The sequence below is a fragment of the Lepisosteus platostomus genome, unplaced genomic scaffold (genome assembly GCF_059453375.1).
Source record: "Lepisosteus platostomus isolate fLepPlt1 unplaced genomic scaffold, fLepPlt1.hap1 Scaffold_100_H1, whole genome shotgun sequence".
NCBI classification, from domain to species: domain Eukaryota; kingdom Metazoa; phylum Chordata; class Actinopteri; order Semionotiformes; family Lepisosteidae; genus Lepisosteus; species Lepisosteus platostomus.
The window spans coordinates 39,667-181,869 of NW_028291481.1; the positions used below are offsets into that span (position 1 = coordinate 39,667).

General features: G+C 44.9%; 4 protein-coding genes, 1 long non-coding RNA gene, 16 other non-coding genes and 2 pseudogenes across 27 annotated transcripts; 17 read left to right on the forward strand and 6 right to left on the reverse strand.

The window, feature by feature from the left end:
- Positions 1-1,764: 1,764 nt before the first annotated feature.
- On the reverse strand, positions 1,765-15,536 carry LOC148637997 (interferon-induced very large GTPase 1-like). 2 transcript variants are annotated; one of them, XM_088623404.1, is made up of 2 exons: positions 15,384-15,536; positions 1,765-8,932 (listed from the first exon to the last, which is right to left on the reverse strand). In XM_088623404.1, exon 2 carries the CDS (start codon positions 8,924-8,926, stop codon positions 2,855-2,857), a length of 6,072 nt encoding a protein of 2,023 aa, XP_088479530.1. In that variant the 5' UTR covers positions 8,927-8,932; positions 15,384-15,536; the 3' UTR covers positions 1,765-2,854. The 2 variants fall into 2 exon arrangements, with proteins under 2 accessions (XP_088479530.1, XP_088479529.1); XM_088623403.1 differs by lacking the exon at positions 15,384-15,536 and adding an exon at positions 13,627-13,700.
- Positions 11,593-14,213, forward strand: LOC148637998 (uncharacterized). Its single transcript, XR_015931123.1, has 3 exons — positions 11,593-12,259; positions 13,629-13,787; positions 13,981-14,213. It is a non-coding gene; the product is annotated as an uncharacterized LOC148637998 (long non-coding RNA).
- A 7,503-nt stretch (positions 15,537-23,039) lies between the features above and the next one.
- On the reverse strand, positions 23,040-36,518 carry LOC148637999 (E3 ubiquitin-protein ligase TRIM39-like). Its single transcript, XM_088623405.1, has 8 exons — positions 35,855-36,518; positions 33,451-33,546; positions 33,072-33,305; positions 32,786-32,945; positions 32,216-32,275; positions 31,299-31,331; positions 31,042-31,068; positions 23,040-27,375 (listed from the first exon to the last, which is right to left on the reverse strand). The coding sequence occupies exons 1-8, from the start codon at positions 36,443-36,445 to the stop codon at positions 26,828-26,830; spliced, it is 1,749 nt and encodes a 582-aa protein (XP_088479531.1). The 5' UTR covers positions 36,446-36,518; the 3' UTR covers positions 23,040-26,827.
- A 15,514-nt stretch (positions 36,519-52,032) lies between these two features.
- On the forward strand, positions 52,033-63,191 carry LOC148638000 (E3 ubiquitin-protein ligase TRIM39-like). 6 transcript variants are annotated; one of them, XM_088623407.1, is made up of 8 exons: positions 52,033-52,668; positions 55,977-56,072; positions 56,218-56,451; positions 56,580-56,739; positions 57,606-57,665; positions 58,995-59,027; positions 59,301-59,327; positions 62,337-63,191. In XM_088623407.1, exons 1-8 carry the CDS (start codon positions 52,078-52,080, stop codon positions 62,882-62,884), a joined length of 1,749 nt encoding a protein of 582 aa, XP_088479533.1. In that variant the 5' UTR covers positions 52,033-52,077; the 3' UTR covers positions 62,885-63,191. The 6 variants fall into 6 exon arrangements, with proteins under 6 accessions (XP_088479533.1, XP_088479534.1, XP_088479535.1 ...); XM_088623408.1 differs by lacking the exon at positions 59,301-59,327; XM_088623409.1 differs by lacking the exon at positions 57,606-57,665.
- A 19,061-nt stretch (positions 63,192-82,252) lies between these two features.
- LOC148638001 (5S ribosomal RNA) lies at positions 82,253-82,371 on the forward strand (annotated as a pseudogene).
- Positions 82,372-82,893: 522 nt separating this feature from the next.
- Positions 82,894-83,012, forward strand: LOC148638002 (5S ribosomal RNA; annotated as a pseudogene).
- Positions 83,013-84,757: 1,745 nt separating this feature from the next.
- trnaf-gaa (transfer RNA phenylalanine (anticodon GAA)) lies at positions 84,758-84,830 on the forward strand. Its single transcript has one exon. It is a non-coding gene; the product is annotated as a tRNA-Phe (tRNA).
- Positions 84,831-84,939: 109 nt separating this feature from the next.
- trnav-aac (transfer RNA valine (anticodon AAC)) lies at positions 84,940-85,012 on the forward strand. The gene has a single exon. It is a non-coding gene; the product is annotated as a tRNA-Val (tRNA).
- Positions 85,013-86,352: 1,340 nt separating this feature from the next.
- Positions 86,353-86,425, forward strand: trnav-cac (transfer RNA valine (anticodon CAC)). Its single transcript has one exon. It is a non-coding gene; the product is annotated as a tRNA-Val (tRNA).
- A 621-nt stretch (positions 86,426-87,046) lies between these two features.
- On the reverse strand, positions 87,047-87,118 carry trnad-guc (transfer RNA aspartic acid (anticodon GUC)). Its single transcript has one exon. It is a non-coding gene; the product is annotated as a tRNA-Asp (tRNA).
- A 10,760-nt stretch (positions 87,119-97,878) lies between these two features.
- trnaf-gaa (transfer RNA phenylalanine (anticodon GAA)) lies at positions 97,879-97,951 on the forward strand. Its single transcript has one exon. It is a non-coding gene; the product is annotated as a tRNA-Phe (tRNA).
- A 2,214-nt stretch (positions 97,952-100,165) lies between these two features.
- trnad-guc (transfer RNA aspartic acid (anticodon GUC)) lies at positions 100,166-100,237 on the reverse strand. The gene has a single exon. It is a non-coding gene; the product is annotated as a tRNA-Asp (tRNA).
- A 1,024-nt stretch (positions 100,238-101,261) lies between these two features.
- On the forward strand, positions 101,262-101,334 carry trnaf-gaa (transfer RNA phenylalanine (anticodon GAA)). Its single transcript has one exon. It is a non-coding gene; the product is annotated as a tRNA-Phe (tRNA).
- A 2,215-nt stretch (positions 101,335-103,549) lies between these two features.
- trnad-guc (transfer RNA aspartic acid (anticodon GUC)) lies at positions 103,550-103,621 on the reverse strand. The gene has a single exon. It is a non-coding gene; the product is annotated as a tRNA-Asp (tRNA).
- Positions 103,622-104,645: 1,024 nt separating this feature from the next.
- trnaf-gaa (transfer RNA phenylalanine (anticodon GAA)) lies at positions 104,646-104,718 on the forward strand. The gene has a single exon. It is a non-coding gene; the product is annotated as a tRNA-Phe (tRNA).
- A 9,918-nt stretch (positions 104,719-114,636) lies between these two features.
- Positions 114,637-114,694, forward strand: LOC148638012 (U7 small nuclear RNA). Its single transcript, XR_015931125.1, has one exon. It is a non-coding gene; the product is annotated as a U7 small nuclear RNA (small nuclear RNA).
- Positions 114,695-115,000: 306 nt separating this feature from the next.
- On the reverse strand, positions 115,001-115,313 carry LOC148638013 (histone H4-like). Its single transcript, XM_088623406.1, has one exon. The coding sequence runs from the start codon at positions 115,310-115,312 to the stop codon at positions 115,001-115,003; it is 312 nt and encodes a 103-aa protein (XP_088479532.1). The 5' UTR covers position 115,313.
- Positions 115,314-116,066: 753 nt separating this feature from the next.
- On the forward strand, positions 116,067-116,154 carry trnay-gua (transfer RNA tyrosine (anticodon GUA)). Its single transcript is given in 2 exon segments — positions 116,067-116,103; positions 116,119-116,154. It is a non-coding gene; the product is annotated as a tRNA-Tyr (tRNA).
- A 3,618-nt stretch (positions 116,155-119,772) lies between these two features.
- Positions 119,773-119,854, forward strand: trnal-uag (transfer RNA leucine (anticodon UAG)). Its single transcript has one exon. It is a non-coding gene; the product is annotated as a tRNA-Leu (tRNA).
- A 15,257-nt stretch (positions 119,855-135,111) lies between these two features.
- Positions 135,112-135,183, forward strand: trnap-agg (transfer RNA proline (anticodon AGG)). Its single transcript has one exon. It is a non-coding gene; the product is annotated as a tRNA-Pro (tRNA).
- Positions 135,184-137,298: 2,115 nt separating this feature from the next.
- On the forward strand, positions 137,299-137,370 carry trnap-cgg (transfer RNA proline (anticodon CGG)). The gene has a single exon. It is a non-coding gene; the product is annotated as a tRNA-Pro (tRNA).
- Positions 137,371-139,486: 2,116 nt separating this feature from the next.
- On the forward strand, positions 139,487-139,558 carry trnap-cgg (transfer RNA proline (anticodon CGG)). The gene has a single exon. It is a non-coding gene; the product is annotated as a tRNA-Pro (tRNA).
- A 2,114-nt stretch (positions 139,559-141,672) lies between these two features.
- Positions 141,673-141,744, forward strand: trnap-cgg (transfer RNA proline (anticodon CGG)). The gene has a single exon. It is a non-coding gene; the product is annotated as a tRNA-Pro (tRNA).
- Positions 141,745-142,203: the final 459 nt, after the last annotated feature.

The window sequence follows — 142,203 nt, forward strand, 5'->3', positions numbered from 1 at the left end:
ACAGCAGGAACTGTTGGCGGCTTCTATCAATGACGATTTGACATTTGTACGTTTGAGTTGTTGTTGTTATTATTATTATATTATTATTAAACACCGACTCCTTCGCGGGCTGGTTTGTATATTTCTGCTTTCAGTAAGGGGCATTTTATAATAACAATAATTATTGCTGACACTTATATAGCGCTTTTCTGGACACTCCACTCAAAACAATTTACAGGTAATGGGGACTCCCCTCCACCACCACCAGTGTGCAGCCCCACCTGGATGATGCGACGGCAGCCATAGTGCACCCGAACGCTCGCCCCACATCAGCTATCAGTGGAGAGGAGAGCAGAGTAATGAAGCCAATTCAGAGATGGGGGTTATTAGGAGGCCATGAATGGTAAGGGCCAATGGGAAATTTGGCCAGGACGCCGGGGTTACACTCCTACTCTTTTCGAGAAACCCCTGGGATTTTTAATGATCACAGAGAGTCAGGACCTCAGTTTTACGTCTCATCCGAAGGACGGTTTTGACTATATTATCCTGTTAATAATCTTTTAAATCATAAAGGGGCTTATTACCGCACCTTACACCCTCTCTGCCCAGACGGAGGGGTGAGAACAGATGTAGTGTAGCAGGTAGAAGAAATATAACATTTTAATTAAAATATATATTAATATACCAGTGAAGATTCCTATTTTACAGAATTATTACTGACCATTTGTTTCATGTGAATGTAATTCTCATTCACTCAGTAAGGTATTTATTCATATTGCAATATGGTTTAGGGACACACCTGGGAAAAACAGCCACAGTCACCATATTCTCCTACTGGTGAGTGTGTGTGGGTCAGTAACAAGATGTCCTCTGTACAAGACAACAGTACACAACAGTACACTCCTCTGCACCATGTAGTATTTCTTGTATGGAGGGCTTTTTTACCAATAGAAATATAATTGTTTATATATTGTTTATATATTGTTTTGTATATCTGTCCATTTTCTAATCCAGGATTGCAGGGGAGCCATAGTCTGTCCTGACAAGCAATGGGTGTAAGACAGCACACACACCCTGGACACAGACACACAAACACACACTCACACACCCTGGACGGGATGCCAGTCTGTCTCAGGGCACACATAGACACACAAACACACACTCACACACACCAGGACATCCCGTCCCGCCAGTCTGTGTGTGTGTCTGTGTGTATCGCAGGGTACACACAGACACACACACACATTCACACCAGGGCCAATTTTCCCACAAGCCAATTAACCCGAAACCCAAGTGAACACAAACATGCAAACACCACACAGACAGTCCCCCAGGAACTGAAGCCAGGCAGCGATGTTAACCACTGCACTACCCTGCAACTAAGATGTAGCAGGTATAAAAGGGTGAAAACAAGACTTAATATTGTGTGTATTTCTGCCCTCTGTAGAGCAGTTACAGTTTACAGCTCTGTGCTCACTACTATGTCAGCTGATAAAAACAGAACCATTGAGGTGTTGAAGTTGTATGGTATGTTTGTTTATTTCATTTCAGGCTTTGTCGGAACACTTTAAGATCTTTAAGTAGGGATCCTAATAATTTGACCATGGTGGGGGTTTCAGTGGTCTGGACTTGTAGTGTCATTTGACTGAAAGTGAAGAAAGTATACAGAATCGCTGATTGTAAAACTGGAGGGAACTGTACTGGCAGATTAATCTGGTATGATGTATTGCAAAATTGTATGTTTGTCAAACAACAAACAGTTCAAAATGAAGAAAACAACCCAAGTGAAATGTCACTACTTTTTAATGCTTGTAAAAAGATACAGTTTGTCACATTTGATTGTGATTTCCTTTATTAGATATTTAAGTTAGAAGCAGTAATTATCCCATCTGTCAGTACAGGAGCAGAAGAAAGTTTTGTCACCAACTGTCACCAATTTTCAATTACCATTTCAATGTATTGTGTTTCTATTGCAGTATATCATTTTTTTCCCTATTTTAATCTTTTTCCATTAATCACACACCAGAGGATATAAGAATTTATCAGCACAGTAAACATAAGAATTTTCCTACACAGAAAACCCGACCCCTGATGGAGTATGAGAGCAGATGCCGGGATTTCCTGTGGACATCACACCCACAGCTTCAAAATACAGCATGAAGTTCCTTAGTCAAACTCTGAATGACTTTTCACAAACAGCAAAACAAATGTCAGAATAAAGTTTAAAGATAAAACCAATTTCAGGTTAAAATAAAACACAATAGTTGCAGAAATCTGCAGTTACTCATTCACTATTCAGTGTCTAAATGTCTGTTGAGTGAGAGCTTTCTGTGACATTCTAGTACTGAAATAATTTTACTGGGAGACAGTTCTCTTTTTGGAACCTCAATCCTAAATCAATCTGAAGGCCATATGTTACCATATCTAACCCAGAGAGCTTCTCATCTGTTCATTAATAACCAGATTTGTTACAGATGAGCATGACGATATGATATGAGGACCTGTAAGACTGACTTGATCCGTAGGTGAGCTCCTGAAAGGATTGATCCATAATCCCTCTGAATCGGTGTCCCTGAATACCTAAATATTTACACTGATGTGGGTTTACTACACGTCTCTCAGGGCTGCTTCCTTTTTGCTTCTGTCCCAGTCTTGAGGGAGTTTACCCAGACCTGTGAATTTCAGTCCAAATTCCTGCTCGATCTTTATCCTAAAAGTACAGATGAACCATTTCCAGTAGAACTGTTTGTTTGATATCACTTCATTTTTACACCATTGCAGGTGTCAGTTTATACAAAAAGACATTTATATGAAAAGTTCATCTTTAAATTTTGTTATTAATGGTACTTTTTTCTTTCTCAGATCTAAAGTTACTTCATTTCCTCTTTTCAATTGTTTTCCACTCATCGGGAATTTCACCACTACCTTCAAATTTTAGCTTTAATTTCCCCTCCAGCTGTGACCTGAAAGTACAGATGAACCATTTCCAGTAGGACTGTTCGCTGTTATCTGGGGTGATGCTCCATCTACTGTAAGGTTCACCTGCTGCTCTGTAGGTCTTATAAGGGAAAGAACTACTGGAACTCAAAGGCCTGAATCTCTTGTCACTGCTGACTGAAGTGGTACAAAAATCAACAGAGAATTCATCAGTTCCACGGCGATGCCAGCCAGCCAGAGCTTTTGATCGGTGAAACTGGACACTGTGGTCAGTCTCATGGCCAGGGATGGTGTTTGTACAGATGGCTTTACAGAAGGGACACTGTTCCCAACATCCACTGAGCGCCTCACACAGAATCTCATCAGGTCTGAGTCTGAACATCTTTAAGTCAAGGTCAGGTTTGCTGCTGCTTTCTTTCTGAAGATTTTCCAGTATCTCCTCAAGTGATCTGTCCATCGTTTCTCTGAGGAACTTCAGGTCTGTGATGTCTTCATTTTCAATGTTTCTGAAGTCCTGTCTGGGGAGCTCCATATGATCACTGAGTGCTACACAGAAGTCATCCAGCCACAAGGTGGCACCACCATGTCTCTCTCTCACAGCTGCAGTGACAGTAGTGTTCACTGTTATAACCTGCTGTACTAGGTCAGTCAGATTGGTATTAAACATCACTCTCAGTTGATCACTGTTGTTTCTACAGTATCTTTCAACACGCTCCCTTATAAACCTCTCAAAATAATCCTTTGGCTGGTTAATATATTCCATATAGGAGTCAAAGTCCTCCTGCTCAGCGAGGTGTCTCAGAATGTGGTTCTCCAGGTTGGATCTGTTACCACTGAAAGCAGGGCAGTTAGATTTCATATCATCTGTGATCTGGATACAGGTCTTAGCACACACTGCCTGCTGGATCGCAGGTTTGAGACATCTGCACAAAAAATCTACAAAGAATGTGACAGATGTGGCTCCTTTACAGAAGCTCTTAAAAGAGTCAAGGTACTGATCCCTCTTACTCTCGAGGTAAATCAGAGGATTGTTGGCTCTCCTGAAGGCTGTGTGTAGTTTCTCAAATTGTGGTGCTGCAGTAAAGCACAGATAGACAGACAGTTCAAACTCGTACTCCTTTGTGAATATATTTTGCTCTGTAGACTTTTCATAATCAGTTATGTTACTTTTTATCAGCCCCAGGATTTCATGGATGAAGTTTTCATTGAAATCCACTTTCTCCCCTTCTCTCCTGTCAATGTATTTATTAACAGCTCTCTGTATGTGCTGAGTGAGTTCATTCCCATGAAACCCGCACTGTGGGTCTTGAGAAGTAACTGTGTTCCATACAGATCTTGCCCAGCTTTGTTTGATGTGTTTTTTCTTATTGAACTGGAACATCTCCTCTCTGTTGACAATCTTGTTGAGGACATCTCCCTGGTTCTTGAATTTCTCCAGCAGGATGTTCTGCACTGTGGCTCTGATGTCCAGCTGTTCCTCAGGGGGCAGCTCTGAGGACACTCTGGTCACCCAGCTCTTCCAGAGTCTGTCAAACTGCTCCTCCACTTTCTTATCACTGAGCTTCTGCTCCTTCAGTCTGGAAGCCAGGTCTTTGCTCATTTTAATCAGTTCTGATTCATATTCTGATTTCTTCCTGTCCAGCTCTAATCGGAATTTCTTCAGTCTGATCAGTTCATTGCTCTGTTTTCGGGTTTCTTCAGTGAGCTCATTCCTCAGGATCTCAAATCTTTTATCAACATTCACCTTCCAGTTAATCAAGATCTCCTGTTTTTTTTCCTCTTTAAAATACTTCTCTATTTCAGCTGTCAGAGTGCTGTAAACCCCATTAAATTCTCTCATCAGATCTGACAATGTCACAGCCTGAACTATATTATTGTTAATTTGGTTGCTCAGTCTGTTCTGTATCTCCAGGGCTCTTTTCCTCATCTTCCATGACCACTCTCCGTACTTCTCCTCCAGTTTACTGTAAACCAACATTTCCAGGGTGTTTCTGAAGCTGAAGACAAAGTTCTCCCCCAGCAGTGCATTCCAGACATCTCTGATCCGTAATTTAAACTCGGACAGTGAGGGAAACTTCACTCTAGGCTGCCACTGAGCAACACTGAGGAGCTTCATCTTCAGCTCCTGGACATTCTGGCTGTAGGAGGGGTTGGGAGGAGCCATCGGAGGGTCTCCTTCCAGAAGGTTTTTGAAGTAGAAAACCTGTGATTCCACATCGAACTGGATTATATCACTGAAGCCAGTAACTTCATGCTTTTCCTCTGTAGCAGCAATGCGGGCCATTTCATCCAGTTTCTCCAGGAGACACCTCCTTCCCTCCATATTCTTGTCATTCGCTGAAGCTTCTGCAACATTCTGGTGCACAAAAATACAACTTGGTTTGATCTGAACACTTGTCATTCTCAGAAATGCCTGGACGCAAATCTGGAGAATGTCCTGCATTTCAGACGGATTCTCTCCCATGATGTTGATAAGAGTCATGTCCCCAATCCCGATAATTAAAGTTGCTAATTCATTGTCATGACTCAGTGAGGTTTTATTACTGAGCTCTGGTGACCGAAGCCCCTCTGTGTCCACCACCAAGACAAAGTCATACTGCAGCTGGGCTCTGACCTCCTCACTCACTCTCACTAACTGCATGAACGCTCCCCTGGTGCACCTGCCTGCACTCACTGTGAACTGCAGCCCAAACATTGTGTTCAGCAGAGTGGACTTTCCTGAGCTCTGGACTCCAAGGACTGAGAGGACAAACACCTTTCTGTCTCCAAGTCTCTCAGTGAGCTTGTCCAGGACGGCCTCAATCCACACCAGGGGCACATGGGCAGCATCTCCGTCCATCAGCTCCAGAGGGTGTCCTGACATCAGCATCTCCGCTCCAACAGCAGGAAGGACACTGAGAAACTGTCTCTGATTTTTTAGACTCTCTCCTGATTGACCAGCTTCATAGAGCTGAGCGGTTTCTCTCATGAGGTGTTGAAGTCCGAGAGTAGCAGCACTAATCTGTTTAGATATTGTGTTCAGATCCTTCTGCAGTTTAATTTCCTGATCCTTGTCCTTACTCTTGTCTTTCAGTCTCAGTGTTGTCCACGTGGAGTGGTATTTCTCCTGAAGTTCATTCAGCGTGTCTGCAGTCAGTTCATCTAGATACATCCCTAGCCAGTGCAGCATGAACAGCTTGGTGTCTTGTGGATCTGCTGAAGTTAAACACTCTAGGAAGGATCTCGTGAAGTCATGGAGAGGGAAAGCTCTCTTCAGCTGTTCATGACGGAGGGCTGTTTTCTCAGCTCTGATCTCACTCATTTGCTGTTCAATACTTTTGTTCGCTTTGCTGTTCAGACGATATTGTTCTTTGTCCTTCATGCACCACCTGTGCCACAGCTCACCCTGCAGAGGCAGCAGAGTCTCTTTTAGGGTTGATAATCTCTCCTCTTTCAACAGATTCAACAAAATCTTGGCCTTTTCCTTCCCTTCTGTACAGAATTCGCTTTCTTCATCCACCCTGAACTGCTGTCGTCTCGCTGCCTGTAAGTATGTCTGCAGGCTGGAGGTCTTGTTCACAGTGGAGATGCAGTGTTTGATGTGTGAACTGATCTCATCAGTCAGATTACCTTCGCTCCTGTTCTTGGCTGCCAGTCTCACTTTGGTTGGATTGTTTCCTGGAGAGACTTTACTCTGTCCAGCAAACAGACAGATCAGGGGGACAGGAGAGTTGGAAAGAGCCTCAGCTTTCTTCTTCTCTTCTCCAACCAGCGGAGACTCTGGGATCAGAAGCACGTTGACAGTGCTGACCTCCTGGAGAAACTGCAGCTGCTCTGGGTGTTGGCTGGCATCTCCGTGAAGGTTCAGGAAAGCCACACAGCTGTCGAACACGTCGTCCTTCCTGCCTCCTGGACAGTACCAGGCGATCTCCACCACCCCGTCCATGAGCAGGCAGTCTGGGGAGCTGCCCCTGCAGTGCCGGTGGAAAAACACACTGTGTCTCTTGGGGCTGATGACACTGTTCAGGATCTGGGATTTTGAGATGGAGGATGATCCCAGCCTGATGAAGGACACAGTTGGCACTGGAGTGTTGAACATGTCCCTGCAGTTGTGTTTCACAGAGCTGCCTCTCACTGAGAGCTCCTTACTGCACCAGGACCTCTTGACCTGCCTCAGGGCCCACAGAGGGAGCTCCACTGCCCCAGTCTCAGGGCTGGGCACCAGGAGGGGCAAGGCAAACTGACAGGTGGAGAGCTTGTTGAAGAGGAACGCTCTCAGGAAGTCACCAGAGCAGTGGAACACAGCCATGTGGACGTCCATGGGGTGAATATATGAGTCTAGTTTGTTATCCTCTTCATCTTCCTCCTGTCCAACGCTGAAGAAGTCACTCCTTTTGTTTTTACTGGAACACTGGTTGTCTGGACTGCTTTTCTTAAATTCATTATCTGGAAGTTTCAGTACAAAAAACCGAGCACTGTAGTCCAGCGTCATGAGCTTGTAGAGATAGTAAGAACACAGCTGTGTCTCTGTTGTTGGCTTCTTGGCACTGAGTGATAGACTGTCAATGACAAGAACCTCTGATTTTTCAATTTTGCTGGAATACACAGACTTAATTCCCAGTTTTTGAAGCAAATTAGTAAAATCTTCCATTTTCATTTTATTAACAATGTGTGTCAACATCAGGTCTGCGTCCTGCCCTGTGATCCTTCTGTAGGCCTCCAGCAGGCTGCTGCTCAGTCTGAAAGGGTCTGTGAAGTCTTGAGTGTGAGCAGACAGGATGATGTCCCACACAGGAATCAAACTGGTTCCTCTGTCTATCACCTGCCAGGTCCTGTTACTGCTGACCAGAGCACACTTCCACTGCAGGTGATTGTTGGTTTCAGCAGGTCCCCCAGTTTTAGAGACAGAAAGCTTCACTCTGCTCATCTGTGCTTCACTGTAGCTCCCAGTAAAGGATCCTTTCAGCTGTGATGCAGACACGCTCACTTCACTTTTAGGCGCAGTGATTGAAAAAAATATTTTTTTCAGTAATAAGAAATGTTTTCTGATTCCAGCGACATTGCTCTCTTTAGGTGAACATAAAGAGGTTAATTTACTGTATCCAGCACCAACATAGAGATGTAAGGCTTCAGATATCAGGCTGTTCATCTGTCTGACTTCACTGCTGCTGAACCCCTGGGCAGAGGCCTTCCACCAGAACACCCCACCAAAGTGAAGAGGACCCTGGTCAGCGTGGGAACCAAATCTCTTGAAAAACTCACCAACTCTGTCCAGTAACTCAGGGGTCATGTCACCCTCATCACTGTTGATCAGCACTGCTTCTATGTCTCTAAGGTCTTTCATGGCAGCACTTGACAGCTTCAGTTTGTCCTTCTGAATAAAGCTGGACGCCAGTGGGACATAACTGTACATCGTTTTCCACACGCAGGACTCTTCAGAGGAGGATGTGTGAGATTTCCCCTGTTCTTTAGTACAGTGTGACTTTTCTGTTGTGTTTTCAACAGTAAAAACTTTAAATCTAACTTTTGCTGAAATGCTAAAAGTGTAGCCGAGCTTTTCCACGACCTTCTGGAAGAAGGTCAGAGATGTGCAGGAGGAAAATGCTTCCTTCTCATAAAGCGAGCTGTGCTGGGGTCTGTGCAGTGAGAAGCCCTCAGGAACCTCAATGAGCTGCTCTCTCTTCTCCAGCATGTTCTCCAGAATCCCAGTGCAGTAGACTCCCTGCAGAGCCAGGCCTCCAGACGCGCTTCTTAACACATCCTCATCAGGAACATTCCCAGGGTGAGACAGGGAGGAGTCTTCCAGAAGGTTGAGCTGTTGGTGCAGATTTTCCACCAGCTCGTTTAGAGACTCTCCAGCAGGTACCCAGCATTCCTGAGGAACGTCAAGGGCTGAGCGAATCTTGTCTTCCAGTTCTCTCACCTCAGCACTGTTTCGGTCTTTGCCTCCCTTGTGCAGTTTCTGAAGCTCTGTGAGGTCTTGTCTCACCTCGTCCATTCTCTCTCTGAAAGACTCCTCTGGGTTTTCCATCTTGTCCTAGTTCATCAGAAAAAGAGGAGAAAAGAGAAAGCTGTAAGAACTTGGTTTTGGATCACAACTTCTTCTGGGCCAAGAAGAGAAAAAACCACTGGTCCCTCTTTTTTCCCAGAATTTATTAAAAAAACTACACAGTATTTTCAGGCAGAGCTAAGTCAACTGCATCACAAAGTAGAGGAAATACATTGTTTGCCCAGGTATGAAGCCCAATGGTTTTCAATATCATGGTGATACACAGAGTCTTTAACTGCTGATTTGTGTCATTATCGATGGAGGGCAGGGATCCTGGCCAGCCATATCATAAAATTTATTTACTACAATACATTCCTAATGTTATGCTTTGGGCCCTGAGATCTCGGCACAGTGCTTAATGACAAGCCAAGCTCCAAGTGCAGGTTCACAGCGGAACCTCTTCAGGCTTTTAATGAGAGATGATGAAGTAATAAGGCAGGCTGATTGAAACCAGAGCTGTATAAAATAATTGGAAGTTGGAAAAAAAGCTGCCTTGATGCAGCAGAGAGACTGGTTTGAATACAGCTGTCGGAATTGCAGAGAGTTATGCCAGCGGAAGGAGACTGTCTGGAGATGGTGGGAGAGCTGTAGCTTTGAAGGAAAAAGAGAAAAAAGGGTAAAAAAATCACAAGCCACAGAAAAATAGAGGTGAATGTTCTCACTGATTGAGTGCTTGTGACTTTTTTTGGATGTAGCATCTGCTTCGTGGTCTGTCTAGCAGCAGAATAACAAAAAATTAAGCAAGAGATGTCAAAGTATGAAACTAAAAGCTGGAGGCTGGCTGGAGGCCGCGCGGATATAAGACCCCGGAGGCCTCTGAGGGTGCCGTGCAGAGATAAGGCCCTTATTGACTTTAAGTTGAAATTGCTGCCAAACACTGCGAGTCAGAAACAGGTACAGCCTCGAGTGCAGATGAGATGGACTGGCGAGCGTCCGTATCTGATGCACTGTCCTGAGGCTGCAGAGACTGCTGCTTAGACCAAAGACTGGCTTCATGTGCTGGGCGACGCTGGCGCTGAAAACTTCTGCAGAGCTCAGTGAGAAGAGCTGGATTAAATCCAATACTGCCGAGCAGACCTACGTGCTATACTGAAGCCAAAATATCTGCCAAACAGTTTGCTGGACAGAAACATGGAGCCCTTGCTACAGGTTCCTGAGAAGTGATAATAATAAACCCGAACACTAACACTAACCCCAAACCCGTGAACTCCTGAATAAGTAGGCTCGCACTTTCACATTCATTGACCTGACAGCCTCGGGTGAAGTACAGAAGGAGGTGATAAAATTTCCCCTTTTTCATCTTTCTCCATCTCACAGGATTACAAACACCAACCAGGGCAGGAGTGTAACACAAAGATCAACTACAGAGAAAACACCACCACACAAAGACAACACATGAATGTCTTCACATTAGCCAGTCTGGGGCACAGGCTGTATATTAACACTGACAGGCTGGAGGAACTCAGTCTCTTTAGTCCGAAGGAAGTGTCCCACACTGACAGGCTGAGAGAACTGAGTCTCTTTAGTCTGAAGGGAGTGTCCCACACTGACAGGCTGAGGGAACTGAGTCTCTTTAGTCTGAAGGGAGTGTCCCACACTGACAAGCTGGAGGAACTGAGTCTCTTTAGTCTGAAGGGAGTGACCCACACTGACAGGATGGAGGAACTGAGTCTCTTTAGTCTGAAGAGAGTGTCCCACATTGACAAGTTTAAAAAACTTTTTGTCTTTCAGCAGGCAGAGCAGAACACAAAAGGAAACATATTTACTCATATTTTCCATTTCTCCACTTCAGGAGAGTTTTAAAGAGCTATACTGTCCTAATACAAACTATTTATTTAACTATTTATTTATTTTAACTATTTAATAAAAACTATATTAACTTCATAATTGATTAAGAACAAACTTATAAATATCTACTCTAAAGTATCTGTCTGTAGGAACAGTAGTTTATAAGTATTAAGTAATAATGAGATTTTTACAATACAATTATTTATGTTTCAAGCATAAGATTTTTAATTAAATATACACTATATACAGTTCCTCTCATGCCTGGAGTTGATGGGATACAGTGTTTTGATCAGGACGTCTCTGAAGAGGAAACACAATTATTACAGGTAGACATGATTAATACTGTAGGTGCCAACTGAACTACACTGGCTACAGGTCTGACAGAACCCACTCATATGAGCAGTTGAGCACAAACAGAAGAGTAGTTACAGTGGATATAAGAAGTCTACACACAATTATTGAAATTGCTGGTTTTTGTGATGTAAAACCAGAAATCAAGATAAATCATGTCATACATTTTTCCATCTTTAATGTGACCTTGCAAACACAAAATAGATAAAAGAGAAAAACAAATAGATAATTATTAGGAAAAAAATATTGAAATTAAAAAACCTACAACACCCTGGTGGCAAAAGTGTGCACACCCTTTTATAATGGGGGCTGTAGCTGTGTTCAGAGTTAACCAATCACATTTAAAATAATGTCCGAAGGTAAGCAGCATACACCTGCCATCAATGAAAGTGATTCTGATTAACCCCAAATAAAAATCAGCCGTTCCTGTAGGATTTCCTTGAAACTTTCAGGTTGCATCCTACTGGGACAGCCTTGGTCTGCAAGGAGCTGACAAAACATCTACGAGATCTTATTGTTGAAAGGTACCGATCAGGAGAGGGATATGAAATCTCCCCCACTCCCTCCCATCATATTATGATGTCTCCTAATGTCTTCCTATACCCACAAGGACTGTACTCCTACACCACTACACACACATGTAAGCCGAAATTGTTCTGTCCCGATACAATAGCCCAGTAAAACTGTACCGGTCAAAATATTTATTAATTAACCATACTATTTTTAACCATACTATTTTTGCACTGTTCCAAGAATGACCTTGCACTGTTTTTGTCCTGTTATATTTTCTCTGTTTGCACAGTTTTTGATTACTTGATTACATGTTATTTATGTTATGTTATTACACATTACTGTTATTGCTATTGTGTTACTGTCTATTGTCTTATCTTCTGTCCTATTTATATACTGCACCTGAGTGACTAATGAGGAACACTTTTCATTATACTATGCACCTTTGTAAGTATAATGACAATAAAGTTGAATAAAGTATAAAAGAATATCATAGGCATTGGATGTACCATGCAGCACTGTGAAGACTATCATCAATAAGTGGAGACACAGGGACAAGATGAGGATAACCCTCCAAAGTTGATGATAGGACAAGGAGAAAACTTATCAGGGAGGCTATCAAGATGCCTACAGCAACATTAAAGGAGCTGCAGGAATTTCTGGCAGGTACTGGTCACTCTTTGCATGTGACAATGGTCTCATGTATTATGCACACGTCTGGGCTATGGGGTGGGGTGGCAAGACAGAAGCCATTATTCACAAAAAAGAACATCCAAGCCCATCTAATCACCCCAAACCATGTAGGAAAATGTCTTATGGTCTGATGAGACAAAGGTTTAACTTTCTGGCCTTAATTCTAAAAGATGCGTTTGGTACAAAGACAACACAGCCCATCATCCAAAGAACACCAAACCTACTGTGAAGCATGGTGGTGGCAGCATCATGCTCTGGGGCTGCTTCTCTTCAGCTGGGACAGGGGCTCTAGTCAAGATAGATGTGATAATGACTAGCTCCAAATATCAAGATATTTTGGCACAAAACCTGCTGGCCTCTGTCAGAAAGCTGTAGATGAAGTGGAATTTCACCTTCCAACATGATAACGACCCCAAACACACATCCAAGTCAACCAAGGAATGGCTTCAGAAAAAGATCAAAGTCTTGGAATGGCCTAGTCAGAGCCCAGACCTCTATCCCATAGAAAACCTCTGGAATGATCTAAAGAGGGCTGTGCACAGGAGATCTCCTGGCAATTTGAAGGAGCTTGAACTTTTTTTGCAAGGAAGAGTGGCATAAAATCGCAAAGTCCAGGCCTTTACATGATTTATCTTGATTTCTGGCTTTACATCACATAAACCTGCATAATAATATTTCAGAAGGGTGTGTAGACCTTTTATATCCACTGTACATAACGAATCTCACTTAACCAGTCTGACACCCAACGTGTCTGTTCATGTCAAAAAACAGCTCTCGTCTGAGCCAATGGAAATGGGACAGAGAGAGAATGAATTCCAATAAGCACTGAGAGAACTTGAAAGATAAAAGCTATTTTAACCTCAGCATTTGACTAACTTGGTAAAATGTCAACTGAAGTTGCTGATAAAAATTCTCATCTTCTTCCCCCATCGTAAAATGCAGATTTAAATTTTTAACACCTTTTTTAATTTTACTGCGATGACCCCTCCTATCTCAGAGATGAAAAACACCCAACCTTCACCTTCATTAGAAACGCAGATGAGAAATTAGTTTAGATTAGAACTCAATTACAAACTAAATATCATCAAAGCAGACCAGCTTCCAGAAATTCACAAAAAACAACCATTTGTCTCCAGAAGTGTCTCTACAGGTCTGGGCTCTGAGGACAGTCTCAGGCAGGACTATGCAGAGACACTGCAACACATTCTGATCAGTTAGTTTTAATCTAAATCTCACTACTTGATTGTTACCAAGAAAACCCCAGCATTCTGACAGCCCAGTGACTTCATCCATCCTGCTTGTTTTTTCTGTTTTTGTAAAGTTCTACTTTCTGTACTTACAGGAATCTCTCGCTTCTCCGTGTCTGGAGTCTGGTGTTCACTCCTGAAGAGCTGGGCTCACACTTTCACATTCGTTTACCTCCACAGCCTCTGGTGGCATAGGAGTGTGAACATGTTACTGCAGCTCCTAAAACTTCCCTGACAAGGAACTTCTGCTTCAGGTAAAAGACACCACTCGGTTTGAGCCCCTGTTTATTAACATGAATTATAAGTATTAATACTACGTATTAGCATCCTTCAGCGTTTCCATCTGCTGTTCATGTTTTAACAGCTCATTGCCAGGGGGGCTAGTTTACTCTCTGACTGCTTTGTTGGCTCAGTCCCAAACTTGTCCCATTCCTCTGTGCCACACAGGTTCTAAAGCACCAGACCACTGGAGCCCAGTTGGACAGGAGGGAGGTGGTTAGGTGGTTTCACTGCTCACAGGGTCTCGGACACCAACCAGGGCAGGAGTGGAAGTAAGGAGATCTGCTACAGGGGAAACACCACCACACGTGTGTGAGCTCCTACCCAGCAGCCCCTCTGGGGAACAGGCTGCATCACCGCCTGCAGTATGCCCGCAGTTCTTGTCTTTCCAAAGGTCTATAAGGCGATCGAAGATCCTGAAGAAAGCTTGAGCTGGTATCGCTCTAGGTTGAGCCTAGGGGGTTAAGGCCAAGCAGCAGCTGAGCTGGGTGGGATCCGGCAGCAACGTTCTCTCTCTGCTCTCTCCTCTCCCCTCCCCCTTTCTCTTGCTCCGCTATCCTTGGCCTCTTGGCTGGGAGTAGGTACTCGTGGCCTGCCCGCGGTGCTTGCTTTCTTCCTCGAGACTGGGAAGCGCTATCCGCTCCCTCTCTCTCTGCCTCCTTGGCCTCTTACTTTCCTTCTCCCAGCCAAGAGGCCAAGGAGGCAGAGAGAGAGAGCGGATAGCGGATAGTCTCGAGGAAGAAAGTAAGTGTTTATAAAGTTGATACCCTGACTACTCTGAAGAAATACCCAGATGTCCAGTCTTCTCTTCTAATGTTTTGGGAAAAAGCTCTCAGTTGTTGTAAACAGTACAGTGAAGACTGCCTCTGAGAAACACCCAGGTAACAACCATGACTGATCATGTCTGCTGCTGTCATTAACACTCATGTAAACACAACACCATCAGCAAACAGCCAGGCTTCACACCCCTGAACACCAACAGTGAACCACTGGGGTTCATATCACTAAACACCATCACCGAACAGTCAACATTCACATCACTGAAGACCATCAGCAAAAAGCCAGGGTTCACACCATTGAACACTGTCAGGGAACACTCAGTCAGGTTTCACATCACTGAACACCATCAGAAAACAGACAGGGGCTCACAGCATTGAACACCGTCAGAGAACAGTCAGGTGTTCATATCACTAAACACAGTTGGCAGTCAGGGTTCACATCACTGAACAGCTTCAGAGAACAAGCGGGGTTCACACCACTGAAGACCATCAGGAAACAGTGTTTGTACATATGAAGTGAAGAATCAAGTTTTACAACTTCTGATTAAAAGCCAGTGAAATATTCCGTCAAATCCACACACATCAGGTTTTATAGTTTTATGACAGTAGAAACTAAAAGTAAATCAGTTCCCATCTGTCTCCTAGTTCAGACCCCGTGCGTTTGACAGGCACAACAAACTCTAAGCAGACAGAAATAAACTTTTCCAGCTGTTGCTGTGCTCTGCGACAGAGAAGAGACCCCCTGTGACTCCCTTTCCGATACTCTGACAGTTAGAACAAGAGAAAACTCACCAGGGCTGAGCGCTGAGCTCTCAGATGCCATTTCTCCTTTTTTCCAGTTGATCTGAGCGAGTTGTTTCCCGTCTGCTCTGTGATGCTGGTTTGGCGCCACCTGGTGGAAAAGTAACACTGCTACATAGACTGATGGATAAATTAAATAATAATTCCTTACTCTTACATAACGCTGTTCTTGACACTTCACTCAAAGTGCTTTACAGGTAATGGGGATACCTAAAGACAGAAATGAATCGATGATTATTATGTCATCAGAATACCGAAGTCACAGCACTTCAGTCGACACCCCTACTCTCACACACAGCATCCTGGATCTGTACTGACCAACAGTCAGGACACTGGGGTCCACACCCCTACTCTCACACACAGTGTCCCGGGATCTGTACTGACCAGCAGTCAGGACACTGGGGTCCACACCCCTACTCTCACACACAGTGTCCCGGGATCTGTACTGACCAGGATACTGGGGTCCACACCCCTACTCTCACACACACTGTCCCGGGATCTGTACTTACCCAGCGTGTCTCTGGTTTATAACCTTTCTTATATCCAGACAGATAAGGGAGGGATATTGACTTTTACGTAAGAATAAAAGAGGAAAACTGGTGCCAAATCCTGCTCCCACAGCCCAGCGCGAGACCAGACACTGGCCGTCAGGCTCGAGGAGAGAGCGCCGGTTGCTAGGCGACGCTCTGAGTTGGAAAATCCCGGCCAGAGCGCTCTAGCTCCTCTCAGTGCTGTTTTATTCCCAGGTGAGGAACTGCGTCTTTCCTGGAAATTCCAGGAATGACTCGGAATCCCCCGCCAGGTCCTTCCAGCGGGAATCTCCTGTGGGCTGGGAGGGATGGCGGAGGCTCTTCCCTGGTGTTTCTGCAGATGAGGGGAGTCCTGCTGCCCGTGTGGCGGCACAGCTGGTAAAAACGCTCCCTGTGCTGTGGGTGTTGTGGGCTGCCAGTGTTTCCGAGAGAAATTGGTTGTTTGTGTGGGAAGATGCTCTTTCCTCAGGAGGGAAAAAGTCCATCTGGGGCTCAGCTGGAATAACCGAGCGGGAAGGAAAGTTCTGGAAGTGCGCATCTCCTCTCCGTCTGCTTCAGTCCCAGTTACTGCGACACTGGGACAGAACAGGAGTGACGAGCGAGCCTTCTTTCCTACACGGGGTATTAGTGGGTTTTTTTTTAGGAAACAGGACAGAGATATATAAAAGGATACCAGAGGGAGAGAGTCCTGAATCTCTCAGTTCTTGTCTTGATCCGGGTTGTACCCAGTTCCAGTTTAAACTGGTTTAATTAACTCTTTAAACTGAGTGTCTTCAGTCATTAACAAAGGTCCGTCCAGTTTCTATGCGCTTTATCCAGTACAGGGTCGCGTCTTTCACACTAATGAAATGTAAAGAGTTAAAACTCATTGAAATGAGCAATAAAACCTGGATTTACCAGAGAAACAGGGGAATTTATTAAAACGAGACTGTATTAAATAGGAGTCTACTTCATCAGTGTGAACAACGCTTTCTAATATCACTTCCAGCTTTTTTTAAGCTTCTTTGATCCTGTTGTTTATATATACATATTTATTAATACCTCATATTGTATTTCGGTACTGCAGCAGTGATATGAGCCTGGTATGTTCACCCACGGCTATTTTAAAGAAGAATAGGAGGAGAATAATGGAGGCAGGTAGTTCCCTCTCGTAACCCTGTCTGAACGAGTAACATGATGCAAGCTTCACTAAGAGACGGTGGCTTGGTAGCACTTGGTAGAAAAAAAATAGTTCAAACTTATTCTACAGAGCCACAGCTAATAGAAAATCACCATGGTTTTCTCAGATAAATGTCTTTGCTGAAGTTGCTGGGGTTTATAGAGCACCTCCCATCCTCAGACTGGGACTGTGCAGCCATGGACAGGGAGTGGTCTCACCCCGCTCCCGACCAAACAAACATCTGTGCCTCTTCAAAAATACCTCAGATCTATTCTACGGACCCTCAGCTAATAGAAAATAGCCATGGTTTTTTCAGATAAGCGTCTTTGCTAAAGCTACTGGGGTTTATAAGACTACTTGCTGTTCCCAGACTGGGACCGTGCAGTGATGGTGCAGGGATTGGTCTCATTCCCCTCCCGACCAAACCAAAATTTGTGCCTCTCCAAAAGTGACTCAGATCTCTTCTACAGACCCCCCAGCTAATGGTATATAACCATGGTTTTGCCAGATGAGCATCCTTTGCCAATGGTCCTGGGGTTTATAGGGGCCTTTTAGCAGCGGATACTAGATTTGTCTCGAAGGGCATGTTATTGCAATGTGGGCATTGTTAACACTTCACCTTTCTGGTTTGAAATAAAGTGTAAATTTCACACTTTTTCCCTACTGTCTATGGGATAATTGTTTGGGGTGTAAATGTAAGACATATTATAAAACTTAGGAATTTTGCTATATTAAATTTATTAGAGTGTATTGAAACAGCCAAAAGATTGAATAGACCTTCAATGGTGATGTATCTTTTCTGGGAAGGTGGCTCTGCCACAGACATGGTATGCAGCCTTTTTGAGTTGATGTAATGTGGAAACGATGGGTTACATGGTGCCCAAGTACCAGTTGATAACTGATCCCCCCCATGCGTTCCGATAGACTGGGAAGTAAAGATACCTTGCAGGTGTTCTGTATCAAAACACTACACTATGGTATTTTCTCTTAAATCAGATCAGTTTTTATTATTTCGAGTGTAGAACTACTCAGACAACATTCAAGTGCTGCTTTAGTTATCTGGCCTATTATCCTCTGGACACAACAATTCTGCACAGCACAGAGGGGAGGAAAAACCTCATTTAACTGCAAGAAAACCTCCGGGAGTCCACGGCTTGGGAGTCCAATTTTGGACGATAGATGTTTCACAAGAAATTCTCTTACTGTATATTAGATTCTATTTCAATTTTACATGGTTCGGCAAATATGGGTATTTTTGAAAATCTGAATAGCTTTAGATCCCAGAAGGCTCTTGAAAGTCTTGTGTATTGTTACAGGTAACGCTGCCCGTTTCTTCGTCACTGATTGCAAGCTATTCAAAGACTCGTTCAGTGCCTCTTTACTATGCAGTGGAGTTGATATGTAACTGTTCAGTGGCTCCAGGTTTTTTTATGTTTCATGAGTATTGACATTCTCAACTGTGAGTACATAGTTTGACCAACATATGTCTCTGTCTGATGCCTCCTTTATTTCCAGAAAACAAACACAACATTAGTTTAGTTTATGCTATGTGTTGGCTGTGTTGTGATGTTTTCATCATTTACTTTAATTCTAAATTTCTGTCCAGTGCACAAAAGTACCACCCAATAATGTTCACCTCTGTTTATAGACTTTCCTTCATGGCATATTGTTGATTTAATAGTACATTGCACTTTACCAACACCTTCCAATTCCAACTGCAGTTCTCAGTGGAATGTGCTCTGGGAATCAGAATCACAATAGTTTGTGGACAAGAGCTAAATCGTTGCTTCCAGACCACTGTTTAATGATAAGTAGCTTGTTGTGATAATTTGGATGACCATCAATTTTGCATTTATCATTTAGACTAAAAATGTGTGATTATCTTGATAGGGGTTTTTTGGAATGAATGCCTGAGATGTTGAGGAATTTTCTTTTCTTGTTCCATTCCTCCTCTTTCACAAGGGCAGGAGACTTACTTATTCTAGACAAATTCAGTCTTATCTTATCACAACATTCCCTTTTATGTGCTTTGTAAAAAGTTCCTAACCTTTCCATACATTCATTTTGAACTTTACCTCAGAAGTTGATGTAGTCCATCCATTTTTTGGTATTGCTGAAATCTGCCTATTAGTATTTCTGTCCATATTGGGATTGATGACAGAATTTCTTTTTACAAAAAAAGGTTTCGAACCAAAATAGGCATTGGGCCCTTTGTTCTCCTGTCTGTTTATATCCGCCATTGCCTTAATGTATTTTTTTTAAACAGTGAAGAAATTGAATAATTTTAATTCTCTATGCATCCAAAATCAATATCTGAGTCCTCAGCACCTGTAACAGTGGGGACACTGCTAGTGCTCAGCTGTGACACTTGACTTTCGAGATTGGAAATAGACTGGGTGACAAGTGTGTTACTGTATCTACTACCCATGAAAATGCAGGTGTCATAAATATTAGCGGACAGGTCTTCGAATCCCGTGGAATTAACTACGACACTGAAGATATACTGTATATGCCAACATTGTGCTTTTGACTAGACTGCTTTTTCACTAGTTTGCATCATAACATGTCTTTAACTGGCCCTAACTAAAGTACACCTTAATTCATGGTCAGGTGCAGTCCTTTTGAGATAGCTTTCCATAGTGTCCCCATTGAAAATATTTAGTCATGCTCTGAGCAGCACTATGGAGCGGTCACTTTTAATTTGAAAAGGTAGTGTGAGTAAGCTGACCAGAGGAAGGGTCATCCAGGACAGGTATTTCAGGATGAACTGCTCGACATACTCGACTTAGACCTAAGCAGGAGAAACCAGCTGACCCGCGTAGGGAAAGGGCTAATTCCGAAAAACAACAGGAAACAGGTGTGTCCCATCAGGAAACAAAATATAAATGCCCCGGAAGCGGTGAACCAGTGCGGAAGTCAGAGTAATATGATGCAAGCTACACTAAGTGACATGGAAGTGTATGTCAACAGCTGAATTTCAATCAAAATAAATATCCTTCAGCTACCACAGTAGCGTATGAGGAGTATAGCAACATTAAGCGAAGTGACAGGAGATGAGTAAAAAACAAGGAAGGGCTGGAGCGTCCTTAAGAGGAGGAGTTTACGAAAGTGACACAGCTAACTTTAACAACCCCAGAAACTTCAGCAAAGACACCTATCTGGCAAACCAAGATGATTTTCTATTAGCTATACATCTCTAGAGTAGATCTGAGGTATTTCTGGAGAGGCACAAATGTTTGTTTAGCTGTAAAGGGAGGGGTCACTGCATGGTCCCAGTCTGGGAACGGCAAGTTTTCTTATAAACCCAAGCAACTTTAGCAAAGACACTTATCTGAGGAAACCATTGTGATTTTCTATTAGCTGTGGGTCTGTAGAAGAGATTTGAGCTACTTTTGGAGAGGCACGATTTTTTTGTCAGAAATTAGACTTTTTCCTGTCTAGAAAAGCACAGCTCTGTGTCCATTTGCAAGGAGGAAGCAATATAAAAACGATTGCAAGAATTAAAAAAAACTTATGAAGAACAGCTATTTCCTATTACCTGTGGGTCTCTTTATCACATTCCACCTAGTTTTGAGGATGGACAAAGTGTTGTGCTATAAATGTGACTTTACCTGGTCCAGGATTATTTTTTCTCAGGCAGGTTTTAGGGGACTTTTATTTTGAAAGATGCTGCCAAGCCAGCGTCTCTTAATGTAGCATCACGCTACTCCAGGCGAATGCGCTACAATATTAGTATGGAACCTGTAAGTAAGCAGATAAAATATCACAGGTGGACATTTTGGTAAAGTTTGACATTCGTTTTGTTTTTTTAAACTTTTTTTGTCCCTGTAGTAGTAATGAGCACTGTAATGTAGCGAGCTGCACTCAAAGCGCGATCAGAGCATTACTTTCGGTGTGTTTCTCATATAGCCGAACACACAAAAATAGTCCACTATTATGCAGTAGCTTATTATGAACACGTCTCTTTCAGGTTTGAGAAAATCTGTATTTTGTCTTAATCCAAATGTCAACAGCCAGTAATCAACCAACAATTAAAATTTAGAATTTAAACCTTTAAACCGTGCTGTATATTGCACTGCACATTATTGCGCAGTCCAAAGATTTACTCTAGGAGGCTGCTGCTGGTAAAACTGGCTCTGGCTTGAGTGTGTGTTCTGGATGAATTGTAATGCGTGATGGTTTTCTGATGAAGGATTTCTTCACGCGTTTCTTTAGGTTAAACAAAGGAGGGAGGAAGGGTAATTTCTGCAATTGCCAGTAACCGGAGAACAGCTTATCAACATGCTGAAACCAAACATAACTGAAGACAAACGGGTTACACCTTTAATAAAACACACTCTGTTTTATTAACAGACACTCCGGCTCAAACCTGTGTCCTAAAGTGGGTAATGTCACCCTCATTAATCAACGTGCTTATCACACAAATCCTGCTAAACTAGAAGCGTTGCAGAAGGTGATATACTGTACATGATTTAATGGAGCACTGTTTAATTCGAAGAAGGAAATGAACGCTAAACTCCACCAGGCATCGTGTGTGCTGTTCAGCTATGAACAAGTTTAACTTTAGACAAGGACATGTGCTCTGTTCCCTTTTGTAACAGGGTTATTAGACACAAGAAGAGCAATGTTGGACAATGTGTGGCTCAGGGGGAATTTTTCTGTAAACATAAGAGTTATAGAGGAGACACATTGTGTATCGTGTCTTCTTACACTTGTAAGAATGTTCCAATTTTATTGAGATATGGAAGATATTATTTATGACATTAATAATAAATAATGAATGACAAGCTGGAAAGTGAAGAGTTACAGAGCAGACACGTCAAGTCTCGTCTTTTCAGCTTGGAATTTAACCTCAGAGCGATCCCTTTGGTTTTTATTTCTTACATGGAAAGTCGTGTACTGCTCACAAAGTAGCTGACAACCAATTATTGCTTTAAGGATTTAAAATCTGTCCTGTAGCTTTATTTAATTGAATAGAAACCCGCCATCCTCTTCCAGCAGCTCTGTTGAGCAGAGTTTGTGTTGAGCAGAGTTGTGAAAGAGTTTTATCACCATCGTCAGGGCGTGGGGGTGGGCAGAGAGATGGAAGTGAAAGAAAGTGCGCTGTCTGGCAAAACACGTGTTTTATTACCCTGGGAGTGTGAAGATTGAGTGAGCACGGGTAGCACAGTGACATTAACACACTGAGATCACTGAGATGGACATTGTAGTAAATATGTTGACAAATGTCTGGATTTTGAGTTTCATGAAGCAAGGTAGAATTGTATCCAGCTGTGAATCAGCTACGTGACTTTATCCCTGTGAAGTTCTGGTGGGCAGTACCCCTCGCAGTGTCCTGCCCAGAGAGAGTTAGCTTTCATATAACGGTGTATTATTATGATCTTGCAAGTACGTTTTTAAATGTTTGTAATCAATTTTTTTTTGTGCAAATGGCAGTACTAAGAGACCTAAACTTGAAGTTTTGCAGTTTGGATTAAGCATGACTAGGATGAGAAAAGGTGGTGACCAAGTAAAGAATTGTTGCGTGTTTTGTTCCAAGGTAGAGAGAGGAAAACACACGAAAGGAAATATATACACATCCCAAAGTTACAGAAATAATCTGTCAGATAATGATGCTCATCCTGCTGAGTACATGAAATACTGAAGCAGGGCAGTAAACTACCGCTGCAGTCTATCTCCATCTCCCACAGGAAAATAACCCCAATAAGAACATAAAACACACAATAAAGAATATGCTGATGTAAACCCTGTCTTAAAGGGAGCCAGGTATTAGACTGGCTGTAGCTGCTCAGAGATGCAGCACTGCCTACAAACTACAACACCTATAAACACCCTGAGCCACTTCCTGACAGCTGTGTCACAGTCCCTATTCCTCCTGGCTGTGGTGACGTCAGCAGGTCCCTCACCATTCTGGCAGCTTCACAGTCACCGCTGCGCACACGAGAGACTCACACGGGATTTCATTTTAAAAGTTTATTTTCTCAAAAATTAGAAAACAAAACACAGTAGGGTTTCCAGAGATACAGATGCAGCCATTCAAAGTGAGCAGTACAGACACGTACCGGAGGTAATTGGCTCCGGCGTCGCACATCATGACGCAAGATGACGCGGGGTACCGCGGTACGTGATTGGTTGACCGACAGGGGCACTCGTGGTCCGTTGGTCTGTCGTAGAAAGATTTACAGTACAGTAAACGTCTTTACTGTGCCCATTGTAGATATTGAATTTTACCACTGAAGGGAAATCTTAGTAGCTGAGCATAAAAAGGATAGGAGCATACTGTAACGCGTGTGAAGGCCATAAACGATATTAATTTTGGAACATAAACATACAGTACTGTATATGGCTGGTCTTGGTACTTTAAAGTAAAAAATACACACCAGTATTACATTTCTCCCTAAACATTTTAAGCATCGAAGTCTTTAACTAAAGAGATACCGGAGTCAACAAGCATACTTTTAGAATTTGATTAATAGGGAATATAATATGGAATCGCGTATCTAAAGAATTTAATAACGATATGATTATATTCATGTACTGCGACAGGGCTGTGTAGGGCTGTTTCGCCTCCCTCTTCATGTGACTTCCCCTGTAGCCTACTGGTCTACGTGCCTGACTAGCAACTCATGGGTTGTGTGTTCAAATCCAGCTGGTGCTGGACTTTTCTTTTAACAAACATTTCTTTGAAAAAATAGAATAGCGATATTATGGACAATCAATTGACTTTTATATTTCAAAATATTACAACATGATCGATTTTAAGTCATTTTTGATAACAATCAACAAACAAACATTTCTTTGAAAAAATGAGTTTCCCTTGGTCAGAGATATAAATATATAATATTTAAATAAATTAAATTTAACTAATGTGAAATAGCGTGTGAAAAAGTGGTAGTTTTAAGCTTTTCTGCTAATATAATATGGAATTGCATATCTAAAGAATTTAATAACGATATGATTATATTCGTGTACTGCGACAGGGCTGTGTAGGGCTGTTTCGCCTCTCTCTTCATGCGACTGTACCAGGAAGAGGATTTCTTTCTATTCGAAACGTGTATTTTAAAAGTTTAAGAAGTAAAAACCTTACAGCGTACACAGATTTCTAAACTGATCAGGATCGTTATCTTTGTCTTATGCATAATAAAGTTCACCACTCTGTCCAGCAAATTAATAATAAACACTATTTTATATAGCGTTTTAAACGAATAAGTAATTAGATTGCTCATAAACCTAATCACTTGCTTTTTCTTTTTATTTAGGCTCAGATTTCAACTAAAGATCGTATTATTAATAACCACAAGAACAACCAACCAATAAAAACAACCATATAAACATAATACCAACCAAAAACATAGATAACGACCACAATACAAAATCAAATATATCAAACCATTATACTCTCGCAAATTCCTCCAATTATCCTAATCCCGCCCCTTATGCAAAACCAAACCCTCCTCCCATCCCAGTTTATCCTCTTTATCATAAACAAAATCCACCTCAATTTTCAACATAAAGCATTACTGCTTACTGGGTTTTTGAGGGAGGGGGGGAGGTGTCTTTCGCTGGAAATCTCGCCTGCTTCTACTTTATGAGTACAACCCCCTCTCTGCCGGAGTGCTGGCTGTGACGAATTAAACCGGTTTCACAGGTATTTTCAAAGTAGGAAGTACAGTGTTAACTGGTAGCTGGGCTCCTCAATGGAATCGCTTTAACATGCTAATGCGTTGGTTTAACAGTCCGGGAGTGGCAAGCTTCCAATGTCAACTCGACTCAATTGGAAGACAATGAACGTATTTTAGCCCTAAATGAATTAATAGCAAACATGGTTTACATAAAAGACATTTTTCCAAGAAAGTTTATAATAATACAATCTATAGTTGAAATCTGAGCCTAAATATAAAGGAAAAGCATTTTCAGAGAGCAATCACGCTGTGTTTATGTAGAAAAAGTGATTAGGTTTATGAGCAATCTAATTACCTATTTGCTTAAAACGCTATATAAAATAAAGTTTATTTAGAGATGAATGATCAGTGTCGCAGTTTAAATAATTTTCGTAGGAGGGCTTGGACAGAATCCAAGTGCATTTTTGCAATTTACGTTGCATTGTCCAATGTGCTGTTGTAATACAGTTTAGAATACAGTTAGTCTAAGCTTTATCAGCTTTATTTATGGGTTGCAATTTAGAAAAAGTCAAAAACCGCACTCAAAATGCAATTTAGAGCTTTCTGGCAAGAGGAGACACCCAAATTATAATGTAACATGCCACTGTTTGTGCATGAACAAAGTTATACTGCAATTTTCCTTAGATACGCGATTAAAAAAAATAAATTTTTTGAATCCCCGGCGGAACACACTCCATAAGAATCAGCGCTTTTATACAGTATATCGCCTTTAAACACATATATTTAAACACGCGTTTACGATTTAAATCAAAACGCGATTAAAATCAATATAAATGTTTATTTTATAACGCATTGGTGACTATTCATTGTTATTAAAAAGACTTAAATTCGATCATGTTGTGATATTTAGAAATATAAATTTGTTTGGTGCGAGTGAGGTTTTATTTAATCTCTGACCAAGGGAAACGTTTCATTTTTTCAAAGAAATGTTTGTTAAAAAATAAAGTCATAGTTCCATGGCATTCAATCACAGACCATGTGACATGGGAGTCAGGAAACTAACACACAGTGCCACCAGATTTGATAACACTATAAAAATGCTATAAAATAATGTGACTAGGCACAGAACAAGTTTACAGCACAGTACAATAATAAATGCTGACCATGACTTTAGAAGCATAAATTACCTTACACTCAATTTAAACACAAGCTGTCTTTAGCCCTCTAAGCTGGTTCATACAGAAATGTAGAGATCCAGGCTCAGAACACACAGCTTCATTAGCGAATACATATGCAGGACAACTAGAGAAGACGTTTTACAGAGGATGGATTTTTAGAAACATCCCATCAGTGACATCACTGAAGTCAACTCCTAGGTACTGTAACTGTCGTGTGGATAGTTTCACAAGAATCAGACAAAGGTTTAAGCATTGCTTGTTCTAGATAAAACTGCAAAAAAAACAACAACCCATAATTTACTTCTTTGCGGCTCTGTTTGCCCAAATCATATATTCACAACGTGAAATTTAGAAAATAATATTACGTAACCAAAATCCGCAATATGGAAACAGAACCTGTGTAATTGTTGATAGATGATGTACTCGTAACATTTTTACAAGACGAACTACTACATTTAAAAAATGACCTGTATGTACTTGATATCTCTAATCAATCCACGGCGACATTGTTAAAAGCAGAGTCCCAGCACAAAACAAAACTAAAACGCCCTGTGCATACCGTTTCGTGTGTCTTATTTGTTGCTCAAAAGTAATTTGACCATATGAAATGCATAATATAAACCTAGAAACATATACGTGAGCAGTATTTACATACTGTAGTATCGGTGTTAAGACATACTTCTCAAATACTGTAAATCAAGTTAAAAATATCTCAAGACCGATTTTGGTCATAATGAAACCATGTTTCGAGTTATATCTCCCTCTCTCGTACATGTTATTTTCCCTATTTAAAACTTTTACTGTAATTTAACACGTTTAAACACAACACAACATCGTCATTTCTAAAATTACTATTATATTTATGACATCATCTCACTACCCGCCATTAAACGCGTCTCACAGTATGAGCAGTGGGACAGAGAGCTGGGAGAGAGTCAGCCTGTGTTCATGAGTCAGGGACGGGTTTAATCTCCATACTGACAGCAGGCAGCAGCTCAAGGTCTTTATCTGAATCCCCAGTACAGAAGACAGGATAGATCTTCTCCCCCTGAGTGAAGACCATGTCAGTGAAAGTGTAGAGATGAGCTCTGGACTCCACTGTGTAAAAGGAGACATTTCTCTGCTCAATATCCACACACACCCCCAGCTTCCTGGGCCGCAGACTAAGGGGGAGAGGGGTCTCAGGATCAGTGAGAGCAGAGAAATCAGGGTAGTAGTCCAGACACCAGTAACCCTGCTGGGGAGAGAAGCTGAACTCTCCTTTCCTCTCTGCAGACTCTCTGGTCACTCCTATTCTCCAGCTGTGATTCAATTCCACCTCCCAGTAGTGTCTCCCTGAGGTGAAGGCCTCCCTGCTCACAACACATTCCCAATCATTGAATCTGTGAGGATTGTCAGAGAGATCCTGTTCCTCCTCTACCCATCTCACTCTCTTCCCATCCCCAGACAGGCTGAGCTCACAGTGAGCTGTATCAGGGTCCAGAGTCACAGCAGCTGGGGAATAAAACAGCAAACATCACTACAGGCTCCTGCCGATTACATTCCAGTTCAACTCCATTATGCTGTGAAATGTCTTTGTCCCCCAAACACACTGCGTGAGAAAAACAAGTAAATTACTCATTATATATTTTCCCTTCCAGAGAAACGACATATTCTGTCATTGTTTCACTAAGTATTACACATGGAAGTGATCCCCAATATCCTCTAAATACAAACATTAAACATTTGTTTTCATAGCGATTAAACTTTATTTTTTTTAAACAACATTATTAATAAACACAGGACTGACTGGACTGCAAGAGAAACTACAGCCCGACCACTCGCTTTCAAAAACTTCAAAACCCACCACAATGACCTGTATATTGTAAGAAACTGGACGACCTGTCTTTTAAAATGGTTTATTTCAAATCCCAATTCAGCAGCTCGTTCTTCTCTAAAACCATTTTCCTGATGACACAGAATAAAAGTGCTGAATTCAAAGACTGTATAATGGTCAGAAAAATCTAAAGTCAAAAGCAATAGTTTGCTGAAATAAAGGACTTCAAACTTACTTTGAAAATGCCAAGAAATATCCAAAGTATTCAATTTAAACCAGAAATAACACATCCAGAAACCCGGAGAGAAAGACGAGAGAAACAGAGGCGCTCATACTGACTTCAGACTGCTCGCGCTCAGCTGTCAGCCTCTCTGATAGGAGACACCAGCTGTCAATCAGTGAGCTCTGTCCACTGAGAGACGGGGGCGGGGCTTATACATGTTCAGACTGAATGGGGGTTTTAATCAATTCAATTCAAGAAGCTTTATTCACATGACTAATGAACACTGACTTAATACTCTCCTCATACTTAATACTTCAGTATGAACTTTTAATACTTAATATTGAGTAATACGTCCCTTTGCTTGTCTGCCTGTCAATCTAGTGAAGATCAAAGATATTCTAATCAGCTCTTATTTTTTTTACTCCTGGAGCCTAGAGAGGCTGACACAGCCACCTACATGAATTTATAAAAACACCTGAATTCATTTCTGGACTCAGAGCGCCTTTAGTTCAGTGATGAGAGAGGACGCACTCTTCTGGGCACTGCAGCTCTGAAGCCGACACGACAACATCTTCCACTGATATTTCACATTTGTTCTGTGTAGAACAGGACACAGAAGAATATCATCACACTCCTCTTTCTGGAAAACAATAATCTAAAGGAGCATGTGTTCTGTCTTTTGTACACATGAAGTACAGCACTGTGTCAGTGAGTGTTCCCGGGTTAAATGTGTGTCGTTTTTACCATTTCTGTTACAAGTTGAATTGACACAGCTTTCCAAACGTCTGTTCTTCTTGATGTGAAACTGCAGAAACATGTCCTGTACAGGGTGTTTGCTCACTCTTTAAACACTGAACAGAATACATTTACGATGACTTATACCTCCTGTTGGCTTCCTGTCACTGTTACTGTTGGTCCCAGTAAACAGCAAGCCAACAATGGACAAACTGTATAACGGGCTGTGTGCTGTCCTGAATTATTTTTTTTTTTGTCTGTCATTCCTCTATCTCTTCACATTCATCAGCATAAAATACACAGAAATACTGTTTCTTCTCCCTTCAAATTACACCTCCCCTGCATTTTACTGTGTAATTCCCAATTCAAGTGTATTTGATGTCTGCATACTGTAGTTTAAAAGCGTTTGAAGATTTTGCAAGTGACCAACAATAACATAAGACATTCTTATTTTAGTAGGAAACCAAAAACAACTGAAGGACACCAGAATAAGTCTCCACAGCTGAAAGGTTCTGTTTCTTCTCTTTTCAGCAGGAATAAACCTTTACTTGTAACTTTGCAGCCTACGCATGCTGACACAGCTACCTGCTTGAACTACTAACCAAGAATTTATTACTCTTGACCTACAAATAGTTCCTCAATTCAAACAAAATTTCCTTAACTTTTATTCTTAGACACACAGTCACCGTGTCACACTAAGAAGACACTGAAACACAGAAGCTAAATTTCCTCCTCCTGCCCTGTGAAGACCATCTCAAATCTGAGGTAAAAACTACAATCATTGCTGACAGTAGTGATTACGATGAACTGATGTTGAAATCACTGATCTATTCTGAGTCAAACACTACACTGAGTCTCTTACTGAACCCACATCACTGCAGCCTGTCTCAGCAGAGCTCACAGCTCTCAGATGTATTCTCCAGCCCAGGAAACAGATTCCTTACTGACAGATAAACACCCCTAGCACCCCTCTCTTACCAGGACTAATAAGACACCTGATGGTCAAGAGCCTCAGACTCTGGAAGAGAAACAGGCCACAGAGACTCTTACTGACTGGACCTGAGAGCTCTGTCAGGACACACAGATATGGCCCCTGTCCTGGGAAGAGCCCCTCATTCCCAGATAAATACCCCCTGACTGAGAGGCTACAGGCATCTGCCCCAGACCTGTCTGTAACCAGACAGGTGTAGTGACACCAAACCATGAACCTCAAATTACAGCTCTCAGTAAACACATCATGTTAAAATGTGCACATCAGAGTGATCCTCTCCTGGCTCCCAGATTTCCTGCTGTTACTCTTTAATAGAAGCATGAACAGTCCAGAACAGGAGAATTCCTCTCAGCTACTCCATGTCTCTCAGATACAATAATCAACAACAGAGACAACCTGGTGTACTGAACTCAGATTAACCCTTTACACCAAGTTTCCCATCTTCACGTAAATCAGTACCAGTCACCTTCCAGTCACCTTCCACCTGAGACACAAGTCCTTCACTCTCAAAACAAATTAAGAAGATGCCCTCTCTCCTAATATAAAAGGACACATGATTTTGCTGAGGTGTCCTTTGAAGGTGGCCTTCAGAGAAAATGCGTTTTCTACACTGTCAGTCCCTCCAGGTGTCACGATCTGGATCCCTCCTCTTAAGGGAGCTCCGACCCTTTCATATTTTAGTTGATTATGTGCACCTGCCCCCTGTGTTGTCTCATTATTTAAGCCTGGTGTTCTCGCTACTCCAGGCTCAGCAATGGGAGATGGACCCCCGGAAGCCCGCTTACCAGCAGGTCCAGGAGAGACCTGACGGCATAGGCTTCATTATGACATCCTGACCATCGGAGCGCCTGGCCTCGGTATCCTGTTTTTATCTTCCTGGTTCCCTGTCCCTGTTCTGGATCCCGTTACGGATTTTAACTGTGTTTGTTTCGCCCTGGATGGATCCCCCAGTTTTGGACTTTGGACTGGGCCCCAGATTCCCCCTTTTGGACTTCCCTAAAACTGCTTGCCATTGTCACACCCCCCTGTCTGTGAACCTGCCCTGATCCTCTTCGTCTCCTCCCCGATGTCCTTCTCCACTTACTTCTGGATTATACCGTCTGCCAGGGTCCTGAGCTACACTTCACACTCTGGCTCCTGTTACACCAGGACAGACTCTAGCCTTTAGACTGAAACGCTGCATGGAGATAGAAATTCCACCAAGAAACTTTGATTGATCTTCACAGCCCACATGTAGGATGTTACAGAAACATGAGAGTGAAATACATCTCCTTCTGTTTACAGACCATGAACAACCATCTCACATTAAAAAGACCTTCTGGTCTCAAGACCTCAATAACCCCAGACACTAGGGCTTAAAACAGCATCTCTGTCATCAAGAAGAGACAGACCTACCTGCAGCACTGCACAGCCACTGCCATTCTGAAACACAGAGATACAGACACTGTTAATCACAGTCACACACTGGAACACAGAGACACAGACACTGTTAATCACAGACACACTTGAACACAGAGAAACGGACACTGTTAATCACAAATACACACTGGAGCACAGAGACACAGACACTGTTAATCAGAGTCACACACTGGTAATAAGATGTCAGTACAGTCACTGCTGTCAGTCAGCAGAGTTTCACACAGTGTACATACGTGATTTAGGTAGAGGAACTCGCTTCACAGGATCTGCAGAGGAGAAGTAGATCTTTATTGTATTAAAGACCATTCTTGCTTCTTACCTGTTATTATAGCAGAGTTTATACTACAGTCTGCAGTCAGTACATTTCAGGATCCCCAGTCTCCACTGCAGTGTGAATCAGAGTGTCAGTGAGTGTGAGCAGCAGTGGCAGTAAGACTGAGCAGCACAAGGCAATAAGACACACAGACACATCACAGGACACCCTGGAGTCTGGTGCCTGAGCCACTGAGAGAGATAAGAAAGAAACACAGTCTGTCCACAACAGCGAGCAGTAATTTCATAAAGAACCAGCGGTGATACTGAGAACTGATCATTGCTCAGCCATCATTGTCCTGTACCCATAGTGTCCAGTATCACTGACTGAGTGACCTGTACCCACAGTGTCCAGTATCACTGACTGAGTGACCTGTACCCACAGTGACCAGTATCACTGACTAAGTGACCTGTACCCACAGTGACCAGTATCACTGACTGAGTGACCTGTACCCACAGTGACCAGTATCACTGACTAAGTAACCTGTACCCACAGTGACCAGTATCACTGACTGAGTGACCTGTACCCACAGTGACCAGTAACACTGACTGAGTGCAGGACACATTGGTGTAATAAAGTGCATTTTCTTACAAAAATGACGCCCACTGGATTTTCTGTCTGTGTGCATCTGAATGTTTCTTATACAGTGTGTCTCTGATCCACACACAGTGACTGTCTGCAAGCTTGACTTTCTGAATTCAGACGTGTATCAGCAAGTATCAGAGTGTGAATCAGAGTGTGTGTCAGAGTGTGTATCAGTTTATGTATCACTGTTCCTGCTGTGTGTTTGAGCTCCAGGTATATTTCAGGGGGGAGCTGTTGTGAAAACAGACTCACAGTGTAAAAGCTCTGCTCTGGACCCGGGCTCTGGAGTCAGCAGACTGTAGACATCAGTCACTGGGGAGACACACAGAGAAATGTCTCATCAGGGCTACAGTAACAGAGTAACAGGAATAACAGAGCTGTTCTACTGTACTGGGACTGTAGTTCCTATTGTAGCAGGACTGATCTACTGTACTGAAACTGTGGCTCCTATTGTAACAGACTGTTCTACTGTACTGGGGCTGTAGATCCTATTGTAACAGGACTGAATCTACTGTACTGAAACTGTGGCTACTATTGTAACAGACTGGTCTACTATACTAAGCCTGTAGCTCCTATTAAAATGTTCTTGTTAAGCTATATAATATATGGCACTAATATATAGTTATATAGCACAATATAACAATACTGTTACTGTCATAAAGATTTGTGAGACTAGAGCTTTTAAGATGTTTCACCTAGAAACTGACTGATAAGCTGCTCTGATAAATGCAGTCACTGCACAAAAAATCTATAAACAATATAAGAGAAAAAAAGGAAATTTATAAGCTATTCAGAAAGACATACGTGTGTTTCTCCACCAACCTGTCATGGAAATCTTTATTGATTCCTTATTGCAAAGATCCTCCAGTCGCTCTTTCAGTCCAGAGACAGCACTCCTCACTGCCTCAGGAGAGAAGTGTGGACTGACAGGGATGCTGGGTGAGTCTCCAGCTCCAGGAGGGACACAGACAGATTGGAAATTCTGCAGCAGGGGAGAGAAAGAGGAGTTTCCAGTCAAACACAACATACATTCCTGGGGAGAAGCCAGAAGCAGCTCTGTGTGAGAGACACCCTTCTGTACTGCAGAATCACAGAGCAGTGATGTTACCTGGAGGAAATGGATGTGATCCTCTGTGTGTGAGAGCTGGTTCAGCTCAGCATCTCTCCTCTTCAGCTCAGTGATCTCCTTCTCCAGTCGCTCTAGAAGTCCTTCAGCCTGACTCACTGCAGCCCTCTTTTGAGCTCTGATCAGCTCTGTGACCTCAGATCTTGTTCTCTCAATGGAGTGGATCAGTTCAGTAAAGATCCTGTCAGTGTCCTGTACTGCTGTGTGTGCAGAGCTCTGAGGGAGGAGACACACACTGGATTATTACACAGGAAAACTCTCAAACTACATTATGTTGTATACTATGTTTCCAAAGGGTAATGTCCAATGTCCAGCTGGGGCAATGTGTGTCAGTGTGTCCACTCCTCTGGTCAATACCCACTCTGAGTGACTTCACAGCCTGTCTCAGCTTCTGCAGCTCCTTCTTTCTCTCCTGGAGTCTCTGCTGGGTTTGTGTCTGTGTCGCCCCCAGCTGCTTCTGTGGAGAAACAGAGACACTCAGGACATTTCTGCTGTAAGAGAATCACATCACAGAGACACTCCTTAGAGTCACCCTGGAAAATTCACACTCTGTATCCCTGATGTCTTATCCACATGAGATGTGTTTCCTGGTCCTATCTGACACGCTCCTGTTTCTTGTCTAATCTACACCGGCAGCGTGTGCAGCGCAGCAGAGCATGAGTCTCCACCTCCTGCTCAAGTTTTACACCTCACACCTGGGTCTGCACATCTGTATGTAAAGTGAAATGTAAAAATGAGATAATTGTGATTCTAATTATATATAAAACATAATCTAGAGATTTCAGATTTCATTCATCTCAATATGACCGGTCTTGGCATCTCCAAACAGAGGATTTAAGCACTACTGATGAGCCCGGTTGCTACTAGTTTCCCCTGCAGTCAGTGGAGACCCTGTGGCTGACGTGCTTGACTGCTGGAAGAGGTTCTGGACCAGTAAGACCATGTGTTTGACCACATCTCACATCCTGTCTGCTTCTGGGAAAATTCAGATCATTTCAGAGGAGAAAAGGGAACATGTTCTGTGTCAGATCTGACTCCAGCTGAGCCCAGCGTGAGTCTTGTATTTAATAGCGCATGTGAAGGTATTACACCACAGTTTACAACTGGTTTTTGTGTCTGAGATAAACCACCTGCCTATTAGATCCCCTTCCCAGCACTTTATTTCAATCCTGTTTCTCTGCTTTCTGCCCCATAGTCCTCAATATGATAAATGAATCCTTGAGCACTGATATCGTACCAGTGGCCTTCACAACTGCTGCTTGTGAGAAACCCTGTGTGAGAAAAAGAATCATGGCTCTGGACAACCTGAACAACTTTCACCCTCTATCCAACTTTCATACTCTTTAATTACCTTTTCAAGCAAAATGTTTAGAATGTGCTGTTAGATTTCAGATAATAATCCTCTTTTAACTCCAATCTGGTTTCAGACAACTTCACAGCACAGAAAGTGCCCTGACTTCAAAGCACAGAAAGTGCCCTTGTCATAGTCACTAAAGATCTTCTAATGGCTCCTGATTCTTGTTCTCTTTCTGTCCTCATTCTTACTGAACTCAGTTCTGCTTTCGACACTGTCAGCCATAACATCACACTTTCTTGTCTTGAGACTGTGTTTGGAGTTTCTGACACTGCTCTTCAATGGTTCCAGTCTTACCTCACTGATCACTTTCACTTTGTCTCTCTCTGATTTTAGCTCTGAAATTGTACCTGTTAAGGAGTCACAGTCAAAATTGAAGAATTTGGGGGTGATATCTAATCCAGGCTTGACATGTGCAACAGATTGCCTAAACATCATTCTTCTACCTCAGAAATAGCACCAGGCTGCATCCTACAGCCTCCAGAATTTGGCAGCCAGAATTCTGACCAGGTCTAATGCAAGTGATCACATTACTCCTGTCCTGGAGTCCCTGCACTGACTTCCTATCAGGTTTCATGTTGATTTCAAAGTCCTCATGCTCCCCTAAAAGCCTCTGCATGGTTTGACACCTCTGTACCTGTCAGAGTTACTATCATCCTACTCCCCATCTCACAACCTTCACTCTTCTAATTTTGGTCTCCTGTCTGTCCCCCAAGCCAGCACTCTGGGTGACAGGGCTGCTCTGCTGCAGCCCAGAGCTCTGGAATTCTATCCCTATGGATATCATAGAGTCACATTCCCTGAGCTCTTTCAAATCCAGACTCACAATCTTCTATTCATTAAGAGCTTTAATTTAACTGGGTCTGTTTCTGCCCCTTTGCTTTTCTGCTGTTTTATCAAACCCCTTTCTACCTTCTGCCTTCGGTGTTCTGTAAAGTGTTTTGAGAAGCCATTTTAAAGATACCATACCTCCTTTCTCTGTGCATTTGTTGTGCTGTAAATTGCTTTGCCACTTTTAAAGATGCTATATAAAATAAAGTTTATTATTAATAATAATACTATTGAGGTGAAAATAAAGCATGACTTCATTAATGAGGGTGCAGTCTGTTACAGAGGTGTTGAGTGTGCTGTGCAGTTGTACAGGTTCATTGGTGCTACATGAGGACAGTAAAGAGGGAAACAGTGAAGTTGAGGAGGAGGAGATAATGAACAACAGACAGAAGAACAGGAGACACTTCAGAGACACAACAGTGTGGATCACAGCTGAGTACATGAGCAGGACTCAGCAGTGGAGAGATACAGCATTATGGATACAGTAAATACAGTCAGGAGATCAGTTAGAGCCCCAAATATCCTAAATATCCATTTTACATCTTGTGCTAGACACTCAATACAGACTGAAATTCCTCACCTGTTTCTCTGTCCTTCCTGCTGCAGCTGAGACAGTATCATGGCCTCTGTGTTCATCCATTACACAAAGATAAGAAACACACTTCTGGTCAGTACGGCAATAGAACTCCAGCAGTTTTTCATGAGTGGAGCAGATCTTCTCCTGCAGTTGTCCTGTGGCATCAACCAGCTTGTGTTTCTTCAATGGAGCAGCTTCATAGTGAGGCTGGAGGTGAGTCTGACAGTAAGAGGCCAAACACACCAGACAGGACTTCACAGCTCCCCTCTGTTTCCCAGTGCAGACATCACACAGCACATCTCCAGGGCCAGCAGGACTGTGAGCAGGAGGAGGTGCACTGAGCCCTGTCTCCTTCAGTTTCTCCACCACTTCAGCCAGGATGGTGTTTCTGTGAAGATCAGGCCTTGGAGTGAAGGTCTGTCTGCACTGGGGGCAGCTGTAGTTCCCAGTCTGATCTTCCTGATCCCAGCAGTTATTAATACAGCCCATACAGTAACTGTGTCCACAGAGCAGAGCCACTGGATCCTTCAGCAAATCCAGACACACTGAGCAGCTGAACTGGTCCTGGGAAAATGGAAAAGTACCTTCTGCCATTTTTCTGACAAGTAAAAACTGCACAGAGAGGAGCAGTAGAGACGGAGCTGCAGTGAGGCTGTTTCAAGTGAAATGAAACTGATCTCTGAGTTTCACTTCCTGGATCTGCACAGAGCTGCAGGGGTGTGAGTGTTAGGGGGTGTGATTGTTAGGGGTGTGATTAAGGATTTTAGAGGCAGTGGTTTAGAAACAGCTGTGATTTCTTTGGTGGTTGTTGTTTCAAAGAAGGTGTGTTGCTGTGGGGGATGTGAATCACTGTGTCATTTTGTGTCAGCCTGACAGAGGGAAGTTTTTTTAATAAACCTGGATGTTAGTAACTGCTCGTGTGAAGTCAATCCAGTGGTTTGTGTTCCCAATAATCAAAACAATAAAATACTAACTCACTCACACACCATGAGAAGATCAGAGCATGATGGTGACAGACAAGAGGAGGCCAGCTGGCCCATCCAGCTATTTAATCATTGGGAGTTATTTGGCTCCAGGATCTCCTCCAGCTGTGTTTTGGCAGAGGGGTGTCACAGCTCCACATGGTGCAGACGATTTCACTGTCCGGGTGTGAGCTCTTACTGCGAACAGTCCAGCCTGTTGTGTCTCTCTCTCCAGGCCAGTGAGCCCAGCCTGCTGCCTGGCTCTGCCCTGCAGCGTGTGGGCCAGCAGGGTACGTCCAGGGCTTCGTGCTTCACCTGCGCAGTGACCCCCTGTGTGAGCCGCACAGACCTGCAGAGCGCTGCAGAGAATCACAAGCTCATCTCTACACAATTAAAGAGCTCAGGAGTTTTAGAAATGCAGCAGGTGTTTCTTTGAAATGAGCAAACAGAAAAAAGCAAATCATGACCAGACATAGTGCAGAGGAGGAATGCAGGACCACCTGTTAAAGCTTAGGTATACAAAAAATCACAGAAAGCTGTGTTATAAAAGAACATTATGAACACTGTTCGGTGTTTGCTGAAATGAGATAAACATATTTGAATTGTATTTTAATGGAAACGTATAGAATGTAAAAGTATTTTAGATGTTGTGTAGTTGTTAGCATTGAACTGTGTTGGATGCACAGAACCAGAAGCAGTAAGCAAACATACAGTATCTGATCCTGATCCATGGAGCCAGCATCTCAAGATGTTCATATTCAGAGGTAGATTGTTTAAACAACAAACTAGCTGTGGATACTGATGTCCCAGAGAGGTGGAAAGGCTGTTGCCTTAAGCCATCTCTTTAAAATTTATCCTCAGTGAGTAACTGCTGCCATCTCATAGTGAGTTTCTTTTTTTATAATCTTTTCACATGTGATGTCATTAAGAACAATAAGCTCCTGCTTTGTTTAACGAGTGTTTCAAAATAAAACTAACTTTTATGGAAACTCTGCTTTAGGATAATTAATAGACGTGAAGTTAAAAGAAATTATTTACGTTGCTTGATTAATTTTAAAAACTAAGATATGGAAAAGAGCTCAGACTAAAGCTCTGAGTGTCCCTGTCCTGCTCACTGCACTGTCTCTGGAAAAGAGCTCAGACCACAGCTCTGAGTGTCCCTGACCTGCTCACTGTACTGTCTCTGGAAAAGAGCTCAGACCACAGCTCTGAGTGTCCCTGTCCTGCTCACTGTACTGTCTCTTGAAAAGAGCTCAGACCACAGCTCTGAGTGTCCCTGTCCACTGTCCTGTCAGTGTGATGGCGGGTGAACAGAAAGTTTGAGGGGCTGCTGTATTGATTGTACTGAGCTGTGTTTGCAGATCTTGTTAGCACAGGGTCAGGAGCTGTCAGAAGAGTCACATGAGGTCCATAGTAACATAAAGGGCATCAATGGCACAGATTAACTTCAGGCAACTGAAGATTAAACACAACTTTCATATAACTGAAATGATCAACAACTCTCTGACCAAAATGAATAAAAAACAATTAAAGAGACAGTAAAAGAAAACAAGTTTCAAACTCTTTTCCCACCTGCTCTCCTGCTCTTGTTCACTGCTCAGACACAGACTCAGCTCAGTGGGAATGTTGCTATGCAGGCTGGGTGAGTTTGTGCTGAAAGAACAGGTCTGTGCAGGTAAAGTGAAAGAAGGAAGAGAACTGTGTGCCTGTAGCAGTGAACAGCAGTTACAGTATGTGTCCTGTTAAAACATAACCAGCCCCTGTATGTTCAGGCAAGGCGCAAGGCAGGTGGACGTTTGCTGTGATTATAACGAGGTGCGTACCAGCCCTCAAAATTTGTGGGATTCCATTCCTGCACTTTAGCTGTTTCTCCATCAGGCTGCGTTAAGTTACCTCCCTTTACATTGGCATATATGTTCAGAGTAGTTCTATGTGTCCAATCTAGTCTACCTAGATGGTCGTTCATATTAAAAGGAATGACCCCCAAGGGCAGCCCTCCTTGTAACGTGTAACGTGGTATGGCAATACATACCCAGCACAAGCTCTGATTATTCCTTACTGACAGAAATAGCTTTTCTCCCTGATCCCTATGTTTTTCTGGGTCCCCTGTTGGACCCGCTTCTCTTACATCAAACAGCAAAATGGCAGAATACAAAAGTTGTAGCTGGTCAAATCTGCTTCTCTTGGAGAAGCTCGCTGACAGTGAGTGACGTGGATCCAGCGGTCTTTCCCCTCCAGCCTGACGGCTGATCCAGTGGTCAGCAGCACCTGGAACAGTCCTTCCCAACGGGGCTGCATGGTGCTTGAAGGAAACCTCTTGACCCAAACCCACTCGCTACAGAGCAGATCATGTCCTCCTTCTGGTTGTGTCCCCAGGCCTCCAGCACCCGGTCTCAGTCAAGAGCTGTACTTACTGCCACAGACAATCAGTAATTCAACTCAAAGTTCCTTTGGTTAAGTCTGGGCTGCCCAGCAGCCTCATGGGCTGCCCTGTGTCCTGACAGAGCCCATCGTCTCACAGGCCCGAGCAGCCTCCTGTAATTCTTGCAGCCATTTGCCAGCATGCACCATCCTGACGTAGGCCTCACCTTCTCTGTCCTGTTCTCCAGGCCTTAAGGCTGCCTTTCTTCGGCTAGAGTATTCCCCTTAGCCACCAGTGAATCACTTTTACAATGTCCCTTACAGTTATCTATCAGCTGACAACTGTATTTACTGCACAGGACCTCCCACTGGTCATGTTAATGGTCTGTCTTTGATGGTGTTGAGGTGCTGTATCCCCTGTGTGTTTAGGAAAGGAGAAGGAGGAGAGCTCAGTGGCTCACAGGACACTTCCAGGAGAGAAGCTGTGCAGGATGTTGCTCTGAGTTTTGCTGGCTGTTTTTCTGTTCACCAATAAATAAACCAAATAAATACAGCATCACATACATGATTTAAAAAAGCAGTCCACCATACGTTGACATTTTTTCCTACCATAATTAACTACCTCTGTTAATATTTTTTAAATAGTTCATTACCTGTGCATGTAGTCTGTTTTTCTCAGGTAATTGCACTGACCAAAATGTCTGAGAGGAGCTTAGAAACACCTTCTGTACAGTATCTCAAACACTGGCTTTAGGGCCTTGATAAAAGGTCAATTTACAAGGGTCCGCAAACAATATTGTGACAGAATCTCGCTCATTTTAATTTGTGTTGGCAAACTAGCTTTATCATGTACCTGCCTCTGCATGCGTTTTTCAAAATATAATATACTGTATATATAGAAATATAAAGATTTTTAATTCAGTGTCAGTAGCAGGATGAACTTAGGACTCAGCAGCTGTCAGGTTGCAGAGTTGGTGCAAGATGTTAGTGAAAACAGGTATTTATAAATATTTATTTCAAGAAGGAAAAGAATCCGGGTAATTATATATCTAACAGGATAGGGAAAGCACAGAACATACTGTAGGTACAGTTACATTGTTCATTTTAGTATGCAAAGCCATTTAGCAAAGAGGGGATGAGAAGAGTGACAAACTAGTATACTTTAGATTTTTTTTTCTGATCCAGGGAAAATCTGATCATGTCTCTCTATAAAAATAATAAAACACTTTATTTTATATAGCACATATCCAAGCATCTCAAAGCAATAGAGTAGGTGTAAAAACAGTTATAAGGACCACAGATTACAAAGTAAATACATATAAGAAAGACAAGCAGTTCGAAGTGCTACCAAATTTAGAAAATGAAATAGATACAGACACTAAATAACCTGAAAATAAAGGTTTTGAAGTTAGATTTAAATGCACTCAGAGTAGGTGCCTCTGATATCACTTGGGATACGAATCCAGAGCTCTCGGGTGCAGCTAGAGAAGGTCCTGTCACCCATAGAAAGTAGATGCTCTTGAGGACAGCTAGAAGACCAGAGTCAGACAGACAGAGGTTGCAAGGTGGGGAGCAGACAGATAATAAACCAGATAGGGACTGAATGTGGATGAGGATTTTGAAGTTGACTCGAAAACTGATAGGAAGCCAGTGCCACGACTTGAAGGCAGCTGTAATGCAACCCCATCAGGATTCTGGCTGTCAAATTCTGAAAATATTGGAGATTTCTCAGTGTGGATTTAATTACCCCAGTGAACAGGGTGTGCAGTCATTAATTCTAGAAAAAAGCTTTTCTTATTTCACCAGTACCCTTTAAAAGAAACTAAATCAGTGTTAGTAACAGCGTGTTTTTACAATAACAACAACAACAACAAAAAAACAACGTATGCAAAATAATGGCATACCGGTAATTAGAAATGAATATCAGGTACTGTATACAGATCTTCAAGGTATGGTGAGAATAGGAGATGCCAGATCACAGACACTGAAAGAGGAGGCTAGAAAGATTGAAAAAGAAGCAAGGGAGGATGTATGGACAAAAGTTCTACTAGTGGTAGAAGAAAGTTAAGAAAGTAAGAGAAACTTGAACAGTGAGAAAAACACATAGAAGCTGAAATGTGGACCTGAAACATCCTGTAGTAAGTGTAAAGGTGAAATGAGGAAAGAAGAGAAGCTGGGATAGGGATGAAAATTACAATGGGGTTTTCAGTTTTTCAAAGTTTTTCTAAAAAGCTAGAATAACTGACTGACTTAAAAAAGTGTTATCTGCAGGCCACAAGAAATGGTAGTACAATTAGACAAAGATTGTCTGGCACCATCAGAACATGTAGTAGAAGAAAAGGCACAGGCTAAAAGTAAGTTTTAATGGAGCATGTTAAGTCTAGAGATGTAGGTAGGAAAAAGATCATTTTGGGAAAGTTGAGGAATACACAGACGACACGAACACTTCTAAGAGACTTTTGACAAATAGATATGAGATGTTGTGTGCTGCAGAGGAAGATGAAGTGAACAGACTCACTGAATATCTACTGTTGAATGTTTAAGTAGATACTGAAATGAGGATAATATTTTAGATTTTGTGTAGTTGCTACCATTGAACTGTGTGTTGGATGCACATAAATTGAAGGAATGGGCAAACATAGCAGATGCTGATCCACGGAGCCAGCATCTGAAGATATTTGTTTAAATACAGACTAGTTATGGATACTGATGTCCCAGAGAGGTGGAAAGGCTGTTTCCTTAAACCAGCACTATAAAATAATTTATCCTCAGCTCACATGCATCTCAAAGTGGGTTTCTAACACTGTGTATGCAGTAGGTACACAGTGCCTTTAATTCCATGCATTTTCTAATCTTTTTACAGAGTAGCTGGAGTCTATCCCAGCAAGAAGCAGATGCAAGGCAGAATACGCCCTTGACATAGTGTCAGTCCATCACAGGGCATACAAACATACACAAACACACACTCACACAAGTGTCAGTATTCACATAAGCCAATGAACCTAACAGTATGCTTTGGACTGCAAGAGGAAATTAGATTACCTGGAGAAAACCCACATGAACCCAGAGAGAACATGCAAACTCCAGACATACAATACCTCAGGAATTGAACCTAGGGCCTCAGCAATGCTAACCACTGCATCACCATTAGAAATGGATGGATATCTTTCTAGTTCAATGATTTCCATGGAGCCACGGAGACATCTGATGCTCCTGTTGTATTTATGAAAAAACATACAGAAAGCATGCAAACCACTGTGCCATCCTATTCCTTAGATAATACATTTAATTTTTCTAAACAGGTAAGACTATTATTAATTGTTGATTGTTAGAAAATATTTTAAATTATATCATACCCTAATTTTTTGTTAATTTCACATTAATTTCACATTTTACATATTGTCTCATAGTCTGATTTAACATACCTTTGAACAATGGTTTGGAAATTAATATTTTTACAAGATGCAGGAAAAGTGCGACAATTTATTAGTGCTAATTTTAACATTATTGATTACTAATAGTTTATATTCACACCTGACTTTCTTATTTAGATGTATTTAAAATCATTAACTAAGTGTGACATAACATTCAGAAATCGAGAATAGTTTTGTGGCATTTGTATAGATGGTACTTCGCTAAAATTAATAAAATTAAAAATGATTAAAATCTATAATCTTTCCACGTGTGATGCCATTAGGAACTACAATACACTCCTCCTTTGTTTAACGATAGTATGAAAAAGAAATCTAAATGATGAGAAAGCTATGCTTAATTAAGGGACTTAGAAGACAAAGATAATTTACGATACGTTGTTTAATTTTAAGAACTAGGTGATAAACGCAGAAGCGATTGGTGCCGTTTACACTCCACGCTACAGAAAGCTCGTGTTGTGCTGCTCCTCCTCTCGCTCTCGGTGCCGCCCCCCTCTGACGGAGCGCAGTGGGCGGGACTCTATTCTCACAGCCTCTGATTGGGGAAAAACAGTCCAGCCGATCTGTCCGACACAACAGGAAGAGAGGAGAATGTGATTTTTTTTCTGTATGAAAGTGTTTCGTTTATGAAATTTCTAGTATTTTAAACATTTAATTAAAAAGTAAAAATCTTACAGTGTACACAGACATTCTAAACTGATCACGAGGAAGAAAAATCACCCATTTGTAACGCATAAAAAGTGGTTTTTAACTATCTAAACCATTTTTTTACAGCTTTTAAAGTCATGCAATGTTTACGTTAGGCAGGGCACCTCATTGTATCTTATTTATTTTATTTTAAAAAAATAATTTGCACATCATGTTAACAAGCTGTTCTCCGATTACTAGCAATTGTAAATAATAACCCTTCCCCCCTCATTTATCTTAAAGATTTCCGTGAAGAAATCCTGAAACACAAAACCATCACGTATAATTCGCCGGAATTCAGTACAGTCGCCGGAATCAAATTTTTCCAGAAACAACCTCCCAGACCAAATCAGGTACTTTGACTGAGGTCTCCTTCACCCCAGGCAGCTGGTTCCCTGTTGACGCTGAAAGACTGGGTTCAATCCCTTGTGGTTTACTATATAGTAGTTTTTTTATTATTATTCCAAGTTTAATTGTTGGCTGATGACATTTGGAGTAAGACAAAATATAGATTTTCTCAATTCAGGTGTAAACTTGAAAGAGACACATCATGTTTACAATAAGCTATAATAGTGGATTATTTTTATGCATTCGGCTCTGATCGCGCTTTGAACCGCCTGGGTGCAGCTTGCTACATTACAGTGCTCATTACCACTACAAGGAGGACAGAAGTTTTTTTTTAAAAAGAAACGAATGTGAAAATGTTTCCAAAACGTCCACTTGTGATACTTTAGCTGCTTAGTTATACAATTCCATATTAATTTTGTAGTGCTCTCAGGTTCACGTGGGGATTCGCCCTCACTGCTGCCGCCTCAGGTAAGCCCCCCACCTTCGGGGACTCGAACCCGGGTCACTGGCGTCACTCAACAGGGACTCAGCCAGTTGAACTAAAGGAAGATCTCCCGTCCTGCCTGCAGGCTGCGGTCCCTGCTATTCACAGGGAAGGGCGGTGAAGTCACCGCGCTGGTCAGCCGGCTTGAACAACCTGCAATATTGTAGCGCGACCGCCTGGCGCTGCAGCTGGGGTGCACGGCGAGGGGCAGGACGGGAGGAGTAGTGGTCAGGCAGGGACGAGGAGAGCCGCTGACCAGTGCTGCTGACGCGCGGGCGCAGGAGTGCTGTGTGTTTCTCATGACGGTTGGAATCCAGCAGCCATATCACCCTGCAACTCACAACTGGCAACCCACTGAAGCTAAGCAGGTGTGAGCCTGGTCAGTACCTGGATGGGAGACCTCCTGGGAAAAACTAAGGTTGCTGCTGGAAGAGGTGTTAGTGGGGCCAGCAGGGGGCGCTCACCCTGTGGTCCATGTGGGTCCTAATGCCCCAGTATAGTGATGGGGACACTATACTGTAAACAGGTGCCGTCCTTCGGATGAGACGTTAAACCGAGGTCCTGACTCTCTGTGGTCATTAAAAATCCCAGGGCGTTTCTCGAAAAGAGTAGGGGTGTAACCCCGGCGTCCTGGCCAAATTTCCCATTGGCCTTAACCAATCATGGCCTCCTAATAATCCCCATCTATGAATTGGCTTCATTACTCTCTGCTCTCCTCCCCACTAATAGCTGATGTGTGGTGAGCGTTCTGGCGCACTATGGCTGCCGTCGCATCATCCAGGTGGATGCTGCACATTGGTGGTGGTGGAGGGGAGACCCCATTACCTGTAAAGCGCTTTGAGTGGAGTGTCCAGAAAAGCGCTATATAAGTGTAAGCAATTATTATTATTATTATTAATCCTGTACATGAGAGGTTAAGCTTTATTAGCTCGACCGGGCTGCTTCACAAGGTGCATCCGGATACTATTATCATAATACAATTCACATGCGGTATGATGCGCCACGCCCACCACGTCTTAACGCAGCGTACTCTGCACATTTTGAATGGCTGGATCTGTATTTGTGCAGATAAGTGCAAAGCAAAGATATCGCAGGACAAAGACAGCTTATTTACAACTCCAGATATCCACTCGCTACTAGTCCTTGAACATTATTTTTAAGTCTGGCGCAATTTCAGTGCCACATAGCCTTAACTATTGCTCCTGTTACTCCTCAGGCAGTTTCTTTTCCCAGATAGCTAAGAGCTACAGTGTGCTCTTAACCCTTTCCTTCAATATCATATATTTATATAGCTGGTAGTATTACAGTAGTCCACTTTCTTTGGAAATCAATCTGACACATTCACTCGTGAATACTTTGGAAACATTTTGATCTGTCCATTTCAGGTATGTTTCTGAGTGGTGTGTTGGTACAGTGGGATTGGTTCATGTCTCTCAGACCCTGAAGGTCTGTGTTTATTCCCACACAGGGCAGAAGAAGTTTTCTTTTAACGAATGACTCCTTTTTTAAAAAAATAAAAAAATTAAATAGTAACCTGTATTGACTTTTTATTACTTTTAAATATGTGTGTTCAATGTTAAATGATATTATTATAAACATGAATGAGCAAGTGTGAATACTGTTAACAGTGGGAGCTAAAATCAGTTCAACTGGTTTAATTCAATTAAATTCAAATACAGTATTAACCCCAGTGGGGCAATTTAACACAATCCTTTACAACAAGTCATAAAATGAAATTATATATATTATAATTATAATAGAGAATAACAAAGTGGTATTAATATGACCACTGAAAATGAACTATTGTATAATAATATATTTGATCATTATAAACAATATTAATTTATTGATTACAAATAATAATTTGAACTTCTTGTATTTTGTTCAGGGTAATTTTCTTTCTCCAGTTTTCATAACCTTCACTTTCTTATTGAAATGTCTATTTATGAGACACAATGTATCAGATGTCAATCACTTTCTGACCAAATAACACAGAGACTTTAAACTACAGACATTTTAAAGTTTTGAGACAATTTGAGAAACTTTTCACAACTGTTATTTAAACATCTAGTACCTGGTTGCATTTTTAGAAACCTCAGTTTGAATGAAGCAGATCCACCTGTAAGCGAGTTTATAATGAGACGATTACTATTCAAAAGATACTGTATGTTTGCGAAACACCTGAACATATAAAGCAGAATAACACAAACTCGTTGGGTTCAACCTCTCTTAAATCTGAGAAACTCTTTCTGTATTTTCTGTTTTTCCTCAAATAAGAATAAACTATTTATGAAATTCTTTAGAAAGGAGGAAAGATGTTCTGTGCTCAATAACTTTTATCACCACAGCACGCATTATGCTACATTTTTTATACATCTGTAAAAGCATTATAAAGTCTCTCAAAAACATAAAAAGTTAACATTCTATTGTACTTTAAAGAAAATAAAAAATAAGAAACAATAACGTGTCCCTGCCTTAAACATTGTATGACTATAGAAAACAGGTTTAGATAAACAACTTATTATGCACGAAAAGAGGGTGATTTTCATTCATCGTGATCAGCTTAGAATCTGCGTGAAAGCTATGAAAATGAAAGCTACAGTACAGTCAGACAGATTTTAAACTCTTTAAGCAAAATTAACTTCAAAATCAGCTAATTTGCAAGCGGTACATGATTTCTCAAAATATACCTTTTTTCTCTCGTGCAAACTCAACAAAGGTTTATTTTTTTATAATTTCAAAACTTGGATGGTTTGCCTCAGGGACTCATACATAGTATAATCAAAACCCCAGCTGGGTCTCATCTCCAGCTGTTCCACACGCCAATCCCCTGAAGTCAGATACACAGATATACCGAAACATTAGTGCACACGGCAATGAATGGCAGTGTGATTGTATGTAAATTATATATACAGTATATAACTGTAATACAGCATGATACTGTATGGTTTTAAAGCCACTACAGTACAGTAGTGAAATACAGTGAAATATTTTTCATAACCAAAGTTAATTGCTGATTTCTCATTGCTGAAATTTGAATTAATACAAAATATAGACAATGTAAAAATTACAGCCAAAAGGATCACTCTGACCAGGATCTGAACTACTTTGCCCAGAAGGAAGACTAGTAGTCTTAACTGCTATGCTAAACTGCCACTAGTGTGTAAGGTTCTACATTACTGTCTATCAGCTTTTTTATGTCCATTACCACTCTAAGGACAATAAAAAAATACAATTTTTTTCCAAAATATCCATAAATTATATTTTTATCTTCCAATTTTTTAAAGGGGAAATTTCAAACTAATGTAACTTTAGGGCTCGTGCGATGGAGGTTAAACACTCTGCAGGTATGGATGGGAACTGGATGGAGACATATATATACAGTATATATTTTTGTAGTTTATTATTGAACAGCCACCTGTACTACTCCACATCCTCTCCTACTCCGGTCACGTTCTCCCCGTAAACCTCTCCAGCACCTGAACCAGAGAACTGCACACAGCTCGCAAACATCTCAAACTGCTCAGCTGAACAAAACCACAACAGGACCTCATTTCAAACTAATAAGGTAAGATAGGATCACTTTACTGGCCATATACAATTTCTTGCATTAGGAATTTGTCTTTTCACAGACCCCAGCTTGCTCTCCATGAGACACACAGACAGGGAGAGAAGCTGGGGGTCAGAGCACAGGGTCAGCCATTTATACAGCGCCCCTGGAGCAGTTGGGGTTAAGGGCCTTGCTCAGGGGCCCATCAAAGTAGGATTTCTCTGCCAGCCACAGAATTTGAACCGGCAACATTCCAGCCACAGGCACAGATCCTGAGACACAGAGCCACCGCTCCGCCTCTGTGGAATAATATTCCCTATAGTGTGGTATTAAATCAGCATTGCACCTTTTTTTACAACAATAACAGCAAGTATTTTTATTATGTATCCTTCAAAAATAATAAAAAAATATACCTTTTTGTAAAGTATATATATTTTATACAGTTAGAACAAGCACATCAACACTTTTCCAAAATAAACACCGCAAGTTACAGAGTTAAAGACTTTGATGCATAAAATATTTATGAAGATGGTATAATACTGTGTATAATTTGTATTTTTTATATTTAACTACTTCTAACATCTACTGCATGAACAGGAGGTATATAGATAGATAGATACTTTATTGATCCCGTGAGGGAAATTGCAGTGCAACAGCAGCTTTACACAGACAACACAGCCACAGTGTAACGAATGATACAATAATAATAATACAATACAATCAGTACAGTGAGGGGTGCACTAAAAGAGTTACTCACAGTCCGGACACACAAAGAACAAACTAGAACAGAACAGTAAGCAGAAAAATCGTAAAACACATATGAATATAAATATAGATATAAATATAAATATAAATGTATTGCACGGGTCCCTGGCATATATTGCACAAAAAACAGTTGTAAACAGGGAAAAGAAAAAGAACAGATGTAGCAGTAGATGTGTTCATTCCAGAAACAGGTGACTGTTAATGTTGCCTCTGTCCAGACACACAGTGGGTGAGTTGTACAGTCTTATGGCAGAAGGCAAGAATGACCTCATGTAGCGCTCCCTGTCGCACCGGGGATGAATCATTCTATTGCTGAACGTGCTCTTCATTTCTACAAGCCTGTCATAGAGGGGATGGGAGACTTTGTCTATGATGGCCTCTAGTTTGGACACCATTCTCCTCTCAGCCACTACCTCCAAGGGGGTCCAGGTCAGACCCAATGACAGAGCTTGCTCTCCTGATGAGCTTGTTCACCCTTTTAGAATCCACTGCTCTAATCCCAGGGCCCCAGCATACCACTGCATAGAAAATGGTGCTCGCTACCACCGACTGATAGAACATATGTAGCATCTTACTACATACATTGAAGGACCTGAGCCTCCTCAAGAAGTAAAGTCGGCTCTGACCCTTCTTGTAGATGGCCTCGACATTCTTAGACCATTCCAGTCTATCATCGATGTGCACTCCCAGGTACTTGTACGAGTCCACCATCTCCATGCCACTCCCATGGATGTAGACAGGAGTAGGTTTGACCCTTTTCCTCCTGAAATCTACCACCAGTTCCTTTGTCTTTGTTACATTCAGTTCCAACTGGTTCTCCCCACACCACTCCACAAAGCTGCTGACCCGTCCTCTGTACTCCTCCTCTTGCCCACCCTTGATACATCCCACAATTGCAAAGTCATCTGAGAACTTCTGCAGGTGGCATGACTTTGAGTTGTACTTAAAGTCTGAAGTATAGAGGGTGAAGAGGAATGGAGAAAGAACCGTCCCCTGAGGAGCCCCTGTGTTACTCACTACCTGTTCAGACACACAGTTCTGAAGTCTCACAGAATGTGGTCTGCCTGTCAGGTAGTCAGTGATCCACGAGGTCATGGAGGCATCAACTTGCATCTCCTCCAGCTTCCTCCTTAGAAGTAAGGGCTGGATGGTATTGAAGGCACTGGAGAAGTAAAAAAACATGATCTTTACAGTGTTGCCAGCCCTGTCCATGTGTGAGTAGGCCCTTTGCAGCATGTAGATGATCGCATCCTCCACACCAACACTGGGCTGGTAGGCGAACTGTAGGGTGTCCAGTGATGAGCTAACCAGGGGTCTCAGGTGGGATAAGACCTCCAGTGTCTTCATGAGACAAATCAGTGCAACTGGTCTGTAGTCATTGAGAACAGAGGGGCGCCCTTTCTTTGGTACCGGGACCAGGCATGATGTCTTCCAGAGCACAGGGACTCTCTCCAAGTGCAGGCTCAGGTTGAACAGTCGCTGGAGCACTCCGCTGAGCTGATCAGCACAGGCCCTCAGAACTCTGGGACAGACTTTGTCTGGTCCTGTGGCCTTACCCTGGTGCAGCCTCTTCAGCTCCTTCTTTACCTGGTCAGCTGTGATGGTCAGCCTGGCCTGGGGGATGGTGCTCATAGCACTGTCAGTGCTGCAGGTGTTAATGGTGGAGGTGTTGGGGAATGGCAGCTGTGGGGGATTGGGGGGTGAGTAGCTGTTGGGGGTCGTAGCTGTAGGCAGCCATGATTGTGGGGGGATGGAGGAGGTGTTGGGCAGTCGCAGCTGTGAAGGGTTAGGGAGCGTGTGGCTGTGGGGGGATGGGTGTTGAGCCACAGAGGGCTTGTTGGCCATCTCCAGGTTCCCCTCCATTGCACCCCCAGCCTGTTTGAAGCCAGTGATCTCTCTCATGCTGCTCCATATGTCTCTCACCCTGTTCCTTTGCAGCTTGTCCTCTACCTTCCTCCTGTAGGCATCCTTGCTCTCTCTTAACTTCTGCTTTAGTTCCCTCTGTACACGCTTGACCTTTTCCTTGACGCCCCCTCCTAAAGGCTCTCTTCTTGTCATTCAGAAGAGCCTTCAGGTTGCTGGTGATCCAGGGTTTGGTATTGGAAAAGCAGTGTACGTCTTTGGTGGGGATGGTGTTGTCTACGCAGAAGTTAATGTAGTCAGTGACACAGTCCACCATGCTGTCTGTGTCGTAGTCAGTGACACAGTCCACCATGTTGTCTATGTCGTCACAGTCCACCATGCTGTCTATATATTACATATGAGACTGTATGGCTTAAGAGCCACTACAGTACAGTATGTATGAAATTGATTTTTATAATAAAAATGTAAAGTTAAATTGTTTCATGATTACTTGTTGCTGAAATTTGCATTACATTAGGTATATATTATGTTATACTTTTTATTTTCATCCACTAAAATTTCCCTTAAGTTGTAAATTCCACATTAATATTCCATATGCACAGTAGAGATACAGATTAAATGACAAAATCGTTTCACTAACATCTAATGCAGCACAAGTGCCACTTATTGATCATCTTTGGCCAGCTAAATGCAAACCGCAATACACCACACGACCTTTACTGTATTAGGAAGAAATACTGCACGTTTTAAGTGCCTGCATCTGGAGTCAGGGGTCTTTTGTCTGAGATTTGAAAGTCTGGTTTTCGTGATGGCTTGTCTTGGACTCTTAAAAAGGACAAAGTGAGTAATCCTGCAGTTTGGTGTTTGTATTAAAGATTCAATTTTATTGTATTTTTCTTCTTAAAAGAGGGAGCTTGCTTGTGTTTTTGGATGCCTTTGTTGTAAAAGACTTAAGGACAAAATCCTGGCTTTCCTCCAGAAGTTCAGCCTTGAGATTCCAGTTGGTTGTGACCAGACAAGCTCTGAAAATGTCACACTGAACACCAGTGAATCTCAGCTGTAGGAGATTCAGGAGGGACTTACTGTATCCAGACTGATTAACTTCTCAGAGGTGTTGACAAGAAAGTGGGTTTCCATCACAGCACAGGATTACTACTTTACACAAACAGTGGTGGGAGTGTGAAAAAGGTTCCACAACATTTTAGAGTAACATGAGATGGGATAGTTAGATTAATTAGCTTCTAATAATAATCAGACACACAGGATGTTGTCAATCTCACACAGAGATCAGGGGTTTGTTAAAACAGCTGGATGGGCCAGCTGGCCTCCTCTTGTCTGTCCCCATCAGGGTCTGATCTTCTCATGCTGTGTGAGTGAGTTAGTATTTTATTGTTTTAATTATTGGGAACACAAACCACTAGATTGACTTCACATTAATCTCTGTACATGAGCAGCTACTGACATCTTAAAAAATCATAAAAAAACTTCTCTCTGTCAGCCTGAGTCCAAAATGACACCAAAAGTCACCTCCCCTACAACACCACCTCCTTCTTTTAAACAACAACCACCAAAGAAATCACAGCTGTTTCTAAACCACTCCCCCTAATAATCTTAATCACACCCCTAACAACGATACCCCCTAGCACTCACAGCCCCGCAGCTCTGTGCAGATCCAGAAAGTGAAACTCGGAGATCAGTTTCGTTTCACTTGAAACAGCCTCATAGCAGCTCCGTCTCTACTGCTCCTCTCTGTGCAGTTTTTACTTGTCAGAAAAATGGCAGAAGGCAATATTTCAGTTTCTCAGGACCAGTTCAGTTGCTCAGTGTGTCTGGATTTGCTGAAGGATCCAGTGACTCTGCTCTGTGGACACAGTTACTGTATGGGCTGTATTAATAACTGCTGGGATCAGGAATATCAGACTGGGATCTACAGGTGCCCCCAGTGTAGACAGACCTTCACCCCAAGACCTGATCTTCACAGAAACACCATCCTGGCTGAAGTGGTGGAGAAACTGAAGGAGAAAGAACTCAGTGGTCCTCCTCCTGCTCGCAGTCCTGCTGGCCCTGGAAATTTACTGTGTAATGTCTGCACTGGGAGAAAGAGGGGAGCTGTGAAATCCTGTCTGGTGTGTCTGGCCTCTTACTGTCAGACTCACCTCCAGCCTCACTATGAAGCTGTTCCATTGAAGAGACACAAGCTGGCTGATGCCACAGGGCAACCACGGGAGAAGATCTGCTCCACTCATCACAAACTGCTGGAGTTCTATTGCCGTACTGACCAGAAGTGTGTTTGTTATGCTTGTGTAATGGATGAACACAGAGACCATGATACTGTCTCAGCTGCAGCAGTAAGGACTGAGAAACAGGTGAGGACTTTCAGTCTGTATTTATTTTCTAGTACAAGATGTAAAATTGATATTTAGGATATCTCGGGCTCTAACTGATCTCTGGACTGTATTTACTGTTTCTGTAATGCTATATCTCTCCACTGGTGAGTCCTGCTCATGTACTCAGCTGTGATCCACACTGGTTGTGTCTCTGAACTGTCTCCTGTTCTTCTGTCTGTTGTTCATTATCTCCTCCTCCTCCAAACATGTTAAGTGATTATCAAAGACTGGTATGTATTTAGCCAAGATACTAGTTTTGAAACCATTTCAAATTTTGCAAGTTGCCACATATTTACTTCTGTAGAGAAAACCGGTTCAGGGACGCCAAATATGTAATCATAGTGGCTCTCTGAAGGCACCAGTTCTGTAGGGTTTGGGCATTTACTGTGACAATTATTAATTGTAGCAGTAAATCACAAAGTTGATTCTTTTGATGGCTTTAGAATCCAACCATGCGACATAACTCAAACAACGCGCACACACAGGTACTAATACACGAGGATACATTTATTAATACATAGAATATGCATATAAACAACAGATCTTAGCGAGAGGGTTATCAGAATACAAAAGGTATATATTCAATCAGTTACAAAGTGTTACACATATCAAGAGGACATACGTTCAGTATATCATTCATTAAGACCGTTTCGTAAAGTGAACTTGGTTACAACTTCTACATTAGATACTCAAACAAGTACATAACTCTTAGGAATTAAATTGATATCAACTGGTTGGGATAACAATTGAATTCTCGAGCTGTAATGCATTGAAGTTGAATACTCATCCAATCTTTGGGGATTCAGATCTCCTGCGGGCACAAAGAAACAGTTGCAGGCTGTTGCTGTCCAATCCGCGCTCTCTGGCTCCGTGCCAGGCTGTGCTGTGCGGCTTGCGACGGTGCGCTGCTGATGCTCACCGTTGGCTTTAACTAGCAAAGTTTGTGCACAGGAGAAAAGATGACTGTGGGTCCCAGCAAGTCAGGAAGAGGACCGGTTCGTTCCTGATGAAGAGCTAGTTCTGAATAGTAATTCAGCTGTCCACAGTTCCGACCTGTTCAAGAGGCCTGCTGCTGGTTACTCTCTGGCAACCTCAACTCTAGACTCTTAGAACAAAGGAAAGTTCTGGCACTCGGACACACTGGCCGTTCCGTGGTTGTCCGGGCTGAGTCTCAGGATGGTCAGGAGGCGCGCTGCGAGAATGTCCTGCCCTTGGGATTCTCCTTTGAATTCCCTTTAGAATTGTTGAATCTGAATCTGAATCTGAATCTGAATCTGAATCTCCCAGGCTCTCTGTGTTGCCTGTTTTTACCTGGAGGAACTTCAGCTCATTGATTGGCTGAAAGTTCCATGGGCATCAGAGTCCCACGTGGGTTACTCGGCCCTACCAGTCCCTGATTGGTTGATCAAGGTGAGATATGAGTCACTTAGTCCTGACACTTAGTAATGCAGTCCAGATGTCCAACTCGCACTCCCTAGACAGATAGGCGCCAATGGATAACCATTGATCATGATAGCCAGGCTTAGCTAAGTGCATCCCCCTTTGGGAGCTGTCCTTATCAAAAGAAAACATCTTGCATGAATGGTTTCTCTGTGGCTGCACCACAGAGATGAACAGAGAAATGGGGCCTCATTTGGGAAGCTCAGAAACACTTAATTCTGCCTTATTATTAAGCCTCGCCGCTACACTTCTGTTATGTTTCCAGTCAAAACTGAGCTTATGATTTTATTTACAAAGAAAAGAGTGAGTAAAAAATTGTGTTCAAATGACACTTTATTTTGCAAACATCACAAATTCAACTAGCCTTTCAGATAAAATGAACAGTCCCATTTGTGTGTGTTTGTGTGTGTGTGTGTTCACGCACATGAGTGCAGCGGGTGGTAATGATGGCTTGTTTTTGTGGTATACGATGCTGGTTTTTACATCCCTTGGGACACAGAGCTGTCTGTTCTTCCGTCGGGGGCAGCTGCTGGGGAGGTAGCCCAGATCTTTATGCCATATTTGCCTGGTTTACTCGGCATGTATTGTTGGGAAGGACAGTTGTAACAAGTTCAAGTGATGAATTAGTAGAATCCTATGATGACGAGAGAGAGTAGAGGCAGAAACAACACAGGTGTCCAATCTGAATCGACAGGCGAGTTCATGGTCAAGAGCAAAGGTAAGTTCAAAAAGCTGAAAGTAGTCGTACAAGAGAGGTTTCCAGAAAAGGAGCGAGGTAGGAGCTCGCTAGGAGAGAAGTCAATAGCGCGCAGTGAATAGCCAGTTTAGAGGGTTTAAATAGAGCTGAGTGCAGAACGGTACAGCGGGTGGTGATGGTTTAACACATGCAGCGACGGTGGTGCTTGTTGTGATTAGTCTGCTGCTGGAACTGGTCTGTGGTTTGTGGATCGATCTCTGATGACTGGTGGTCATGACAACAGCGACCTCTCAGGGGGACCAGGTGCTCATCCACAGTGACTTCCGGGCCGAGACTGTAGATTAGTGGCAGGCGCTTGTCCCAGACATCTCCAGTGCAGCGAATTCGTCTTGTTGACATCGGGCAGGTCTTGTGTCCCGCTTGTCAAAGCAAATGGCTCCTGAGAGAATATGAAAGGATTGACACATTAGCCTAAAATATGGCCCAACCAGACTCGGCATGCCAAAAGGTGGTGGTGGCCTCATTCCTTGATCTGTATACGCCAGACAGAATCAACAGACCCACGTATGCTTGAGAGTCTATTCAGTCCACCTCCCTCCAGCTATCGCTATCCACAAGTCTCCCCTCCAGGTTTGTCACATATAGGGCTGTCCTTTCAATAGCCCTTGGCAGAAACAATTTAAAGCTGGACTTTATATCTTCAACACGGGACACGGTATACATCTTGGCCCCGGGGCCATCCTGAAACTTGCAGCCACTGGGCTCATCAGCACTGCTGAAATCCCTTGTTGTGAGGAGCAGAGAGCAGTTAGGACACAGTATTGAGCTGTAAGAATGAAAAGCGAAGTCTCTAGATTGCGTTTCAGATATAATTTCTGTGTTTTCACTTCACATACAGATGTGCAGACCCAGGTGCGAGGAGTAAAAGTCGAGCAGGAGGTGGAGACTCGTGGTCTGCTGCGCTGCACATGCTGCCGGTGTAGATTAGACACGAAACAGGAGTGTGTCAGACAGGACCAGGAAACAAAGCTCGTGTGGATAAGACATCAGAGATACAGAGTGTCAATTGTCATGGGTGACTCTAAGGGGCATCTCTGTGATGTGATTCTCTTACAGCAGAAATGCCCTGAATGTCTCTGTTTCTCCACAGAATCAGCTAGGGGTGACACAGACACAAACCCAGCAGAGACTCCAGAAGAGAGAGAAGGAGCTTCAGGAGCTGACACAGGCTGTGGAGTCACTCGGAGTGGGTATTGACCAGAGAAGTGGACGCATTGACACACATTTCCAAAGCTGAACACTGGACAGTACCCTTTGGAAACACAACATACTGCATAATGTAGTTTGAGAGTTTTCCTGTGTAATAATCTACTGTGTGTCTCCTCCCTCAGAGCTCTGCACACACAGCGGTACAGCACACTGACAGGATCTTTACTGAGCTGATCCGCTCCATTGAAAGAACACGCTCTGAGGTTACAGAGCTGATCAGAGCTCAAGAGAGGGCTGCTGTGAGTCAGGCTGAAGGACTTCTAGAGCGACTGGAGAAGGAGATCACTGAGCTGAAGAGGAGAGATGCTGAGCTGAACCAGCTCTCACACACAGAGGATCACATCCATTTCCTCCAGGTAACATCATTGCTCTGTGATTCTGCAGTACAGAAGGGTGTCTCTCACACAGAGCTGCTCCTGGCTTCTCCCAAGGATTGTGTGTTGTGTTTGACTGGAAACTCCTCTTTCTCTTCTCTTCTCTTCAGAATTTCCAGTCTGTCTGTGTCCCTCCTGGAGATGGACACTCACCCAGCATCCCTGTCCGTCCAGATTTCTCTCCTGAGGCAGTGAGGAGAGCTGTCTCTGGACTGAAAGAACGACTGGAGGACATCTGCAAGAAGGAATCAATAAAGATTTCCATGACAGGTTGGTGGTGAAACACACTGATGTCTTTCTGGATAGACTATGAATTTCTCTTATATTGTTAATGGATTTTCTGTTCAGTGATTGTATTTATCAGAGCAGCTTACCAGTCAATGATTCAAATTCTAGGTGAAATATCTTTAAAGTTTTAGTCTCACAAATCTTTATGACAGTAACTGTATTGTTATATTGTGCTGTATGTAGTTTAACAGGAATGTTTTAATAGGAGCGACAGTCCCTGTATAGTAGAACCATAGGTGTAACGAACAGTTCTTTCCGGACCTTATGCAGACGACACAATCCGAAGAAGTAGGAAACACTAGGAAAAAGTCATGCAGGGATACGGGGCTGAAAACAGGGGGGCGTGTCCAAAGTGCGCTGGTGCACGGGGAAGGTGTGGCCGAGGCAAACAATCCAAAAAACAATCCATAGAGGCAATCCAAAACACAAGAATAAGACCATTGGCAGGTGATCCATCCAAACAAAGAATTAAAACCAGAAACCGGGTCAGAACCGGCGGACAGGGAACAGGAACAAAGATTAAAACCTTAACGGGACCAGGCCCTTCCAGGTCCCGGACTCGCACGGTGCGGAAACCAGATACAGAGCCAGGATGAGCATCAGCGCCTGGCTTTTAAGGTGGGCTGGGAAAAGGGATCAGGTGCACACAATTAAGTCTAAAGTGAAAGGGCTGGAGCACCCTTAAGGAAAGAGGACTATAATCGTGAGAATAGGGGCCACAGTCTCAGTCCAGTAGATCGGTCCTGTTACAATAGGATCTACAGCCCAAGTGAAGCAGAATAGCTCTGTTATTCCTGTTAATCTGTTACTGCAGCCCTGATGAAACATTTCTCTGTGTGTCTCCCCAGTGACTGATGTCTACAGTCTGCTGACTCCAGAACCCGGGTCCAGAGCAGAGCTTTTACACTGTGAGTCTGTTTTCACAACAGCTCCCCCTTGAAATATACCTGGAGCTCAAACACACAGCAGGAACAGTGATACATAAACTGATACACACTCTGACACACACACTGGTTCACACTCTGATACTTGCTGATACACGTCTGAATTCAGAAAGTCAAGCTTGCAGACAGTCACTCTGTGTGGATCAGAGTCACACTGTGTAAGAAACACACAGATGGACAGAGACAGAAAATCCAGTGGGGGTCATTTTTTAAGAAAATGCACTTTATTACAACAATGTGTACAGCACACTTCTTACAAAAAATACAATTATAACAACAACACTTCAACAGAATTTAAATCGTCTCTAAGAGAGTGATTGTTCATTATCAAACTTTCCATTTCGCAAGTGGTCAGTGAGGCTGGTTCACACAATAAGAGCCCCTCCAAGCCTCCTGGGTGTTACCACTGGCTGCAGTCCTGGCTCTGAAACTGCGATTGTCCATTTCTCAACAGGAGCACTAAGGAACAGGTTTTCTGAGCTTTCTTCAGTCCCTGTACAGAGCTCTCTGTCCTGTCCAGTGCACTTTTCCGTGGAGAATCCCCACCAGGCTACCTAGTTAAATAGCTTCATCCTACATGCCTCCGTTATGCTTCGTGAGCTGGAGGTTCCAGCTGACGGATCGCTGTTCCACCCCACACGTCTGGTCGCTATTGATGATGTGGGGCAGGATGGTCCTCAGTCTGCTGGCTAGTAGCTTGGACAGGATTATTGACACCTCTCACTGTCTAGCTGATGTCCAGAGATCAGGCAGTGTGTCCAGTGAGCAGGACATCTCTGTATCTCAGTCAGTGATACTGGTCACTGTGGGTACAGGTCACTCAGTCAGTGATACTGGTTACTGTGGGAACAGGTCACTCAGACAATGTTACTGGTCACTGTTGGTAAAGGTCACTCATGCTGTGAGAGATCACACGACAATGAGAAGCATTTGACTGAGCATTGATCAGTTCTCAGTATCACTGCTGGTTCTTTATGAAATCACTGCTCACTGCTGTGGACAGACTGTGTTTCTTATCTTTCTCAATGGCTCAAGCACCGGACTCCAGGGTGTCCTGTGATGTGTCTGTGTGTCTTATTGCCTTGTGCTGCTCAGTCTTATTGAGTGAGACTCCAGTCTTACAGCCACTGCTGCTCACCCTCACTGACTCTGATCCACACTGGAGTGGAGACCGGGGATCCTGAAATGAACTGACTGCAGACTGTAGTATAAACTCTGGTATAATAACAGGTATGAAGCAATAACAGTCTTTAGTACAATAAAGATCTACTCTCTCTCTCTCTCTCTCTGCAGATCCTGTGAAGCGAGCTCCTATCCCTAAATCACGTATGTACACTGTGTGAAACTCTGCTGACAGACAGTACTGACTTTACTGACGTGTTATTACCAGTGAGCGACTGTGATTACAGTGTCTGTATCTTTGTGTCCCAGTGTGTGTCTGTGATTAACAGTGTCTGTATCTCTGTGTCCCAGTGTGTGACTGTGATTAACAGTGTCTGTATCTCTGTGTCCCAGTGTGTGACTGTGATTAACAGTATCTGTGTCTCTGTGTTCCAGTGTGAGACTGTGATTAACAGTGTCTGTATATCTGTGTTTCAGAATGGCAGTGGTTGTGCAGTGCTGCAGGTAGGTCTGTCTCTTCTTGAAGACAGAGGTGTTGTTTTAAGCCCTAGTGTCTGAGGTTATTGAGGTCTTGAGTCCAGAAGGTCTCTTTGGTGTGATATGATCTGTAAACAGAAGGAGATGTATTTCAATCTCATGTTTCTGTAACATCCTACATGTGGGCTGTGAAGATCAATCAAAGTTTCATGGTGGGAATTTCTATCTCCGTCCTGTGTTTCAATCTAATGGCCAGTATGAGTCTCTCCAGGACTGACAGTATAGAAAACTCATTTTCCCCGAAGGCCACGTGCTCTGGTCTCTGCTAACTCCTGAATGAGGGTCTACAGACTGAATGTGGCAGAACCAGTGACTGGAAAAACTGTGGAATATCAGGAGAATTCAGGAGCAGAGCCAGTCTCATAATAACAAGCTGTTCAAATCCTAAGGAGAAACACTGTTAAAGGTTGTGGAAAAAAGGATGGTATAATGACAGTATTCTTCCCCTGAAGTTTCACAGACACACAGCCTCTTGTGAGAGGCAGCAGTGGGACTCTGGTACAGGGGCTCCTCTGGGGCCTGTAGGCCTCTCTTTTGTCTGAGAAATGGCTGCTTCTCTTCACATGTCAACCAGGCTGATGGGTCAGCAAGAAGAAACAAATGAGAGTTTATATTTATAAAATCACCTTTTCTTCGTCTGTTTCCCTATTTCCTCTGACTGTGTTATCAGGATGTTCATACAAACACAGTACAGGCAGGATGGGCTTCTATATAGAGTACGTTCAGGCTGAGGGAATAATAAACATTATCAGGCAGATAAACGTTATTGCTAAACAGCTCATGTTGTTGCTTTTTGTGTTTAAAATCATGATACAGTCAGGATGTTGAACCTCTTTAACCCCCAGCTCCTCAAAGGTCATTTCCACCTGGAGTGTTTGTGGCCTGAACATCTTGCAATATCTTGGACAGTATAGCAAGTCCAGGCCTGGTTCAGGGTCTGAATTCAAGGAACCATCTTGACATCAAGTCTGAAACATCAGATTTATATATATTTTACTCAGTACACACTCTAGGAAGAAATATCCGCCACCCCGAAAAAACACATTTCATTTCTTCAAAAATGATTATTCAAATTATAGCACATGTAGATACCTATTGTTCCAGGCCGTGCCCAATATATGTCTATTATTTATATTGGATAGGCTCTTTTTTACAGCCTTTCTATTCTCCAGGAGTAAAAACATAAGAACTGAGAAGAATCTTTTTGATCTTCACTGGACTGACCAGCAGACAATAGAAGGAGAGTTTTTATTAATTATTAAGAGTTTGTATTTAAGTATTAAATATCAGGAGAGTATTAAGTCAGTGTTCATTGGTCATGCGAATAAAGCCTCTTGAATTGAATTGATCAAAACCCCCATTCACAATGAACATGTATAAGCCCCGCCCCCCGTCTCTCAGTGGTCAGAGCTCACTGATTGACAGCTGGTGTCTCCTATCAGAGAGGCAGACAGCTATGCGCGAACAGTCTGAAGTCAGTATGAGCGCCACAGTCACAAAAGTTTTTTTTTTATTAAACGAATAGAATTTACAAATACAACTACAACCAGAGGATCAGAAACAGGTACAAGAGAAAAAAAACACAACAGAAAAAAACATTTAACCACCAGAGGTAATGAAGTAAATTATGTGATCAAATTGTATTTTTTACATATATCATGTTTCCCTTGCTTTATTATTTCTCAATTATATATAGAATTTAAATAGTGTTTCAACATGCATGCGTTTCCTGTATAAAATAAAAATCAGCACTCACTTTTTTAGAAAACAAATAAAAACACTTTTCTTTTTAAACACTTCGAGTACCTCTGGCATTCATGAAAAATACATACACAAAAGCAGATAACTTACTCTTAAATTGTCTAAATTATTGAGTTTTTCAAGAACCAGAACTATAACAGTCCTTAATACATAACTACAACATTCCAAACTAACACTAAATAAACATTAGTATATACTGCTATAACAAATTAAACCAAACATAATCATTACCTGAGCAGTCACTGGGAGCGAATCTCCTTCCTGTCCACAGAGGCCCTCGCTCCCACAAAGTAGGCTCTCCTCCCCTCTCTTCTGGCAGCTTCAACCTTGGGCCACAGCTGATTCCTGGTGCTCCTGTCTGGGGCGGACAGGTCCTCTGCAAATCTCAGTTTGTTCTCATTCAAATACTCATTCCCCCTCGCCGCTGGCCACAGCATATCCCTCACCGTCCTCTTGGTGAACTGTATTATAATCATTCTAGGGCGCACTTGCCCAGACATGTTAGCTCTCCCGAGCCTGTGAACAGTGTTGATGGCCGATATCATGCCCTCCTGGTCCGGCAGGGTCCTTTTACAGATACTCTTCACTGTTGCAACAATGTCCTTATTTTTCTGTAGTCAAAAAAAGCAAAAAAATAACATTCAGGTCATGAAAAACTCAAAACAACTCCTCAGCCTCTAAACTTTACCTCCCACCTGAATGCCATCTTGAATGCTGCGCCTCTGTTTCACTCTGGGTTTCTGGATGTGTTATTTCTGGTTTAAATTGAATACTTTGGACATTTCTTCACATTTTCAAAGTAAGTGTGAAGGTTTTCTTATATTTAAGCAAGATTTTGGTTTTGTTATTATATTGTTTTTGTGTAAAAACGGGCATTATACAGTCGTCTTTGAATTCAGCACTGTTTTATTCTGCGTCATCAGGAAAATGGTCTTAGAGAAGATGAACGAGCTGCTAAACTGGGATTTGAAATAAACCGTTTTAACAGACAGGCGCATCTCCAGTACTCTTTCCACGTCCCCTCCAGCTGCTACACTTTTCTCTTTAGTTGCCATCGATATTTTGTAGTACCATATATATATACGATTGAGGTATCTTAGACTTCTCCTTTGAAGACCCAGCACTCCTAAATAAAGACATTTCACAGTATAATGGAGTTAAGTTGGAATGTAATCGGCAGGAGCCTGTTGTGATATTTGCTGTTTTATTCCCCAGCTGCTGTGACTCTGGACCCTGATACAGCTCACTGTGTTCTCAGCCTGTCTGAGGATGGGAAGAGAGTGAGACAGGGACAGGGGAAGAGTCTCTCTGACAATCCTCACAGATTTGATCACTGGTCCTGTGTCGTGAGCAGGGAGGCCTTCACCTCAGGGAGACACTACTGGGAGGTGGAGGTGAACGACTGGTGGACAATAGGAGTGACCAGAGAGTCTGCAGAGAGGCAAGGGGGGTTCAGCTTCTCTCCCCAGCAGGGTTACTGGTGTCTGAGCTCTTACCTCTCTGTTTTATCTGCTCTCACTGACCCTGTGACTCATCTTCCCCACAGTCTGCAGCCCAGAAAGCTGGGGGTGTGTGTGGATATTGAGGAGAGGAATGTCTCCTTTTACACAGTGGAGTCCAGAGCTCATCTCTATACTTTCACTGACATGGTCTTCACTCAGGGAGAGAAGATCTATCCTGTCTTCAGGACTGTGGATCGTAACAAAGACCTTGAGCTGCTGCCTGCTGTCAGTGTGGAGATTAAACCAGTCACTGACTCATGAACACAGGCTGACTCTCTCCCAGCTCTCTGTCCCACTGCTCATACTGGGAGATGGGTTTAACGGCGGGTAGTGAGATGATGTCAAAAATCTAATAGTAATTTTAGATGATGTCGATGTTGTGTCATGTTTAAACATGTTATATTACAGTAAAAGATTAAAACAGGAAAATAACATATACGAGAGAGGGAGATATTCCTCGCTACCAGCCTGCTGTACTCCTGACTTGTAAATATCTCTGGAAACCCTCTCGTGTTGTTTTTTTTTTTCGAATTTTGAGAAAATAAACTGAAATGAATTAAAAATGAAATCCTGTGTGAGTCTCTCCTGCACGTGCCGGTGACTGTAAAGCTGCCTGAACTGGGAGTCCAGCTGACGTCATCAGCCAGGCAGAATAGGCACTGTGATGCCATCAGAAAGTGGTGTAGCGGCGAGGCTTATTAATAAGAAAGAATTAAGTGTTCTGAGCTTCCCAAATGAGGCCCCATTTGGAGCCACAGAGAGACCATTAGTGCAGGGTGATTTAAGGTTTCCTCTGATAAGGGACAGCTCCCAAAGGGGGATGCACTTAGCTAAGCCTGGCTATCATGATCAATGGTCATCCATTGGCGCCTATCTGTCTAGGGAGTGCCAGTTGGACATCTGGACTGCATTACTAAGTGTCAGGACTAAGTGACTCATATCTCACCTTGATCAACCAATCAGGGACTGGTAGGGCTGAGTAACCCATGTGGGACTCTGATGCCCATGGAACTTTCAGCCAATCAATGAGCTGAAGTTCCTCCAGGTAAAAACAGGCAACACAGAGAGCCTGGGAGATTCAGATTCAACAAGATTCAGAAGGGGAGTTTCAGAGAGATTCAGTAAGATTCTGGAGAGGATTCTGTGGACTGTTCTAAAGGGAATTCAAAGGAGAATTCCAGGGCAGGACGGCCCAGGAGCAGAAGGCTCCCAAGGGCAGGACATTCTCGCAGCGCCCCTCCTGACCATCCTGAGACTCAGCCCGGACAACCACGGAACGGCCAGTGTGTCTGAGTGCCAGAACTTTCCTTTGTTCTAAGAGTCTAGAGTGGAGGTTGCCAGAGAGTAATCAGCAGCAGGCCTCGTGAACAGGTCGGAACTGTGGACAGCTGAATCACTATTCAGAACTAGTTCTTCATCAGGAACGAACCGGTCCTCTTCCTGACTTGCTGGGACCCACAGTCATCTTTTCTCCTGTGCACAAAATTTGCTAGTTAAAGCCAACAGTGAGCATCAGCAGCGCACCGTCGCAAGCCGCACAGCACAGCCTGGCACGGAGCCAGAGAGCGCGGATTGGACAGCAACAAGCCTGCAATTGTTTCTTTGTGCCCGCAGGAGATCTGAATCCCCAGAGATTGGATGAGTATTCAACTTCAATGCATTACAGCTCGAGAATTCAATTGTTATCCAAACCAGTTGATATCAATTTAATTCCTAAGAGTTATGTACTTGTTTGAGTATCTAATGTAGAAGTTGTAACCAAGTTAATTTATGAAACGGTCTTAATGAATGATATACTGAACGTATGTCCTCTTGATATATGTAACTCTTTGTAACTGATTGAATATATACCTTTTGTATTCTGATAACTCTCTCGATAAGATCTGTTAGGTTTATATGCATATTCTATGTATTAATAAATGTATCCTCGTGTATTAGTACCTGTGTGTGCGCGTTGTTTGAGTTATGTCGCATGGTTGGATTCTAAACCCATCAAAAGAATCAACTTTGTGATTTACTGCTACAATTAATAATTGTCTCAGTAAATGCCCAAACCCTACAGAACTGGTGCCTTCAGAGAGCCACTAACATTACATATTTGGCATCCCACGGCTACGGTTTTCCTACAGTGGCTAAGGGTGTTTATGGGAGTTGTAGTTTGTAAGATGTTTAGTTCCCAATAAATTGATATAATAGCCCAGTGAAAGCTCTGTTTACTTTCATATGAAAGCCCAAAACACTAAACTGAACCCAAGATTTTACATCTGTTTGGTGGCAGCGTCAAGTTTTTTTCTTCACGGACAGAAACTTGGGCTACTTGTCAGTCTTGTCTTCTGTCCTGGGCTATGGGCTATTTAATTATTTACTTTTTTCGATAGCCTGAAATTTCATTCAGATCTGTCCATGTAATGTCATACATTTTATTGCCCTTGTGTGTGTTTAACCCTTGTCGAATGGGTTGTAAATGTCTCTTCCTTGAGTACTGGCCAACACTGAAAAAAGGCTACAGGAGCTCTGTAAATGAAGATTTGTGTGTGCGCTACCCAACACACTTAGTTGCAGCAGTGTGGGTGTTTAAATGCTATTGGCTCATGAACAGCATCCCCCTATCCCAGTGCATTGCCTGTCTAATAGTGCCACATTCAATAAAACCAATAGAGAAAGAGATTCACAACGCAAAGCAGTGTCAATCTTCTGTGTAAAATATCGGTTTGTAAAACTCCGCTCTGAATCTGGACTGTAATTAACACTGTAAACATCCCGTTTGTATAAAAACAGGTGAGTGTAAATCTGCTTTGTTATTGTCGAGCTGTGTAAGAAGACAAGAAACATATATTTCCGGACCTTTAATTCAGTATGATGTGTTTAGTACTGCAGAGATCAATGACAATGTATGTATAGAAAAAAGGTGAGTGTGAATCTGGTACAGATGCAGCCATTCAAAATGAGCGGTAAAAACCCACGGTACAGTAACCTACCTGCAGGGCACCGGAGGGCACCGCGGTAAGTGATTGGTTGGCCAAAATGACTGACAGGGGCACTCGTGGTGCATTGGTTGGTAGTGAAAAGATTTAATCATTTAATGTCTTTACTGTGCACGTTTCAATCCGCTTAGTTTTGAATATTTATATGGAATTTTACCACTAAAGGGAAATTTTAGTAGCTGAGCATAAAAAGAAGAGGAGCATAATGCATCTGAAGGTCATAAACGATATTAATTTAGGAACATAAACATTACTGTATGTACATAAACTGTACTGTGTATGGCTGGTCTTGATAGTTTAAAGAAAAAATACACACCAGTCTTCCATTTCTCCCTTAACATTTTTAGCATGAAAGTTTTATGAAACAGTACCCAAACATGTGATTGCTGTATAGAATGAATTTTAATTTTTAAAAATTATTTAACACGAAAATTAAGCTGTTTACATCTTCCGCCTGAGAACAGTCACCCGTTGCTACCCAACGCAGAAACATAGCCACTAACTAGCAAAGAGAGGACATTAGCTAGCCAATATGATAAAGAAATAAATGATTATTTTGTTTGTTTCTTTTGCACATTTATTTGAACATTTCCATCGATTGTACAAGCACTTGGAAACTGTCCAATCCCTAGTTCATCAAGCATTTACCGGTCTGGCGCCGGTCTGTGTCTTTTAGGATATAATGCCAGAGAACTCTTGTTTTTATGTCCACTATAACTACGCTGGGCAAACGTTCCGAGGTCAAATTCTTCCAGCACGGGGGTACCTTTAAAGCGGAGACGACGGCATCGAAATTTTTTGGCGCGCCTTCTCTTTAAAGCCCTGGCCAAATATGAAGACGTACGTACAGTTATTATTCAAACGGAATTAAAAACTACACATCCCAGTTACCATGGTGGTGCTTGTGATCATTGCGTTTAACAAACGAAACAGGGCGAAAAATCAGTCACATGACTTTGGGGCAGAGTTTCGAAAGCTTAACCTATCAGCAACAAAGCGAAATTTACACGATAGGCTACCTCAAACTGTCAGTTACACGACTGTGTATGTCGCTTAAGCCACTCCTATTTGGCATTTTAGTTATGGAGGCAAGAAGACGCCCCCCCCCGGGTGTCTGATTTGCCGCCATCTTTAACTGTCCCGTGTCTGAATGGTAGTAGCTACGCGTACGAAATAAAGTTAATCCCAACGACAAAACATATATTTTTGTGGTAAGAGGGCGCAAAACATCAGTATTTACTGCTATTAATTACTGTACGATTTATAGTTGAAATCTGAGCCTAGATATAAAGTTAGATATAAAGTTAAAATCTCGACAAAGCAATGTAGGAAATACAGAGTAAATAAATCCTTTCTGACATCTAAAATCAGTTTCGATCAAGGTCTCTAAAACGAACAAGAAAAAGAGGATTTTCGGAGGGCAATTACACTGTGTTTATATAGAATAACTGATTTATGAGCAATCTAATTTCTTGTTCGTTTAAAACAGTGAAATGTCAGCTGCAAAAGATCGCACCAGAAACAGCACTCTCTCTGCCTGTCATAGACGTTCAGGAAAGGCTGAATGAAGTCATGTCAAGTACTATAATTCGGTGATCAATAATAACAGTTGTAGGACAGGATATAAGGAGGATAAGGATTTTGAAGTTGACTCGAAATCTGATAGGTAACCAGTGCAAGGACTTGAAAACAGGTGTAATGCATCCCTGATAGGATTCTTGCTGTCATATTCTGAACATATTGAAGATTGCTCAGTGTGGATTTAATTTCCCCAGTGAACAGGATGTGCATTTATTAATTCTAGAAAAAAAGCCTTTCTTGATTTCTCTAGTTCTTAGTTTCTCTAGTTCCCTTTAAAATAAACTATTATTCCACAATGCAGAGTATTACATGGCCAGTATTTACACATGATATTTGTGATTTAAAGAAATGAACACAAGCAGCTTTTGGAGATTTAAGTGTTGGCTGAGTTATTGCAAGATAAAAGACTAGAGATGTTGGCAAGAAGAAGATAATTTGGGGAAAGCTGAGGAATACACTTATAACAAGAACACTTCCTAATGGGAATAGGCATACTTTTGATGAAGATGATGAAGTTAACAGACTTTATGTTTACATAGATACTGAAATAAGGATTGTATTTTAGATTATGTGTAGTTGCTGGCATTGAACTGTGTGTTGGATGCAAATGAATTGAAGGAATGGGCAAACATAGCTGATGCGGATCCACAGAGCCAGCATATTAAGATGTTTATAATTAGAGGCAATTTGTTTAAATAACTAGGTATGGATACTGATGTGCAAGGGAGGTGGAAAGGCTGTTTCCTTAAGCCAGCACTATAAAATATTTTATTCTCAGTGAGATGCTGCCATTTCATAGTGGGTTTCTAACACTGTGTATAGTTCCATCCACACAGTGCCTTTACTTCCATCCATTTCTAATCTCTTTATCCAGTACAGAGGATTTGGAGCCTATCCCAGTAAGCAACAGACACAAGGCAGAAAACATCCTGGACATAGCGCCAGTCCATCACAGGACAGACAGACACAAACACACACACACCAGGGCCAGTTTTCCCATAAACCAATTAACTTACCAGTATGTTTTGGAGTGCGAGAGGGAGTCATATCACACATATGGAGAAAAACCATGTAACCCAGAGAGAACATGTAAACCCCACACACACAGGATGGCAGGAATTGAACCTAGGACCCCAGTGCTACAAGATAGCAATGCTAACCACTTCGCCACCATTATAAACGGATGGATATCTTAGTTATCTTTCTAGTTCACAGGTTTGCATGCATAATTTAATTTTGAAAGCCACTGAGACATCAGGTACTACTGTTGTATTTATGAAAAAGAAACAAAACAAAAAACATACTAACAACTGTGCCATCCTACTCCTTAGTTAATACATTTTATTATTCATAAACAGTTAACATTGTTAGCAAAATATTTTGACTTATATTTAACCCTATTTTTTCTTTAGTTTTGTATTTAACTTATTATATGATAGTCAGACTTAATGTATATTTGAACAATGAAAATATATTTTTACAAGATGCGGGGGAAAGTGCAACAGCTTATTACAGTGCTAAATTTAATATTATTGATTGCTAATAGTTTATGCTAACACCTAACAAATGTGTGATTGCGAAATGCTGTGGTGTTACTTTTACAAAGACGGTCATTGAAAAAAAGAATGTTGATCAGGGCAATACTTTGAGTTTACACTTACAGCTTGTCCAAGGTCATTCATTATTAATACTATTAGTAATATCTTCGTTAAAGACTTTGATGGCCACAGCTCAAACATGAGAGGTTGAGCTTTATTAGCTCCACCTTGCCGAAATTCCGGATACTATTATTTTGCTTGTCATATTATAGGAGAATTTACGGTAACTAGTGGTATTTACCGGTAACTTGCGGTAGACTGCGTACAGCGTACTGGAAAATAATGCGGTATCGCCCACGCATTTTGAATGGCTGCATCTGTATGTCCCCCAGCTCTGAGCCCATTGGGCCTGCTGGTGTGACCAGAGCTGCAGCGTCGCCATGCTGGTGGGGGTCAGTTCGGCTTTTCTGTTGGAATGAACAGGGGGGTTACATGATGGTGCTGTCTGTGGTCTGGCTGTCCTGCTGGTCTGGATGAGGGGTGCGTAGTGTGGTGCAGGTTCTTGTCCCATCCTGCTCTTGGTCCAGGTTGGAGGGTTGCACCGATTCTGAGTCTTGTTAGCTGGTATGGATGGGTTTGGGGGTGTTGATACCAGAGTGGTCCGGGGGGGGTGCAGGTGTCTCGGGGGCATTCTTGTTTTTCTGTGAGTTCAGGTTGATTCTGTTGGTTTTGCCACGAATCTCCCTCACGCAGGCAAGCGCTCCCGCATTCCTACGAGCTCTCCCCGTACCAAACGTGCACGTGTCAATCAGTCCTCTGCTTAAACCCTCATCTGCCCCCCGGTCATTGCTCACGATTGAGATTCTCTCCCGGAGCTTACCTACTAACTACGCCTTTGCCTTACTATGACTTCTCCCCTGGACCTCGACCCCGCTTTTCCGACTACCGCTTTAGCCACTCGATTTTGTACCTTCGCCTGTTTTACACTTTCTCGGATCCTGACCCCAGCCTGTCTCTTCGTTTACGCCTCTGCCTACCGACGCAACTTCTACGCCTTCCCGGACTCCGACCCCTGCCAGTCCCTCGACTATGCCTTCACCTGTCGATTCTGTGCCTATGCCTGTACTACGCCTTCCTGGACTCAGGCCCCTGCCTGTTTACTCCGACTACGCCTGCGTCTCGCGCCAACCCTACCAAGGGCACCGCATTGGATCCCTATCCTCAGCAGTCAGCCCCTGCGTGACAGGTTCTGAGTGTCTTGGTTACATCCGTTTGTGTGTATAGATAAAAATAACTATTGAAGAGCACCCCCACACCCCCCATCCGTCTCGGTGGAAGTTGCCATGTTCAAAAAATCCTAAAAAGATAATTAAAGTTGCACACAACAAAGCATGACTGTGAAAGGTCAGGAGGCCTGCCTAGTGAGCACAACACTTGATTACAGTCAAAAAAAACATTAAAAAATAAAGAAATGTTCCACAACTCAAAGCGAGGTTGTATAAGGTTAGGGGAAATATCTGGTGTAAAACACCTGGTTGCAGCACTGTGGCTGTTGTGCTTGAAGAGCTATTGACTCATGAATAGCACCCCCCAATCCCCATGTACCGCCTCTCTATGGTGCCATATTGAAAAACTAAAATTCTTATTAAAAAAATAAATAAAGGGGCCACAACCACAGAAAGGTTGTATAAGGTTAGGGGACCTGTGTGGTGTGTAAAACACTTGGTTTCAGCAGTGTGGTTGTTGTATTTGAAATGCTATTGAGCCATGAAGACTACCCACCTATCGCACTGTGTTACCTGTAGTGTTATCTTCAGAAAATCATAAAAAAATAAAGAAAGGGGCCACAGCCACAGCAAGGTTGTATGAGGTTCGGGGGCCTGTCTGGTGTGTAAAACACTTGGTTTCAGCAGTGTGGCTGCTGTATTTGAAATGCTATTGAGCCATGAAGTCGACCCACCTATGGCACTATATTATTACCTGTAGTGTTATCTTCAGAAAATCATTACAAAATAAAGAAAGGGGCCACAGCCACAGCAAGGTTGTACAAGGTTCGGGGGGCTGTCTGGTGTGTAAAACACTTGGTTTCAGCAGTGTGGGTGCTGTATTTGAAATGCTATTGAGCCATGAAGATGACCCTCCTATGGCACTATATTACCTGTAGTGTTATCTTCAGAAAATCATTACAAAATACAGAAAGGGGCCACAGCCACAGCAAGGTTATATAAAATTAGGGGGCCTGTCTGGTGTGTAAAACACTTGGTTTCAGCAGTGTGGGTGCTGTATTTGAAATGCTATTGAGTCATGAAGATGACCCACCTATCCCAGTGTATTACCTGTAGTGTTATCTTCAAAAAATCATAAAAAATTAAAGAAAGGGGCCACAGCCACAGCAAGGTTGTACGAGGTTCGGGGGCCTGTCTGGTGTGTAAAACACTTGGTTTCAGCAGTGTGGGTGCTGTATTTGAAATGCTATTTAGCCATGAAGATGACCCACCTATGGCACTATATTACCTGTAGTGTTATCTTCAGAAAATCATTACAAAATAAAGAAAGGGGCCACAGCCACAGCAAGGTTATATAAAGTTAGGGGGCCTGTCTGGTGTGTAAAACACTTGGTTTCAGCAGTGTGGGTGCTGTATTTGAAATGCTATTGAGCCATGAAGAAGACCCACCTACCCCAGTGTGTTACCTGTAGTGTTATCTTCAGAAAATCATAAAAAAAGAAAGGTTCCATAACCCAAAACAAAGCTGGGAATAGTCAGATGACCTGCTTAGTGTGCAAAACACTTACCTGCAGCATTGTGGGTGCTGTGGTTTAAATGCTATTGGTTTGTGAACAGAATACCCCTATCCCAGTGCATTGTGCCACATTAAATAAAAGCAAGAGAAAAAGAGATTCAGAACGCAAAGCTGTGTCAGTGTTCTGTGTAAAAAGTCGGTATGAACATCATGGGAGCTGTTTTTAATAAGCTGCTGAGTAAAGAATATTTTAATCTTCCTGCTGTCAGTAGTATTGCGAATATAGTTGACCCTTACCTGAATGAAAACAGGACGTAAAGGAAGGGTTTCAGAAATCAAACAAAGCTTTATTCCCGTTCTTACAGTCTGGGTAATGGGAGACCGCGCTGTTTTGCTTCCTATAGTCATATACGGGTTTTTCGCATGAAGCCGTATTGTACAGTATTTCTCGCTTTGTGAACGTAGTGTTATCTTCAGAAAATCATTACAAAATAAAGAAAGGGGCCACAGCCACAGCAAGGTTGTACAAGGTTCGAGGGGCTGTCTGGTGTGTAAAACACTTGGTTTCAGCAGTGTGGGTGCTGTATTTGAAATGCTATTGAGCCATGAAGATGACCCTCCTATGGCACTATATTACCTGTAGTGTTATCTTCAGAAAATCATTACAAAATACAGAAAGGGGCCACAGCCACAGCAAGGTTATATAAAATTAGGGGGCCTGTCTGGTGTGTAAAACACTTGGTTTCAGCAGTGTGGGTGCTGTATTTGAAATGCTATTGAGTCATGAAGATGACCCACCTATCCCAGTGTATTACCTGTAGTGTTATCTTCAAAAAATCATAAAAAATTAAAGAAAGGGGCCACAGCCACAGCAAGGTTGTACGAGGTTCGGGGGCCTGTCTGGTGTGTAAAACACTTGGTTTCAGCAGTGTGGGTGCTGTATTTGAAATGCTATTTAGCCATGAAGATGACCCACCTATGGCACTATATTACCTGTAGTGTTATCTTCAGAAAATCATTACAAAATAAAGAAAGGGGCCACAGCCACAGCAAGTTTATATAAAGTTAGGGGGCCTGTCTGGTGTGTAAAACACTTGGTTTCAGCAGTGTGGGTGCTGTATTTGAAATGCTATTGAGCCATGAAGAAGACCCACCTACCCCAGTGTGTTACCTGTAGTGTTATCTTCAGAAAATCATAAAAAAAGAAAGGTTCCATAACCCAAAACAAAGCTGGGAATAGTCAGATGACCTGCTTAGTGTGCAAAACACTTACCTGCAGCATTGTGGGTGCTGTGGTTTAAATGCTATTGGTTTGTGAACAGAATACCCCTATCCCAGTGCATTGTGCCACATTAAATAAAAGCAAGAGAAAAAGAGATTCAGAACGCAAAGCTGTGTCAGTGTTCTGTGTAAAAAGTCGGTATGAACATCATGGGAGCTGTTTTTAATAAGCTGCTGAGTAAAGAATATTTTAATCTTCCTGCTGTCAGTAGTATTGTGAATATAGTTGACCCTTACCTGAATGAAAACAGGACGTAAAGGAAGGGTTTCAGAAATCAAACAAAGCTTTATTCCCGTTCTTACAGTCTGGGTAATTGGAGACCGCGCTGTTTTGCTTCCTATGGTCATATACGAGTTTTTCGCATGAAGCCGTATTGAACAGTATTTCTCGCTTTGTGAACGTGTGCACACAGCGGTCCCCCGGGTTCCAGTTCGTGCGTAATTACGCATCGATGAAAAAACGGAGGTTTAAAAAAAGATAATTAGCTCACCGATAGTTTGATGTAAAGGCTGTGGAAATATCCACAAATCGTGGTCTTTAAAATGCTTTTGGTTTGAAGGCGTTCTGTGCTTCCATTGCGGAGATATGGACAAAAGAATATTCGTGCTTGGTCAAAAAAAATGTCATAAAAACGAAAAAGTAAAGGCTGAGAAATCATCCACAATGTATTTTATACACAAAGCAAGTGTTTTTGTAACTCTAAGAGATTTCGTGAAACCGCTACAGGCGTGCCAAAATCGTTTTCGAACTTCAAGCTAACTTTACCCCGGTGTTGGTCGTTTGTGTTTTCCGTTCAGACGCGAAATGCTGGAATGATCTCTCGGCTCCTCGGTTGTCATTTCTGCTCCGTAAAGGAATCACAGCACGTGTCGGCTTCCAGCACGGTGTGTCGGGGACACGATGCCGGGGGTCGGAGAGAGCGATGTCTTCCTCGTTAGTATAGGACCTGTCACCTGTCCCCACCTGTCACGCGGGAGACTGGGTACATCAGGACGCGCATTGAAGTGAAAGCAGGATGCGCTGCGACATGCACTGTGCAGATCTCCCCACACTAAGAGGTGAGTGGGTCTGTTCGATCACAGCGCTAGGCGAATCCCCAATCCCCTTTTGTGCGTGGCGACAAAAGAAGCCTGTTTCCGCCCGGTTTCAAACCAGGGACTTTTCGCGTGTGAGGCGAATGTGATAACCACTACACTACGGAAACAGTAGCGGCCTAGTGCTGAGCTTCGCCAATGCGATTCAACTGCTTCCAGTGCCTTTATTGGAGTGCGCTGATGGACCGTGCTCTCTCTCTCCAGAGACCAGCACGCCTATCATGGACGGAGCAGGAAAGGCGGCGCCACATTCTAAAGCCCTCTCTACGCAATCGACGAAATCGGGCTACTGAAGTGGAGAAAATCGCCTCTCCAGAAAGTGCAAATATCATCTTGGAGACTATAAATCCTATTGCCGAAGGTCAGCCCTGTCTACCAGAGTAACCCTCCCACAGCGATGATCAGCTCGTCTCACACGCGAGAAGTTTCGGTTGGAAACAAGCGCCCCCTCTTCTCGCACGTTTTGCACGTTCGAGTAGTTTTAATGCGGCTCCTTCGTACACGGTGCTGATCTTTTGGAAAGCAGGAGGCAAAACTGACACGTAAAAACCAGGAATCTTAACTGCTAGAGCGAATGGGAGGGCGCCACCCCGCTGTTCTGGGCATCATGCAAGCAAACTACATAAATATGAGAAAACACGCAAGAGAGTTGTCACTCAGAATGTCGAAGGGTCGATGTATACTGGGGCTCAGTTGAAATGCAACGTCAGGACTTTTCCGAATTATGTCACACGAAGAGAGCACAGCCTTTTCCGCCCTGCCACGTGTGTATTGGTAACTCGCCGTGATCGTATAGGGGTCAGTACTTTGCGTTGTGGCCGTCCTGATGTACCCCGGTCTCCCGCGTGACAGGTGGGGATACTCGCCACTATACTAACGAGGAAGACATCGCTCTCTGCTTAGTGTGCAAAACACTTACTTGCAGCATTGTGGGTGCTGTGGTTTAAATGCTATTGGTTTGTGAACAGAATACCCCTATCCCAGTGCATTGTGCAACATTAAATAAACGCACGAGAAAAAGAGATTCAGAACGCAAAGCTGTGTCAGGTTCTGTGTAAAAAATCAGTTTGAACATCACGGGAGCTGTTTTTAATAAGCTGCTGAGTAAAGAATATTGTAGCATTTACAGGTTCTTTTCAGAACAAAGGACGAGTGGAGACGCGATTAACAAACAAGCATTAGCTTTATTCGTTAACAACCACACAAAACCAAACACAGGATCTACACGCACATGAGGAGACTGACGGAACACGTACACATCGTTAAGGTGGTAATTACCTAACAACACACTATACTTTTACAGGACATTATTTACACAGGTAGGGTCAGCCGCTGGTCATCGTGCTGACCCTCAGACTCTCCCCGGCTACCACTCCCAGCATGCCCAGCGGTACTACGAGCGCCTGGGGGCGCTTCCTCCTCACCACCAGGCGAGGGTGTTACAATATGGACTCCCAGGAGGCTCCCATACCTCGGATTCTTGCGTTCTTATCAGAACATACTGATGCGCAAACATATTCATTACCATATTTCAAAGCATTGGAATAATATATGTCGTACAGCAACACAAAAACAGGAAGACAAGTATCACAGCTACTATAATCGGTGTTAGTAACTTAAAGAAAAACATTCCCCCTGGCCCAAACAGTGATTCTAACCAGGAGAGAAATGGGTGAGGCTGTAGAATGAGGCATTAAAGCACATACATAACAAGATGCATTAAATTTCTTTAACTTTACAGTATGATTTATAAGTTTATACCACAAATTACTCATATCCCCCTCATTATCAGTTTCATTCAGCCAGTTTGTATACAAAGAGGCTTCGCATTTAGATTCTTCCTCTTTCTGGGTGGTGACAGGCTTCCACATAAAAAGGAAAAAGGCTGGGCACATCAGTCCCAAGCATGTGATCCCCATCTATCCCTGTGGAGACATCACTCCTGCGCGTTGCTCAGTTCGTTTGTGACCTTTTTACAGTGGGAAGCATGAATTCAGGGCACCCTTTCCGTGACTTTCACAGCAGTCGCAGTGGTCAGCAGCCGTGGTACGGCCCCCTCCACCTGAGTGAACACCACTTCTTTTTCCTGAAGTCTTTCACCAGAAGAAACTCTTAGAAAAATCTACACATTGTTGCACTGCCTCAGCTGTGCCATTTTGCAGAACAATTCTAGCTGAAGTTGTAAAATTTCTCATTGGCCCGTTCCTGCAAAACATCTTATTATGAACAAACAAATCATAATAATAATGTGCATCTAGGGGAATCACTCCCAAGGGTAACCCCCCCTTAAAACTATATTGTTCTACCCATCAGGTTCTGCCACTAGATAAGAGAACCTTTCCCATTAAATCATTTTTTGACCTTCATGATCCCTTCAGGGCGTACAATTAGCACAGAAGCAGCAGCTTTAGTCCACATGTTTTTCAAGCAGGATATTAACAGTATGATTATAACGAATAATACCAGACACACAAATATGTATTGAACCAGAGACCCTCTCCAGGTTCCTAGCACAGACTGTAGCCATGCACCAATGCCCCAATCATCTGGATTATAATTATGATATATATTTTTCTTCATCATAGATGTGCTTTGCTAAGTCACTAATTTGCTAATAATTGTCTAGAATACAAGTACTGTTTAGTCTTTGCTCACCTAAACAGCTGTCTATCACCCTAATAGAGAATGGCCTAAAACTGTGATTATAGCGAGGAGCATACAGTTATTTCCATTCTAATACATCTGAGTTACACTCAGACTAAAAGCAGGGCTATTTACCCATGCCAATAAACCTAAATAATCACCTCTATCAAAGGGGATTACTCCCATGAGCATCTTTTATAGCAATACAATCCCAACAGGAGCTCTGATTATTATTTGTGGCTGACTGATAAAGTATTGATTCCATATCCCCATTTATTAAAGTAAAACTCCTTACACTTAACAGGTACACTGTCACCCCCCCTCAGGAAGCTCAACAAACACAGAAACAGTGACAATATAATAATGTTCACTCAGTCTCTGGTGCAGTGGTTCGGTGTCAGCGCAATGCGTAGATCCAGCGATCTCATCCTGTCACTCAGATGGCAGAGTCGGTAGTCAGTTGCACTTGATATGGACCTTCCCAGCAGGGTTGCAACATCTGGCAGGGTATATCTTCCTCACCCACACCCACTCGCCAGTTATCAGGTCGTGTCTTCCCTCTACTGGAGGTCTCCAAGTGTCCAGCACCTGTTCACCAGCCCCGTGCACCACTTCAATTAACAACCTACAATACTACAATAGAGAATTAGCAAATTCAACAATCCATTAGCCAAATTCATCCCTCTAGGAAGTTTCGTTGATTGGCCTGTGATGATATCAAACAGGCTCTATTACACAGTTCTGTTTGATCCAGCCCGCATCCCATGGTGTTCCTTCAGTCTGATGTCTAGTCAATCTTTTCTGTTCCTTCATTCCACTGTTCTAGCAGACTGAGGGTGATCTCAGTCCATCTCACCCCGAATAATCCAGCCACAGCCTGTCCCTTGATCATAATACATGCGGTAGGGCAGTGCCCACCAAGGGCTTATCTCCATCATCAAGTGTTTGGTAGACACAGAGGCAGTGACAGCAACCCACTGGGAAAACAGATTAGCAGCCAAGGTTGTAAACATTTACTACTGCATGAAAGGTTTCTCAGGAGCAGGCCTTTTGAGCTGTAGCACCTGCACCTGAACTGTAGTTGAGTTCCTTTGATAAGCATCACATTGAGATGCCACATAAGTGGCTACTGCTTCAAACACGGTCCCCACCCAGGTTTGGGTAACCAGCACACCATTTGACTCACACCCAGGTGTCCGACACAGTGCATTAGTCGAGCTACAAAGGGCATTAGGCTGTGAGGGCATGCAGAGCGTCCAGTGTGCTGGCAGCACCACACTCTTTTCTAACCATGTCCTTTTCTCTGCTTTAGAGGCCTCAGCCTGAATATCCTGTAGCTGTCCCCTTTTCACCAACAGAGGTCTCACAGGGGTCTCAGACTCCTGTTCTACCAGGACTGTGCACCTGACAGCTACATCTGCAAAGTTGTTCCCTCGAGTTACTGGAAACATTTCTTTATTATGTGATTTATACTTTACCACAGCTACTTCAGTCAGTAGCTGCAAAGCTTCTAACAGTTCAGAGACAAACCCAGCATTCTTGATTGGAGTCCCTTCCATGTTGGGGAAATCCCTATTCCTTCACTGCCATCCAAAATTGTGGCATACACCAAATGTATATATACAGTCTATATAAATTGCTACAATTTTCCATTTAGCATATTTACAAGTTTCAATTAAATATTTTCATTCGGTCTGCTAGTTCTACACCAGATTATTCACAGTTTATACAGCCAGGCAGGTAGCCTGCACAACACATAAACACGGCCCCTTGGCCACCGCATCAAGGGGTCCTGAATAATAATAAACCCACCAGACAATACCTATCTCCATGCTCCTGCACCAGCACAACGGCTCACAATCCATTTCTTTCACTTACAGACAGATCACATACAGATGATCAGTCTGAGGGAATACAGTCCAGGGCCAGTGTCTGCAAGAAAGCTTGTTTCAAAACATCAAAAACGGTTTCTGCTGCAGGGGTCAAGGCAATTTTGTCTTTAGACTGCACTACCCCCCTTAAACCAATACGTCACTGGACAAGCTCGTTCTGAGAAGGCATTCACCCTGGCTTTATCATGTAGTTGGTTTTATACTCCTTTTTTTCCTCTTTAGATCCAATACTTGGAGAAGCCCGGCCTTATGGATTCCCTAATTAGGTAAAACAATCACAATATCACATAACTCTATTGAGTTAGTTTACATAAATGCTATTTCATGCAGTAATTCCTTATAAAATGCTGCGGTCTGGGCCTAAAATAGGTCTGGGGTGTCCCCCACCCACATCAGTAGTTGAAACTGTACATCTTTTCCCAAGCAGACTGTGACAGCTTATATTTGCTTTAAACACAACCCTTGCACCCCTTCTCCTGTAGCCTCCTGTTACCCGTTAGAAAACTTTATATCACATCTTTATGCTGTTTTAGTCTAAAAACAGGACAGCTGTGCTCCTGTGTCCCCCAGTTACTGCACACTGTAAGATTATTTCACTTTTATTTAAATCCTGAGATAAATTTAGGAAGGCTACAGAGGGGTTTACTAGATTAAAACTGTTAGTTCACGCACGGCTCTCGTTTCAGCTTCTGACATGTTCTTTAATTGTGAAATCAAGCCTCTTTCTTACAATTTCTCCAAAAAACACCTTTTTTTTAGTAACTGTACACCAGCTTATTAGTAGTTTTGTCTTTGGGGTTTAATATCTCGGTATAACATTAAAGTCGCACAATAATTTCAACAAACTGGCGGCTCCCTTTTCTCCTCCTTGGGAGTCTTTTTACCCCATTTGCAGCGCTCGCACTTCTGCATGCATGCTTCACGAGTTATTAAATCAAATCTGTCTCCGCTGTCCGTAATATCAGGAAAGCATAGTTGTACATTCTTGGCAACATCAGGTTTTATCATCAGCAAGATCAACCCACTCAAGTAAATTTGTTTTATTACTGTGGAAGTATCTTCATTCACTTCCTTCTCATCGGCTAACCCCGAGTATACTATCCATAAAGCTATAAACCTTTCTGTAAAATCTGAAACATCCTCACTTCCTTCTGCTGACATGTTGTCTAATCAGTTTTCGGTGGGTAATGCTCTTTCAAAAATCTCCACACTAATTCCCACCCTTCTCCCAGATTCTCTCTTAAGGCGTTCTATTTCTTCTTTTGCTGTTTCTTTTTCTGCATATACAACTTCGTTTCGTTCAGCCATTGCTTTTAGCTTTTCCATCAGAGATTTTTGCGTCTCATCTATGATATTCTGTTGAATTCTCAAATATTCCTCTAAATATTGTTTATTTTTATCCAAATGTTCATACACTTTTCTACATTCCTGTTAAGCCTATATTCCGTCTGACATATTTCTTTTAAGTTTCACTTTGGATTAATCAAACTTTTTTTTTTCTTCACACCAAACCATTTACATGTCTCCCACGCGCCCCGCGGAACCCCCCAGTCGAGACAAACTGACGAACTATCACAATTCGGGAACACGGACCAGGTTCCAAATCCTGGCTTTAAACACACAGTTGAATCGAGTTACCATTTTCGGCTCTTCTGCGAGTACAGTTCTAGTTACTACCTTCAGCCGTACTGCAGTCGTGTACCAGGATGCAACACCTGGATTGTTTCGCACGGGCAGGGCGAGACGCTATTCCTTCAGCAATCCCTTTTTTTCTACCCCACCTTCACAAAACAGGCATCTAAAAACACATACACCATTAACTCATTTTTCTGTTGTACTTGCTTCAGCACCACAGCAACATGGAGAGAACAAGGGACTTTTTAGAAAAGAGGAGTCCTTACCTCTTTTTAGAAGCGGCCGCCTAACTTTTCCTCTCCATGTCCGTGTGGTTTAATTTAGATGGATACTTCTTCATCATTTGGGTTACATATCCGCCAATCTACTTCCTCCTTTTTAGAGGACGTTGTAAACCTTTAGGAACAATATAATCTAGCAACAAGGTTATGTCACTGTAATTAGGCTTAAGACAATCAAGAACAAGGCTTGCCTTTCTTCGAAATTCTTTACGGTCATCAGGCAATTTAGGAAAAGACTTAACTAATGCAAATAATTCACTAGGAGACCAATGTCAATGTACATATGCTGGAGTTCCTTCTGGACCTGTAAAAGTGCACATTGGCATTTCACGAACAAGTGAAAAGGCTTTGGCTCCGGACCGCTTTCTAGTTTCGGTGGAGACTTTTTCTTTTTAGAAGACATGGCCATGACTTTAGCTGCAGCTTGCTGTTCTTTAGTTTCAAGACTAGTCTTTTTTGAAGCTTCCCATTATTTCTGTGATTCCTCTTTCCATTACATAAGTTTTCCAATTCACTTTCTTTCCGTTCTTCTCCTTCTCTTCTAAGTTTCCCCTTCTTCAGAAAACTTCTTTTTCCTAATTCAACTTTCCTCTGTCCATTCTGATTCACTTACAAAGATCCTTCATAGTTATGGGCCCCTAATTATCATATATAAATTATGTGCAAGTTCCCTTACACCTATTACCCTAGCTTTACAGTTCATGAACATAAAACATTTTTTTTACTCTAACCCAGGTTATAATTGTTTCTCTGAATTTGTCGTACATGTACTTTTGCTGGACTGCTCGGTCCCATTTTCATCTTTGAATTTTAATTTCCCATTTTTACCGATCGGTGCCTTACTTTGAACCTTATCACATCAACTACTCCGCAGAGCAAAAACCACACGTCTGTGTTAAGATAAGTTCTTTATATGAGTCCCAGACTCATCAAACCCGCGTGAGAACACCCCTGTGGCTTGCTTCTCAAACTATTAATTTTTAAGGATCACTTACTGGCGTCAGACAGCTGCCAATTCTCCAGACGCGTCTCTGGAAGGATAAACAATTTATCCTCTGAGGTTCGTCCAATTTTGCTAAAATTGTCAGGGTCCAGATGGAGTTTCAGCAGCCGTTCGCGTTCAGGTTTCTGATCCCGGACGAGCCCCCAAATTGTCATGGAACTATCAAGGAAGCCACAAGAGAGAGTTCTCACCTGAGTAAGGTCTTTATTTCAATATTGCAAGCCCTGCTGCCACTTCGCAAAGTGCAACCAGAGACTCAATATGTTACAAGAAGTACAGGGTTTTTAAAAGATGTTGCGCTGTAAAAAAGCTCAGCGCTTTGTCCTTTCTAAAAGATCCCCTTTCCCTAAGAGAAAACAGATTACATCAAAAAGCGAGGGAAGAAGCACTAGATTTGTTATTCAAAGCTAATCAGTTACTTTCTGCTAATTCTAACGACCCAGAAAGCATATATTGTTTTGGTACATTATCTTCTAAAGTAACCTAAACAGTGTACTTTGTTGATGCACTGTTTTCTAAAATTCTGCACGTACTGTAGCACAGCATTTACATCCTTGAAATATATTATCTTAAAGCACCAATATATTTCTTGCAAAGCTCTCTACATTTTAAGAATCAATTGACTTATTAGATTTCCACTTCAAGACTTGTTCGGCTGGCGTTCTGGGAGTCGCGTTTTTCAGAATTGTATTGAAATCGTTTCCCACAGAGCTCAGATGTCAAAGCACAGCAGCAGCTCTCCACAGCGATCCTCTATAGCGCCCTTTCTCCCGCAGCTCCGTCCTCATTGGAAGGAAGCAAGAGTGAAAGGCTGAAGTGAAATTGAGCGGGGACGAAGGCAGTGAAGAGAGAACGTGGGAAGAAGAGAAAAACGCAGGGGAAAAAAAGCAGCGTCGTAAAAGAGGTGACGGAGCTGTCCTCTCTATAAGTGGGGTGCCAGCGAGCTTTGCTCTAGCTTACGGCCACACCCCCTTGAGCACGCCTGATCTTGTCTGATCTTGGAAGCTGAACAGGGATGGGCCTGGTTAGTACTTGGATGGGAAACCGCCTGGGAATACCAGGTGCTGTTAAGCGCAGGAGGCGCCCTATCCCCGCTCACTCCCCTGTTCACAAGTGCAGTGCGGCTTGTCCGTCTGTTTATTTGTCAGCTCTGGCGAGACACGGGTGCTTGTGTATTAGCGTGAGCTTTTTTTTTATTCTGATCATGAACAGTTTTACAAGTCCGCAAAGGATCGAGGAAAGGTTTATCGCCAGCTGAAAAGAGACACAGCGCTTCGGCTGTGGAGACTTGCTCGGCTGGCGTTCGGGGAGTCGCGTTTTTCAGAATTGTATTGAGATCGTTTTCCACAGAGCTCAGATGTCAAAGCACAGCAGCAGCTCTCCACAGCGATCCTCTATAGCGCCCTTTCTCCCGCAGCTCCGTCCTCATTGGAAGGAAGCAAGAGTGAAAGGCTGAAGTGAAATAGAGCGGGGACGAAGGCAGTGAAGAGAGAGAACGTGGGAAGAAGAGAAAAACGCAAGGGAAAAAAAGCAATGTCGTAAAAGAGGTGACGGAGCTGTCCTCTCTAAGAAGGGTGCCAGCGAGCCTTGCTCTCGCTTACGGCCACACCCCCTTGAGCACGCCTGATCTCGTCTGTTCTCGGAAGCTAAACAGGGATTTGCCTGGTTAGTACTTGGATGGGAGACTGCCTCGGAATACCAGGTGCTGTAAGCTTTTAATCGGGGTAAAGTTAGCTTGAAGTTTGAAAACGATTTTGCCACGCCTGTAGCGTTTACACGAAACCTCTTAGAATCGCGAGAATACTTGCTTTGTGCATAAAATACATTGTGAATGCTTTCTCAGCCTTTACTTTTTCGTTTATATTACATTTTTTGGACCAAGCGCGAATATTCTTTTGTCCATATCTTCGCAACGGAAGCACAGAACGCCTTCAAACCAAATGCATTTTAAAGACCACGACGTGGATATTTCCACAGCCTCTACATCAAAGTATCAGTGAGCTAATTATCTTTTTTTAAACCTCCGGTTTTTCATCGATGCGTAATTACGTACTAACTGGAACCCGGGGGACCGCTGTATACACAAGTTCACAACGCGAGAAATACTGTTCAATACGGCTTCATGTGAAAAACCCGTATATGACCATAGGCAACAGAATAGCGCAGTCTCCAATTACTCAGACTGTAAGCACGGGAATAAAGCTTTGTCTGAATTCTGAAACCCTTCCTTTACGTCCTGTTTTCATTCAGGTAAGAGTCAACTATATGCACAATACTACTGACAGCAGGAAGATTAAAATATTCTTTACTCAGCAGCTTATTAAAAACAGCTCCCATGATGTTCAAACAGATTTTTTACACAGAACACTGACACAGCTTTGCGTTCTGAATCTCTTTTTCTCGTGTGTTTATTTAATGTGGCACAATGTACTGGGATAGGGGTATTCTGTTCACAAACCAATATCATTTAAACCACAGCACCCACAATGCTGCAAGTAAGTGTTTTGCACACTAAGCAGAGAGCGATGTCTTCCTCGTTAGTATAGTGGCAAGTATCCCCACCTGTCACGCGGGAGACCAGGGTACATCAGGACATGCATTGAAGTGAAAGCAGGATGCGCTGCGACATCCACTGTGCAGATCCCGCCACACTAAGAGGTGAGTGGGTCTGTTCGATCACAGCGCTAGGCGAATCCCCAAACAGTGTGCGTGGCAACAAACGAAACGGGCCTGTTTCCGCCCGGTTTCGATCCGGAGAAATCGGGCCCAGTAGTGGCGGGATCTGTACAGTGCATGTCGCAGCGCTTCAATGTGCTTCCTGATGTCCTACCCCGAGAACAGAAAAGACAGCATCCACAGCAACAACAGCTCAGGTCTCTGCACAGGAGCTAAGCTGCCCTCATCTCCTCTGCTCTGCGGCTCCTGCGGAGTGGAGTCCTGCCTGGAGCCATGTTTGCAGGCGGCGGCTCCCCGCGCCCTGTCTGTGCCTAGTGTCCAAGAGCTCCTGGGAGGAAGAGAGAGCCCTCCCACTCGGGGGCTTTTCCACGGTCTGTGTGAGGAGGGGCGGGTGTGTCCAGTAGCTTATCGAGCGGAAGCCTGGGGCGGCGGAGAGCTGTGATCGTGCAGACCTTGAGGTGTCACCTCTTTGTCTGCTTTCCCGCCCCCCCTCCGCCCAAGCTCTGCTCCAAAGTAGCCCGGCAACCCCTCACACCTGCACGTGTCACAACCTAAGGTGCGGTCATGAGACACCCATGGGGTGTCGTTCTGTTCTTGCTAATTGTTTCCTGCCCGTCGCAGGCAGGAGTCCATGCGAGGAAGATGCGCTGGACAGAGCTCAGAGGGCGCAGCTGGGTGGCTTTCCTTCTGAGTGACGTTCCTGCAACACTCTCCCGCTACTCTTGGTGCGCTCATGCCACAACACAGGAAGGCTGGAGCAGGTGGCTGTGGGCTTTGCGCACTGCCGAAATAGCTCAGTTGGGAGAGCGTTAGAGTGAAGATCTAAAGGTCCCTGGTTCGATCCCGGGTTTCGGCATTTTGTTTCATCGCGCCCTTTGTTCCTCTCTCCAGCGCCACCTGCCTAAAGTGACGCGTCCCTTTCTCAGCCCGAAACGCAAGCGAGACACCAGCAGCAGTCCCTACAGGTTTCCGTAGTGTAGCGGCTATCACGTTCGCCTAACACGCGAAAGGTCCCCGGTTCGAGACCGGGCGGAAACAGCCTCGTTTTGCACGCTCCTGTACTTCACAGAGGTCTTGAGCGACCGGTCATTTGTTCCCAATGTATTTCCGGTGCCTTCGTGCACTCTTGTACCAAACGCACGTTCCTTCTGTAAGCGGAGCCGATCATTTGCAATTGGGCTGTGCCGACAGACCAGGTCGAGCTCTGTCGGCTCAAAAGCAGCGCAGGACCTGCAAGAACAACAGAAAGATTAGCATCCAGCGGGGGCCTCTTAGTGAGCCCAAGAGCTCATCAAGAATCGGCTCCAGCAACAGGGCTGGGCGCATTGTTCCATTCTCCGCCCACTCTCGGTGTAAACAAGTCCCTCCTGGTCTCTGCTTGAAATGCACTTTCCTGCGTTTGCTTTGGTGTAACTGGCTTCCCCTGCATGGGCGAATGTGAAGAAGATCCTTAGTAAGTCATTGAAGAAAACCGAGAAGAGGTCGGAGTGGCCTCTGTCGTTCATCAACGATCCAGTCAGGCAGTACTCCTCTGTAAAGCGCCGTTCGTTCACATCGATTGGCTTTTTTTTGCCTTCATTCGTGCGAGTAGTAAAAGCAGACGCCCCTATTCTGCCGTGACCCGGATTCGAACCGGGGTTGTTGCGGCCACAACGCAAAGTACTGACCACTATACGATCACAGCGAGTTACCGAGACACACGCGGCAGGGCGGAAAGGGCTGTGCTCTCTTCGTGTGACATAATTCGGAAAAGTCCTGACGTTGCATTTCAACTGAGCCCCAGTATACATCGACCCTTCGACACTCTGAGTGACAACTCTCTTGCGTGTTTTCTCATATTTATGTAGTTTGCTTGCATGATGCCGGGAACAGCATGGTTGTTCGCTGCCATATAGTCTAGCGGTTAGGGTTCCTGGTTTTCACCCAGGCGGTTCGACTCGGTTTTGCCTCCTGCTTTCCAAAAGATCAGCACCGTGTACGAAAGAGCCGCATTAAAACTACTCGAACGTGCAAAACGTGCGAGAAGAGGGGGCGCTTGTTTCCAACCGAAACTTCTCGCGTGTGAGACGAGCTGATCATCGCTGTGGGAGGGTTACTCTGGTAGACAGGGCTGACCTTCGGCAATAGGATTTATAGTCTCCAAGATGATATTTGCACTTTCTGGAGAGGCGATTTTCTCCACTTCAGTAGCCCGATTTCGTCGATTGCGTGGAGAGGGCTGTAGAATGTGGCGCCGCCTTTCCTGCTCCGTCCATGACAGGCGTGCTGGTCTCTGGAGAGAGAGCACGGTCCATCAGCGCACTCCAATAAAGGCACTGGAAGCAGCTGAATCGCATTGGCGAAGCTCAGGGCTGGGCCGCTGGGCACGTCTTACCACCGTTTCCGTAGTGTAGTGGTTATCACGTTCGCCTCACACGCGAAAGGTCCCCGGTTCGAAACCGGGCGGAAACAGACATCTTTTGTCGCCAGGCACAAAAGGGGATTGGGGATTCGCCTAGCGCTGTGATCGAACAGACCCACTGGACCCACCTCTTAGTGTGGCAGGATCTGCACAGTGCATGTCACAGCGCATCCTGCTTTCACTTCAAGGCGCGTCCTGATGCACCCCAGTCTCCCGCGTGACAGGTGGGGACAGGTGACAGGTCCTATACTAACGAGGAAGACATCGCTCTCTCCGACCCCCGGCATCGTGTCCCGACCCACCGTGCTGGAAGCCGACGCGTGCTGTGATTCCTTTACGGAGCAGAAATGACAACCGAGGAGCCGAGAGATCATTTCAGCATTTCGCGTCTGAACGGAAAACACAAACGACCAACTCGGAATGACTTGCCTTTGACGCTTCTCAAAGCGTTCTTTGTGCATCGAACAGACCCACTCACCTCTTAGTGTGGCGGGATCTGCACAGTGCATGTCGCAGCGCTTCCTGCTTTCACTTCAATGTGCTTCCTGATGTTGAGTCGACTGCCGTGCGGAGGCTCTGAAAGCGAGAGCAATGAAAAGGTGCACGACGCTGTGAAAGAAAACAGAGAAGTGAAAGGCAGTCATTTCTCTAAGGAGGTGAAAGAAAAGCTACTCCCCGTCGGGGAATCGAACCCCGGTCTCCCGCGTGACAGGCGGGGATACTTGCCACTATACTAACGAGGAAGACATCGCTCTCTCCGACCCCCGGCATCGTGTCCCGACCCAGCATGCTGGAAGCCGACGCGTGCTGTGATCCCTTTACGGAGCAGAAATGACAACCGAGGAGCCGAGAGATCATGTCAGCATTTCGCGTCTGAACGGAAAACACAAACGACCAACTCGGAATGACTTGCCTTTGACGCTTTTCAAAGTGTTCTTTGTGCACGACGACTGCGCCGCCTAGCAGATACAAAGGGGTTGTACAACTTTGAACTAGCAAATGGAAGAGGGCTAAGCCCCCTCTCTTAGCCCAGGTTCGATCTGTCTCCCAGAATCACCAGGGCGCACACACACACACACCCGTGCCGTTGAAGTGCTCTGCTTCATTTCTAAGGGCAACTCAACATTCACTCCTACCCCGAGTGCAGAAAAGACAGCATCCACAGCAACAACAGCTCAGGTCTCTGCACAGGAGCTAAGCTGCCCTCATCTCCTCTGCTCTGTGGCTCCTGCGGAGTGGAGTCCTGCCTGGAGCTGTGTTTGCAGGCGGCGGCTCCCCGCGCCCTGTCTGTGTGTCGTGTCCAAGAGCTCCTGGGAGGAAGAGAGAGCCCTCCCACTCGGGGGCTTTTTCACGGTCTGTGTGAGGAGGGGTGGGTGTGTCCAGTAGCTTATCGAGCGGAAGCCTGGGGTGGCGGAGAGCTGGAGGGTGGGTATCAGGGCCATATGACACTTCTTTATGCAGAGAGTGGAGGGGTGGATGTCAGGGCCATACGACACTTCTTTACGCAGAGAGTGGCAGGGGTGGGATGTCAGGGCCTGACGATACTGCTTTACGCAGAGAGTGGCGGGGTTGGATGTCAGGGCCATACGACACTGTTTACGCAGAGAGAAGAGGAGGTGGGATGTCGGCGCCATACAACACTTCTTTACGCAGAGAATGGTGGGGGTATTATGTCAGGGCCTGATGATACTGCTTTACGCAAAGAGTGGTGGGGGGTGGGATGTCAGGGCCTGACGAGACTGCATTATGCAGAGAGTGGCAGGGGTGGGATGTCAGGACCATACGACTGCTTTACACAGAGAGTGGTGGGGGTGAGATGTCAGGGCCAGAAGATACTGCTTTTCGCAGAGAGTGGTGAGGGTGGGATGTCAGAGGCTGTCGACAGTGCTTTACGCAGAGCGCGTAGGAGGGGGGATATCAGGGCCATACGACTGCTTTACACATAGAGTGGCGGGGGTGGGATGTCATGGGCTGACTGTACTGCATTACTTAGAGAGTGGCGGGATTCGGATTTCAGGGCTTTACGACACTGCTCTATGCAGAGAGTTGAGGGGTGGGATGTCAGGGCCTGACGATACTGCTTTACGCAGAGAGTGATAAGGGGGGGATGTCAGGGCCTGACGAGACTGCATTATGCTGAGAGTGGAGGGGTGGGTCTCAGGGCTATACGACACTTCTTTATGTAGAGAGTGGCGGGGGTGGGATGTCAGGGCTTGACGACTGCTTTATGCAGAGAGTGGAGGGGTGGGTGTCAGGTCCAAACGACACTTCTTTACGCAGAGAGTGGCAGGGGTGGAATGTCAGGGCCTGACGATACTCCTTTATGCAGAAATTAGCAGGGGTGGGATGTTAGGGCCTGACGATACTGCTTTACGCTGAGAGTGGCAGGGGTTGGATGTCAGGGCAGTAAGACACCACTTTATGCAGAAAGTGGAGGGGTTGGGATGTCAGGGCCGTAAGACACTGCTTTATGCAGAGAGTGGCGGGGGTGGGATGTCAAGGCCTGACGATACCGCGTTACGCAGAGAGTGGCGGGGGTGGGATGTCAGGGCTTGACTACACTGCTTTATGCAGAGAGTGGAGGGGTGGGTGTCAGGTCCATACGACACTTCTTTACGCAGAGAGTGGCAGGGGTGGAATGTCAGGTCCTGACGATACTGCTTTACGCAGAAATTAGCAGGGGTGGGATGTTAGGGCCTGACGATACTGCTTTACGCTGAGAGTGGCAGGGGTTGGATGTCAGGGCAGTAAGACACCACTTTATGCAGAGAGTGGAGGGGGTGGGATGTCAGGGCCGTAAGACACTGCTTTATGCAGAGAGTGGAGGGGTGGGTGTCAGGGCCATACGACAATTCTTTACCCAGAGAGTGGCAAGGGTGGGATGTCAGGGTCTGACGACACTGCATTATGCAGAGAATGGAGGGGTGTGGATGTCAGGCCAGTAAGACACCGCTTTATGCAGAGAGTGGAGGGGTGGGTGTCAGGGCAGTAAGACACTGCTTTATGCAGAGAGTGGAGGGGTGGGTGTCAGGGCCATACGACAATTCTTTACCCAGAGAGTGGCAAGGGTGGGATGTCAGGGTCTGACGACACTGCATTATGCAGAGAATGGAGGGGGTGGGATGTCAGGGCCGTAAGACACTGCTTTATGCAGAGAGTGGAGGGGTGGGTGTCAGGGCCATACGACAATTCTTTACCCAGAGAGTGGCAAGGGTGGGATGTCAGAGGCTGACGACAGTGGTTTACGCAGAGAGGAGAGGAGGCAGGATTTCAGGGCCATACGACAGTGCTTTACGCAGAGAGTGGAGGGGAAAGGATGTCAGGGCCTGACAACACTGCTTAATGCTGAGAGTGGAGGGGTGGGTGTCAGGGCCATACGACACTTCTTTACGCAGAGAGTGGCAGGGGTGGGATTTCAGCCTGACGATACTGCTTTACGCAGAGAGTGATAAGGGTGGGATGTCAGGGGCTGACGAGACTGCATTATGCTGAGAGTGGAGGGGTGGGTCTCAGGGCTATACGACACTACTTTACACAGTGAGTGGCGAGGGTGGGATGTCAGGGCCTGACAACACAGCTTAACGCAGAGAGTGGCGGGGGTGGGATGTCAGGGCTTGACGACACTGCTTTATGCAGAGTGTGGAGGGGTGGGTCTCAGGGTTATACGACAGTGCTTTACGCAGAGAGTGGTGGGGGTGTGATGTCAGGGCCATACGACAGTGCTTTACACAGAGAGTGGCGGGGGAGGGATGTCAGGGTTGTACGACACTGCTTTATGCATAGAGCGGATGAGGTGGGATGTCAGAGCCTGACGACACTTCTTTACGCAGGGAGTGGCAGGGGTGGGATGTCAGGGCCTGACGATACTACTTTATGCAGTTAGTGGTGGGGGTGGGATGTCAGGGCTAGACGACACTGCTTTCTGCAGAGAGTGGTGGGGGTGTGATGTCAGGGCCATACGACATTTCTTTACACAGAGAGTGGTGGGGGTGTGATGTCAGGGCCATACAACAGTGCTTTACACAGAGAGTGGCGGGGGTGGGATGTCAGGGCCTGACAACACAGCTTAACGCAGAGTGTGGAGGGGTGGGTGTCAGGGCCATACGACACTTCTTTACGTAGAGAGTGGCGGGGGTGGGATGTCAGGGCTTAACGACACTGCTTTAAGCAGAGAGTGGAGGGGTGGGTGTCAGGGGTATATGACAGTGCTTTACACAGAGAGTGGCGGGGAAGGGATGTTAGGGCTTGAAGACACTGCTTTATGTAGAGAGTGGAGGGGAGGGTTTCAGGGCCATAAGACACTGGTTTTTACAGAGAGTGGAGGGATTGGTGTCAGGGCCATATGACACTGCTTTACACAGAGAGTTGCGGGTGTGGGATGTCAGGGCCTGACAACACAGCTTAACGCAGAGAGTGGAGGGGTGGGCGTCAGCGCCATACGACACTTCTTTACGGAGACAGTGGCGGGAGTGTGATGTCAGGGCCTGACGATACTACTTTACGCAGTTAGTGGTGGGGGTGGGATGTCAGGGCCATACGACACTTCTTTACGTAGAGAGTGGCGGGGGTGGGATGTCAGGGCTAGACGACACTGCTTTATTCAAAGAGTGGAGGGGTGGGTGTCAGGGCTATATGACTGTGCTTTCCGCAGAGAGTGGTGGGGGTGTGATGTCAGGTCCTTATGACAGTGTTTTACACAGAGAGTGGTGGGGGTGGGATGTCAGGGCCATATGACACTGCTTTACACAGAGAGTGGCGGGATTGGGATGTCAGGGCCATATGACACTGCTTTACACAGAAAGTGGTGGGGGTGGGATGTCAGCGCCTGACAACACAGCTTAACGCAGAGAGTGAAAGGGTGGGTGTCAGTGCCATACGACACTTCTTTACGTAGAGAGTGGCAGGGGTGGGATGTCAGGGCCTGACGATTCTTCTTTACGCAGAGAGTGGCGGGGGTGGGATGTCAGGGCCTGAAGATACTGCTTTTCGCAGAGAGCGGAGGAGGTAGGTTACGACAGTGCTTTCCACTGAGAGTGGTGGGGGTGGGATGTCATGGCCATAAGACACTGCTTTATGCAGAGAGTTGAGGGATTGATGTCAGGGCCATACGACAGGCTTCTGCTTGAATTTGTACTCCTCCTCTCTCTCCCTACCTCTACCTCTCCCTCTCTCTACCTCTCTCCCTACCTCTCCCTTTTCCCCTCCCTACCTCTCTCCCTACCTCTATTTCAATTCAAGGTGCTTTATTAGCATGACCGATGGGTACAATCAGTGTTGCCAAAGGAAATAAAAATAATAAAATTAACATGGAACAAAACAAGAAATAGAAGTAAAATAAAATCTACAGACATGTTACAGACATTTACAACAAAGACATATTATAAAATATTGACATATACTGTAGGCGGCTGGAGCATTATTGGGAGACAGACTCACTGTTCCTCAGGCTGTGACAGGAGATCACATACTGGGCTGCCAGATCAACTGAGTTCCCTCCTCCCTCTCCCAGTAGGATTGGGACCTGTTGTGGTTTTGGCAGGTGTGGGAACTCTGGGATTAGATTTCTGAATTTCGGGAAGAATGTTTCTCTAATCCCAGAGTATCTGTCACAGTGCAGTAGGAAGTGCACCTCTGTCTCTATTTCTCCCCGCTGGCAGTGGGAGCACAGCTTGTCCTCTCTGGGCAGCCAGGTCTGCCTGTGTCGCCCAGTTTCTATGGCCAGGTTGTGGTCACTGAGCCTGTACTTCGTCAGGGTCTGTTTCTGTTTGTTATTTTTTATTTTGGTCAAATATTCAGCTAGTGTGTATTGTCTGTTTAAGGTTCTGTAGCATTCCAGTTTATGTTGTGTTTGTGTGTGTGTGTCCCAGTGTGTGAGATATTGCTGTTTGATCTGTGCTGTGATGTGGTTGAGTCTGGGTTGTGGTGCTCTACCTCTCCCTCTCTGTGGGGCCAGCAGGGGGTGCTCACCCTGTGGTCTGTGTGGGTCCTTATGCACCAGTATAGTGACGGGGGACACGATCTGGCCCACCAGCGACGAGCAGGTTACCAGATCTAGACAACGGGGGCAACTCTTAGTCGTATGAGCTTAGTCACACATTGCAGCGATTAAAAAAACAAAATAAACGTATTATGTCTGTTACTAACGACTTTTTTTTCCTACATTGAAAGTCTCTTTCCTGGGTGATTTTCTAGCGCGACTGGGGCTCTTCATTTCTCCTCGGTGTCTCATCGCGGGCGGATTTGAAACAGACCACAGAACCTGCCGCTGCAGTGCTCTCGGTTAGGGGCTCTCATCCTGCATCATCAATCTTACACAGGAGGGACGGAGCTGGATTTCTGTCTGGAAAATAAACTCCAGAGTGAGAGAGAGAGAGAGCAGAGAGGGGTAGGGAGAGGTAGAGAGAGGTAGAGCGGTAGAGAGGTAGAGAGAGGGAGAGAGGTGGAGGGCGAGGGAGAGGGAGAGAAGTGGAGAGAGAGGGGGTTAGGGAGAGAGGGAGAGGTAGAGAGAGGGAGAGAGAGAGGTAGGGAGGGGAAAAGGGAGAGGTAGAGAGCGGGAGAGGTAGAGGTAGGTAGAGAGAGGGAGGAGGAGTACTAATTCAAGAAGGAGAAAATCCACAACACAACACAGGCGTCGGCATGCATGGGCTACAAAAGGAACAAGTAAAATGTTTCTTCCGGGCTGAAAAGAGAAGGAAGGAAAACACACCGTTGCGGCGCTATGCCACAAAGATGCCGAGCCGTTTGAGCACAGCAAACCCAACCTGTTCTCACAAGTTGCTTGCGCTTCAGGCGAAATAAAAGCTGCTGAGCTAAATGAGGAAAGCGGTAACTATTAGGACTGCTCACTGTCCCTCAGGCTGGGACAGGAGATCACACTGTATTATTATTATTGAGAGTCTGGCTCACTGTTCCCGAGGCTGGGACAGGAGATCCCACACTGTATTATTATTATTGAGAGACAGACTCACTGTCTTTTCCTCAGTCTGGGACAGGAGGTCACACACTGTATTATAATTATTGAGAGACAGACTCACTGTCTTTTCCTCAGTCTGGGACAGGTGGTCACACACTATATTATTATTGAGAGACAGGCTCACTGTCTGTACCTCAGGCTGGGACAGTAGATCACACTGTATTATTATTATTATTAATATTATTGAGAGTCTGGCTCACTGTTCCCCAGGCTGTGACAGGATATCCCAAACTGTATTATTATTATTTCAAGACAGGCTCACTGTTTGTTCCTCAGGCTGGGACAGGAGATCCCACACTGAATTATTATTATTGAGAGACAGGCTTACTCTCTGTTCCTCAAGCTGAGACAGGACATCACATACTGTATTATTATTGATTGACAGGCTCACTGTTCCTCAGGCTGGGACAGGAGATCACAAACTGTATTATTATTATTGAGAGACAGGCTCACTGTCTGTTCCTCAGAGTTGGACAGGAGATCCCACACTGAATTATTATTATAGAGAGACAGGCTCACTGTATGTTCCCCAGGCTGGGTCAGGAGCTCACACACTGTATTATTATTATTGAGAGACAGGCTCACTGTCTGTTCCCCAGGCTGGGACAGGAGATAACACTGTATTATTATTGAGAGACAAACTCACTGTCTGTTCCTCAGGCTGGGACAGTAGATCACACTGTATTATTATTATTATTATTATTGAGAGTCTGGTTCACTGTTCCCCAGGCTGAGACAGGAGATCCCACACTGTAATATTATTATTTAGAGACAAACTCACTGTCTTTTCCTCAGTCTGGGACAGGTGGTCACACACTGTATTATTATTGAGACAGGCTCACTGTCTGTTCCTCAGGCTGGAAGAGTAGATCACAGTATATTAGTATTATTATTGAGAGTCTGGCTCACTGTTCCCCAGGCTGGGACAGGAGATCCCACACTATATTATTATTATTGAGAGACATGCTCACTGTTTGTTCCTCAGGCTGGGACAGTAGATCACACTGTATTATTATTATTATTATTGAGAGTCTGGCTCACTGTTCCCCAGGCTGGGACAGGAGATCCCACACTGTATTATTATTATTTAGAGACAACTCACTGTCTTTTCCTCAGTCTGGGACAGGTGGTCACACACTGTATTATTATTGAGACAGGCTCAATGTCTGTTCCTCAGGCTGGGACAGGAGATCACACACTGTATTATTATTATTGTGAGATAGGCTCACGGTCTTTTCCCCAGGCTGGGAGAGAAGATCACACTGTATTATTATTATTATTATTATTGAGAGTCTGGCTCACTGTTCCCCAGGCTGGGACAGGAGATCCAACACTGTATTATTATTATTGAGAGACAGGCTCACTGTCTGTTCCTAAGGCTGGAAGAGTAGATCACAGTATATTAGTATTATTATTGAGAGTCTGGCTCACTGTTCCCCAGGCTGGGACAGGAGATCCCACACTATATTATTATTATTGAGAGACATGCTCACTGTTTGTTCCTCAGACTGGGACAGGACATCCCACACTGGATTATTATTATTGAGAGACAGGATCACTGTCTGTTCCTCAGGCTAAGACAGGAGATCACATACTGTATTATTATTATTGAGAAAGGCTTACTGTCTGTTCCCCAGGCTGGAACAGGTGATCACACACTGTATTATTATTATTTAGAGACAGGCTCACTGTTCCTCAGGCTGGGACAGGAGATCAGACTGTATTATTAATATTGAGAGACAAGCTCACTGTCTGTTCCTCAGGTTAGGGTAGGATATCACACACTGTATTATTAGTATTGAGAGACAGCCTCAGTGTTCCCCAGGCTGGGATAGGAGATCACACTCTGTATTATTATTATTGAGAGACATGCTCACTGTCTGTTCCTCAGGCTGGGACAGGAGATCACAAACTGTATTATTATTATTATAGAAAGACCTTCTCTTTCCTGACTGTTCCTTAGGCTGGGACAGCAGATCATAATCTGCTTTATTATTATTGAGAAACTGGCTCACTCCTGTCTGTTCCTCAAGTTGGGAAAGGAGATCACACACTGTATTATTATTATTGAGAGAGGCTTACTGTCTGTTCCCCAGGCTGGAACAGGTGATCATACACTGTATTATTATTATTTAGAGACAGGCTCACTGTTCCTCAGGCTGGGACAGGAGATCAGACTGTATTATTAATATTGAGAGACAAGCTCACTGTTCCTCAGGCACGGGACAGGAGATGACACACTGTATTATTATTGAGAGACAGGTTCACTGTCTGTTCCTCAGGCTGGGACAGGAGATCATACTGTATTATTATTATTGAGAAACAAGCTCACTGTTCCTCATGCTGGGACAGGAGATCACTGTATTATTATTATTGACAAATAAATTCACTGTTCCTCAGGCTGAGACAGTAGATCACACTGTATTATTATTATTGAGAGTCTGGTTCACTGTCCCCCAAGCTGGGACAGGAGGTCACACACTGTATTATTATTATTGAGAGACAGGCTCACTGTGTGTTCCTCAGACTGGGACAGTAGATCAAACTGTATTATAATTATTGAGAGGCTGACTCACTGTTTCCCAGGCTGGGAAAGGAGATCACACACTGTATTATTATTATTGAGAGACAGGCTCACTGTCTGTTCCTCTGGCTGGGGCAGGGAATCACACACTGTATTATTAGTATTATTGAGAGACAGGCTCGCTGTCTGCTCCTCAGGCTGGGAGAGGAGATCACACACTGTTGTAGTGTGCTCTCACGAGGCACCAGTTCTGTAGGGGTTTGGGCATTTACTGGGACAATTATTAATTGTAGCAATAAATCACAAAATTGATTCTTTTAATGGTATTAGAATCCAACCATGCGATATAACTCAAACAAAGCACACACAGGTACTAATACACGAGGATACATTTATTAAGATATAAAATATGCATGCAAACCTAACAGATCTTATCGTAAGGGTTATCAGAATACAAAAGATATAAATTCATTCAGTTACAAAGAGTTACACATATCAAGAGGACATAAGTTCGGTATATCATTCATTTAGACCGTTTCGTAATTGAACTTGTTACAACTTCTACATTAGATACTCAAAACGAGTACATAACCCTTACGAATTAAATTGATATCAACTGGTTGGGAGCAGTAATGCCTTCATGCACTCTTGTACCAAAGATACAAATGGGTTGTACAACTTTGAACTAGCAAATGGAAGAGGGCTAAGCCCCCTCTCTTTTAGCCCAGGTTCGATCTGTCTCCCGGAATCACCAGGGCGCACGCACACACACACCCGTGCCGTTGAAGTGCTATGCTTCATTTCTAAGGGCAACTCAACATTCACTCCTACCCCGAGTGCAGAAAAGACAGCATCCACAGCAACAACAGCTCAGGTCTCTGCACAGGAGCTAAGCTGCCCTCATCTCCTCTGCTCTGCGGCTCCTGCGGAGTGGAGTCCTGCCTGGAGCCGTGTTTGCAGGCGGCGGCTCCCCGCGCCCTGTCTGTGCGCCGTGTCCAAGAGCTCCTGGGAGGAAGAGAGATACTTGCCACTATTCTAAGGAGGAAGACATCGCTCTCTCCAACCCCCGGCATCGTGTCCCGACCCAGCATGCTGGAAGCCGACGCGTGCTGTGATCCCTTTACGGAGCAGAAATGACAACCGAGGAGCCGAGAGATCATTTCAGCATTTCGCGTCTGAACGGAAAACGCAAACGACCAACTCGGAATGACTTGCCTTTGACGCTTTTCAAAGCATTCTTTGTGCACGACGACTGCGCCGCCTAGCAGATACAAATGGGTTGTACAACTTTGAATCACCAGGGAGCACACACACACACACCCGTGCCGTTGAAGTGCTCTGCTTCATTTCTAAGGGCAACTCAACATTCACTCCTACCCCGAGTGCAGAAAAGACAGCATCCACAGCAACAACAGCTCAGGTCTCTGCACAGAAGCTAAGCTGCCCTCATCTCCTCTGCTCTGCGGCTCCTGCGGAGTGGAGTCCTGCCTGGAGCCGTGTTTGCAGGCGGCGGCTCCCCGCGCCCTGTCTGGGCGTCGTGTCCAAGAGCTCCTGGGAGGAAGAGCGAGCCCTCCCACTCGGGGGCTTTTCCACGGTCTGTGTGAGGAGGGGCGGGTGTGTCCAGTAGCTTATCGAGCGGAAGCCTGGGGCGGCGGAGAGCTGTGATCGTGCAGACCTTGAGGTGTCACCTCTTTGTCTGCTTTCCCGCCCCCCCTCCGCCCAAGCTCTGCTCCAAAGTAGCCCGGCAACCCCTCACACCTGCACGTGTCACAACCTAAGGTGCGGTCATGAGACACCCATGGGGTGTCGTTCTGTTCTTGCTAATTGTTTCCTGCCCGTCGCAGGCAGGAGTCCATGCGAGGAAGATGCGCTGGACAGAGCTCAGAGGGCGCAGCTGGGTGGCTTTCCTTCTGAGTGACGTTCCTGCAACACTCTCCCGCTACTCTTGGTGCGCTCATGCCACAACACAGGAAGGCTGGAGCAGGTGGCTGTGGGCTTTGTGCACTGCCGAAATAGCTCAGTTGGGAGAGCGTTAGACTGAAGATCTAAAGGTCCCTGGTTCGATCCCGGGTTTCGGCATTTTGTTTCATCGCGCCCTTTGTTCCTCTCTCCAGCGCCACCTGCCTAAAGTGACGCGTCCCTTTCTCAGCCCGAAACGCAAGCGAGACACCAGCAGCAGTCCCTACAGGTTTCCGTAGTGTAGCGGCTATCACGTTCGCCTAACACGTGAAAGGTCCCCGGTTCGAGACCGGGCGGAAACAGCCTCGTTTTGCACGCTCCTGTACTTCACAGAGGTCTTGAGCGACCGGTCATTTGTTCCCAATGTATTTCCGGTGCCTTCGTGCACTCTTGTACCAAACGCACGTTCCTTCTGTACGCGGAGCGATCATTTGCAATTGGGCTGTACCGACAGACCAGGTCGAGCTCTGTCGGCTCAAAAGCAGCGCAGGACCTGCAAGAACAACAGAAAGATTAGCATCCAGCGGGGGCCTCTTAGTGAGCCCAAGAGCTCATCAAGAATCGGCTCCAGCAACAGGGCTGGGCGCATTGTTCCATTCTCCGCCCACTCTCGGTGTAAACAAATCCCTCCTGGTCTCTGCTTGAAATGCACTTTCCTGCGTTTGCTTTGGTGTAACTGGCTTCCCCTGCATGGGCGAATGTGAAGAAGATCCTTAGTAAGTCATTGAAGAAAACCGAGAAGAGGTCGGAGTGGCCTCTGTCGTTCATCAACGATCCAGTCAGGCAGTACTCCTCTGTAAAGCGCCGTTCGTTCACGTCGATTGGCTTTTTTTGCCTTCATTCGTGCGAGTAGTAAAAGTAGACGCCCCTATTCTGCCGTGACCCGGATTCGAACCGGGGTTGTTGCAGCCACAACGCAAAGTACTGACCACTATACGATCACAGCGAGTTACCGAGACACACGCGGCAGGGCGGAAAGGGCTGTGCTCTCTTCGTGTGACATAATTCGGAAAAGTCCTGACGTTGCATTTCAACTGAGCCCCAGTATACATCGACCCTTCGACACTCTGAGTGACAACTCTCTTGCGTGTTTTCTCATATTTATGTAGTTTGCTTGCATGATGCCGGGAACAGCATGGTTGTTCGCTGCCATATTGTCTAGCGGTTAGGGTTCCTGGTTTTCACCCAGGCGGTTCGACTCGGTTTTGCCTCCTGCTTTCCAAAAGATCAGCACCGTGTACGAAAGAGCCGCATTAAAACTACTCGAACGTGCAAAACGTGCGAGAAGAGGGGGCGCTTGTTTCCAACCGAAACTTCTCGCGTGTGAGACGAGCTGATCATCGCTGTGGGAGGGTTACTCTGGTAGACAGGGCTGACCTTCGGCAATAGGATTTATAGTCTCCAAGATTATATTTGCACTTTCTGGAGAGGCGATTTTCTCCACTTCAGTAGCCCGATTTCGTCGATTGCGTGGAGAGGGCTGTAGAATGTGGCGCCGCCTTTCCTGCTCCGTCCATGACAGGCGTGCTGGTCTCTGGAGAGAGAGCACGGTCCATCAGCTCACTCCAATAAAGGCACTGGAAGCAGCTAAATCGCATTGGCGAAGCTCAGCGCTGGGCCGCTGGGCACGTCTTACCACCGTTTCCGTAGTGTCGTGGTTATCACGTTCGCCTCACACGCGAAAGGTCCCCGGTTCGAAACCGGGCGGGAACAGACATCTTTTGTCGCCAGGCACAAAAGGGGATTGGGGATTCGCCTAGCGCTGTGATCGAACAGACCCACTGGACCCACCTCTTAGTGTGGCGGGATCTGCACAGTGCATGTCACAGCGCATCCTGCTTTCACTTCAAGGCGCGTCCTGATGTACCCCAGTCTCCCGCGTGACAGGTGGGGACAGGTGACAGGTCCTATACTAACGAGGAAGACATCGCTCTCGCCAACCCCCGGCATCGTGTCCCGACCCAGCATGCTGGAAGCCGACGCGTGCTGTGATTCCTTTACGGAGCAGAAATGACAACCGAGGAGCCGAGAGATCATTTCAGCATTTCGCGTCTGAACGGAAAACACAAACGACCAACTCGGAATGACTTGCCTTTGACGCTTCTCAAAGCGTTCTTTGTGCATCGAACAGACCCACTCACCTCTTAGTGTGGCGGGATCTGCACAGTGCATGTCGCAGCGCTTCCTGCTTTCACTTCAATGTGCTTCCTGATGTCGAGTCGACTGCCGTGCGGAGGCTCTGAAAGCGAGAGCAATGAAAAGGTGCACGACGCTGTGAAAGAAAACAGAGAAGTGAAAGGCATTCATTTCTCTAAGGAGGTGAAAGAAAAGCTACTCCCCGTCGGGGAATCGAACCCCGGTCTCCCGCGTGACAGGCGGGGATACTTGCCACTATACTAACGAGGAAGACATCGCTCTCTCCAACCCCCGGCATCGTGTCCCGACCCAGCATGATGGAAGCCGACGCGTGCTGTGATCCCTTTACGGAGCAGAAATGACAACCGAGGAGCCGAGAGATCATGTCAGCATTTCGCGTCTGAACGGAAAACACAAACGACCAACTCGGAATGACTTGCCTTTGACGCTTTTCAAAGTGTTCTTTGTGCACGACGACTGCGCCGCCTAGCAGATACAAAGGGGTTGTACAACTTTGAACTAGCAAATGGAAGAGGGCTAAGCCCCCTCTCTTTTAGCCCAGGTTCGATCTGTCTCCCAGAATCACCAGGGCGCACACACACACACACCCGTGCCGTTGAAGTGCTCTGCTTCATTTCTAAGGGCAACTCAACATTCACTCCTACCCCGAGTGCAGAAAAGACAGCATCCACAGCAACAACAGCTCAGGTCTCTGCACAGGAGCTAAGCTGCCCTCATCTCCTCTGCTCTGCGGCTCCTGCGGAGTGGAGTCCTGCCTGGAGCCGTGTTTGCAGGCGGCGGCTCCCCGCGCCCTGTCTGGGCGTCGTGTCCAAGAGCTCCTGGGAGGAAGAGAGAGCCCTCCCACTCGGGGGCTTTTCCACGGTCTGTGTGAGGAGGGGCGGGTGTGTCCAGTAGCTTATCGAGCGGAAGCCTGGGGCGGCGGAGAGCTGTGATCGTGCAGACCTTGAGGTGTCACCTCTTTGTCTGCTTTCCCGCCCCCCCTCCGCCCAAGCTCTGCTCCAAAGTAGCCCGGCAACCCCTCACACCTGCACGTGTCACAACCTAAGGTGCGGTCATGAGACACCCATGGGGTGTCGTTCTGTTCTTGCTAATTGTTTCCTGCCCGTCGCAGGAAGGAGTCCATGCGAGGAAGATGCGCTGGACAGAGCTCAGAGGGCGCAGCTGGGTGGCTTTTCTTCTGAGTGACGTTCCTGCAACACTCTCCCGCTACTCTTGGTGCGCTCATGCCACAACACAGGAAGGCTGGAGCAGGTGGCTGTAGGTTTTGCGCACTGCCGAAATAGCTCAGTTGGGAGAGCGTTAGACTGAAGGTCTAAAGGTCCCTGGTTCGATCCCGGGTTTCGGCATTTTGTTTCATCGCGCCCTTTGTTCCTCTCTCCAGCGCCACCTGCCTAAAGTGACGCGTCCCTTTCTCAGCCCGAAACGCAAGCGAGACACCAGCAGCAGTCCCTACAGGTTTCCGTAGTATAGCGGCTATCACGTTCGCCTAACACGCGAAAGGTCCCCGGTTCGAGACCGGGCGACAACAGCCTCGTTTTGCACGCTCCTGTACTTCACAGAGGTCTTGAGCGACCGGTCATTTGTTCCCAATGTATTTCCGGTGCCTTCGTGCACTCTTGTACCAAACGCATGTTCCTTCTGTACGCGGAGCCGATCATTTGCAATTGGGCTGTGCCGACAGACCAGGTCGAGCTCTGTCGGCTCAAAAGCAGCGCAGGACCTGCAAGAACAACAGAAAGATTAGCATCCAGCGGGGGCCTCTTAGTGAGCCCAAGAGCTCATCAAGAATCGGCTCCAGCAACAGGGCTGGGCGCATTGTTCCATTCTCCGCCCACTCTCGGTGTAAACAAGTCCCTCCTGGTCTCTGCTTGAAATGCACTTTCCTGCGTTTGCTTTGGTGTAACTGGCTTCCCCTGCATGGGCGAATGTGAAGAAGATCCTTAGTAAGTCATTGAAGAAAACCGAGAAGAGGTCGGAGTGGCCTCTGTCGTTCATCAACGATCCAGTCAGGCAGTACTCCTCTGTAAAGCGCCGTTCGTTCACGTCGATTGGCTTTTTTTGCCTTCATTCGTGCGAGTAGTAAAAGCAGACGCCCCTATTCTGCCGTGACCCGGATTCGAACCGGGGTTGTTGCGGCCACAACGCAAAGTACTGACCACTATACGATCACAGCGAGTTACCGAGACACACGCGGCAGGGTGGAAAGGGCTGTGCTCTCTTCGTGTGACATAATTCGGAAAAGTCCTGACGTTGCATTTCAACTGAGCCCCAGTATACATCGACCCTTCGACACTCTGAGTGACAACTCTCTTGCGTGTTTTCTCATATTTATGTAGTTTGCTTGCATGATGCCGGGAACAGCATGGTTGTTCGCTGCCATATTGTCTAGCGGTTAGGGTTCCTGGTTTTCACCCAGGCGGTTCGACTCGGTTTTGCCTCCTGCTTTCCAAAAGATCAGCACCGTGTACGAAAGAGCCGCATTAAAACTACTCGAACGTGCAAAACGTGCGAGAAGAGGGGGCGCTTGTTTCCAACCGAAACTTCTCGCGTGTGAGACGAGCTGATCATCGCTGTGGGAGGGTTACTCTGGTAGACAGGGCTGACCTTCGGCAATAGGATTTATAGTCTCCAAGATGATATTTGCACTTTCTGGAGAGGCGATTTTCTCCACTTCAGTAGCCCGATTTCGTCGATTGCGTGGAGAGGGCTGTAGAATGTGGCGCCGCCTTTCCTGCTCCGTCCATGACAGGCGTGCTGGTCTCTGGAGAGAGAGCACGGTCCATCAGCTCACTCCAATAAAGGCACTGGAAGCAGCTAAATCGCATTGGCGAAGCTCAGCGCTGGGCCGCTGGGCACGTCTTACCACCGTTTCCGTAGTGTCGTGGTTATCACGTTCGCCTCACACGCGAAAGGTCCCCGGTTCGAAACCGGGCGGGAACAGACATCTTTTGTCGCCAGGCACAAAAGGGGATTGGGGATTCGCCTAGCGCTGTGATCGAACAGACCCACTGGACCCACCTCTTAGTGTGGCGGGATCTGCACAGTGCATGTCACAGCGCATCCTGCTTTCACTTCAAGGCGCGTCCTGATGTACCCCAGTCTCCCGCGTGACAGGTGGGGACAGGTGACAGGTCCTATACTAACGAGGAAGACATCGCTCTCGCCAACCCCCGGCATCGTGTCCCGACCCAGCATGCTGGAAGCCGACGCGTGCTGTGATTCCTTTACGGAGCAGAAATGACAACCGAGGAGCCGAGAGATCATTTCAGCATTTCGCGTCTGAACGGAAAACACAAACGACCAACTCGGAATGACTTGCCTTTGACGCTTCTCAAAGCGTTCTTTGTGCATCGAACAGACCCACTCACCTCTTAGTGTGGCGGGATCTGCACAGTGCATGTCGCAGCGCTTCCTGCTTTCACTTCAATGTGCTTCCTGATGTCGAGTCGACTGCCGTGCGGAGGCTCTGAAAGCGAGAGCAATGAAAAGGTGCACGACGCTGTGAAAGAAAACAGAGAAGTGAAAGGCAGTCATTTCTCTAAGGAGGTGAAAGAAAAGCTACTCCCCGTCGGGGAATCGAACCCCGGTCTCCCGCGTGACAGGCGGGGATACTTGCCACTATACTAACGAGGAAGACATCGCTCTCTCCAACCCCCGGCATCGTGTCCCGACCCAGCATGATGGAAGCCGACGCGTGCTGTGATCCCTTTACGGAGCAGAAATGACAACCGAGGAGCCGAGAGATCATGTCAGCATTTCGCGTCTGAACGGAAAACACAAACGACCAACTCGGAATGACTTGCCTTTGACGCTTTTCAAAGTGTTCTTTGTGCACGACGACTGCGCCGCCTAGCAGATACAAAGGGGTTGTATAACTTTGAACTAGCAAATGGAAGAGGGCTAAGCCCCCTCTCTTTTAGCCCAGGTTCGATCTGTCTCCCAGAATCACCAGGGCGCACACACACACACACCCGTGCCGTTGAAGTGCTCTGCTTCATTTCTAAGGGCAACTCAACATTCACTCCTACCCCGAGTGCAGAAAAGACAGCATCCACAGCAACAACAGCTCAGGTCTCTGCACAGGAGCTAAGCTGCCCTCATCTCCTCTGCTCTGCGGCTCCTGCGGAGTGGAGTCCTGCCTGGAGCCGTGTTTGCAGGCGGCGGCTCCCCGCGCCCTGTCTGGGCGTCATGTCCAAGAGCTCCTGGGAGGAAGAGAGAGCCCTCCCACTCGGGGGCTTTTCCACGGTCTGTGTGAGGAGGGGCGGGTGTGTCCAGTAGCTTATCGAGCGGAAGCCTGGGGCGGCGGAGAGCTGTGATCGTGCAGACCTTGAGGTGTCACCTCTTTGTCTGCTTTCCCGCCCCCCCTCCGCCCAAGCTCTGCTCCAGAGTAGCCCGGCAACCCCTCACACCTGCACGTGTCACAACCTAAGGTGCGGTCATGAGACACCCATGGGGTGTCGTTCTGTTCTTGCTAATTGTTTCCTGCCCGTCGCAGGCAGGAGTCCATGCGAGGAAGATGCGCTGGACAGAGCTCAGAGGGCGCAGCTGGGTGGCTTTCCTTCTGAGTGACGTTCCTGCAACACTCTCCCGCTACTCTTGGTGCGCTCATGCCACAACACAGGAAGGCTGGAGCAGGTGGCTGTAGGCTTTGCGCACTGCCGAAATAGCTCAGTTGGGAGAGCGTTAGACTGAAGATCTAAAGGTCCCTGGTTCGATCCCGGGTTTCGGCATTTTGTTTCATCGCGCCCTTTGTTCCTCTCTCCAGCGCCACCTGCCTAAAGTGACGCGTCCCTTTCTCAGCCCGAAACGCAAGCGAGACACCAGCAGCAGTCCCTACAGGTTTCCGTAGTGTAGCGGCTATCACGTTCGCCTAACACGCGAAAGGTCCCCGGTTCGAGACCGGGCGGCAACAGCCTCGTTTTGCACGCTCCTGTACTTCACAGAGGTCTTGAGCGACCGGTCATTTGTTCCCAATGTATTTCCGGTGCCTTCGTGCACTCTTGTACCAAACGCACGTTCCTTCTGTACGCGGAGCCGATCATTTGCAATTGGGCTGTGCCGACAGACCAGGTCGAGCTCTGTCGGCTCAAAAGCAGCGCAGGACCTGCAAGAACAACAGAAAGATTAGCATCCATCGGGGGCCTCTTAGTGAGCCCAAGAGCTCATCAAGAATCGGCTCCAGCAACAGGGCTGGGCGCATTGTTCCATTCTCCGCCCACTCTCGGTGTAAACAAGTCCCTCCTGGTCTCTGCTTGAAATGCACTTTCCTGCGTTTGCTTTGGTGTAACTGGCTTCCCCTGCATGGGCGAATGTGAAGAAGATCCTTAGTAAGTCATTGAAGAAAACCGAGAAGAGGTCGGAGTGGCCTCTGTCGTTCATCAACGATCCAGTCAGGCAGTACTCCTCTGTAAAGCGCCGTTCGTTCACATCGATTGGCTTTTTTTTGCCTTCATTCGTGCGAGTAGTAAAAGCAGACGCCCCTATTCTGTCGTGACCCGGATTCGAACCGGGGTTGTTGCGGCCACAACGCAAAGTACTGACCACTATACGATCACAGCGAGTTACCGAGACACACGCGGCAGGGCGGAAAGGGCTGTGCTCTCTTCGTGTGACATAATTCGGAAAAGTCCTGACGTTGCATTTCAACTGAGCCCCAGTATACATCGACCCTTCGACACTCTGAGTGACAACTCTCTTGCGTGTTTTCTCATATTTATGTAGTTTGCTTGCATGATGCCGGGAACAGCATGGTTGTTCGCTGCCATATTGTCTAGCGGTTAGGGTTCCTGGTTTTCACCCAGGCGGTTCGACTCGGTTTTGCCTCCTGCTTTCCAAAAGATCAGCACCGTGTACGAAAGAGCCGCATTAAAACTACTCGAACGTGCAAAACGTGCGAGAAGAGGGGGCGCTTGTTTCCAACCGAAACTTCTCGCGTGTGAGACGAGCTGATCATCGCTGTGGGAGGGTTACTCTGGTAGACAGGGCTGACCTTCGGCAATAGGATTTATAGTCTCCAAGATGATATTTGCACTTTCTGGAGAGGCGATTTTCTCCACTTCAGTAGCCCGATTTCGTCGATTGCGTGGAGAGGGCTGTAGAATGTGGCGCCGCCTTTCCTGCTCCGTCCATGACAGGCGTGCTGGTCTCTGGAGAGAGAGCACGGTCCATCAGCGCACTCCAATAAAGGCACTGGAAGCAGCTGAATCGCATTGGCGAAGCTCAGCGCTGGGCCGCTGGGCACGTCTTACCACCGTTTCCGTAGTGTAGTGCTTATCACGTTCGCCTCACACGCGAAAGGTCCACCGGAGTAAAGTTAGCTTGAAGTTCGAAAACGATTTTGGCACGCCTGTAGCGTTTACACGAAACCTCTTAGAATCGCGAGAATACTTGCTTTGTGTATAAAATACATTGTGAATGCTTTCTCAGCCTTTACTTTTTCGTTTATATGACATTTTTTTGACCAATCACGAATATTATTTTTTCCATATCTTCGCAACGGAAGCACAGAACGCCTTCAAACCAAATACATTTTAAAGACCACGACATGTGGATGTTTCCACAGCCTCTACATCAAAGTATCAGTGAGCTAATTATCTTTTTTTAAACCTCCGGTTTTTCATCGATGCGTAATTACGCACTAACTGGAACCTGGGGGACCGCTGTATACACAAGATCACAACGCGAGAAATACTGTTCAATACGGCTTCATGCGAAAAACCCGTATATGACTATAGGCAACAGAATAGTGCAGTCTCCAATTACTCAGACTGTAAGCACGCGAATAAAGCTTTGTCTGAATTCTGAAACCCTTTCTTTACGTCCTGTTTTCATTCAGGTAAGGGTCAACTATATGCACAATACTACTGACAGCAGGAAGATTAAAATATTCTTTACTCAGCAGCTTATTAAAAACAGCTCCCATGATGTTCAAACCGATTTTTTACACAGAACACTGACACAGCTTTGCGTTCTGAATCTCTTTTTCTCGTGCGTTTATTTAATGTGGCACAATGCACTGGGATAGGGGTATTCTGTTCACAAACCAATAGCATTTAAACCACAGCACCCACAATGCTGCAAGTAAGTGTTTTGCACACTAAGCAGAGAGCGATGTCTTCCTCGTTAGTATAGTGGCGAGTATCCCCACCTGTCACGCGGGAGACCGGGTTACATCAGGACGTGCATTGAAGTGAAAGCAGGATGCGCTGCGACATCCACTGTGCAGATCCCGCCACACTAAGAGGTGAGTGGGTCTTTTCGATCACAGCGCTAGGCGAATCCCCAAACAGTGTGCGTGGCAACAAACGAAACAGGCCTGTTTCAGCCCGGTTTCGATCCGGGGAAATCGGGCCCAGTAGTGGCGGGATCTGTACAGTGCATGTCGCAGCGCTTCAATGTGCTTCCTGATGTCCTACCCCGAGAACAGAAAAGACAGCATCCACAGCAACAACAGCTCAGGTCTCTGCACAGGAGCTAAGCTGCCCCCATCTCCTCTGCTCTGCGGCTCCTGCGGAGTGGAGTCCTGCCTGGAGCCGTGTTTGCAGGCGGCAGCTCCCCCCCCCCCTGTCTGTGGGTCGTGTCCAAGAGCTCCTGGGAGGAAGAGAGAGCCCTCCCACTCGGGGGCTTTTCCACGGTCTGTGTGAGGAGGGGCGGGTGTGTCCAGTAGCTTATCGAGCGGAAGCCTGGGGCGTCGGAGAGCTGTGATCGTGCAGACCTTGAGGTGTCACCTCTTTGTCTGCTTTCCCGCCCCCCCTCCGCCCAAGCTCTGCTCCAAAGTAGCCCGGCAACCCCTCACACCTGCACGTGTCACAACCTAAGGTGCGGTCATGAGACACCCATGGGGTGTCGTTCTGTTCTTGCTAATTGTTTCCTGCCCGTCGCAGGCAGGAGTCCATGCGAGGAAGATGCGCTGGACAGAGCTCAGAGGGCGCACCTGGGTGGCTTTCCTTCTGAGTGACGTTCCTGCAACACTCTCCCGCTCCTCTTGGTGCGCTCATGCCGCAACACAGGAAGGCTGGAGCAGGTGGGTGTGGAGAGTGTTAGACTGAAGATTTAAAGGTCCCTGGTTCGATCCCGGGTTTCAGCGTTTTGTTTCATGGAGCCCTCTGTTCCTCTCTGCAGCACCCCCTTCCTAAAGTGACGCTTCCCTTTCTCGTTTCAGCGTTTTGTTTCATGGAGCCCTCTGTTCCTCTCTGCAGCACCCCCTTCCTAAAGTGACGCTGAAACCTGAAAAGTCCCCGGTTCGAGACTGGGCGGAAACAGCATCGTTTTGCACGCTCCTGTACTTCACAGAGGTCTTGAGCGACCGGTCATTTGTTGCCAATGTATTTCCGGTGCCTTCATGCACTCTTGTACCAAACGCACGTTCCTTCTGTACACGGAGCAGATCATTCGCAATTGGGCTGTGCCGACAGACCAGGACGAGCTCTGTCGGCTCAAAAGCAGCGCAGGACCTGCAAGAACAACAGAAAGATTAGCATCCAGTGGGGGCCTCTTAGTGAGCCCAAGAGCTCATCAAGAATCGGCTCCAGCAACAGGGCTGGGCGCATTGTTCCATTCTCCGCCCACTCTCGGTGTAAACAAGTCCCTCCTGGTCTCTGCTTGAAATGCACTTTCATGCGTTTGCTTTGGTGTACCTGGCTTCCCCTGCATGGTCGAATGTGAAGAAGATCCTTAGTAAGTCATTGAAGAAAACCGAGAAGAGGTCGGAGTGGCCTCTGTTGTTCATCAACGATCCAGTCAGGCAGTACTCCTCTGTAAAGTGCCGTTCGTTCACATCGATTGGCTTTTTTTTTGCCTTAATTAGTGCAAGTAGTAAAAGCAGAAACCCCTTTAGCCTGTCAGCACCCGGAGTTTTCCCCTTCTGAAGCTCTCCATAGCCTCTCAGCTCTTCTACTGTCAAATCCCCCTCAAGTACTTCCCTATCTTCTTCACTCAAAACATTTTCTAGCTTTGAGGTAAAAAAATGAATTTCTTCATCCTTTACCTCTGTAGAGTTGTACAGTCTTGAGTAGAAGTGTCACGCCCTCTGCAGCCAGAGGGCGGTATTCTCTGTCCTGTCCCTAGTTTCTGGTCTGCTGTCCTTCCTGTCCCTCTCTTTCCCTTGGGCTAAATATTTCAGGGTCTTGCACTCTGTCCTCGCTCAGCACTGACGTTCGGATGTCCTGAGACCCGCCTAGCACCAGGGCGCACAGGTTTCTATACGGCATTCCTGAACTCTTTGCACTAATGAGCCTGGGCCTTTTTCCCGTCTCGCCGCTACGCATATGGGTCTTTTTCCGCCCTCCTGCTCCCCACGGTTAGTCCCCTTGGACGTCCGTGACAAGAAGGCCTCGATGCAGGAGAGGATAGCACTCAGCTCTGTACTCTCTCTTCCCTCCTCATCAACTACACTTTCCATGACAGACTTGGAGCCTACCACTTTCCTGAAAAAGAAGCAAGTACACTTCTCATTTTCTTCCGAGAACTGCACTCAGCTTCTTAACAGCACTCCTCGACTACTTTCTTCCGCTATGCTCCGGATGTCCTTTTTTAAAAGGGTGATATCCTCGAGCACATCCAAGCCACTGTCTCGTGTAGAGACGCTGCAGCTGCCTCTGTTTCCTGGCTAGCACTCCTCTCCGTCTGGCAGCAGCCTTCCTTCCCTCAGCCATGAAAAAGGCCCTTGTCCTCACCTTCACCTCCTCCCACCACTCTCCTACTGACCCGTACAGACACTGCAAGGACAGCCACTGTGATAGTTTCTCCTTGTAGCGGGATACTACCCCCTCGTTCTCTAGCAGCTTTGTGTTGAGTTTCCAGAGGCCTGGGCCAAAGACAGTCCCGCCCTGGAGTTCCACTCTACACCCTAAAGCCTGATGATCTGAGAAGAAGACAGGCTGAAGAGCGACCCCAAAAACTTTCACTCTCTCTGAGACAAAGCAATAGTCAATTCTGGAGCTGCTATTCCTCCCTGACCATGTATATCCTGCTGTTGTGGGATATATACATCTATATGTGTCTGAGAGTTTAAAGTCTTGAACTAAGTTTTGCAGGGCCAGTGAGCTGGAATCCAATTTTATCGGGCTTTTGGCTAAGATCAAGTTCAAGTGGCATGCCCGTAGTTCCTGTCTTTCCAAAGTTCTAGAAGGTGATCGAAGATCCTGAAGAGTGCTTGAGCTGGTATCGCCCTAGGTTGAGACTAGGGGGTTAAGGCCAAGCAGCAGCTGAGCTGGGTGGGATCCGGCAGCAACGTTCTCTCTCTCTGCTCTCTCCTCTCCCCTCCCCCTTTCTCTTGCTCCGCCTCCTTGGCCTCTTGGCTGGGAGTAGGTACTCGTGGCCTGCCCCCGGTGCTTGCTTTCTTCCTCGAGACTCGGAAGCGCTATACGCTCCCTCTCCCTCTCTCTCTCTCTGCCTCCTTGGCCTCTTGGCTGGGAATAGATACTCGTGGCCTGCCCGTGGTGCTTACTTTCTTCCTCGAGACTCGGAAGCACTATCCGCTCCCTCTCTCTCTCCTCCTGCGCCTGCACCTAGCTGGGCTTTGCCCACAAGGGCAAAGGCCAGGGCTCCCTTGCTGCTCCTTTAGGAGGGCAGCTAAACCCTCCTCTCCACAGGACCTTGCTCTCTCTCTTTCTCTCCTTTTTTCTTTTTTCTCCTTTCCAGATGGCAGACAAGAAGACACTGATCCGGTTCCACTGGACTAAGAAAACAGAGACGATGCCAACTGTGAAATCCTTTTTCATTACCTTCCTGAGAAGGATCCTGCAGTTGGTGGCCGGAGATCTCTACTGCCTGCAAGACAACAAGGCAGAGAGATGCATGGAGGCCTACATGGCCACGGACGCCTCATATGAAAAGGCAACGAAAATGATCAGAGAAAAAGGTAAGCATCCCGGTTTCTCTAATTTCAGGCCTGAGCCTATGAGGAAGACAAACCAGAGGACCATCACAGTCCTCACATACAACCCTTACGTACCAATGGAACTGGTAACACCTCCCCCGCAGAGAACCGAAACTGCCGAGGCCACACCCCCAGCCGCACCAGTGCCACAAGATGGCCGCCAGGACGACGGACAAAATGGCTGACCGGAGGAAGGGCCCTCATAACTCCCAGCAAGAAGGGAAAGAGAAAGCGGGAGAAGAGATGCAGGGCAGATCCACCTTCGGAAGGACAAAAGAAAAGAGTGGTAAGGGAGAACCGTTTCCTCGTCCTAGAGGAAACGGAACTTTCTTCCCCCGAGGCCCAGGAACAACCGGAGGAGGCAGCCCAGGAAAAGGAAACCCTCCCCTCCGAGGCCCAAAGATGACAGGAAGTGACAGCCCAGGAAACAGAACCCCCCTCCCCCGAGTCCCATGGACAACAGGAGGAGGCATCCCAGGAAGAGGTAACCCCCTCCCCCGAGGCCCAGGGACAACAGGAAGAGGCAGCCCAGGAAGTCGGAACCCCCTCCCCCGATGCCCAGGAACAACAGAAAGAGGCAGACCAGGAAGTGGAGCCCCCCTCCCCCGAGGCTCAGGAACAACAGGAAGAGGCAGCCCAGGAAGTGGAGCCCCCCTCACCCAAGGCCCAGTAGCAACTGCAGGTCCCCGAAACTCCTGGAGAAAGGAAAGAAAAAAGCCTTCCCGAAGCGGTGGCGGAGAATTTCCTCGAGGAAGATGAGGATTACTTTGAAGCCGCCCTGGAGCCGGGACTGATGGTAGGGCTGGACCTGTCCAGCATGTTTACCTTTCAGTCCCCAGCGAGACCTGGAGGGAGCCCAGCATATTCCCCCCAGCACCCAAAGAGAGGAGTTACATCTAGGCTAAACAGTGCCCAGATGTAGACTCCCAAGTTTTCCACTGTAAGCACAAAGAGAGGAGGTTCAACTTTCACTTGTTTAATCATGATTGTGAAACTTATCTTTCTAACAACTAACGTGAGAGGGCTAAGAGACCCGGTGAAAAGACGGGGAGGCTTTCATGATCTGGCCTCAAAGTCTTTCTCAGTTTGTTTCTTACAGGAGGTCCACCTGAAGGATGAAAGCGACAAGCTGACATTCTCCAGGGAATGGACGAAGGGAGAATCATGCTGGAGCGTAGGAGGGGTCCACTCTTCCGGAGTGGGAATCCTCCTTGGAAACCCAGAAATGACGCTGGTTTCCTCCTTCTCGGTGGTGCAGGGCCGGATCCTGGTCGCAGACATCGACTGGAGGGGGCAGAAGTTGAGAGCAATTAACGTCTATGCTCCGACGGAACCCTCTATCCGGAAGGAAGTGTTTGCTGACCTGGCCAGCTGCTGCACCACCAACAGACAGGTGGTGCTTGGCGGGGACTTCAACGTCGACCGGGAGAAGGGGAGCGATGCTAGCTCGGCAGAGCTGGAGTCGCTACTCAAGCAGTTCTCCCTGGTAGACGGTTTCAGACGGTGCCGCCCTAACGACGCCAGAACGACATGGAAAAACTCCCGGGGAGTGTGCAGCCGCCTGGACTACATCTTTCTGCACACGACCTGCTCCCTGGAGTCGGCGACGGTGTCCCCGGAGTGGTATTCCAGCCACGAGCGCTTGACGGTGATGGCTAACACCAACCTGCCGGCATTCAGTCGTGGGTACTGGAAGCTGAACCGGGAGATACTGGAGGAAGACGACTTCAAGGCACTGTTCCGTAAAGACTACACAAGCTGGGTCGATCTGAGAAACGGCTACAGCTCCATGGTGGAATGGTGGGAGTCGGTGAAGGACAGGACCCGAACCCTGGCGCAAATGTACTGCAGATGGAAGGCGGCCAGGGAGAGGAAGGAAGCTACACGACTCCAGAGACAACTAGAGGAGGAGTACAGCTCGGCTAACGGGGGAGGAGCCTTCAATTCAGCCCGGGCACGGGACCTGAAGGAGAGGCTCCGCAAACTCAATCAGGTCCGAGGAGCCCAGAAAAAGAGGGTGATCCACGGCCTGAGACGAGGAGATGGAGAGGAAGTGCTGGACGAGAGCGACAAGGTAGAAGCGGCCACCGCTTTCTACACGGAGCTCTTTTCAGAAAAGCAGACGGAGGTGGAGGCAGGCGATGCTTTTCTGGAGGAGCTGAAGGCACGAGTACCGGAGGAGGTGAGGGAGGACTTGGAGGGTCCGATCGCGGCCGAGGAGCTGAAGGCGGCGCTCTTGTCCATGGAGAATAGCAAGGTGCCGGGGCCGGATGGACTCCCAAAGGAACTCTGGGACACCCTGGCGGCAGATCTGGTGGAAGTGGCGCAGGAGATCTTCCGCCGGGGGAGACACCATGAGGGAGGGCATCATCTACCTGCTCTTCAAGAGCCCTTAGCAGAGACGGTGAGACGGGACCCTGTCATCGACGGCCTGGAGATACCGGGAGGCGCGGGGGAAACCCTGAAGATCTCCCAGTTCGCTGACGACATGATGCTGATCCTGAGGTCGGACAGGGGGTTGAGGAGGGCCCTGCAGGTCATGGAGCAATACTCCAGAGCCTCGGGGTCGAAACTCAACCGCCGAAAGAGAAAACTGAAGTTCTTCGGGCCCTGGAAGCACAGGACGACAGCGCCGGAGGGTCTCAAGCTCTGCACGGAGCCCCTCAAAATACTGGGGGTTTCCTTCCAGAGCCAGGACAACGAGACCAACAACTGGACCAAGAGGATCGCCAAGGTGAACGCGAAGCTGGGTCTGTGGAAAACGCGGTAGCTGTCCTACACAGGGAAAGTGATGGTGTTGAAAGCAGACATCCTGCTGGCTTTGGTTTACCTGGCGGTGGTGTACCCGCTGCCGGCCAGACTCAGACGAGCGCTGCAAGGGATGATCTTCGGCTTTGTCTGGGGCGGCAAGTACGAGTACATCACGAGAAACCGGATGTGTCAGCTGGTCGAGGAAGGGGGTCGAGATGTCCCACATTTCCCCCTGAAACTCGACTGCATCTTCTACTGCAACCGCTGTCGGGCGCTGCGGGAGCCCATCGGACCTCAGGAGGAGGACGAAGCGCCTAGTCGCCAAATGGGGCTTCCCCACGGCGAGGGAGCGCTGGAAAGGACTTTGGGCCCTATACAGGGATTAAAGGACAATAGCGAGTGGTAGGTTTGGAGGGACTCTCTTAATTGCGCAAATCCGCCTCCCCTTGCAAAGATTGATAACGGACAATCAATCTCCGTTACGCCGTTGTTTTTTATTACATGGAGTGTTAATATGTGTGAGATGTTCCTTTTGAGATGTTTTTTTTGCGGAATAAAGTATATTTTGTAGAACAAAAAAAATCTTATGACATGGTTTACAAGTTATCTGTTGAACTACATTCTAATAGGTGTGGTCACAGTCCAGGTCATTTGTTTACATTTTTGTTTCTGCAGCAACTGTTAGATGAAATGTGCTAATATGTAACCTAACTCCAGTGTGAATAACTAGAAGAGGGGAGCAGCTCCATTCCAGACCAAGGGAGCTTTGAGATTGGCTGGGCCAGATCTCTCATTTGCATATCTGATTTGGAAATACAACACTAAACCCCCTTCTTGCATGGATTTAACTTGCACCCAAGAGTCCCCTACTGTGTATTGCTACTTATTTTATTATGATAAGTGGTGATTACCAGTTGACAGGTTTTATTTGTTGAATTATAAATGGTTTTGTATTATCATCCTGAATGGCCTGTACTCAAGGTTTGGTAGGGAATGTGTTTTCATTTCATTTACCAAATGGAATTTTTGCTCTTTTAGTATTTGTCTAGAAGGCTTTCAGAAGTCAGGAAGCCCATTTATTTGGTGAAAAAAGATTCTGTATTAATATTAATATTTCTCATACAACATAAATAGGGTCTTTTATGAATAAAAAGATCTTGCACTTGGAAATCTTGATAAAGCTGTGTGCTTCCATACACTCAAGCAGTTTTGATTCCTAATATTTGACCTTAGGTGTGGGAACGGGTCTTTTTTGCAATTTGATTTCCAATTGATCAGCACAGTATAGAAAATAGACCCATAAAGCAACCTCAGCAGTGACAAATGTCACTGGGTCAATTGGGTTTATACGTCAGGGTCCGGTAGTGAAGCTCCTCTCCTGTTTAGCCTCCGAAGCCGTACAGGGTCCGGCCCTGGCGCTTCAGCGCGTACACCACGTCCATGGCGGTGACAGTCTTCCTCTTGGCTTGCTCGGTGTAGGTGACGGCGTCACGGATGACGTTCTCCAGGAACACCTTCAGCACCCCGTGGGTCTCCTCGTAGATCAGCCCGGAGATCCGCTTCACTCCCCCACGGCGAGCCAGGCGGCGGATGGCGGGCTTGGTGATTCCCTGGATGTTGTCACGGAGAACCTTATGGTGACGCTTAGCGCCTCCTTTCCCGAGTCCCTTTCCGCCTTTGCCTCTTCCAGACATCTTCTAGTTATCAGCTGTGAACACGACACACACTGCTCATCTTTGATGTATAATAGACATCTTTCTTTGATGTCTATTATACATCAAAGAAAGATTTTTATAGGTGTAGAAACTAGTAAATAAAGCCAATGATTTGTTTTAGAAATGTATTCTTAAAATATACAATTATTCACACCTTAACAATATGTAGTTCAAAGTATACATTATATACAATATTGTATTCAAATGTCTAATCATTATAAAAAACACAACTAGTAAACTTCAGTTACAAATTCTAGTAACATGGCAATATATATATATATTAATGACAAACACAAACTAATTACATGAACACGCTAATATTTAACTCAAAACCACATTTCGATTCAAATATAAATTTTTAAAATTTACAACTTCTTTATTTCCACGAAAATATTATTAATGTAGCACAAACGCTACTTTCTAATAAAGACAGAAAGAAACTGTTTGTTTTGTATCTCATGGTGATCCTCCTCTCAAGACTAATGAAATGTTTAATATGATCCCTCGAGAAAAAAAAGGAATCAATTTCCGCCTGGAATGATTGATGCCCCATCAAACATTTTGTAATATCCCTGGAAGTTTATACAGTAGAATCCTGGTTCGTGGCTTAAATTCAAGGTAAATGAGACTAAGGAAACGAGTTGGAAACTTGATGTCGAAGTGGGATTTAAATCACCCATTTCACATTTTACTTCATTGGGCAGTATGTGCCAGAAAGCAATGCCACAGCATTCCTTCGATAGCTCAGTTGGTAGAGCGGAGGACTGTAGCGGAGTCAACAGGGAATCCTTAGGTCGCTGGTTCGATTCCGGCTTGAAGGAAGGTGCTTTTCATGTAATTTAATCAAAGAGTTAAAAACGTTTTATTCAGACATTGATCAAAAGCTCAATAATCGACTAAGCAAAGGCTCCTGTTCCGAATTCAGCCCACGTCTGATTGTCTTGTTTTGGCCAAGATCTGATCTTTGAATTAAGGGACTACACTGTCTGCTTTGTAATTCAAAAATACATACAAATGTCAAGTTTTTTGTAGATATAAAGGTGTTCTCTGTTTTCAAAGGATAGTTACTTAATTGGCATAATGATTTGGTATTGATTTTGTATCGTTGTATTATAAAGTTTGTGCTTTCTGTGTTTTTATCATATTGTGAACTTATTTTTTAAACAAATGCTTACAAAGGCAAACACGGCACACATCTGTTTATACCAGCGGTGAATTGTACATTTTTATTAAGTACAAGCTACTGTGCACTTCTGGGAGTATAACAGGTTCGATATAAAGTGGCAAAAATATAAAAGGGGAAAATACCCCAGACTGCATGTAAAGCCCTCGTTGTGACTGTTTTAGATAAAATGGCGTACTGTGCACGAAATGTTGCAGAAACACAATCTGATATTTTGATACAGGTAGGCCAGCGCTTCCAAAGCACAAAAATTCGTATTCTATATTCTGGTCGCTTGCAGATTAGAATGGCATATGTTTAGCAATAATATTATTTATGGTACCTGAAAGTTTCAGGTTGTTGCACAAAGCTAAGGTATGCGTATACGTGATCTGACAACTGGAATCAATTTCCTGTCGTTAAACTCTGTTTATTTTTAAGTTGAGGCCCAGGATCCAAATCTTCAGTTCTGATTTTTTAAAGTGATATCTTTCCTTCCTGTCGTGGAAGTCACACGATGTGAGCAATTGTTTTTTTTACGTTGCGATCCAAAGAGCCTCAGACGCACAGTCTAACAGTAACCAAACCAGAATGGATTCTGCTGGGAGCCGGGCTGAGCTCATTCTCACTCCCTGTGCTGAAAACAGAATTAGCTCTTCCCCGAACATCGTCTACAGATCACTTGTGCGCTTTTAACCTTCTCGCAGCTACGGGCGAGACTGACGCTCATGATATGAAGGCACCCGCTGGAACACATTCTCTAACTCTCACAATCGCGACAGACTTCGCTTTTTTTAAAAAAAGTAGATATAGCCCTGAAAAAAGCATTAGCTTTATCAGTTTTTACATTAATCTATTTTGAATCAAAGTTTGATTTTTTTTATTGCATTTTACATTATAATAATAATAATTATCATCATCATCATTATTGCTTACACTTATATAGCGCTGTTCTGGATACTCCACTCAATGCGCTTTACAGGTAATGGGGACTCCCCTCCACCACCACCATTCTCCTGAATGATCACAGGACCTCGGTTTTACGTCTCAGCCGAAGGACGGCACCTGTTTACAGTTTAGTGTCCCCGTCATTGTACTGGGGTATTAGGACCCGCATGGACCGCAGGGTATGCACCCAGCGACAGAAACCAGACGTGTGTCGGGCTCGGCTGTGAGCAGGACAATGACGTCACGGGGAAAAAGTAGAGGAAATCAAAACGGTTCTATAAAAGACCTGTGTCAGCTGTTGGTTTGCAGTCTGGACTCTAAATCCTCCGATCCGATTTTAAATCTCTCTAATACCTGAGCGGCTTCTTCCGAGTATTTATTCGTATACTTATTAGTAGTATGAAGGATGTGACAAATTTATGATTTCTTGGAACAAAATGGTTTTAATTTGCATTCGAAATGAAGCGGAATTTTAGCGCGACACACAAACCCTTTGTCTTTTTTAGATAGTGATTTTTAAACAGATATAAATGTAGAAAACGTGTTTTATTTTAGCACTACAATAGCAGGGTCAGTGGCGTAATGAATAACGCGTCAGGACTTCCATCAGAAAATTATACTGTAGGTTGGACTGCCGTCTGGCTTGTTTCGTTTATACCACTTACATTCTTTTATATAAATGAACTCCACCTGAAAGCTATAGAACACACTTTAGGTAAGTTGTCTGCAGCCTCATGCGAATTTCAACAACTTACCCAAAACACTGTACTGTCTGGAGTTCAGCTCCAGCTCTGAACTCAATTGCAATGAAAAACCATGCGTTACAAAACTGGAGAACAGCTGAACTTGTGCTCAGTTCGGTGATGAGGGTTCAGAACTGTCCTTGTTGTAATTAGCACGAACTGCACAGGCTCTGAATCAGACCATGTCAATTAGTCTGATCAGTGTAGGACATGTTAATGTAGAATTATTAATAGGCTTATTAGTTAGTTAGTTAGTTCAGGTTTACCCACCTGAACTAATGTAGAATTATTACTTGGTCTGTCTCTTGTTTGTATATAAATGAATGTCTCTGACAACTTAATGTTAGTTTTACGATGTAGGTCAGGCGTTGACATATGCACGAGTATACGAAATGTCTCACTCCTGATTCAACTCATGCTCTATAGGAGATTGGCGATTCCTCCTGTTTCTCGTACAACCATATCAGAACAGAAGACTGTGTCACCCAGCTGTGATTCAAGATCGACTCGCATCTTTATCCCTTTTTTGTTCGTGATCATTATTTTCTTTAGTTATGATCAATATTGAACTTTTTCGAAATGAAATGACAATAATCAAACATGCTGGCAGATTTTTGAAAAGTATTCGGAATTGACAGGGTGCCCCTTTGGAACAGTCGTCAGAAAATGTGAGAAAATGAAAGTTATGTAAGCTCTCACACAAAGCATTGAAGATTGGAATCTGAGTGTAAAAAAGCTACCCGTCTCCCAATGATAGGCAGGGATACACACCATGACTCAAATAGACTCAGCGAACTTTAACACCTATGATATTACGAGTGCTTTGCACGTGTCGAATTTCAAGAAGGAACTACTACAACAGTTGTGGATATAATTCATTACCACCGGCAAAGTCCAATACCGGCAACTTCTGAAAAAATAATGTTCACTCATGGAATTTGGTCTTTGAACGGCTGGCGGGAAAATTCATTTATACTCCTGTTGCACCCTCAGCTGAAACATGTTAAAATAACAACGCAGATTTGTTGGAGAACCTGACAAGAATTATTGGGTTAGCACTGTATGTATTCTGGTATATTTACTTTAATTTTAATATAAATGAAAACATGCATGCTGTATAATCTATTGTAATTTTAAAATATGTTAGCTGAGGATGCGAGGGGGGCTATTATACCTTGTGAAACACGCAAGGAACTGTAAAAAAGGCTGGTATTTGAAAAAAATTGGCGATCACAAGAAAACCACAATTTATGTGGTATTATCATCAATATCCTTCAAAATCTATGTTCAAATGAAGGATTTAAAGAAACTATGAAAAAAGCAACAGTAATAGCAGAGGATTTTGATTTTTGCTCTTCAAGTCAGTAGATCGACGTAGAGTTGCGCCCCTACAAACAGCACAAAGGATGAAACCCACCTCTTTCGTTATTGCTATGTTTGTGCCGGTGAAAGTAGCATTTGTGCTATTGAAAGCATCTCGGAAGATAAAGTTGCAGTCACTTCCACATGTCATGATATCATCGGACGACAAGAGCTGAAGCCCCCCAGTCCAAGCCAGGAATGTGAGGAAGACAGACATGGAGGAAGGTAGTGTGGCCGAGTGGTCTAAGGCGCTGGATTTAGGCTCCAGTCTCTCTGGGGGCGTGGGTTTGAATCCCACCGCTGCCAAATGTTAGTGTTTTAAGACCTGCAATACGACCAGTAAAAGTGCTTTTTGTTAGGCTGCAGGAGGTGTTTAGAGATAGACTTTCTAAAAGACAGGCTAAACATCAAGGCAGAAAAAATATTTTGTTTTCTCAACAAAAATTCTCTTTGGCATGTTCAGCTTTATGTAGGGAACAACATCTGCCAAGATCACTTTTGAGGCAGTGCACATGATAGTGTACCGGCAAGTACAGTACATTCAATATTGGCTGTGGTGGTGAGCTGCTTTTGTCTGTGAAACTTTTAATTCTTCACGCCGAATCGTTGGCAGGGGTAATAGCTTATCTTTGAACAGAGCGCTCCATCAGAAATACTTTGTTCGTGCTCAAAAGAGATCAGAGGATTAACTTCATGAATTCACATAGCATACCTTACAGGAAAGATTTAAAAGGGGAATTGATTGTGCTACCTGATGTTGTTCCTGTGGTTTCTTTGGATACAAAGGTGAATGTTCTTTGATGTTCTGCTAGAGTATCCACTGGGTGGGTTTTATCGATTAGCTCAGATAGGTCATCAGTGCTCCGTCTCCGGAAAATAATCAGCACTGTTTTTTCCTGTGCTGTCTTTTAAAACATATAAGATCACGAGTTTACAGATTTCTCCAAATAACAACTATACATTTTAACCCAGCGGTTAGCATTCCTTCAATCCAATAGTTTTACTCTAGGTTAAAAGCAGCGCAATATACAGAGAGATGATATTCAAATATTTCAACGTTCTGTTGGATTACCTGTATGGAGATATCGCTCAGAATTCCTAATATGATTTTGAGTTCAGTTTTGCTTTACTACTTTCAGAGTCTTATATTGACCTTGAAGCAGAGAAGTGACATAATCACAAATAGTCTTATTAATATTTCAGTTAAATCTTTTTTTCTGTAGTAACATCAGTTGATATTAATATTAGTCCTGATTTATAATTTTTTGTCATGGTTGATCTTAAATAATTTTGTAATTAGTTTCAGTTTTGAAAAATCATGCAGAGAAGCTACCAAAACTGGTATAGTTCATATAATGATTAATGCAATAGCAGCATTTTGGGTTGAAAACAAAAAGTATATCTTGGTATGAATCCTAACACTTCATAGGTAGCGTTCTAGGACTTCTCGCTTCAGATAAAGTTGTCAATACATCATAGATTTCTACTCAATCAATATCAGCAGTGTTATCACTACCGAACGCTAAATATAGATCCTGGCAATACTTCGTGAGATCTTCGTAAGAAAATCCCAAATACTACGGAAGGAATCAACTTTATATGTTTCTTTGGATCGAGAAGATGATCATTATGAGACTCAAAACATGCCTGTCTTTTCTTTTTTCGAGGACAAATGGATTATTGAGGTGTAAAGATGGGTTCAAAACCAAAATCACCTGCTATCGCTGCTGTTTCTTCAAATCCTTCAACTGATCATCGATATCGAGGAATAATATATAGTTTCTTCAAATCCTTCAACTGATCATCGACATAGAGAAATAATATTATACAATTGTGGTTTTCTGTTAATTGCCAATTTGACTGTAATTACATCTTCGTTTACAGATGTCTTGCATGTATCACAAGGTATAATAGTCGTCGTGCGTCCTCAGTTAAAATGTACGACAAAAGTACAACATTTATGGTTACATCCATATTAAAATGAAGGTAAATATACCAAGATATTAAAATACAATTGTACAGTCCTAACTTAATAATGCCTGTGAAGTTTTCCAACAAATCCGAACTGTAATTTTGAAATATTATAGCTGAGAATGAAAAGAGAGTACAAAGATCAAATTCAATGAGTGAAAATGCACCAGTAGTTCTCTAAACTGAGTTTCTTCCCTGAAATGACTTGCTTGCGAAGCACCAAGCAGCCTTGAACGGATCGCGGAAATCAAATATACAGTACAGATGGATTCAGAGTGTGCTTTCCAACTTTTGTGCAACAATTACCTTTGATAGGGTGGAGTTGTCTTCACAATCTGGGTTAAATAAAAAGGAGTGACGTCAGTGTTAAACAGCTTTCCTTCTTGGAGAACAACGGTTGTGTTCCATATTTCTAATTATTTTGGTTTCAAGATCGCAATTTAGTGTGAAACATAAAAGCTAGCTGGATAAGCTTTATTAATTTCCCTCATGGGATCAATAAAGTATCTACAGCAGTGGTTCTCAAACTTTTTGGACCAAGTACCACCCCTAATCCAACCAAAGCATCCAAGTACCACCTACAAGTCATCATCTCATAGGAACCCCAGAAATAAATATTATAATAATGAACTTTATTTGATATAGCGCCTTTAAAGGTGGCTTCTCAAAGTATTTTACAGAAAAAAAACATTAACAACAACTAATAAAAAAGCACCATTTCAGTGAGAGGGGTGAGCCTATTTAGTTGAGCAAAGGAGATGTGAATTAATTTTTCGAGCCTTGATACAATTCACAACAGAGTCTAACAGATATTAAATCGTCAGGCATTTTCTTGACGGCAAAGGTCTCGCGGTGGATGTTGTAATGCGTACATTAATTTCTGGAGCAACCTCTCTAATTCGTGCAACTGCACCGTTATGTCGGCTTGTCATTGCTCTAGCACTGTCTGTACAAACTCAGACGCATTTTATCAAGTCGAGGCCATTCTCTTCGAAAAATTCATTCAGAAGCTGAAATATGTGCTCTCCTGTAGTTCCTGTTGGTAGCGGTTTACAGAACAGAAAGTCTTCATGGGACATACCCTCAAACTCGTATCTAACGTAAACGAGCAAATTGGCCAAATCGACTACAGACTCATCTAATTGCAGTGAAAAACATCTGCTCATCTTAACGCGCTCTATCAGTGTACTTTTGATATAATCCTTCATTTCAATAATTCTATGAAAGACTGTGTCTTTCAGGGGGAGGGGGGCAGCAGGTCGAGCTGTTTAGCAGCTTTTTCTCCACACATAATACGTGTCAGCTCTTTTGCCAACGGTAAATAAGGTTCTTCAAAAATAGTGTAGCTTACCTGCTTTAGCAATCCGCAAGCTTGCATTTTTCCGCGTTTCTGTTTTTATTTCCGTATTTAAAGTTTTTATTTCATGCGCATGGGAGCGAAACACAGAGACGCTTGGTGTATTTTTCTCAAATTCGAACAGTTCTTAAATATTTTTCTGTTATCACTCTTTCGTGTGCTCACAAGATTGCCTGCGTTCGTAGCACGTATTTCTATGCATTCCTGTGTTTACAATGTTGGCATTGTTCCAAAATCACGCACATTCTCCTTTCTCCCTATTTGCTGGAGATACAATAGCTTTTTTTAAATACAATTGGTCACTTGCATCCGTAGCACGCATTCCTATAGAGTGGTATAGAATTACAGAGTATCTCTTGTGTCCACTGAAGTATTAGCATGCACTGTATCGTAGTACGTAGGCTGCGTATTCGACACGTATTAAAATACAAAATATGAAAACCCGTCCCGATTTTTCAGTGCACACTACACAGTTCCAGGGTCATTTGGCGTACCACCTGGTGGCACTCCACGTACCACTGCCGGTACGCGTACCACAGTTTGAGAACCACTGATCTACAGTATCTATAAATCTCTTACACGTCATTTACAATGGCTTTTCAACTAATAGCCCGTGCAGGGATCAAACCCTAGCTATTGGTACAGTACGAGTTGCGTAAGGCTCTGTAACGCGCAGATGAGAAACTAACCTCTACTTCTTCATTATATACACAGTGAGCTATATATGCGAGCTTACTGCCTCCTACGGGCTCTGTATTTGATTGCGGTACAAGACCGGCCGTGGAGATAAAGTGAGACGGGTGTGTACATTAAAAGGCTCATAGTGTCCCTGGGAGGGCTCAAACCACCACCCTTTTGGTTAACAACCGAACCACAAAGACTCATGTACAGCTTAACACTTCTCGGTCTCAGTGAAAGTGATACACTCCGTAAAATTTCCAGAGATTCATTTATTTTTAAAGGAAAATCACCAACAGCGGCCGAGATCTACTGGAGTTTTTTCATTCTATACTGCGATTTCTGAAGGGTACTCTGTGAAAATACGAGTTTTGACGAGAAGGGATGGACATATAAGGTCAAAAGGCTTGGGGAATTGAACTTTAAGGTGAAGACTGCGGGTTCAGTAGCAGCAGAACCTGATCAGTATCAGTTGACTCCGATATACTTTGAAAATGAACTTGGGGATTTAGAGTCAGACGTGCTACCGTTGCACCATGGGGTACTTAAGTTAAAAAAATAGGGAAAAAAAATCAGTGTTCCTGGATCTGTAATTGAGAACAACACCTGCACAAGAGCTGCGCAGGAAGAATAAAATGTGGTCTGGGATGAAGAGACTCTCTTCGGAAGAGCGGCGCTCTTCACAGGAGATTTTTTTTTGTGAAGTTGATTTGTCTCCTTTGGGAAATTCAAAGGTGCTGATAGCCGTGGCGCAAAGGTAGCATATCTGACTCCAGATCAGAAGGCTGCATGTTCAAATCACATTGAGGTCTGCTTTTCGTTTTTCAGGTTCTGCTCGTCCTAAACACGGAATTCACACCATGTAGTTGAGTTCTATCTGTACACCACATAGATAATCTAAACAAAATAGAGCCCTACTGGACATACAGTTAGGATCTCACACAGCGAATACCCTTGAACACAAGAGAGAAGGCACAGTTCACATCTGCGAAACATCACATCCGTCTTAAGAGAGAGCTACATCAGAGAATGGAATCCCGGAAGTTTCAAATAACTTCTTTTAATACAGGTTCAAGCAAACCTGAAAGTTAGGGAGTTTCCGGACACTTTTGTTTTATTAAAAAGTGTCTGAAGCCTGAAAATGTAATTTGAAAAAAAAAACCGCTATTGGACATAGCAGGTACTTTTTGTAACGATTTGCTATTTCATGCTGGAAAACAAAGGAAACAGACCCAATGTTTGCTTTTAGGTGCGGTTCATTACATAATAGACATCTATTACTGAGGAGCTTGAATAAAATTTACACGAGCCAGGTAGAAGTCGAACCTACAATCTTATGATTCAAAATCAGATGCGTTATTTATTAAACTGCTGGTATTTCACATAACCGGGATTCCCCCATAGTGTGCTCAGCGTCGCTACTAGTAATATACCGCCCCGTCTAAAATTTCAAAGTGAGAAACATGTGTTTTCCGATTTTTTATGATTTTTAAAATATTATTTCTTTAAATCAGACAAAGGGTTTATGTTTCGCACTGGAATTCCGATTGATTGAGAATTCAAAGAAAGACTGTTTTCTTCCACAACACCGTATAATTATTACATCCACCAGACTCTCCAACTTCTCCAGACCTTGGTGGGTGAGCATTTACTCCGATAAATTAGGTCACGTATCATGTTAAATCACCTCTTCTCAACACAACATTTCCTGGTGCACGTTTTCTCTATGAAAAAAAAGACATTTTTCCCTTGCACGATTTCTCGTTTTTTTATCAAAGCGTACAGAAATAAAAAAGAAGAAGAAATAGTGTTGCAAAAGAACTCTGTCGCCCTTGGGAGATGTCAAACGCATTGGACATGAAAAATGCCGGATAAAAGCCAGTTCTCTTCGTTTCTCAGTGTCGGGGCTGCTACTGTATGTAAAAGAGGCAATTTGCTCTGAGAGCAGGTTCAGCGCTTTCTGAACGCAGATGTCTCAGAGCGGTGTGTCCAAGCGGCTGTAAAAGGTGAAGGTTGTCCTGTCACCGTAGCCTAGTTGGTTAAAGTGCATCTTTATTAAAGAAAAGAACTGCGGTTTGAATCCCAGCCGTGTATTTCTTCCTATCTTGTAGTACAGAACGTATCATTTCGGGCAATCACAAAGGGCTTGATTTCGTTAAAAGCATGTGTTCATTTCCTTTCTGGAAAACTTGTTTTTGATGAAATTCACACAGCTTGTGAAACATGAAATTCAGTTCTTGGTTATCAGTGCAGAAGAAATATTACCGGCTGGCAAAATAAACGGTAAGAGATTTTTTTTTTTTGATTCGAGAAGAGACTCCACCAGTCAGTCTCTGTGGCGCAATCAGTTAGCGTGTTTAGCTATTAACCGAAAGGTTGGTGGTTCAAGTCCACCCAGGGATGGGTTTCTTCTGTGATGTAAACATTGTTTTCACATAGGTCGATTGGATTTCTCAGCTAAACCATAGCCATTTTAATATTTGTAGGAAATGTGACTGTTCAACACTTGTCAAAAATGTCCAATAATGCCCAACATCGCAACTCCCCAGAAAACCATATTCACCCAAGAAAAATGATCGTTGAATCGTCATTTATACTCCCGTCACATCCTCTGCTGAAATATTTTAAAAATACAATGCAGATTTGTTTGAGAACTTGACAAGCATTGTTTTGTTAGCACTGTGCAGTTGGATTTTGATATTTGGACATATTTACCTTAATTTTAAACTGTAAATACTGTACAATCTATTTTAATTGTGTTGTAATATTAAAATATGTTAGCTGAGGGGCAAAGGGGTGAAAGGGAAAGGTCAGAGGGTATAGTAACAACAAGGTTCGGATTGGTGGAGGTGGTAGGGGTGTTGATGGTTTTTCTCTGTAGAGGATGATTGAGTTTTTTATCCTTCTCTGAAGTGAGAAACTGGAAGAGTGCAGTTGAGAGATCTGATGAGGTTAGTTATAAAAGGAAGTTGATGTGGAGCTGTTAGCCGTAAGAATTCCTTAATGTCTTTGATGTTGTCATCAAAAATAAACTGCAGTAAGCAAAGATAAAAAGAAAATTATCTGTGCATACTGCCCTGTCTTTCTAACACCTGAAGAAGGCTCCATGGCCAACACGTCGTGTTTCCTTTCTTCTCTTTTCAGCATGGAATAACCCTTTACTTGTTCCTTTGCAGCCTACGCATGCTGACGCAGCTACTCACCTGATATTTAACATTCCTATAATCACAACTATGAATGTCCACTGTGGGTATTTTTTCCATGATTATTTATTCTATCATTGGAGCATATTTTATGTCATACCGAAGTGTCATAATCACCGAATTTTTTTTTTCATTTAGAAAGTCAGAAAATGATAAATCACTATGAATTGCATTAAGCCTGTTCTGATCTAGAGTTTCTATATACTTTAACATGCCATGTTCACAATGTCACAACTCAGAAATGCAACAGTGAAGTGTTGTAATTACCAATGTACATAGTGTTGGAACATTGAGATGTTTTGGTAATGAGGAAGGAGGGACATGCCATGTTCACAGGGTCATATTTGAAAAATTTCCTAAAGTTCAGGATTTTGATAGTCTGTTCCATTGTCTCTCACACCTCAGTGTCAGAATTTTTAGATGTTTTTATAACCAGGGGGTAGGTTTATAGCAAGAAGCAGGAAGTGCCATCACCCGTTGCTCATCCTCGGTTAACCATATATTCTCATATGCCATGTTCTAAATGTCCCATTTATATTAAAAAGTTCTTGTAAAATGCAAGATTTTAAGACTTTTTATGATCAGAAGGCAAGGTCGTGGTAAATATGCAGAAAGTGCCTGTGAACTTATGTTTTGCCTTTGTCTTATTTACTTATTGTGTTTGTGTTATTGTGAGTTTTGAAAATTGGTTTACAATTTTCTGAAATGTGTTTCACACAAAAATGTTATTTGGATAGTCACTACTTACATATTCCCATTTACTGAGGATAAATACAGTAATCCATCCTGATTAGTACTTTTAAAAATTACTGTAAAGAGCCATCTACAGGCGAAAGGCGGCATAACAACACAGCAGCAGCATTAAAGGCAGAAGAAGAAGCTGGCGAATAAGAAGCCAGCTTCAGCCTCGTTAATGCAATACCATTGGGTGAGGTGGAAAAATATTTCTTGCTCTGAATCCTAACATTTTTATAGGAGGTGTTCTAGTACTTCTTGCCTCAGATAAAATTGCCAATACACTTAATTTCTACTCCATCAATATCAGCAGCGTTATCGGTACTGAGTCCTAAATGTACGTCCTGTCATCATATAAAATGTCAAAAGATTCGACTGCATTCAACTGATCAAATTTCTCTTCGATGACAGTTATAATTTTATCCAAAATACATCCGAAACAAATTTGCACTGTTTTTTTTTTTTAATCCAGAAGAGCATCATCATGACTCAAAACATACCTGTTTTTTCTTCTTTCCAGGAGGAAGGATTGTTCAGATTCAAACATTGGTCCAAAATCAATGTACTCTCCTATCGCTGTTGCTTCTTTAAATCATTCATTTGAACGTCGATATTGAGGGATGATATCGTACAAATTGTGGTTTTCTTTTAAAGCAAATTATATTAAAATATGAGCCTCTGTTATAGTTGTCTTGGAAGTTTCGGAAGGTATAATAGACCCCCTTGTGCCCTCAGCTAAAATATGATAAAATACAACAAAATGTATTTACATAGAACAGCATTTATGGTTACATGTATATTACAATTAAGATAAATATACAAAAGTATTAAAATACAAATGTACAGTCCTAGCATAATCATGCTGTCCAACTGTCTTTTTTGCTTGTCAAGTTCTCCAACAAATCTGTGTCGTAATTTTAAATATTCTAACTAAGGATGCATCGAGAGCATAAATGAATTCTTCTGCTAGCCGTTCGAAGGTCAAAGTCCTTGGCTGAATATGATGTCCTTGAATGTTGGTCATTATTGGCCATTCCCAGTGATATTGACTTACATACTTAATTGTTTAACAAAAACATTCACATTTCTTGCAAATATCAAGTGGGTTAAGGTTTTGCTAAGAAATCCGAATAAGTAGAGATGAGGTTTACATTGCAATAATGAGAAGTGCATTTCTGGGTGGGCTCAAACCACTTACCTTTTAATTAACAGAGACTCACGTGTGTCCTTTTCTCCATTTGCAAGCTTAAAAAAAAGAAAATAATGCTTTTTTCTTACCAGCCTGCGATATACAAGGCAAGATTTGTATTTCATCTTTAACAAGCTGTATGAATTTCATGAAAAGCAAGTTGTTCCAGAAAGAAAATGAAAACTTGCGTTAAACAAAATCAAGCTGTACGTAATCATCCATAGTGATACATTTTGTAAGACAAGACAGGAAGAAAAGCACTGCTGGGATTTAAGCATCTCCTGTTTAAGAGGAAAGCATGTTAACCAAATCAGCCAAAGTGCCCTCAGTGTATCAACACCATGTCTGAGTCAGTGATTGCAGCTGACTGTCACTGGAGGACAGTTCATCGTGAACAAGTCAGCCTGCATAATGAGGGGGAAGAGACTGACTTCTGTGATGCAGTATCGACAGATACTAACCTTCTGTCCAACTGTTCTCTGCTGCATTCTGGAGTAGCAGGTAAATATTGGTTTCCATGCGTGTGTAGGGGTTTTGTGTATTTACTGGGACAATTATTTATTGTAGCAGTAAGTCACAAAATGATTCTTTGATGGCTATTAGAAAACCGACTTTGCGGGTTAACTCATTAACGCTCACACACAGATACTAATACACTTATTAATACATAAAATGTGCATATAAACATAACATATCTTAAGAGTGTGGGTTAGCAGAATACAAAAGGTATATATTAAATCATGAAGAGTTCCAAACCAAGAGGGACATACATTCAGTATACCATTCATTTAGACTGTTTCGTAAATGAACTGGGATTACAACTTCTACACTAGATACTCAAAAGCAAGTACATCACTCATAGGTATTAGATTGATATCAATTGTGGTTGAGGTAACAATTGAATTCTCGAGCTGTAATGCAGAATGTTGAATACTCATCCGATCTGTGTGGATTCAGATCTCCCGCAGACACAAAGAAGCAGTGGCAGGCTGTTGTTGTGTGCAATCGGCACTCTCTGGCTCGGTGCCAGGCAGTGGCCGGTGCGGCTGGTGAGAAGGAGAGGAGGGAGAGATTCCTGCTGCGATGCGCTGCTGATGCTCTTTGAAGACCGGCTAGTTAGTGTTGGCTGAAACTAGCAGAGCTTGTGCACATGGAAAGTGACTACGGGTCCAAGCCAATCACACTCTTTAGATGGGAAGAAGACTAGTTTGTTCCCGATGTAGCGCTAGTCCTGAATCCTGAGATTCAGCTGTCGACAGTTCCAACCGTAGTTCACTCGTTGATCAGGCGAGCTTTGAAGGTGGAGTACCCGTGGTTCACGGGGCTTGCTGCTGGGCTAACCTCGGGCGGATCCTTTGGTTATGCGTGGGCAACCTCCGTTCTCGACTCTTAAAACAAAGTTAAGTCCTGGCACTCGGACACACTGGCCGTCACGTGATTGTCCGAGCTGAGTCTGAGAACGTCCTGGAGGGGCACCTTCTGGGCATCGTGCTGCCTGTTTTATCTGGAGGAACTACGGTAGTTCAGTGGCTTAAAGTTCCGCGGGCATTCGAGACCCACGTGGGGTTACCCTGCCTTACCAGTTCCTGATTGGCTGATTGAGGTGGAGGATGAGTAACAGTGACCTCTGACCTTAGGGTTGTAAAACTTGGGATGAACCTCTCCCATGGAATCTCCCAGACAGTAAGGCGCCAGAGATGACCACTTATTAGGGTGGCTGGTGAATCTCAGCCTTGGGAGCTGTTCCTTATCAGGAAACTCTATCAGCTAGAAAAACACCTTAAATGTGAACCAGATGGAATGGCCTCTCTGTATCCAGCTGCACTGAGATGAGGGAGAGAGGGACTGGCAAGGGAGCAGCAAACTTAATTCCTGTATTTTAAATATGCCTTGCCGCTACAGAAGTGTCCTTAGAAGAAAAACATCTTCTATGATAGTGGTACAGTCCATCACACCCCTCCTATAGCCTTTCAAAGAGAAAAAAAACTGACAACAAAGTATGTCTATGTGTGGTAATCAACCAGGTCTTACAAACATTCTTAAACCCTTCCACCTCCTTTCATCGCAAATGATTTGTACATGTTAGAAGGTTAATTTTGGCTTCTGATATTATGGTGGATTAAGAGTCCTGAAATCTTTGTAGAAGTACAAAGATGAAAGAAAGGGCAGTGTAATCATGGCCAAGAGAAGGCAAATGTTGGACTATCTGCTTGGATTGAATGGAGCAAAACGTAGGCAACTCCTTGAGCAGAACCTGCTTCATCCTTCAGACTGGGGTTTCTGAAGATCTGTACATTTGAACTTTCAAAGTGACTAAAGTAAAGGAGTTTTCCCTTTTTACCACATAATTCCCACAGATCAACACTAACAGAGAGCCTAATTCCAGACAGGATTCAATCACTGTCTCTCAGGCATCCCAGCAGTGGATTTCATGACTTCAGAAAGCCATCTTCACCAGTGGAGAACTCAATGCTCTGAGGTTTACTGGCAGAGTCTCACACTGGGTAATGTTAGATGTTGATAAATAATGTCCTATGGAATTCTACTATTGATAAATTCTACTATGGAACTGCGATGTGTCTTGAAAAAAATCTTCTATGATAGTGGTACAGTCCAGCACAGCCTTTAAAAGAGAAAAAAAAACAAGGTAAGTCTGTGGTGTAATCAACTAGGTCTTGCAAACATACTTAACCTCTTCCAGCTACCAACATTACAAATGCTGTTTACACATTAGATGGTTATTTTTGGCTTCTGATATTATGGTGGATAAAGAGCCCTGGAATCTTTGTAGAAGGACAAAAGAAGGAAAGAAAGGGCAGTGTAACCATGGCCAAGAGAAGGGAAATGTTGGGGAGAGCTTTTTTCACTTTTTATCATTGTTTTTCCAGCCCAACAAAGATCAACATATATGAGCAGGCGTCCTGTGCCAAATCCAATCTGCCTTCCTTCCAATCATACAGGAATGTGAGTGAATTAAATATTGACATATGAAAATACACAAAAATATGCAATCACACTGTAGTGTGCTTTCTGAAGGCACCAGTTCTGTAGGGTTTGGGCATTTACTGGGACAATTATTAATTGTAGCAGTAAATCACAAAATTGATTCTTTTGATGGCTTTAGAATCCAACCATGCGACATAACTCAAACAACGCACACACACAGGTACTAATACACGAGGATACATTTATTAATACATAGAATATGCATATAAACCTAACAGATCTTATCGAGAGGGTTATCAGAATACAAAAGGTATATATTCAATCAGATACAAAGTGTTACACATATCAAAAGGACATACGTTCAATATATCATTCATTTAGACCGTTTCGTAAATGAACTTGGTTATAACTTCTACATTAGATACTCAAAACAAGTACATAACTCTTAGGAATTAAATTGATATCAACTGGTTGGGATAACAATTGAATTCTCGAGCAGTAATGCAGTGAAGTTGAATACTCATCCAATCTCTGGGGATTCAGATATCCTGCGGACTCAAAGAAACAGTTGCAGGCTGTTGCTGTCCAATCCGCGCTCTCTGGCTCGGTGCCAGGCTGTGCTGTGCGGCTTGCGACGGTGCGCTGCTGATGCTCACTGACCGGCTAGTTAGTGTTGGCTTTAACTAGCAAAGTTTGCGCACAGGAGAAAAGATGACTGTGGGTCCCAGCAAGTCAGGAAGAAGACCAGTTCGTTCCTGATGAAGCGCTAGTTCTGAATAGTGATTCAGCTGTCCACAGTTCCAACCTGTTCACGAGGCCTGCTACTGGTGCTAACCTTGGGTGGATCCTCTGGTTACTCTCTGGCAACCTCCGCTCTAGACTCTTAGAACAAAGGAAAGTTCTGGCACTCGGACACACTGGCCGTTCCGTGGTTGTCTGGGCTGAGTCTCAGGATGGTCAGGAGGCGCTCTGTGAGAATGTCCTGCCCTTGGGAGCCTTCTGCTCCTGGGCCGTCCTGCCCTGGAATTCTCCTTTGAATTCCCTTTAGAAAAGTCCACAGAATTCTCCTGAATCTTACTACAGGCTCTCTGTGTTTCTTGTTTTTACCTGGAGGAACTTCAGCTCGTTGATTGGTGAAAGTTCCATGGGCATCAGAGTCCCACGTGGGTTACTTGGCCCTACCAGTCCCTGATTGGTTGATCAAGGTGAGATATGAGTCATTTACTCCTGACACCTAGGAATGCAGTCCAGATGTCCATCTGGCACTCCCTAGACAGATAGGCGCCAATGGATGACCATTGATCATGATAGCCAGGCTTAGCTAAGTGCATCCCCCTTTGGGAGCTGTCCCTTATCAAAGGAAACCTTAAATCAGCCTGCATGAATAGTTTCTCTGTGGCTGCACCACAGAGATGAACAGAGATGGGGCCTCATTTGGGAAGGCTCAGAACACTTAATTCTTTCTTATTAATAAGCCTCGCTGCTACAACATATATGCAGTTTGAGCAAACATAAGACAATAACCAAGTACCACAAACTACCAGGCATCTAGTATCATTAGCAGTTCAGGTGGGGAGCTGCATCACCATGTGTAGGCTGCAAAGGAACAAGTAATAGGTCTATTCCATGCTTAAAAGAAAAGAAAGAAAACACAACATTTCAGCCGTGGAGCCCTCACACCTGAAGAAGGCTCCACAGCTGAAACGTTGTGTTTTCTTTCTTCTCTTTTCATCTAGTGTCATTAGCCTTTTAACAGTTCCTGTCAAAATAAAATAGAAATGGATAACATTCTAGAGAGAGTTTGAAATACCAAGGTACAATTTAAAACATATCTCTTCCACTACAACCACAATATTTTGGAGAGATCGTTGAACCTCACTGTTCTGACATGTCCGTTAGCCTCCGTCCTGCTTCAGCAATGAATGTGGCGGGGCACATTCTGAGGGAGATGAGGTCAATCATGTGGCAGGAAAACCACGCTATGCTTTTTTTTGAGATCCTGAAAAGGACAGAAGGGCCATGTATATGTGTGCAGCTGGATATGTAATTACAGGTGGCGTAGCAGATTCTGCTGAAGCCCCACTGGGTGGTGTGGACGGTAGCTGTGTATATTGCAGCAGAATTGTGCATGTGAGATCAAGGGGGCATGTCATGTGTTTCAGCACTTCACTCCCTTCAGTAGCACATGATTCCCTGAGTTCGTTGGATGACCTGTGGACCGATCTTTCACGATGAAGAAATCCTTAAGAAGAATAGATCTCGGCCCACCATCCCAATGCCTCCGTCTCAAAACAGCAACCTCCCACTGCCCTTAGTCTGCAAGGCAGTCCTTTCAAATGCGATGACAACGCCTAGACCTTCGTTGCCTTTTGTACGAGCTGAACTTTTGTGCTCATCAATTCAACGCTCTTTCCATCAACTCATCTTGTCTTTTGACGCTTCGTGTTTTGCGCTCCTTTGACTATTGGCATATCGGGTGACTGCAAACACTGAAGTTCTTGCTTACGGAGTGTGGAACATTGTTTTCAAGTGATCGCTGTTCTGTCATGGTGACGCCGAGTGAATCTTTGCTTGGCAACATGGGCAGGCTGACAGCAGTGCGAGCGAAAGATATGGCAAATTTCTTGACTTATTTCTGAATGTGAATGTTCTTTAGAAAAGGGATGCGGCATTGCTTCTCGCCCGTGTAAAGGTCACGCATTCCAGACGTGGTTATGAGCGAACAGTTGCCGCAAGTGTTTGAAAAGAGCAAGAGAGGAAGCAGCCCTGCCCCGTGTGAGGATCAAACTCAGGCCCTTCAGAGGACGAGACTGACGCACTACCAATTACGCCAACAAGCCCAGCTACAGGACACACACCGGAAAGTTTGCCTCACATGGATTTCAGTCGCCCGTTCCCTAATCTTTAGACGCCCTCTGCTGAATGTTGCATTTGCCTTTTGATCTCACCGATACATTTTTGGTCTGTTTCTGTTGCGAGTCCGTCTTTCAGATCTCACCTAGCATAAGTCTCTCTGGCTGAAGTGGCCTCTCTGCTTCAGCATCGTGCCCTCACTCAGCCATTAAAAATGTCACTCGGACTTCTGACAAGCTGACATGAAATGTCAAGAGAGAGTGGCGGAGACGCTTAAGCCAGAGAGAAGATGAAAAGGGGGCGTGGCAGCGAAACGCTTGACAGCTGCACGATGCTCATCAAGCTCTAAGCACACACCTGGAGGATGCGGGAATTGATCCTGCTACCTCCCACATGCAAAGCAAGGGCTGTACCATACAAGCCAACCCCCCTCGCTGGGGCTTATGCCTCGGCGTCACCTAGTGCCGCTTGTTCCCCTCTTACCGGGCACAGTTCACTGCCCTTCGTCTGCAAGGCAGTCGTGTAATTGCGGCTTTCTTGACTTATTGATGAAGGTCTGACTGGACGAGCGAATGACGCCTCTCCCCCATCCTCAAGCTCACTGACAGATTGAAATGGAAAGTGCTGCTGTGGCTCGTTGGTCTAGTGGTATGATTCTCGCTTAGGGTGCGAGAGGTCCCGGGTTCAACTCCCGGACGAGCCCTTGTGTGCACCTTTCCTCCTCTTCCACAAGACTGGGAACTGATATCCACATCACTTCGCAGCGTCTGCTTATGACAAACGATGGAATGTGACTAATGACTGAACGAGCCTGGTGAATTCTCATCATGTGGCACAATGAGAGTGTGCAGTCAGCTGTCCGAGGCGGCAACCTCATTGCTCTTTCAAAAGAACACGTACTGAAAACTCATCACCACTATGTCGTAGATGAGCACCGCGATCGCTTGTTGTCATGCGTCCTTACTTGGGAAATGCAGAAGCAAAAACTGCCCTCTCTCAGCCACCGAAACGTGTGCGGCTCGCCTTGCGCTCTCTGCGCCTCGCATATTTGTGGAGCTGTCTGCTCTTCTTTCTGTTGAAGTAATCAAGTTACGGGGCGTCCTGCAGCATATGATGTTCTCACTGAGAGCTTTCAAGATTTGAAGGAAAACTACGAGCTTGATTGCTCAAGTCGAACGAATGTGATTGTTAAGCAATCGATGATCAAAAGCACGTCTTCTAACAATTCCTGAGAGTATTATCAGCACTGTTTTCACTCGGATATACTTTTCACTTGCTAAGCTGACAAATTGGACGAGAAAATGCCAGAGACGCACTCAGTGCAGACTGAGGTTGGGAAGGAGGTGTGGCCCTTCAACGCTTGACAATTGAAGGACATTCTCTCCGCAACGGAGGAGCACCTGTCAGAAGTCACAGAGGCTAAATGAGAGCACCAGGCTCCTGGAGCTCTAAACTCAGACCTGGAGGATGCGGGCATCAATCCCGCTACCTCTCGCATGCTAAGCGAGCGCTCTACCATTTAAGCTCATCCCCCTCAATTCATGCTTCTTGGCATCATGTCTTACCGCCTCTGCCCCTCTTACCGGGCACCGCCCACTGCCCTTGGTCTGCAAGGCAGTCCTTTCAAGTGCGATGACGACGCTGGGACCTTCGTTGCCTATTGTACGAGCTGAACTTTTGTGCTCATCAATTCAACGCTCTTTCCATCAACTCATCTTGTCTTTTGACGCTTCGTGTTTTGCGCTCCTTTGACTATCGGCATATCGGGTGACTGCAAACACTGAAGTTCTTGCTTACGGAGTGTGGAACATTGTTTTCAAGTGATCGCTGTTCTGTCATGTTGACGCCGAGTGAATCTTTCTTTGGCAACATGGGCAGGCTGACAGCAGTGCGAGCGAAAGTAGTGGCAAATTTCTTGACTTATTTCTGAATGTGAATGTTCTTTAGAAAAGGGATGCGGCGTTGCTTCTCGCCCGTGTAAAGGTCACGCATTCCAGACGTGGTTATGAGCGAACAGTTGCCGCAAGTGTTTGAAAAGAGCAAGAGAGGAAGCAGCCCTGCCCCGTGTGAGGATCAAACTCAGGCCCTTCAGATGACGAGACTGACGCACTACCAATTACGCCAACAAACCCAGCTGCAGGACACACACCGGAAAGTTTGCCTCACATGGATTTCAGTCGCCCGTTCCCTAATCTTTAGACGCCCTCTGCTGAATGTTGCATTTGCCTTTTGATCTCACCCATACATTTTTGGTCTGTTTCTGTTGTGAGTCCGTCTTTCAGATCTCACCTAGCACAAGTCTCTCTGGCTGAAGTGGCCTCTCTGCTTCAGCATCGTGCCCTCACTCAGCCATTAAAATTGTCACTCGGACTTCTGACAAGCTGACATGAAATGTCAAGAGAGAGTGGCGGAGACGCTTAAGCCAGAGAGAAGATGAAAAGGGGGCGTGGCTGCGAAACGCTTGACAGCTGCACGATGCTCTCCCTGCAAGGCGTGACCACAGGCTAAAGGACACCTTTTGGCACATCAAGCTCTAAGCACACACCTGGAGGATGCGGGAATTGATCCTGCTACCTCCCACATAAAAAGCAAATGCTGTACCATACAAACCAACCCCCCTCGCTGGGGCTTATGCCTCGGCGTCACCTAGTGCCGCTTGTTCCCCTCTTACCGGGCACAGTTCACTGCCCTTCGTCTACAAGGCAGTCGTGTAATTGCGGCTTTCTTGACTTATTGATGAAGGTCTGACTGGACGAGCGAATGACGCCTCTCCCCCATCCTCAAGCTCACGACAGATTGAAATGGAAAGTGCTGCTGTGGCTCGTTGGTCTAGTGGTATGATTCTCGCTTCGGGTGCGAGAGGTCCCGGGTTCAACTCCCGGACGAGCCCTTGTGTGCTCTTTTCCTCCTCTTCCACAAGACTGGGAACTGATATCCACATCACTTCGCAGCGTCTGCTTATGGCAAACGATGGAATGTGACTAATGACTGAACGAGCCTGGTGAATTCTCATCACGTGGCACAATGAGAGCGTGCAGTCAGCTGTCCGAGGCGGCAACCTCATTGCTCGTTCAAAAGAACACGTACTGAAAACTCATCACCACTATGTCGTAGATGAGCACCGCGATCGCTTGTCGTCATGCGTCCTTACTTGGGAAATGCAGAAGCAAAAACTGCCCTCTCTCAGCCACCGAAACGTGTGCGGCTCGCCTTGCGCTCTCTGCGCCTCGCATATTTGTGGAGCTGTCTGCTCTTCTTTCTGTTGAAGTAATCAAGTTACGGGGCGTCCTGCAGCCTATGATGTTCTCACTGAGAGCTTTCAAGATTTGAAGGAAAACTACGAGCTTGATTGCTCAAGTCGAACGAATGTGATTGTTAAGTAATCGATGATCAAAAGCACGTCTTCTAACAATTCCTGAGAGTATTATCAGCACTGTTTTCACTCTGATATACTTTTCACTTGCTAAGCTGACAAATTGGACGAGAAAATGCCGGAGACGCACTCAGTGCAGACTGAGGTTGGGAAGGAGGTGTGGCCCTTCAACGCTTGACAATTGAAGGACATTCTCTCCGCAACGGAGGAGCACCTGTCAGAAGTCACAGAGGCTAAATGAGAGCACCAGGCTCCTGGAGCTCTAAACTCAGACCTGGAGGATGCGGGCATCAATCCCGCTACCTCTGGCATGCTAAGCGAGCGCTCTACCATTTGAGCTCATCCTCCTCGCTTCATGCTTCTCGGCATCATGTCTTACCGCCTCTGCCCCTCTTACCGGGCACCGCCCACTGCCCTTGGTCTGCAAGGCAGTCCTTTCAAGTGCGATGACGACGCTGGGATCTTCGTTGCCTATTGTACGAGCTGAACTTTTGTGCTCATCAATTCAACGCTCTTTCCATCAACTCATCTTGTCTTTTGACGCTTCGTGTTTTGCGCTCCTTTGACTATCGGCATATCGGGTGACTGCAAACACTGAAGTTCTTGCTTACGGAGTGTGGAACATTGTTTTCAAGTGATCGCTGTTCTGTCATGTTGACGCCGAGTGAATCTTTCTTTGGTCAACATGGGCAGGCTGACAGCAGTGCGAGCGAAAGTAATGGCAAATTTCTTGACTTATTTCTGAATGTGAATGTTCTTTAGAAAAGGGATGCGGCGTTGCTTCTCGCCCATGTAAAGGTCACGCATTCCAGACGTGGTTATGAGCGAACAGTTGCCGCAAGTGTTTGAAAAGAGCAAGAGAGGAAGCAGCCCTGCCCCGTGTCAGGATCAAACTCAGGCCCTTCAGATGACGAGACTGACGCATTACCAATTACGCCAACAAACCCAGGTGCAGGACACACACCGGAAAGTTTGCCTCACATGGATTTCAGTCGCCCGTTCCCTAATCTTTAGACGCCCTCTGCTGAATGTTGCATTTGCCTTTTGATCTCACCCATACATTTTTGGTCTGTTTCTGTTGTGAGTCCGTCTTTCAGATCTCACCTAGCACAAGTCTCTCTGGCTGAAGTGGCCTCTCTGCTTCAGCATCGTGCCCTCACTCAGCCATTAAAATTGTCACTCGGACTTCTGACAAGCTGACATGAAATGTCAAGAGAGAGTGGCGGAGACGCTTAAGCCAGAGAGAAGATGAAAAGGGGGCGTGGCTGCGAAACGCTTGACAGCTGCACGATGCTCTCCCTGCAAGGCGTGACCACAGGCTAAAGGACACCTTTTGGCACATCAAGCTCTAAGCACACACCTGGAGGATGCGGGAATTGATCCTGCTACCTCCCACATAAAAAGCAAACGCTGTACCATACAAACCAACCCCCCTCGCTGGGGCTTATGCCTCGGCGTCACCTAGTGCCGCTTGTTCCCCTCTTACCGGGCACAGTTCACTGCCCTTCGTCTACAAGGCAGTCGTGTAATTGCGGCTTTCTTGACTTATTGATGAAGGTCTGACTGGACGAGCGAATGACGCCTCTCCCCCATCCTCAAGCTCGCGACAGATTGAAATGGAAAGTGCTGCTGTGGCTCGTTGGTCTAGTGGTATGATTCTCGCTTCGGGTGTGAGAGGTCCCGGGTTCAACTCCCCGACGAGCCCTTGTGTGCTCCTTTCCTCCTCTTCCACAAGACTGGGAACTGATATCCACATCACTTCGCAGCGTCTGCTTATGGCAAACAATGGAATGTGACTAATGACTGAACGAGCCTGGTGAATTCTCATCACGTGGCACAATGAGAGCGTGCAGTCAGCTGTCCGAGGCGGCAACCTCATTGCTCGTTCAAAAGAACACGTACTGAAAACTCATCACCACTATGTCGTAGATGAGCACCGCGATCGCTTGTTGTCATGCGTCCTTACTTGGGAAATGCAGAAGCAAAAACTGCCCTCTCTCAGCCACCGAAACGTGTGCGGCTCGCCTTGCGCTCTCTGCGCCTCGCATATTTGTGGAGCTGTCTGCTCTTCTTTCTGTTGAAGTAATCAAGTTACGGGGCGTCCTGCAGCCTATGATGTTCTCACTGAGAGCTTTCAAGATTTGAAGGAAAACTACTAGCTTGATTGCTCAAGTCGAACGAATGTGATTGTTAAGCAATCGATGATCAAATGCACGTCTTCTAACAATTCCTGAGAGTATTATCAGCACTGTTTTCACTCGGATATACTTTTCACTTGCTAAGCTGACAAATTGGACGAGAAATGCCGGAGACGCACTCAGTGCAGACTGAGGTTGGGAAGGAGGTGTGGCCCTTCAACGCTTGACAATTGAAGGACATTCTCTCCGCAACGGAGGAGCACCTGTCAGAAGTCACAGAGGCTAAATGAGAGCACCAGGCTCCTGGAGCTCTAAACTCAGACCTGGAGGATGCGGGCATCAATCCTGCTACCTCTGGCATGCTAAGCGAGCGCTCTACCATTTAAGCTCATCCCCCTCAATTCATGCTTCTTGGTATCATGTCTTACCGCCTCTGCCCCTCTTACCGGGCACCGCCCACTGCCCTTGGTCTGCAAGGCAGTCCTTTCAAGTGCGATGACGACGCTGGGACCTTCGTTGCCTATTGTACGAGCTGAACTTTTGTGCTCATCAATTCAACGCTCTTTCCATCAACTCATCTTGTCTTTTGACGCTTCGTGTTTTGCGCTCCTTTGACTATCGGCATATCGGGTGACTGCAAACACTGAAGTTCTTGCTTACGGAGTGTGGAACATTGTTTTCAAGTGATCGCTGTTCTGTCATGTTGACGCCGAGTGAATCTTTCTTTCGCAACATGGGCAGGCTGACAGCATTGCGAGCGAAAGTAATGGCAAATTTCTTGACTTATTTCTGAATGTAAATGTTCTTTAGAAAAGGGATGCGGCGTTGCTTCTCGCCCGTGTAAAGGTCACGCATTCCAGACGTGGTTATGAGCGAACAGTTGCCGCAAGTGTTTGAAAAGAGCAAGAGAGGAAGCAGCCCTGCCCCGTGTGAGGATCAAACTCAGGCCCTTCAGATGACGAGACTGACGCACTACCAATTACGACAACAAACCCAGGTGCAGGACACACACCGGAAAGTTTGCCTCACATGGATTTCAGTAGCCCGTTCCCTAATCTTTAGACGCCCTCTGCTGAATGTTGCATTTGCCTTTTGATCTCACCCATACATTTTTGGTCTGTTTCTGTTGTGAGTCCGTCTTTCAGATCTCACCTAGCACAAGTCTCTCTGGCTGAAGTGGCCTCTCTGCTTCAGCATCGTGCCCTCACTCAGCCATTAAAATTGTCACTCGGACTTCTGACAAGCTGACATGAAATGTCAAGAGAGAGTGGCGGAGACGCTTAAGCCAGAGAGAAGATGAAAAGGGGGCGTGGCTGCGAAACGCTTGACAGCTGCACGATGCTCTCCCTGCAAGGCGTGACCACAGGCTAAAGGACACCTTTTGGCACATCAAGCTCTAAGCACACACCTGGAGGATGCGGGAATTGAGTCTGCTACCTCCCACATGCAAAGCAAACGCTGTACCATACAAACCAACCCCCCTCACTGGGGCTTATGCCTCGGCGTCACCTAGTGCCGCTTGTTCCCCTCTTACCGGGCACAGTTCACTGCCCTTCGTCTACAAGGCAGTCGTGTAATTGCGGCTTTCTTGACTTATTGATGAAGGTCTGACTGGACGAGCGAATGACGCCTCTCCCCCATCCTCAAGCTCGCGACAGATTGAAATGGAAAGTGTTGCTGTGGCTCGTTGGTCTAGTGGTATGATTCTCGCTTCGGGTGCTAGAGGTCCCGGGTTCAACTCCCGGACGAGCCCTTGTGTGCTCTTTTCCTCCTCTTCCACAAGACTGGGAACTGATATCCACATCACTTCGCAGCGTCTGCTTATGGCAAACGATGGAATGTGACTAATGACTGAACGAGCCTGGTGAATTCTCATCACGTGGCACAATGAGAGCGTGCAGTCAGCTGTCCGAGGCGGCAACTTCATTGCTCGTTCAAAAGAACACGTACTGAAAACTCATCACCACTATGTCGTAGATGAGCACCGCGATCGCTTGTTGTCATGCGTCCTTACTTGGGAAATGCAGAAGCAAAAACTGCCCTCTCTCAGCCACCGAAACGTGTGCGGCTCGCCTTGCGCTCTCTGCGCCTCGCATATTTGTGGAGCTGTCTGCTCTTCTTTCTGTTGAAGTAATCAAGTTACGGGGCGTCCTGCAGCCTATGATGTTCTCACTGAGAGCTTTCAAGATTTGAAGGAAAACTACGAGCTTGA

Coding starts and splice junctions, on each gene's coding strand:
- LOC148637999 (XM_088623405.1), bottom strand. CDS start 36,445: ATGGCAGAAGGTACTTTTCCATTTTCCCAGGACCAGTTCAGCTGCTCA. Junction 33,547..35,854: donor CAGGAAGGACAGAGAAACAG/GTGAGGAATTTC, acceptor GTTTCTCCACAG/AAGCAGCTGGGGGCGACACA. Junction 32,946..33,071: donor ATCACATCCATTTCCTCCAG/GTAACATCACTG, acceptor CCCCTGCTGCAG/AATTTCCAATCTGTCTGTGT.
- LOC148638000 (XM_088623407.1), top strand. CDS start 52,078: ATGGCAGAAGGCAATATTTCAGTTTCTCAGGACCAGTTCAGTTGCTCA. Junction 56,740..57,605: donor AATAAAGATTTCCATGACAG/GTTGGTGGTGAA, acceptor GTGTCTCCCCAG/TGACTGATGTCTACAGTCTG. Junction 57,666..58,994: donor CAGAGCAGAGCTTTTACACT/GTGAGTCTGTTT, acceptor CTCTCTCTGCAG/ATCCTGTGAAGCGAGCTCCT.
- LOC148638013 (XM_088623406.1), bottom strand. CDS start 115,312: ATGTCTGGAAGAGGCAAAGGCGGAAAGGGACTCGGGAAAGGAGGCGCT.
- LOC148637997 (XM_088623404.1), bottom strand. CDS start 8,926: ATGGAAAACCCAGAGGAGTCTTTCAGAGAGAGAATGGACGAGGTGAGA.